Source organism: Salvia miltiorrhiza, chromosome 5, assembly GCF_028751815.1.
Source record: "Salvia miltiorrhiza cultivar Shanhuang (shh) chromosome 5, IMPLAD_Smil_shh, whole genome shotgun sequence".
NCBI lineage: Eukaryota > Viridiplantae > Streptophyta > Magnoliopsida > Lamiales > Lamiaceae > Salvia > Salvia miltiorrhiza.
This window is the reverse complement of record NC_080391.1, coordinates 9,129,058-9,266,812: the sequence shown is the minus strand read 5'-3', so window position 1 is coordinate 9,266,812 and position 137,755 is coordinate 9,129,058. Positions and strand designations below refer to the sequence as shown.

The 137,755-nt window shown below is 35.3% G+C and overlaps 13 protein-coding genes and 1 long non-coding RNA gene across 25 annotated transcripts; 4 read left to right on the top strand and 10 right to left on the bottom strand.

Moving 5' to 3' along the window:
- The first annotated feature begins 45,292 nt into the window (after nt 1–45,292).
- LOC130985817 (probable WRKY transcription factor 31) lies at nt 45,293–48,053 on the top strand. Its single transcript, XM_057908956.1, has 5 exons — nt 45,293–46,150; nt 46,239–46,337; nt 46,428–46,583; nt 46,678–47,016; nt 47,102–48,053. The coding sequence occupies exons 1-5, from the start codon at nt 45,926–45,928 to the stop codon at nt 47,801–47,803; spliced, it is 1,521 nt and encodes a 506-aa protein (XP_057764939.1). The 5' UTR covers nt 45,293–45,925; the 3' UTR covers nt 47,804–48,053.
- A 6,424-nt stretch (nt 48,054–54,477) lies between these two features.
- LOC130985816 (aspartic proteinase-like) lies at nt 54,478–59,886 on the top strand. Its single transcript, XM_057908955.1, has 14 exons — nt 54,478–54,635; nt 55,334–55,710; nt 55,830–55,890; nt 56,315–56,409; nt 56,492–56,604; nt 56,805–56,973; nt 57,061–57,100; nt 57,244–57,308; nt 57,749–57,862; nt 57,955–58,019; nt 58,183–58,336; nt 58,417–58,536; nt 59,513–59,601; nt 59,674–59,886. Exons 2-14 carry the CDS (start codon nt 55,339–55,341, stop codon nt 59,756–59,758), a joined length of 1,542 nt encoding a protein of 513 aa, XP_057764938.1. The 5' UTR covers nt 54,478–54,635; nt 55,334–55,338; the 3' UTR covers nt 59,759–59,886.
- Nucleotides 59,887–63,268: 3,382 nt separating this feature from the next.
- LOC130985814 (uncharacterized) lies at nt 63,269–66,187 on the bottom strand. The gene is made up of 2 exons (XM_057908953.1): nt 65,620–66,187; nt 63,269–63,843 (listed from the first exon to the last, which is right to left on the bottom strand). Exons 1-2 carry the CDS (start codon nt 65,903–65,905, stop codon nt 63,461–63,463), a joined length of 669 nt encoding a protein of 222 aa, XP_057764936.1. The 5' UTR covers nt 65,906–66,187; the 3' UTR covers nt 63,269–63,460.
- A 13,200-nt stretch (nt 66,188–79,387) lies between these two features.
- Nucleotides 79,388–80,812, bottom strand: LOC130985813 (probable F-box protein At4g22030). The gene has a single exon (XM_057908952.1). It carries the CDS (start codon nt 80,729–80,731, stop codon nt 79,547–79,549), a length of 1,185 nt encoding a protein of 394 aa, XP_057764935.1. The 5' UTR covers nt 80,732–80,812; the 3' UTR covers nt 79,388–79,546.
- A 3,068-nt stretch (nt 80,813–83,880) lies between these two features.
- On the bottom strand, nt 83,881–86,917 carry LOC130985812 (peroxisomal membrane protein PMP22). Of its 2 annotated transcripts, XM_057908951.1 has the most exons (7): nt 86,613–86,917; nt 86,384–86,482; nt 85,173–85,274; nt 84,895–84,970; nt 84,404–84,474; nt 84,235–84,320; nt 83,881–84,129 (listed from the first exon to the last, which is right to left on the bottom strand). In XM_057908951.1, the coding sequence occupies exons 1-7, from the start codon at nt 86,682–86,684 to the stop codon at nt 84,078–84,080; spliced, it is 558 nt and encodes a 185-aa protein (XP_057764934.1). In that variant the 5' UTR covers nt 86,685–86,917; the 3' UTR covers nt 83,881–84,077. The 2 variants fall into 2 exon arrangements, with proteins under 2 accessions (XP_057764934.1, XP_057764933.1); XM_057908950.1 differs by having other exon boundaries at nt 83,881–84,320; nt 86,613–86,913.
- A 1,535-nt stretch (nt 86,918–88,452) lies between these two features.
- Nucleotides 88,453–89,784, top strand: LOC130985811 (probable F-box protein At4g22030). Its single transcript, XM_057908949.1, has one exon. It carries the CDS (start codon nt 88,462–88,464, stop codon nt 89,641–89,643), a length of 1,182 nt encoding a protein of 393 aa, XP_057764932.1. The 5' UTR covers nt 88,453–88,461; the 3' UTR covers nt 89,644–89,784.
- A 1,188-nt stretch (nt 89,785–90,972) lies between these two features.
- On the bottom strand, nt 90,973–94,266 carry LOC130985809 (aminomethyltransferase, mitochondrial). Its single transcript, XM_057908943.1, has 4 exons — nt 93,878–94,266; nt 92,756–93,328; nt 92,179–92,297; nt 90,973–91,609 (listed from the first exon to the last, which is right to left on the bottom strand). Exons 2-4 carry the CDS (start codon nt 93,314–93,316, stop codon nt 91,063–91,065), a joined length of 1,227 nt encoding a protein of 408 aa, XP_057764926.1. The 5' UTR covers nt 93,317–93,328; nt 93,878–94,266; the 3' UTR covers nt 90,973–91,062.
- Nucleotides 94,267–94,489: 223 nt separating this feature from the next.
- Nucleotides 94,490–96,657, top strand: LOC130985810 (uncharacterized). Of its 4 annotated transcripts, none has more exons than XM_057908948.1 (7): nt 94,490–94,764; nt 95,207–95,422; nt 95,535–95,654; nt 95,744–95,902; nt 96,008–96,180; nt 96,263–96,368; nt 96,481–96,657. In XM_057908948.1, the coding sequence occupies exons 2-7, from the start codon at nt 95,228–95,230 to the stop codon at nt 96,508–96,510; spliced, it is 783 nt and encodes a 260-aa protein (XP_057764931.1). In that variant the 5' UTR covers nt 94,490–94,764; nt 95,207–95,227; the 3' UTR covers nt 96,511–96,657. The 4 variants fall into 4 exon arrangements, with proteins under 4 accessions (XP_057764931.1, XP_057764930.1, XP_057764927.1 ...); XM_057908947.1 differs by having other exon boundaries at nt 94,583–94,889; XM_057908944.1 differs by having other exon boundaries at nt 94,596–94,764; nt 96,263–96,657.
- Nucleotides 96,658–96,713: 56 nt separating this feature from the next.
- On the bottom strand, nt 96,714–100,485 carry LOC130985808 (uncharacterized). Its single transcript, XM_057908942.1, has 6 exons — nt 99,910–100,485; nt 99,004–99,642; nt 97,902–98,351; nt 97,523–97,695; nt 97,228–97,411; nt 96,714–96,999 (listed from the first exon to the last, which is right to left on the bottom strand). The coding sequence occupies exons 1-6, from the start codon at nt 100,303–100,305 to the stop codon at nt 96,907–96,909; spliced, it is 1,935 nt and encodes a 644-aa protein (XP_057764925.1). The 5' UTR covers nt 100,306–100,485; the 3' UTR covers nt 96,714–96,906.
- Nucleotides 100,486–101,763: 1,278 nt separating this feature from the next.
- Nucleotides 101,764–103,403, bottom strand: LOC130985807 (uncharacterized). Its single transcript, XR_009089093.1, has 2 exons — nt 102,155–103,403; nt 101,764–102,025 (listed from the first exon to the last, which is right to left on the bottom strand). It is a non-coding gene; the product is annotated as an uncharacterized LOC130985807 (long non-coding RNA).
- A 6,363-nt stretch (nt 103,404–109,766) lies between these two features.
- LOC130985806 (L-ascorbate oxidase homolog) lies at nt 109,767–114,028 on the bottom strand. The gene is made up of 8 exons (XM_057908941.1): nt 113,533–114,028; nt 113,334–113,443; nt 112,177–112,447; nt 111,990–112,092; nt 111,537–111,882; nt 111,077–111,445; nt 110,927–111,005; nt 109,767–110,852 (listed from the first exon to the last, which is right to left on the bottom strand). Exons 1-8 carry the CDS (start codon nt 113,677–113,679, stop codon nt 110,640–110,642), a joined length of 1,638 nt encoding a protein of 545 aa, XP_057764924.1. The 5' UTR covers nt 113,680–114,028; the 3' UTR covers nt 109,767–110,639.
- LOC131025490 (glycine-rich protein 5-like) lies at nt 109,928–110,266 on the bottom strand. Its single transcript, XM_057955285.1, has one exon. It carries the CDS (start codon nt 110,264–110,266, stop codon nt 109,928–109,930), a length of 339 nt encoding a protein of 112 aa, XP_057811268.1.
- A 4,872-nt stretch (nt 114,029–118,900) lies between the features above and the next one.
- Nucleotides 118,901–121,338, bottom strand: LOC130985805 (uncharacterized). 7 transcript variants are annotated; one of them, XM_057908933.1, is made up of 4 exons: nt 120,571–121,338; nt 120,147–120,316; nt 119,967–120,077; nt 118,901–119,698 (listed from the first exon to the last, which is right to left on the bottom strand). In XM_057908933.1, the coding sequence occupies exons 1-4, from the start codon at nt 121,217–121,219 to the stop codon at nt 119,114–119,116; spliced, it is 1,515 nt and encodes a 504-aa protein (XP_057764916.1). In that variant the 5' UTR covers nt 121,220–121,338; the 3' UTR covers nt 118,901–119,113. The 7 variants fall into 7 exon arrangements, with proteins under 7 accessions (XP_057764916.1, XP_057764917.1, XP_057764918.1 ...); XM_057908934.1 differs by having other exon boundaries at nt 120,147–120,313; XM_057908935.1 differs by having other exon boundaries at nt 120,147–120,310.
- Nucleotides 121,339–123,326: 1,988 nt separating this feature from the next.
- LOC130985804 (glucan endo-1,3-beta-glucosidase 1) lies at nt 123,327–126,106 on the bottom strand. 2 transcript variants are annotated; one of them, XM_057908931.1, is made up of 4 exons: nt 125,761–126,106; nt 124,401–125,678; nt 123,870–123,897; nt 123,327–123,702 (listed from the first exon to the last, which is right to left on the bottom strand). In XM_057908931.1, the coding sequence occupies exons 1-4, from the start codon at nt 125,843–125,845 to the stop codon at nt 123,543–123,545; spliced, it is 1,551 nt and encodes a 516-aa protein (XP_057764914.1). In that variant the 5' UTR covers nt 125,846–126,106; the 3' UTR covers nt 123,327–123,542. The 2 variants fall into 2 exon arrangements, with proteins under 2 accessions (XP_057764914.1, XP_057764915.1); XM_057908932.1 differs by lacking the exon at nt 123,870–123,897 and having other exon boundaries at nt 123,327–123,727; nt 124,397–125,678.
- Between the last annotated feature and the right edge of the window lie 11,649 nt (nt 126,107–137,755).

The following is a 137,755-nucleotide window of genomic DNA, read 5'->3' as shown; positions in this document are numbered from 1 at the left end:
GCTCCGGCAGCCTCGCCGGCCGGAGCTCATGATAAGGGAGCTTCAAGAACTCCTCCCTCAAGCTTTAACTCGATGACTCATTCGGCTGCTCGGGCCACCTCGTCAGCCGGAACTCAAGATTAGGGATTCCTAAATCTCCCCTCTGTTTCTGCGAATTTTGAACACCCTAAACCTTCATCTTCTTCCGCTCGGTCTATATCTGCCACGGTTGGTAACAGCGCGGTGAAGACTACTGAGGCCCAGGATGCCGCTGGGAAGATATCGGCCACAAAACCTTGTGATGCCGATTGCACGGCAGTTGATAGGAATTCTGTAAATCCTAGCGTGGCCGATAACGCTAGGATTTCTTATGCTAGTGCTACTGTTAAGCGACCCGTTAAACGGCAAGATTTAGCTGCTCATGTTTTTCATGATTTGCGTCCAACGAAGGAAGGAGATCAATTCTCTCTCAAAATTCCTAAGGCTTTATATTTAAAGGAGGTCTAAGCTTTTGAGCATGCACTAACAGGACGACTTCTGCTGGGGAAAGGCGATAAGCCACGTTCAACTATGGAGTTGAAGTCGGAGCTTCAACAGATTTGGGGTATAAATTCTGACTGGCAACTGATTCCGCTGGGAAAGGGATTTTACACGCTCCGTTTTACTACAGCGACTGATAAAGCTACGGCAAAGGCAAAGGTGATCTGGGAGCTGTCAAAGGGTCTTCTTCGGCTCCGAGAGTGGACTCGCAACTTTGATCCATTCAAAGAAAACTCTCCCTTGGCTAATGTTTGGGTGCGAATTCATTATCTTCCTATTGAGTATTGGAATCCACAAATTATCTCTGGAATTGGTTGTTACTTGGGCCATCCTCTAAAGATCGATGGTGCTTCGGCAGGTAGAGATTTTGGACATTTCGCCCGTATTCTTGTTGAAATAGATATGTCTCACCCTCTTCCTAATACTCTTCTTATTGATATGGAGGATTTTTCTTTTCATATTGAGTTTGTTTTCGAAAATCTCCCTCTTTATTGTGGTCGTTGCAAGATTACGGGACACTCCCCCGATAGATGCCGCAAGTCGAAGTTTGGGGGGATGGGTGAGCAGAATGACACTGTCAATGACAAGGCTAACAATGGGCCGCATTGGCAGGCGACGATTACCTCGAATGAACAGGCTACAAATATAAATGTCCAACAACAACTAACTTGGAATCCGGTGCAGCCAGAGTTTGGCCAGCAGGAGGCTGCCACTTTGAAGAAGCAGCAGCAGGTTGCTCCGACGGAATCGGCAGCTAAACCTGCTGCGGCTTGGTCAAAGATCGCCGAACAGGCGGTAAAAAAACAGATTGTTGTTCCGATTCTTCAGAAAGAGGCTGTCGAGACACGAAATGCATTTCAGGCTCTGGACTTGGAGAATAATGCGGAGACTTGTTTGGATACGAGCGTGGATCCTATTTCTGGACCGTCTTTCGGGATTCATTTATCTGAGCCGGATTTGTTGGACAAAATACTGGTTCCGATTCAGGGGAATAAAGATGTGATTAAAGATAGTGACTTGGTCATTAACGGGGAGGACTCTGATGTGGAGGAAACTTTGGAGATGGAGGCTCCGGATGGCACGGGTTTGAACAAACCGATTATTGACGAAACAACAGTTGCTCTCGAACGTGACCCAACTTTGGACAAAAGCGGGGGTGTTTCGCATGAAGGTAACAAGGATTTGGCCGCTCTTGGGCCGGACAATATTACTAGTCGCATTAGTCGGTTAGAGGAGCAGGTTAGTCAGGGGATGCAATTACTCTCGGACAAGACGACCAAGCGGGGATGTGGCCGCCCAAAGGGCACGGGAAAGGGCATGGGAAGTGAGCCCATGCAAGCAGTTCCGGAAGGTAGCATAAAAGGTCGCCTCAGGAGTGCGGGGGAAATGGGCTACAATCCGAGGAACTTTGTGGTTGATTATAGCAATAGTGATAGCATGAATGCAATGAATAACATAGTTCATAGACGTTGGTCAGATGAGATGGACGACTATCCTGATTTATGGGATCGCTAGTGTCTTCAGGTTTCTTTGTTTAACGATCTCTTTTCGAGTTTCGTGCCCTTAGTCTGCGTTTTGTGCTCTCAAGGGATTCTTTTTACTTTTTCTTTTATAAAAAACCTCAATTTAATAAGGTATGATACCGTAAATTGCGGTATATCAGGCAAAGGTATCGTGCCGCATCTGTAGTATATACCGTCAGATGGTATATACCTGTATATCGATAGTACGATATCATACCTTATTCTTATATATATCTTTAACACGGTATTTATTGATTTTTTCGGTATATACTACGGTACCGGTATATATCGGTATACATCGGTATCTAGAAAACTCATACTTTTACTTTACCAAAAATCTTCGATACAGTATCATACTGTAGGCAATTAAATTTATAGCCTATTAAATCCTGCCATGTGAAAATTACAAATTAAATATGAAATGATAGATTTTATTTTATATTTTGGAATTAAATTAAATATAATTCCAAAATTAAATAAATAATTAATATTTGATTACGTCGATTTATTGACCAATCAGAAATTGACATGTGGAAAATCTACATAAAATATTAAATATTTTATGTAGATAAATATGAATCTTGAGGAGCCAATCAAATCGCGCAACCTCAGCCCTAAAAGCCCAATATGAAGGCCCAAAGCCCACCAGCCCACTCCATTCTTCACCTATAAATATGGGTCATTTGTAGAGTCAAAGAGGAACATAAATCAGTTGAGAGCTCAAGCATTGAAGGAGTAATTCACTACAATGAAGTCATCTCCAACAATCAAGGCATTCTACAAAGAAGATCAACGAGATCTTCATCAAATTCATCAAGTCAACGTTTGATTCAGAAATAAGGTGGAAGCCCTCTGGATTGGCGTCATCAAATCAAATTCAAGTCAATATTCAAATCAAAGGAGATCGAGAAGGTGTACTTCCCTCCAAGGATTTAAAGAAACATTTGAAGAGGAAAATCAAAGGATTAAAGTAGAGAATCACAACTCACAACAAATTCATTTCAATCCACATATTTTGGATTTGTACACATTTTTGTATTTTATTGATTGAATACAATAAAAAAAAAAATTGTGTTTACACATACCTTACCGAAAAATTCGATATACCTTAAATTCGATAATTTACGGTATTTTTCAATACAATATGACCAGTATACTGAGTTTTCGATATATTTCCCCAACCCTATATTTGACACTCGAAAAGGGAAGGAAAGGGGAAAGCAGTATTCATACTTTTCAAGTGTTGATGAGAACACGGGCCAAGTTGAACATAGTTTTGTTTGACCAATAAATTGAAACAGCTAAATAAAAAGTAGATGGGCCCTCGGCCCGTTAAACCTGTGACTTTCCTCTTCTAAGAATCTCCAAGTTGGCCCTTTTTGAAAGATAAAATATTCGCCTAAAAAAATTAGAAAGATGAAATATTCTGTTTTCATTCTTTTCTTTTTTCCTAAAAAGATATTTTGATTTTATTTAACGGTTTAATTATACCATATCCTGATATCCAATTTACTCAACGGGGGTTAGCCAACTTAGACTGCATTCATGTAAGATTTAATTTACGTAGATCCATTATCTATATAAATGTGATTCACGAGATCTTCAGTTCTTCACCTATTGTCACGGCAAAGTTAAAACTGTAATACACGGCTATTTACAAATATCATCGATATATAATACAATTAAATTATTTGTGATCCTCGACCTAAGATCTATTAAGTTGTGAATTTAAAAAGTAGCTAATACTTCACCATTGCATAGAATGTACGCATGTCAACATTATATTTGTACAATAAATAATCGATAAAATATAAATATTATGCTCGTGCATAATAAAATAATTAATAAATTATAAAATTTAAGGATTAAAATAAGAAAGATACGAACATCAAATTATCGTGAGACTTTCTAAAGAAAATATAGTGAGATTGGCATTGTAACATCTTACAAAAAAACAAAATAAGTTATACATAGTAGAATATAAATATATCACACCTTTAATAAATTCAAAATAAATATACTTATTAACAAAATTTAGAAAATGAAGTAGTAAATTTATTACCGGATAAATTATTGGATTATAGCTTATGAGATTATTTGATCGTAATATATTAATATTACAAAATGACCAACAAAACATTAATATTTGTTTCTCATCATCATTATATGTTATTACATATAACTATATATATATAGGGATGCATTATACTGAGAATGTTATCTTTCGTGAGAAATGAATGAGAATAATTGCATAAGCCAGTATATAGTGTTGCATAAGCTGCAGTATAATACTGCATAAAATTTTTATCGGGTTCGAATCTTAGAGGGAGCGAAAATTTTATCTAATTAATTGAATTTTGTTATGCAGACATTACAAGCAGCTTATGCAAATTACAAGCATTTTATGCAACATATATGTATATATATATATATATTAATAAAATTTTAAATTAGTAAATAATTGTTCATATTTAATTGATACATAAATATAAACATATTAATGGTCAATATAATATAAATGAGTAAGAATATTATTGTATAATCAAGTAAAAATTTCTTGGGCAATGGTAATAAAAAATTCATTGGACAATTATGAGTGTCTTTTGGAGGGAAAATGGTATTATTGTAAAATTTACCAACATTTAATATAATATATATATATAGGGGGCCGCTTCAATGAGACCCCTTAATTTTAGTGAGATCTAGGGCACGATCTGGTGCGTTTATTTTATCAATCTTATGGCTGATATTGTATCTGGAGGGAGATTTTTTTTTTCGCAGGGTTCGAATCCTGGAGGGAGTAGAATATTTTAAATTTTGTTATTCATCAGTATATATGTCTTATTCATTACCAATTTTTTAAATTTTATTTTTTATTAGTATATTCATCTTGTTCGTTAATATACGTCTTGTTCATTAGTATTATATATCTTATATATATATATATATATATATATATATATATATATATATATATAGGGGCGCGCTCCAGTGAGACCCCCTATTTTTCGTGTAACATGGGGACAATGAATAAGATATATAATACTAATGAACAAGACGTATATCTAATGAATAAGATGTATATACTGATGAATTTAAAAAAAAAAATCGTAATGAATAAGACATATATACTGATGAACATGGCCGTATATACTGATGAACAATGCAGTATATACTGATGAATAACAAAATTTAAAATATTCTGCTCCCTCCAGGATTCGAACCCTACGAAAAAAAATCACCCTCCAGATACAATATCAGCCATAGGATTGATAAAATAAATGCACCAGATCGTGCCCTAGATCTCACTAAAATTAGGGGGTCTCATTGGAGCGGCCCCATATATATATATATATATATATATATATATATATATATATAGGGTTGAGTTCAAAAGAGAATTATCTTTTTATTCATCATGAACAAATCTATATATTTTACGAACAGATCAACATAACTAATGAATAGACGTATTTAGTAAAAATATAGAAAAACTCGCCACCAGCAGGATTCGAACCCGAATCAAATTGTTGTTCATGCGGTACATTCATCTGTTCATTAAAATTATAGATATGTTCGTTTTTATTTTACGAATTCTCTATTCTCCACAATATTTAGCTTCTCTGTTGAACCCTTCTCTCTCTCTCTCTATATATATATATATATATGAGAGCGCTTCAATGAGACCCCCTATTTTTAGTGAGAGCAGAGCCAACAATATGAGAAGATGATTGAAAGCTCAAATGAGGGAGTGAGGTGAGGCACAAATGAGGTGGCTATTGACAAAAGGCCCTCAATCGATTTCTATCTGGTTGGGACAACGAGACATTATTGTATCCACCACCATCTTCATGATTATTACTGCTTTATACTGTTAGATTTGTTGATTTATCGATCATTAATTTGTACGAGATTAGTTGAATATTACTTTTAATTTAGTCGGTTTGTTAAATACGTTAGTAGATGGATTTTTTGAATATTGGATTGTTCTTGGATTTTGATGAATATTGAATTGTTTGATATTTGGTATTGTTAATGTTTATACAGATTTTTAATTAAAAATATATATTTTTTTCAAAATAATATATGTATAGCGATGGAACTATGATGGATTGGAGGCAAACGTCAGCAACGAAATTATTCTGTCGCTAGAGATGGCACGACCAAATGGCAACTAAAGGTTAGCTAGTATGGTTGAACTTCGAAATTATTATGTCACTAGATTTGAAATTTTCTTGTGTTATTCCATCGCTAATAAGGTTTAACTATGAAATTTATTGTTTTAGTGGCGAAATTTTCCTTTGTTAAATAGCTGATTTATTTTTTTTTGTTGTGACTACTGAACACGATCTTTTGACATTACACACTTTTGCGAAAAAAAAAGTGTATAGCAATGTATAATACATTGGTACACGAATTTTGCTACTATTATACGATTTTGTGAAAATCGTGTAACAATAGAGTATTTTATACTGTTACACAATAATTACGTAAAAGTGTGTAACAGTTGTTAAATTTTGAATGCTTTTTTAAATTATTAAGAGTATATTGGTACATTTACGCTGGAATGGTTAGTGTTTCTAGTTCTTTGTTTTTTTGTTTTAATCTTAATGGATACAAAATCCTTTTATTAAATGGGTTAGAGTATTATGAGACAATATCCATTTCTAGCATTTTCAAGTAAAATAAATTGTAGCCAGGAGTATAAAATACTCCCTCCGTCTCATTAGTAGTGTCCCATTTCTTTTGGGCACATAAATTAAGGAGTGTGTAGAAAGTTGATAAAGTGGGTTGGTGGAAATTATTTAAATGTAGGTAGAGAGAGAGCATATTGCCATAAAGAGGATGGAACACTACTAATGGGACAACTCAAAAAGGAAAGTGAGACACTACTAATGGAACGGATGGAGTAGTAGTCATTTTGTACTATTATGCCCTTACACACTTATACCGTTACACAAATTTTGTACGTAAACAAAATTCGTATAAATCGTGTAAGTGTGTAAGGACATAATAGTACAAAATGACTACTATTTTTATATTTTTATCTAATATGATTATAACTTTCTATTACTATATGTTTTTTATTAAAACGAGGTCTTACCTCTACTATTCGATGGAGTAGTATTGAAGAAATGTGAGAGGGCCGAAGACAATAAATTTAATGCTATTCCTATCGTTGATCTTTATAAACTTGCAATACCATGACAAAATAACGAATCAATTTTCTTCGAGTCAAAATCTTGGGGTACGTTGTCAATTTAGTGATATTAATATGATTGGAATTATATTACCAATTCTAGAGATATCAAAATTGACCTCAAGCAAGAATATGGTTCCGAGTTTATAACGATCATTTTCATTCGTTAACCTTTATTAAAATTGTCTTGGGTGGGCACCCAATGTTGAATAGGACACAATCCAAATCTCTATGATGACATGCTCACTAGCTCGAGCTCATATATGATTTTACTCTAAAGCTTTCCCTTATATATATATGTGTGTTTCATATATGATTTTACTCTAAAGCTTTCCCTTATATATATATATGTGTTTCATATATGCTGATTGATCATGTGGTCTTCGATCGCTGATATATTGCTCCGAAAATATTCCCATCATTCAATTACTAAATTAACAAATAATATTATACCTATTAAGTATTATGGGTATTATATACAGGGCAGTAAACGAGTCGAGCCGAATACTAGCAGGTTCGAGCTCGACTCGTTTAAATATTTGAGTGTTCCGAGCTCGATTCGAGCTTTTATGTTGTTGATCGAACTCGATTCGTCACCCACTTACCGAGTTCAAGCTCAGGTGATGCTCGATCAAATCGAATTCGAGCTCAACTCGTTAAATGTTCATATATATATATATGTTCGAGCTCGACTCGTTAAATGTTCATATATATGATCTTCGAGCTCGAATTCTTTATAAATTAAGAAAAAGGTGCTTAATTAATATGTTACTCGAGTTCGAGTTCGACTCATTTAAGGCTCGTGCACTAACTCGATTGAAGGTTCGTGAACAGGCTCGCAACACATGTTCGCAAACAATCGAATTCGAACATGTTCGCGAGCTCAACGAGCCGAGTACTGTCAGACTCGAGCTCGACTCGATAAAAATCTCGAGCTCGAAATCAGGCTCGAGCTCGACTCGTTTACTATTGAATCGAGCTCCGAACGAGCTTTTTTCAAGCCGAATCTCGAATAGCTTGCGAGTAACTCTGTTCATTTACAGTCCTAATTATATACTCTCTCTGTCCACTAATTCATGACCTAGAGGAGGAAACACGGGTTTTAAGAAAAAATATACTCATTAGTTGAGTGAGAAAGGGACCCACGAAGTGTATTGTTTATTAGTTGAGTGGATAAAAGGATCCACATAGTGTATTGTTTATTAGTTGAGTGGAGAAAAAATGTAGCATTGTTTATTGGGACCCACCAATTAAGTAGTTACTAAAAATGGGTAGGACACAAATTGGTGGACGGACTAAAACAGAAAATAGGACATGAATTGGTGGACGAAGGTAGTATATAACAAAGATAAAGCTAATGTCGATAAATTTGAGAGGCAACATTTCTCTCTATAGATATCAATCTAGGGCTGTCTAAATGGTTTTCGGGTTTTGGATAACCCATTAACCGAACCGTAATTTCCGGGTTTGGGTATCCAATAATTGAATTTTTTGGTTATCGGTTCGATTTTGGGTATCGCTTAACCCGATAACCGAAACGAAATAACTGAAAATTATTATTATTATTATAATATATATATATATATATATATATATATGAATTTGTAAATTATAATGAAGCCCTAATTTCTAATTTGCCAATTTTCGAACCATACCCGAACCTCTGAACTACCGCACCGCCCAACCCTACCCTCTCTATCTCTCATATCTCATTCGCCGCCGCCCTCCGTCCGCCGCCGCAAGTCCCCGGTGCCGCTACATCGTCCGCTCGCCATAATCCAGTCTTCGTCGATCCACCACGAGCCGCCGCCTTCAGACCACCGTCTGTTCTCCGGCAACTCACGCACCCTCTCTTCCAGAGTTAGAATTACAGTAGGCTTTTTCGAATTTTACTTTGTTTCGAATTTGTTAAGAATTTTATTTTGTTTCGAATGGTACTCTGTTATTTTAAAGTAAGCCTTGAAGTTTAGTTATAGTGATTAGTGAATAGTGATTATGAAAGATAAATTTGTTGCATCTAAAGTAATATGGATTAATTGCAACACCTACCCTTGTTCGTTGTTCATGCTCGATGAATTAGTGCTTGTACTTGCAATGTGCATGTACAGAAAATAAAAAATGCTAACTTTTAATTTTTAAATTTTGAGTTTTATTTTTTTAATTTTTTTAATTTCGGATTTTAATTATTGTGAAGTTTAATTTTTTAAATGGGTATTTCAGATACCCACATAATCGGATCGATTAACCGAAACGACTATTGGGTAACCGAACACCTAAAACGGTTAGAGAACGATTGGTAAAATATGTCAATTTTGAGTTCGGGTTGATCGACAGCCCTAGATATCACCGATAGAAGATCAAAGTACTATTTTCTATAGGGGTGGGAAGATAGGGTGTTTGGAACTTAATGAAATATCATAATCCTAGTTTTGATGATACCAAAATCAATAGGTTTCACTTGTAATAGACTAGAACTGTTCGAACTCAAGTGTTAGAGTTCTTTTCTAGTTTAGTTGATGTTCTGAAGACTGAAGCCGGAGGATTGAAGACTGAAGTTGCCGACTGTTGACAAATTAAGGCAGAGTCAAATACTGATATTTGACTAACCAGTCCAAGAATCAGTTACGACTGATTACTTAATGCGAGCCACGTGGATTCAGCGGACTGATACTAAATTCAAGTATCAGTTAAACATTCTTCCTCAGACTAAAGCTCCAAAGCTTAAAGGAAGCTACGCACTCCAGAAGTACAACCGCATTAAATGCAGAGATTTCGAGGATCGTCATTTCTCTGCAGAGCCTTCCTTTTTGGTGATTACCTTTTCAGAGACGTCGTATCTCCTGCTTTCAAAGTAGCCATTCTCACCATACAAAGGAACCTCGAAGATTGAAGCCTCAGCCCAAGTTCAAATTACTCTCTAACGGAAGAATTCTTCAAGACTATTTCAGCCAACGGATCTATTCAAGACGTCTCCTATAAATAGAGCTCGAGGATCACTTCAATCTTCACCGAGTCAACTACATAAGCTGAAACGCTGCCGAATTCGTCAGTCAGTATTCAAAGCCATTCCAAAGTTTGAATCGAAGAAGAGAATCACAAATCCAAAAATCAGTCACTGCTGATTACATACATTCTCTTAGAACTTAGGCAAATATTGTATATCCAAAGCCTATGTATAACTGATTACAGAGAACTTGTTCTTTGTAATCTAGTTGGCAAGTTTTCGAACCTCTTTTCAACCGACCGAATTGAGAGTTTGAGTTGAAAGGAGTTCAGACCAGTGTTCTGACTCCAAGAGATCTTAGTCTTTGCGGAAAGACATAGTTTTGTCTCAGTGAAGCTAAGAGTGAGAAATTCAACCTAGTGTGTTGGTATTCAAGATTGAATCTTCAGTTGTTTAGGTTTGCTATGCACCCGTAAGCACAAGCCCAATGAAGTTGTCAGTCTGATCAACTGACCGTGGATATAGGAAGTGTTTTCCGAACCACGTAAAAATTCATTTGTTGTTTATCGCTTTCAGTATTTACTTTCCTTATCTGTGCACAAACATTTTATCAACTAAAAACTGATTAATAGCAAAGTGAAACATAAACCTTGACAACTTGTTTAATATCACAACGGCTATTTCGAAAGAAAAGTTTTCCGATGCCAGTAATATTAGTCGAACTGATAATTCTTTGGATAGTCACTAAGATTCATATTACTCATCTGTTTTTACGAACTCGACTGAAACCTAACGTGTATCAGTTAAAGTCTTTGACTTAACTGATAACTCCTTACTGAAGAGTATTCAGTATCAGTCGCCAACCTAAGTCTTGCTAAACTCTTTTAACTGAAAAAGGTTGTGTCAGTTTGTTTTCGTTTGAAAAATAGCCTATAGGTGTATTCCCCTCCCCCATACACCTATTTGAGACCCCAAGGAACCTAGCATAGGGTTCGGGTATAGGGTATCCGAATACCCGACCCGAAAAAATCGGGTATAGGGTACCCGATACCCGAAAAATTAGGGGTCGGGTTCGGGTTCCGATATTTAGGGTATAAATAAATAAATCAGGTTTTGGGTATACCCGAAATACCCAAATTTTTAATTAAATATATTTTAAATTATTTAATTAAATTAAATTTATAAAAATCTGAAATAGTAAAATTAGGTTTGAATTGAATGAAGTCCAACCCGAATTTTTAATTAAATATATTTTTAAAAATATGAGATTTGTGCTTGTTGATTTTTGATTTGATATTATGTATTATTATTTAATACAGGGAATTGAAAACGTACACAATTATATAGGGCAAGGGCTGAAATAGGGGCTACATTTTCAAAAAAAATTAAGAAAATTGGGTATTAGGGTACCCGAATACCCTATTAAGCTAAATCGGGTAATTCGGATACCCTAATACCCGATTTACCCGAATTCACAGTTTGATTTTGAAAATTGCCGTTTTGACCGGGTAATTTAGGGTACCCGAATACCCGACTCGGGTACCCGATTAAGAAATCGGGTTCAGGGTCGGGTATTGGGTTTCGGCCTCATTCGGGGCCGGGTACCCGATTTTTTCGGATAGGGTATCCAATTTCGACCTGATTCCCAGCCTACATGTAATAAAATATAGGAGAAAAATCAGCTGGGTTAGCAAAAGTAAAAGTCTATTAGGGAGGTTACGTTTCATTGATTGACAATGGTTATTCACATTCTAGAAGATTGCAATTTTTTTTTAGAGATCAAAAGATTACAATTTTGACCAGGCGTAGAAATTTGTGATGAGACATCAGGCCCATCACGGACTATATGCATGTCAAGATCATAAAATTTCTCTCTATAGAACAAGAAAAAATTTGGTTTAGTTGTAATCAAATAATTAGTATGTACGATTTTTTGTAGTGTAAAAAGTATCACGCCTAATTACTACTTGTAGCAGCACGAAGACTTTACATTAAGGGGTCTAGTTTTATTTTTCTTTCATCTAGACTTTCCCGTGCTTAGGGATTTCAAACTTTAACACCCTAGTGTGTACTTACTTAGGTTGTAAAAAATTTATTGAAAAAAAATGAATAGAAAAAAATGGAAAAATATTATCTTTTTATCATTTTTTATATATGTTTATTAAAGATGAAAAGATGAAAAAATATTCAAAAAATATTTTCACACCACTACCCAAAAATAATTTACAGTATTATTCAAAATTAGAGAAAAAAATGAGTTGTCCGAGAAAATATTTCACTATATTCGCAGAAAAATTTCTATCACGGTTAACATATGAAAATGATGGAAAAAGAGTGAGAATATATATTTTCTCTCCTTTTTCATCAAAGTAAACGGACCCTTAGAGTTAAACAAAAGCCACAATTAATAAGAAGTTAATACTCCCTTCCTTATTTAATAGTGTGCATTAATTTTGAAGGCACGAATTTTAATAAATGTTAGGTGTATGCTACGATTATGAATAGAAAAAGAGATTTACTTTTATGTAGTGTCATGATATTGGAATAAATAAGAGATTTGTGATGGACTAGTGGTAAAATTGTGAATAAGTTGAGAAATTAAAGTAAAGGTAAAAACAATAAAGAGTTTGTGGTGGGATAGTATTCAAAAATAAAAAATACACACTTTTGTGGAACGTACTAAAATAACAAAAGATACACAAGTAACGTAAAAAGTACAATACAATAACATATATATATATATATATATATATATATATATATAGATAGATATATATATATGACAAAATTATATAGAAACACAAATATTTAATTTCGAAGAAAGGAAACAGAATCCCAGTCATTGATCATGATCCATCGAACGGTCAATAATTAAGATTAAATTTCGCATCTAGATTTTTGATGAACATATCGGTAATTGTGTTGAATGTATCTAGGTTTCGAACCCCAAACGTTCAATAAAATTATTTGTATGTTTAACCGCATTACTGATATTTTCAATGTTTCTTTATTTTTGTATAAGCTCATGTTCTCTCTCTCTCTCTCTCTCTCTCTCTCTCTATATATATATATATATATATATATATATATATATATATATATATATATATATAGGGGTGGGCTACCGTGAGAGCACATCTTAAAATAAGAAATAAGAGCAATTTTTAATGTATGAATTTTATATAGAACACGTATGAATTCGCTGTATAAATGTATGAATTGTGAAAAATAAATTTTTGCTACCTTTGAGATTCGAACTCAGGACCATAAATCCATCCCACAGGATTATGAATCAACCGTAGATCTTGATGATCTAAGGGCTGAAAATGATTCTTATTTTATATCTTAAGAAATGCTCTTATTTTAGCCCATCCCTATATATATATATATATATATAGAGAGAGAGAGAGAGAGAGAGAGAGGTTCCATGCGTGGAGACTGGAGAATATGTTAAATATTTAGTGAATGAAGAATTGAGAAACAAGATGAACAAGTAATAAATTTTATGAATAAATCATTGTACCGGATGAACAAGCATTTTGGTCTGGGTATGAATCCTGGAGGGGGTGAGTTTTTCACGATATTTACTACTCCTAAATACGTCTGTTAATGAGTTATGTTGGTTTGTTCGTAGAAATTATTGATTTGTTCTCCATTCTCTCAAAAAATATAATTCTCCATAGAACTTAGTCTTATATCAGATATATTTCCTTCTTTTTTTTTACTAACTTTATTATTTTAAATTACATGAAAAAATAAATAATATAAATACAATAAGTAAAAGAAAAGTTTCCTCAGACATATTTCCTTTTTTTTTAGGGGCCTCGGACATAATTTCTGAGTAATAGTTAATGAAATAAAGTGCATAAAAACGCAGTCGCACGAGCATAAATAAAAAAGCTGAATGGGGAAAGATATACTATAAAGTACCATGCTGAAAGGGAAGAAGAAAGATGTTTTTCTTATGCTGTTGAACGTTGATAAAACTGTCGATTAATTTTTATATTTGTGTACTTGCATATATATATATATAGGGGGCCGCTCCAATGAGACCCCCTAATTTTAGTGAGATCTAGGGCACGATCTGGTGTGTTTATTTTATCAATCATATGGCTGATATTGTATCTGGAGGGTGATTTTTTTTCACAGGGTTCGAATCCTGGAGGGAGCAGAATATTTTAAATTTTGTTATTCATCAGTATATATTGCATTGTTCATTAGTATATACGGCCCTGTTCATCAGTATATATGTCTTATTCATTACGAATTTTTAAAATTTTATTTTTCATCAGTATATACATCTTGTTCATTAGATATACGTTTTGTTCATTAGTATTATATGTCTTATTCGTTGTACTCATGTTTAGGGATGTCAATCAGGCCAGCCCACCGGGTTTTCGGGCTAGCCCTATCGGGTTCCGGGTTAGTCAGGTGCGGGCTAATCGGGTTGGAGATTTTTTCGGGTTGTAAATCTTCAACCCTAACCCTAAACTTTCGGGTTTCGGGCTAGCCCATCGGGCTAATCAGGTTAAAGGCGTAAAAATAAAATTATCATTTGTATTTTATTATTCCTAATGATCTAATGTATAATGTATAATGTATAAAATATACATAGATATTAAAGATATAAATTATATTGCAAAGCATGAAATGCAAAAATATAAGATATTCAAGATTACATAAACAAAATTATATTAAAATGAGATAGTAAAATTTAACATGTATCAATGCACTAGAATCAATCTGGATTATTACTGAATAATTAGTGGATTTGTCATGCACGTCTCATTGACAGAAAAAAAAATGGTATCACTTTAAAATGGGATACTAATAATTAATTTCTAACTAATGAGATACTAATAATCAATTTCTACAAAAAAATCCGTAATTAATTTCACTTTATTTAATGATATTGCACACACACACACATATATATTCTAACTAATTAATTTCACTTTTTTAATGAGGCTACATATATATATTTAAGCAAATAACATAAATCTAAACATAGCAGAAGTTGTAACTGGATGCATCAGTCACAATTCCGTCAGCCCACCGGGCCAGCCCATCGGGTTTTCGGGATAGCCTTATCGGGTTCCGGGTTAGTCGGGTGCGGGCTAATCGGGCTGGAGGTTTTTTCGGGTTACGATTTTTCAACCCTAACCCTCCAATTTTGTCGGGTTATTCGGGTCGGCCCACGGGTTTTGGGCTGCATTGACATCCCTACTCATGTTACACGAAAAATAGGGGGTCTCACTGGAGCGCGCCCCTATATATATATATATATATATATATATATATATATATATAAAGGATTTGGCATCATTAATTGAGATTGGCCGTGAACAATTTGATGCACTTCTTACATTAGTGGCAGCAATCCATCATTAATGATATAACGTGATATTTTTCAATGGTAAAAACAATATCAGTAATTGATGATACTACTATGATGATTTAATTACGTAATTGTGTAGTAGCTAGTAGTATTAGATTGAGCCTGTTGACGGGTTCATGAAAGTTGACTTTAGATACTACTTGAAAGGTCAGGGTGAACACTTGTAGGAGATATTCAATCAAACCTCAATAATTTGATCAAAAGTTTAGATGGCAGATGCGTGCCAGCACTATTATTCTCTCTGTCCACGAAAAATATAATAATTTTAGTTTTTTATGTACAATACATGAAAATGCTAGTATATTTTTTAGCTGTTGTATCTATTTCATTACCCAAAGTGAAAATGTAATCCTTCTCTAATCCATTTAGCTCACGTTTGGTTGGGTGTTTTTAGAGGTTAGAAAGGAAATCAAGTAATTGAATCCACTATTTATTGTTTGGTTTGAGTAATGAGATAATCATTGGCCTTACTTGATGATAACCCAATCACCTAATTTATTACCCCTCAAAATAGAAGGGAAACAAAATAAAAGGGAATCCCTTACTAATTATTCATTTTCATTGTTAAATCAAACACTCAATAAAAGTAATGGTTATTGTTATCATTCCACTTCTTTATTTGATTTCATTCCCTTTTCATTCCTCTATTTGAACCAAACGAGCACTTAGACATGAACCTCTTATCTAGTTGAATATCATGGGAATAGTTCATATTTCACTAAACTACATACGTGTATACATGATTTGTTAGCGCACCATCAAATCAAATAAACGGCTGTGGGCGGACCTTCTTTCTTCTTTTTTAATCACCTTCACTAAAAACAAAAGAAGGTCTAATATTTTATTGTGGATTAGTTTTGGCCATATTATGCATATAGAGGCACATGTACAATGAAGGAGTGCACGGATTCCAAATAATTGCGAGTAATATTAATAGTGGCGATAAAATGTGGACGATGATGATAATGAGAGGTTTAATTTCCTAGTTTGTTTAATTTATCCAGTTACAAAAAGTCTGGTATGGAAGAATAGGTCTTATTGTTTAATATGAGAGCGAGGTCAGGTGCAGTGCAGCAAGTCAATGGCTTCATCAATTTGGACTCCTCATCACATGGACCGCGGGAATTGCTGTTAACAAACTTGAGATCTCTCTCAACTCAAAATTTTTTTTTAGATATCTCTCTCTCTCTCTCTCTCTCTCTCTCTCTCTCACACACACACACACACACACAATATTATGATATTTAAGATAACATAACACTTTAGTCATTTGAAATTTTAACCTTAAGTATTAAAATAAAATAAATTTCGTACATTGCAGAGACGAAATGGTGGTAATTATACAAAGCTACATGAGCTAGCAAGGTTCGTCCCAGACTCCGATCACCACAAGAAATCCATCTATAATTCACAAACTTTCATAAACATGTAAATAACGCTCTATAATGATTTCATTTCGATTTTTATATGTTTTGATATTTATTTTTTATGAGAATATGAGAATAATGCATTTTTCTATAAAGTTATAGGGAGATGTTATTATACAAGCCATACTTATTGTATAAATTAAATTCACTTTGAATTTCCGTGAAAAGTTATGAATTAAAAAAAAAAAAAATCATCATCTATGCAATTCGAACCCTGAACAATGAATATATTTATCAAAGTGATTAACAATCTATAGGAAATTCTTCACGATCTAGGAGTTGAAATTTTATACAATATATATATATATATATATATATATATATATATATATATATATCTATTATAATATTGGATTCTTGTGGAAATTAAATCAATCTTATTTTGTTAACTGTGATCATTAACGTATAATTATAGTATATGAAAAGGCATCATACATGCATAAAAACAATAGTAAAAACAATAGTGAACACTCGATCAAAAAAAAAAATAGTACGTGAACACAAATACACAACACACTCACACATAAACATAAAAGTATAGTAGTATACGTTATTTTGTTAAATAGTAGCTATCTTATCGTGTTCAGACTACATTAATTAGTGCTCTGTATTTTATAAGTTACTCCATCCGTACCACAAATATTAACACGCTTGATTTCGGCAAGGAAATTAAAAAGTTGTAAATTAGTATTTTAAGTGTGTGCTTAATAAAATGTATATAAAAGTGGTAAAATAGGAAAAAGAAGGTAATAAAAGTGATAAAGTATGAGAGAATATATAATAATTATTACTTTATATAGAAATATGTCAAGATTTGTGGGACGATCAAAAAAAAAAATACGTGTCAACATTCATGGGGGAGAGAAAATATTATTTTCTTGTATAGTAAAGTAGCCATATCCATTTATTTTGATGTTAGCCATCGCGGAGCTATATATGTCGCTGGATGCATGGGCTCAAGTTTCAACTTTCTACATTATTTCATGGGATGCCCTAGGACGTAATTAATTGAACGGTACCTAGATCAAATACATATACAAAGAGATAAAGTTCCCTATTATATATCAAATTTTATATTTAACAATATTATATTGCATGCTACAACCCCTTTGCTTAGCGTTCAGGTCTAATTTATTTATATAAAATAGTTCGCCATATATCCAACTTAAAACTTTGAGGCATTATTGTGTGCTCTTTGATACTAACACTTGTATTAAATGACACTAATACTAACACTATTTTAAAATAACACTAATACTATTTTATTTTACAAATGACACTATTGCATTAAATGACACTAACACTAACACTATCTTAAAATGACACTAACACTATTCTATTTTACAAATAACACTTACACTAACACTAACACTATCTTGAAATGACACTAACATTATTCTGTTTTACAGATGACACTATCATGTTATATAAATAACACTGTCGCGAAATGACACTAACACTATAATATGATAGTGTCATTTGTAAAACAAAATAGTGTTAGCGTCATTTCAAGATAGTGTTAATGTTAGTATTATTTAATGCAAGTGTTAGTGCCATGGAACACACAAAAATTTGCGTAAAACTTCTGGCCCTGTTACTATGAGTTATAGGAATGTTTAAGATAATAATTTAGACTGATTTAAAAATTGGAATAAAATTTTTATGAATTTATAAAAATAAGATATTAATTAATATATACTAATATACTACGAGATAATTCTCGACTCATTTTAATTAGTGTCTTACTTTGTAAGTTAGAAAACTTAATTTTCGATCTATTTCAGTTTCAAGTAAGCCCAAAACTTTTAAAATGAATTGAGAATCATTCCGCAGGTGCATTACTTATTAATTAATGTCATGCTTTTATAAGATCAAAAATCTTCGTCCTAATTTTTAAATTTTTAAATCAATTAATCCTAAAAACACCCTCTAACTCTTGCTACTATCGGCCGGGCCGGGTAGGCAAATGCTCAATTTACTAAAAAAAAATACATTTGTAGAAAATATAAATAGATTAAATTATATTGTATTTTATACATTATGAAAAATCACAATAAAACGGCAACGACTGATAGTAGCTAGACGCACATATGACATATACAATTAACACACCATGAATAAAAATTAAATGGGTTGGAAAATGAAAATGATTGATTGAACCTTTTGTATTTCTTCTACGTACTTACAAATTGCATGGGCCAATCAAATGCTATATAAATCAATGATCGTCTCCTCAAAGAAAAGTTAAATTCAACGAAATCGATTTTGGGTCTTAAAAGGGATTTGAAATAGGGAGAAATGACATTGAAGTTTGTAGAATTATTAGAGAAAGTCACATATATAGCGTATGTTATTTGACAATATATATGCCATAATGTTATGGCTGATAGACCATCCACGTATATTTAACTAAAGAGAAAACGCCGCTTGAAATTAGAATCCCTTATTGCACGACTCCAAACATGACTTTCCACTCATAGCACAATCATTATTTAATGCCCTTTAATTGTGTTAGCTAGAAATTACAAGTAATTATCGCCTAGCATTTTTTGAAAGGAACGATTTTTTTTTAAGCACGACATCTATTTATTAACCATAAAATATCTCAAATTTTTAAATATATAAAGAGAGGGCTACCGTGAAAACACCTCTTAAAATATAAAATAAAAACTTGAAAAAATATACTCCCTCCGTCCCCAAAATAAGTTCCTCTTTGAGGACGGCACGGGTTTTAAGTAAAAGTGGTAAAGTGTATTGATAGTGGAGAAAAATATGTTATAATTAGTATTGAGAGTGGTGAAAATGTGAAAACATGTTATAATTAGTATTGGGAGTGGTGAAAAAGTAAAAAGTAAGAATATATAAAGTATTATTAGTGGTGGAGTAGTTGTCCAAAAATGGAAAGAAAGAAAGAGGAACTTATTTGGGGGACGTCCCAAAAAGGAAAAAGAGGAACTTATTTCAGGGACGGAGGGAGTATGAATTTTATATAAAACACGTATGAATTCACTGTATAAAAGTATGAATTGCGAAAAATAAATTTTTATTGCCATTAGGATTCGAACTTAGGACCATGAATTCATCCAATAGGATGATGAATCAACCGTAGATCTTGATGATCTAAGGGCTGTAAATGATTCTTATTTTATATCTTAAGAAATGTACTTATTTTAGAACCATTAAACATGTCAGTAATGCGGGTTGAATATATCAATAATTTCATTGAACATTTGAGGTTTTTGGGGTTCGAACCTTGGATACGTTCAACACAAATTACCGTTGAACGTTAAATGAACGAACGCTGACCGTTAAATTAGATAAGATCAATGCATGAGATTTGATCTCTGTTCTTTTTTGAATATATATGGTTCTCCATTGAACTTTCTCATATATATATATATATATATATATATATATATATATATAGGGGAAGGCTAAAATAAGAACGCTTCTTAAAATATAAATTAGGAACCATTTTCAGCCCTTAGATCATCAAGATCTACGGTTGATTCATCACCTTGTTGGATAAATTCATGGTCCTGAGTTCGAATCCCAAAGGTAGCAAAAAATTATTTTTCGCAATTCGTACCTTTATACAGTTTATTCATGCATGTTATACATAAAATTCATGCATTTTTACTGGTTCGTAATTCTTAAAATAAGGGTGATTTATTGAATAACCGCTCCATATATATATATATATATATATATATATATATATATATATATATATATATGTCTTGTACTCCCTCCGTCCCACTGTATGTGAGACCTTTTTTCTTGGACACGGAAATTAAGAAAATTGTATTTTGTTTGTAGCTGAAAAAGTGAAAATGTGTTTAAAGGGTAAAATCTTTACTAAAAAAGGAAAGAGTCTCACTTACAGTAGGACACCTTAAATAGAAAGAGTCTCAGATATAGTGGGACGGAGGGAGTATATATATACATATAGTGTTGAGTTTCAGTACAAACCCACTTAACGTAAAAACTAAAAAACTTGCACTTAACCTATAAAGTTATTGCACTTAATGTATAAAATATCTGCATTTTCGTGGTAATAAATTGCACTATAATTATGCTCCCTTTGATATTCGAACCTAAGATCACTAAAGTGCAGATACTTTATAGGTGAAGTGCAATTATTTTATAAGTTAAGTGCAAGTGGTAATTTGTACGTCAAGAGATGTTTTTATTTGATCCAATCCCCATATATATATATATATATATATATATATAGTTAAGTTCCATAGAAACGGATATATAAGTAGAGAATGGAGAAACATTGAACATGTCAATAAATGCAGTTGAACATACCAATAATTTTGTTGAACGTTAAACGAACGAACGCTGACCGTTAGATTAGATAAGATCAATGCATAAAATTTGGTCTCCTTTCTCTGAAAATATTTGTGTTTCTATTGAATTTTCTTTATATATATATATATATATAGGGGTGGGCTACCGTGAGAGCACCTCTTAAAATAAGAAATAAGAGCAAATTTTAATGTATGAATTTTATATAGAACACGTATGAATTCGCTGTATAAAGGTATGAATTGTGAAAAATAATTTTTTGTTACCTTTGGGATTCGAACTCAGGACCATAAATTCATCCAACAGGATTACAAATCAACCGTAAATCTTGATGATCTAAGGGCTGAAAATGATTCTTATTTTATATCTTAAGAAATGCTCTTATTTTAGCCCTTAGGTTCAATGAAAAAGGCCTAAATATACAGAAGGATTATTCATTCACCAACTTGAAAAATGTAAACACCCGAAGGATAGTAAAAATCTCCGAAGAATCACCCGTGGACGTAGATCTTATGATCGAACCACGTAAAATCTCTGTCTCGTTTATTGTTTTAGTTTAGGTGTTGATTTTTAACTTTTCACCAATCATTCATACAAGAAAGAAATCTAAGGCTTGAAGAGATAATAGAACACAATCTATATATATATATATATATATATATATATATATATATATATATATATATATATATATATATATATATATATTGGGAAGGCTACAGTAAAAACAGCTCTTAAAATAAAAACTACAATCCAACAAAAATGTATAAATTTTATGTAGAACGCGTATGAATTCACTGTATAAAGGTATGAATTGCGAAAAATAAATTTTTTGCTACCTGTGGAATTCTAACTCAGGGCCATAAATTCATCCAACGAGGTGATGAATCTACCGTAGATCTTGATGATCTAAAGGCTGAAAATGGTTCCTATTTTATAATAAAATGTGTTTTTAATATATATATATATATATATATATATATATAGGGGGCCGCACCAATAAGACCCCTTCATTTTAGTGAGATCTAGGGTACGATCTGGTGCGTTTATTTTATCAATCTTATGGCTGATATTGTATCGGGTGATTTTTTTTCGCAGGGTTCGAATCCTGGAGGGAGCAGAATATTTTAAATTTTGTTATTCATCAGTATTACTGCATTGTTCATCAGTATATAAGGCCCTGTTCATCAGTACATATGTCTTATTTATTACGAATTTTTAAAATTTTATTTTTCATCAGTATATACATATTGTTCATTAGATATACGTTTTGTTCATTAGTATTATATGTCTTATTCATTGTACTCATGTTACACGAAAAATAGAGGGTCTCACTGGAGCGCGCCCCTAATATATATATATATATATATATATATATATATATATATATATATATATATAATGAAGATGTCAATCCATAACTACCTAGTCTAATCCCCAAATCAAAAGGGGGATCTAGGCACACATTGTCTCAAACAAAATACCTAAATAGAAATTAAACATAATCAAAGGAGAGAGATAAAAGTAACAAATCCTATTTTAATGTTGCTTTCTTTAGTCTTTCTTCTTATTTCCTCTTCTTTCTTCTTTAATTCGATCTCTTCAATATTTGGTAGTTGAGAGTAGTAATGGTGTTTAGGATTGAAATATTTGTTGAATATTGGACTTGATGAGGAATTGAAGGTGATATGCTTTTGGAGCTTAAAAATCGCGTCTAGGCCCACCAAAATGAGGATTTTCGTCTTTTTTCCATGATCCGGGAACATGGGGGAAGGAGGGGGAAGGCCCACGGCCATGAGGACTCCCTGTATCGAAGTGCATGTGAGCCGCAGTCCTACTCGCGGCCGCGGGTGAACCTCTTTCCACGACTATCGGGCCGCGGCTGTGATCTCTGTGCGTAGCCGACTCGTTCAGCTTCGTTCTCTATCGTTCGAGCTCTGATTCGACTGTTCTTTGCGCTCACAGATTCCTCTCAAACTATACTTGAACCTCACGCTCTTATAATTCTCTAATTTATCTCTGTTTTTTGTTTTTTATTTTAAATCACACCAAAACTACTACCAAGTATCAAATCTTCATAAAACACAACGTAACAAGTAAAATATGGAAGAAAATAACAATAAATTATATGAAATTAAGGTATGGAAATTATATTTATCAACTGCATGTCCTAACATAGACTCGTTATGTGAAGATTGAATGAAAATTCTAAAGTGTATTTACAGCGGGGAATATATTCAGTTCAAATAAAATGAAGTGTATTTTTTTTCCTTTCAGCTATATTATTTTAAGTTGTAATATATGCTTATTTGTTAGATTGACTTATGGCTGTAAACTCAGAGGCATGGTACTTATGTTTAATTTCATAAAATTTCAGTGGGTGTGAGCTGTTTTAATTTAATGGTAATGGTCCAATTGCACCTACCCCAAGCCCAAATTTTCTACGTCATGGCTAAGCCACGTGGTCGTTTGGTTTTGGTCAAACCAAAATCTCAGTCAACTCTCGTTTTGTCTTAAACGAGAGATTTCTTGGAGTTTATTCTTTATTTTGATTTGACATTAGCGCCGTTTTGCTGACATTGTCATTTGAATTTGTTGTTACAGATCCCTATATATAATACTCCCTCCGTCCACGAAATGAGTACCCATATTTCCTTTTTCGTCCGTCCACGAAATGAGTACCCATTTCCCTTTTTGGCAAGTGTACCCCACACATCTCTTTAATTAATACACTCAAAAAGTGGGACCCTTAAACTATTCACACTACACTCCATACATTTCTTAAAACCCGTGCCGTCCACAAATGGGTACTCATTTCGTGGACGGAGGGAGTATAAACCATTACCCTTAATTTGAAGTATTGTTCATACTATTCTCATTAAGGGCGATGAGAAGGGAAAAAAAAACACACAATTAACATATATTCTAACGACATTTGAGAGCTTTTTTTTTTTTTTTTTGATCAATAAAAAATTCATTAAAAAATTGGGGTGGTACTAGGAGTACCAAAAACATCAAACAAGTGGTACGAACTCGTTAGAGCACCACAAAGTAAAAGAAACATTGAACTCGACAACATGGAAGATTTTGTTCCAGCTCCAAAGCCTCCCTTTGACCTCATTAACAAGATTGGACACCTCCCAATTCTTGTTCTCAAACCTACTCTCATTCCTATACTTCCAGATCAGCCAAACAGTCACAATCCAAAGAGCTTTAAGGAAGTTCTTGTTTCTTTTACCTCTTCCTCCTCAAATGAAAGATATGAAATGATCTTCGACTTTTTGTGGTTTAGCCGTTTCCATTCCAATCCATTGATGGATTTTGTCCCACACGCGATCGACTTTCGGACAATGGAGAAAAGAATGTTCAGCTGTTTCCTCCCTCCACACACATGCATTGCACCACTGTTCTTCGGCTGGGATGAGGACATTCCTTTTGAGAAGGTTTTCGCAGGTTGGCAGCCTGTTACAAATGCTTCTCCAAGCTGTCACTCTGGCTTTGTGAGGAGCCGGTGCCGTCCACATTTGGGCACTAGCTTCAATGTGTCTCCCAAAATGATCACCTTCCGCCTTTGCGCACTCCTCATAGGCCGCTTTAGTCGAGAAGTTCCCCCCCGCTGCGTTCTTCCAGCTCCAGCCGTCCATAAGTTCTAGGCAAGGAGAAAGCGCCCCAATGACTGACCTCAAATTTTCCTCCATCTCCTTCTCCCTCTCCCTCAGCTCCCTTCGCCACTTGAGATCCCACACCCATCCTTCCTCCGTCCATTCCCCAGCCTCCTGCACATTACCATCTTTAAAGAGACTAAGATTAAAAAGTCTAGGGAAGAGGATCTTGAGGTGGCTGTTCCCCACCCACGTCTCACCCCAAAAACTGACCTCTCTACCATTCCCCATAATCCTTTGAATATTGCCACTAAACCACTTTTCTTCCTCCCTCCCTGCTCTCCCAACAATTTTCGACCACCATCCCTTCATCCCGCCCCTTTTCTCCACCCTCCACTCCCCTCCCACCCCTCTTGACAAATCCCCGTACAAGGATTTAATCACTCTGACCCACAGCGCCTCCCTCTCGACCAAGTACCTCCACACCCATTTAAACACCAAGACCTTGTTAAACACCAAGGATTTGAGAGCTTTTGACGATGCATAACACTTAAAACTTGACAAATTTATACAAATGTCGACATTTTTACAATAATATTATAAAGTTGGATAATATTATATCTATTTCTCTTTAAATTGTGATAAGTATGACGTGGATAATTTCAGTTGTTTTGAATAGACACTGTGTGAACCATTAATAGATATTTCATTTGTTCTATAATAATTGTCTTTTTTTTTGTTTTTTAATATGGATATTGACGTGGAGATGATTAAAAAATAAAAAGATAAAAAAGGTGGAGCTCACTTTTATTTTGTATGATGAATAGAATTTAGGTGAATATGATTAAAGGGTAAAAAGATAATAGTGGTGGAACCCATTTTTTTTTTTAAAGGTAATTAAACGTTGTTATGAGACAACTCAAAAAGAAAATATAGACACTTATTATGGGAAGGAGGAAGTAATTTATTTTTAACAATGAGATCATCAAAATGTAGACTATTCGATACCACCATATGGCACATGAGGGTTATAATTTTTCTCCAAAAATGTTGAATAGTTATATATAAATTCATCAATTAAGATTTAAACGTTTTCACCTTATCACAAAAACGATCCGATATAATAACGATCGTATATGTTTTTTTTCAATTAAAAATAGTTTTTTATTATTTTAATTACGAAATTGGAAACATATTTTTTTAACCATTTTTATGTGAACAGAAAAAGATGAGACATTAATCAATTGAAATATAAATATTTTGTTTTAGGAAAACTACTAAGGGTTATTTTAGATAATTTGACTAGAAACATACAGTTGTTAATTTTTTTGGCTTAAAGAATTTTTATCTATAAAAGGTGACTATAAATTTACTTCAAAGGAATATGCATTTTATTGTTGATGATTTTCAATTCATCAATTTTATGTAACGTAACCTTACTCTTTCTCATTTTCCCTCCGGAAAACTAATTGAATGTACTTTCATACCTTTTTTTCAACTCCATCTTCCCAAGTCATAATTGAGTTCGAGAACGAAATGAATCCAAATGGTACCTACATAATTTAAATTTCCTAATTTATATATAAAATATATATTTTATTATTTTAATATGACACGATAATTATATCCTTTTAGAAGTGATACTAAAGTTGTTATTCGCACAAATATTCTGTTTTTAGACATTCAATTAATTTGTAAAGTATGAGAATTCCAAATCTGATCTGTATGCGGAAGTAAAAAAGGATGAGCTTTTATGAAACTTTTCCCAAGATTCGGATATTGTACGACTATTGCCCCGACTTTCTTGCTTGCAATTTCTAGGGATTATATATTACCATTAAAAAAAAAAAAACAATATGTGTGTGTAAACAATAGTGAAAAGGGAAGAGTTGCTTTTGTAGTGAAAAAAGGGGCACGCTGGGGTCATCCTGTTGGTCAATCGCGGTAGCCTATCTTTGAAATGGGAACCACCATATGTAGCCTACATTCTCATTAAATCGATTTCTCTACTTTTTTATTGTTTAGATAAGAATATATTGATTAGATATATCAAGAAGTTTAGAAATACCAAGGTTCACATATCCTAATTGAAAAGGTAAGAATTAAAAAGGCCAGTGCGTTGAGGAAATATTTTGGCTGAGTTGGCAACTCATCATGCAGTGGAAAAATCGTGTTTTGGATGGTTTTTGAATTGATTCAGCCGACACCGGAAAAACAAAGAAGAAATATTGAATCTGGTTGTTTGAAAGTAGAATAGAAGTTAACAGCCGCCCCATGATTTTCTCCGGAAACAAACAGCATTAACGTCACCAGTTAGTACTGCTCATCAATTTTCTCTTTTGCACGTTACATTTATTTTTCGTATACAATATTTTGTATACAAATTTCACACCATAAGTAGATTTTTGAACTCTCCAGTCTTGTAGATCCTTCATCTTCTATTCAGTTTTATTTGATCTTAACTACTTCAATTCGCACTAATTGAGTCGAATTATAAGTAATTGTTTCATGACGAAATTAAATAATGGTATATATTGTCAAAGAAAGAGAAGAAAAACAAAACCTAAACTCTTCCTAGCTTGGATTAGTTTTTGTCACGATGATATGGATTAAGCGAATGGAAGTTTGCAGACTGTCAATTAGTATAATATAGTACAATTATATATATAGTCCTCGATCGTCAAAAAGGACTATCATATCAATTATAGTACAATGTAAAAGATCAATGACTCCATTGAACCAATTAAGGGATCGGGAAGTTTGAAAATCCAGTTCCGAAAAATGCTAAAGTTGAAGAAGAATCTTGTTTCTAAGATGGAATGCTGATATTGGCATGCTTTAATAAAAAGGACCAAATTAAAGTCAAAGTAAAGTGGGAATACAAGGTTATCAAACTTTAAAAATCTCATTTTCAATTACACATGTTTTGACATGCACGAGCACAAGTAAAAAATAATTTGCATGATATAATTAGCTGTATTTAGCAATTAGCAAAGGTATGTTCACATCTTCTCATTATGCTTTATTTGAAAATCTATATATAAAAAAAGACAAGTTTTTTTACCACTAAATTTTCTCTCAACTCTCATTTTTTCCCACCAAATTTTATCTTTTAATTTCTTTTTTCTTTTTCTATTTTAAATTCTTTTCAAAAAATCATTTTTTGTCGATTCATAAAAAAAATATTTAACATGTATGTTAAATTAAAGATTAATTAATTAGATGCAAAAATTACAAAAAATCAATTTGAAATGAATAAGTAATGATCGTTTTTTTTTTTGATCAATTAAAAATCTATTAAAAAACTGGGGCGGTACCAGGAGTACCAAAAACATCATACAAGTGGTGCGTACTCGTTAGAGCACCACAAGGTAAAAGGAACATTGGACTCGACCACATGGAAGATTTTGTTCCAGCTCCAAAGCCTCCCTTTGACCTCATTAACAAGATTGGACACCTCCCAATTCTTGTTCTCAAACCTACTCTCATTCCTATACTTCCAGATCAGCCAAACAGTCCCGATCCAAAGAGCTTTAAGGAAGTTCTTGTTTCTCTTACCTCTTCCTCCTCCAATGAAAGACATGAAATGATGTTCGACTTTTTGTGGTTTAGCCGTTTTCATTCCGATCCATTGATTGATTTTGTCCCACACGCGGTCGACTTTCGGACAATGGAGAAAAGAATGTTCAGTTGTTTCCTCCCTCCACACACACGCATTGCACCACTGTTCTTCGGCTGGGATGAGGACATTCCTTTTGAGAAGGTTTTCGCATGTTGGCAGCCTGTTACAAATGCTTCTCCAAGCTGTCACTCTGGCTTTGTTAGGGGCCGGTGCCGTCCACAGTTGTGCGCTAACTTCAATGTGTCTCCCAAAATGATCACCTTCCGCCTTTGCGCACTCCTCATAGGCCGCTTTAGTCGAGAATTTTCCCCCCGCTGCGTCCTTCCATCTCCAGCCGTCCTTGAGGTCTGGGCAAGGAGAAAGCGCCCCAATGACTGACCGCAAATTTTCCTCCATCTCTTTCTCCCTCTCCCTCAGCTCCCTTCGCCACTTGAGATCCCACACCCACCCTTCCTCCGTCCATTTCCCAGCCTCCTCCACATTACCATCTTTAAAGAGGCTAAGATTAAAAAGTCTAGGGAAGAGGATCTTGAGGTTGCTGTTCCCCACCCACGTCTCACCCCAAAAACTAATCTCTCTACCATTCCCCATAATCCTTTGAATATTGCCACTAAACCACTTTTCTTCCTCCCTCCCCACCCTCCCAACAATTTTCGACCACCATCCCTTCATCCCGCCCCTTTTCTCCACCCTCCACTGCCCCCCTCCCCTCTTGACAAATCCCCGTACAAGGATTTAATCACCCTGACCCACAACGCCTCCCTCTCGACCAAGTACCTCCACACCCATTTAAACACCAAGACCTTGTTAAACCATTCAATGTTTCGAAAGCCCAATCCCCCTTGAAGCTTGTCGACACACATGTCTTTCCATTTGAACCAAGCAATAAACCTAGACACGCCACTTCCCCCCCCACAAAAATTTTCCAAAAACGGAGTTGAGGTCGTGAATTACCGATTTAGGAATGAAGGAAAAAGATAATTGAAACACTGGGATGGCTTGAAGGACCGACTTCACAAGAACGATGCGCCCTGCCAAAGAAAGAGATTTCTTCTTCCAACCTCTGATTTTCCTCAACACTTTTTCCACCACGCAACTCCATTCCACACTGCTATTCATCCGTCCCCCAACCTTGATACCGAGATAATTGAAAGGAAGAGATCCCTCCTTACAGTTGAGATAACCTGCCCACCTCCTTAAACACGTATTTTCGACACCCACTGCCATCAAGTTGCTCTTGTCGAAGTTGATTTTGAGCCCTGAAAGGAATTGGAAGAGAAGAAGGATCCTTTTAATAAAAGTCACATTCCCCTCGTTAGTTGCCAACAGGAATATTGTGTCATCTGCATATTGAAGATGTGACACAGAAATTTTATCCATCCCCAAAACAGCCGGAGACATGAGCTGGAGATCAGTAGCTCTCTCCATCAAGGCATTTAACCCTTCGGCGATGACTAAAAAGAGGAAAGGGGACAACGGATCCCCCTGCCTTAGACCTCGTTCCATTTTGAAGACACCTGTGGACGATCCGTTCACCAGCACGCTGCCTGACGCCGAGTCGAGGCATCCTTTAACCCAATTACGCCGTTTCTGATCGAAGTTCATAAGACCGAATAAAGCATCAAAGAAATCCCATTGAACGGAGTCGTAAGCTTTAGCAAAGTCGATCTTGAAGAAAATACGACCAATCTTCTTTTTCTTTGCTTCCGCAATTGCTTCGTTGAGAATAACCACACCATCAAGAATGAACCGTCCTTTGATAAAAGCGCACTGTTTGTCCGAGATAATAGACCCCATCACCATTTTCATCCTCCCTGCAAGGATTTTTGCAATGATTTTGTATAAGCTATTGATCAGGGAGATCGGTCTGAACTCATCCATCTTCTCTGCCCCTTCCTTCTTCGGAATTAGAACAATGAACGAAGTATTGCTTCCTTTGGGGATCCTCCCGTTCTCGAAAAACTCTTTCAGAACTTGGAGAAGATCATCCTTGACTGTCGACCATGAATTCTTCCAGAAGGAGAACGTGAACCCATCTGGACCAGGACTCTTGTCGCCACCACAGCTCCACACCGCTTCCTTAATCTCCTCCAAATCGAACTCCCTGCACAGCCAATTCCGCTCTTCATCAGAGAGTTTTTTCTTGAGGAAATCGTTGGGGAGGTTTGGCAGAACCCGTGTCCTTTTTTTGAAGAATACATCGAAATGTTCCCGTACTTTGGATTTGACCTCCCCTGGATTAGACACCCACTGATTTCCAAAGTATAATCCCAAGATTTCATTCTTTTTCCTTCTCCCAAGAATCGCTCGGTGATAGAATCCCGTGTTAAGATCACCGCTTTTGAGCCACCGAACCTTAGCTTGCTGTTGCAAGACCCTTTGTTTGTCTTTCAGCTGTAGGAAAATATTCGCTTGGATTTCATTTCTTCGAATGATTTCGGACTCCTCAATTCCATGCTCTTCATCTTTGTGGTCAAGAGTTTGCAATTCAGTCTTCAAAACCTGTATCTTCTCATCAATATTCCCAAAAGTGGATTTATTCCATTCTTTCAGTTCCGTTTTCAATTTCTTCAATTTTTCACTGACCACAAAGCATCTCCATCCCGTCATTCCGTCCGCTGTCCACACTTTCCTAACCTGTTGTTCAAACTCCGGATGTGACACCCACACATTGAGGAATCTGAAAGGCCTTGGTCCCCAATCTTCTGCTTTTGACACCAAAACAATAGGGCAATGATCCGAAATGGTGCGTTGCAGACCACGTCCCATCGACCCCTCCCATTGACGCAGCCACGCGTCGTTAACCAAAAACCTATCCAGTTTACTTTTACACATCCCATTCGGCTTAAACCACGTAAATTTGCGCCCTTGAGATCTGATTTCTGTAAGGCCGCTATCACCGATGAAGCTGTCGAAGGTTCTTGCATCTGCTGCCCCATAAGAATCCCCACTTCCGACTCTTTCTTCCCGCTTCCGCACCGCGTTAAAATCCCCCATCACACAGACACCGCAATCGGCATTTTGTTCCACTATATTTTTGATAACATCCCAAAGTCTAGATTTCTCTTCCGAACCAACTGGTGCATAGACATTAACGATGCAACACCCAACATCATCTTGAACCCATTTTCCATTCACCACCACAGCCCCGCTCACGTTCCATTTGCTAGAAGCTTGGAAAACGTTATTATTCCAAGCACTAACCAAACCACCAGACCGCCCTTCAGAATTCCGAACCGCAAGATCAAAATTATCAAAACCCCACCAAGAGTTACACACCAATGAATCAAACTCAGTCATTTTTGTTTCTTGAAGGCAACAGAAGTCAATCTTTTGCATTTTTACAATCTCACTAACATCTTTCTGTTTCCCAATACTCCCAAGGCCCCGAATGTTATATGACAGTAAATTCATGAACACTTACTTGGTTGACTCCCAGCTTCTGTCCTCACGCTGCCTTCCTCTTGATCCTCAATTTGCGCGGCCATCTCCTGATCTGTAAGTTGGCTTGAAAGCCCCAAAGCTTTCCCTAATTTCCAGATTTCCAAACTTTCGGTTTCCAAATCCGCAATGAAGTTTCCCCAACCGTTGTTTTCTCCCTGTGTTTCGCACACCTTCTTCGATTTCTTGCTCTGTTTCTTTTTGTTATTTTCGAGAGCTTTACCAGCGGTATCTTTCTCGGTCATTTCCTGAAGAAAAAGTCTTCTCTCCTCACCTTCTGACCGTCGTGGTTGGCCCTCGCGTTCTTTGTCTTTCTCCGATCCATACTCGGCTGAAAGCCTCGTTTCTTTTGCAAAAACTTGACAGGATGAACTCTCTCCCACCTGACCTTCCGCAAATCCATTTTCCCTTCCCATTGTGACTTCTTCCTCAAAAAGAGACGCTGATTTTCCACTTGTTTGGTGGCTCTGGGAGACCAAACCGCAAGAGTCAAGAAAGGGCTGGGCTAAAAATGCTTCCTGATTTCCTGAGCCACTCTCTAGATGATGTGGGCCTTCATCTTCTTTACTGGACTGGGCTTCGGTTGGGCCTGACCTGGGACTCCTTTGTTTCGGCCCAACAGGTCTTCCTCTGACATTGCCGCCCACATTCCCTTTAGGCACATTTTTCCCGCACGAAACAACCTCCGCCGCATTTTCATCATTGGATATCAGAGCCTCTGTTCTACCCCCCTCACGCGATGGTGGAAGCGAAGAGACTGTTCCTTGGGACAATGAAACCCCGCCGCTGTTGTAAGATTGCTTGTCGTCATCCTCGATAATAGCATCTGCCGGCCCCGTTGAGTCCTCCTCCCAAGACCAATCGGAGTCCGATTCCGTCCTCTCCTCCTCCGCCTTACATCCGGCACAGAGATTGGGTGCATCTCGGACCTCCTCGACACGAATTTTGAAACACGTCCCCTCGATCACGCAATCCAAAATTATGTCGCATGAATAGAGGCCCGTGGCAACCTGAATGAAGGCTTCATCGAACTTTTCATTTGTCGCGGTGCCTTCATGAATTTTACGTACCGCACCAAAGCTAGCACATGCATCGTTGAAAAAACGAGGATTCCATGCATGTAAAGTGCCAAAAGAAAGGCATGTGTTATTTTTTTTTCCTTTCACAAAGTTTACATGACTGTTTAATTATAGTTATTTTAAATTTTAATATTTTTAAATTATAGTATTTTTAATGCAATTAAGGAGAAGGAAATTTGTATTAATCTTAATATAAATTTGTAATTAAAAAATTAGTTATATATCTCAAAATTATAATTTAAAATATTATAGAGATTTGTTTAAAAATGTGTAGGAATTATTTATTTATTTATATAAACAAATTTGTAGTTATATTTTTATTTTTATATTATTCATATTTTTCTAGATTTTATAATTAGTTTTGGGCTATTTAAATATGAACTTTTAATAATAATTCAATTTGGACTTTTAAGAGCCCAAAATTGTTATATTACATGATGGTTATTAATTTTGTTATTTGCTCGAAGTAAGATTGACTTAAAATATTTGCTTTACAATCTATACATTTAATTAAAATTATACAATACTCATTAAAGTTAATACTATATATACTCATTAAGTTTTGTAATATTGTTATTATACACTATTTTAAATCAAATACTAATATTTAAATTAACACAATTTTTTTTGTTACCAATTAATCTAACTCACAAATAATGAAATTTTACATTTTTACACAATTCAATTTTAAAAATAAAGAAATGGAGTACTATATTGTGGCTCGTGCATCACACTGGAGGGCGTACTAATAATTATTAATTGTGGATTAAATCATTCATTATGTACCAATTATTGTACTAAATCTAGTAAGATTTAGATTATGCCAGTAGTATTTAGACCTTGCATGTTTGGCTAACCATAATGTGTCTAGATCAGCTTATAAATTGTCAAAATATTTGAATAATTAAACTTATAAGTTAGAGAGGAAATTATGAATTAGAAAGAAAATTTTGAATAAAAAAATATTGACGAGAGATTATATTTGAAGGATATATGTTGCAAATAATTAATTACTCGATTTGTCCTTGAAAAGTATGTAGCACTTTTTCTATATTTTTTGTGGTCGGATGGAATATAATAAATTATTTTTATAAATTAATTATTTTATAAGATTATAACAAATAAGATGGGATTGAGAAATTTATTATTTTATCTTATAAGTTATTTGTTTAAGAACTTATTTTTTCAAATATTTCCTAAACAATCTAATTATAAACTATTTAAAAAAATTATATGCCCACTTGCCCAGCCAAATAATACCCTCAACATTGTTGTATGCCTAGGAAAATAACCGCCGAATTTTGACAATGAAAATGGGAATATTGGTTAGAAATTTGTTAGTTGCGTAAACATGTACCTTTTTCCTTGTGTGTGTGTGTGAATTTTCAGAAACGTACTAACGTCAAAATGAGACGAATGTTTGGCCCACTATTTGACCAAAGCTGCTAAAATAAGTCCTTTTATTCAACCATTTTTCAAATATAAAATTAAATAAATCAAACCTTCATTTTCTTAGTTTGAGGGTATTTGGCCGAGGTTATAACTCTTTAAAACAATTTATAAGCTATTTAGAAACTTATAAGCTCTTACAAAATGCTTGACAAAATAAATTTTTAAATAGCTTATAAATTTTAAAAACAAATTTTAAGAGTCTATAAGCTCTCCAAAAAATAAGTAATTTCATCCAGCTTATTTTTTTATAATCTTAAATGCAATAATATTTTACAAATATTACTCTATAATTTGTTATTTTTCATTATGTATCATTTTAAGTTCTTCTCTCTTTGATCTTCTATTTCTAATAAATATTTTCTCCCTCTCTCTAACTTATAAATTTAATTATTTGAACACGTACTTTGACAATTTATATAAACTCTTGATAAATTACATTTTATCATTAAGCTAGAATAATTTATATCCTAGAGGAAGCGAGCACGGATTTTAAGAAAAAAAATATTGTTTAATTGTTGAGTAAAGAAGGGGTATGACTTTTAAGAAAAAAATGATTTATTTACTAAAAATGGGTAGGATACGAATTGGTGGACGAATAAAAATAACAAATTAAGACACAAATTGGTGGACAGATGGAGTAATTAATAAGCTCTTTAAAATAAGTTTATCCAAACACTATCTTACTCACTAATTTTAATTTAGTTTTGTTATATGATTTTGTCATAATCAAATTTATTTATCGCTACGTGGCATCGCTCGGGCATAAGGTTCAAACTAATGACTTCTGGAAATTTTTTTTTTTTTTTGAAAGGTACTTCTGGAATTTGAATATAAATAAATCTAAGTTTCTTTTAGTTGATAAATAAATTTAAGTTTCCTTAATAAAACTACTTTTTTTTGTAATAATAAACACTAAAAATTATATAGAGCTCTTCCACGTAAATATTTTTTCCTAATTATTTGATTTGTATTAATAGATATTGTCGGTCAATTGTTTTGAAATGGAAATGCTTTAATTTAAAAAAAGGAAACAAAATATATACTAGAAGAACACTGGTTTGAAAACTAATAAGGTCTGCAGATGTTTGGTGGTGACGAGACGGCGTTGTGTAGTATCTATCAAGATTAATAAATTAAAAGTGGAAATATAAGGAGAATGGGACGCGGATGCATTAAATAAAATTTAATTTAGTTAGAAGTTGGAAATTTATAAATAAATTAGATGGATCCCTCGCACTATGTTAAATTACACAATTGTGACAACGATGTAAGTTATTGTTAAGATCATACAAATAGGGACAAGTCTAAGGTCACCTCATAGCCCAACTGCTCAAGTCATTGACCAATTTACAAATTTATATAATTGCTCTCTCTGTTTTAATTAAATGTTTTACAGTTAGCACTTCGAAGAAAACAGATCTACATTAGTACGTGATGTGCAATTATTAAATGTTACAAGGAAAAAAAAAAAGTGAAAATTTTGGTTGGTGCATGCACGATTGCACAAAGGGCGAAGAAACTCATGAAGACCATGGAAATATTTATAAAATCGAATATTCAATTGTCCATTAATTAATAAATTTAGGGGGTCTAATATAATGTGTTGAGTGATAGTTTCTCCTCTATAATCTATAGGCTGTACTAGGTCAGTTTGGCAACAATTCTTAGATTGCAAAAAAACCGATCTGAAATATCGTATTTTTGCAAAATCAAGTCAAACATTTCCTTTTTCTGGAAAAATATCTTATAAATTAAAAAAATTAATCTTTGAAAATTATTTAAATAGCCTGATGTATTTTTCATTTTCCCTTTTGTGTTTTCATATTTGAATGAGAGATGAACTGAATTTAATTTTCATTTTTCAAGTAACTGAATACTAATTTGTAAATGGATGAGAAAATGTGAAGTTGGTAAATGAAGACATCAGAGTTGCGTGACAGCGTGAGTAGCGAAACATATACGGCGACAATAAATAAGTAGAAGAGAAGAGAAGATAGTATATTAAAAGAATAGGTTTGATGGTTAAAAAAGTCCAAGAGTTGAGGTCTAAGTAAACGAGGCGGTCCCGTCGCTACATTACCAATTGCTCATTGCCCGCACGCCCTCCATTTCCCCACCTACGCCTTTGCACACTATCTATCAATAAACACTTAATACTCCATATCAGAATAATATTTTTTGTCTTGCAAAAATAAAAGATACTTTGAAGGGCATAGAATTTAATGGATGATTTAGAGATGTATATACGCAAGTTGATTTATTAGACAATTAATTAATAAATAGTTTGTGAAATATATTTTTTATAAATATTGTTTGTGAAATTGAGTTGAAAGTATAAGTATAAGGGTAATGTGTACCAAAATGAACATACTACATTTATTATGGAAGGACTGAAAATAACAAAATGATCACACTTTAATTTCGTGGACAGAGAAAATAACTATAAATATTAGAAGTAACCATTTTTGACTTAAAAGTATTCTTCTCCGCTTAATTGACGAATTCAGGATCACTTGTTCTTGATCGTGAATTAAAAAAGAATAAATTTAATTGTGAATTTAAAGAGAAATTCACAACTAAAACTATTATTAATCATAAATTGAAGGATAAAATAATTAAAATAACTATTTTTATTTTTGATATTAGTAAATACTAGTAGTTTTTTATAATACTATCTTAAAATAAATATTTTATTAGTCCACTCTATCAATAACCACACGCAATTTCTCATTTCTTTTCATTACTAAAAGAAAGTTGTTATGAATTTTGTGTATTAAAGGGGCTAAGTTAAAACAAAAACAAAATATTTTAAAATAAATTAAAAATCATACTTAATCCTAAAAAAATAGTTTGAAAAATTAATTAAATTATTTAGGTTCTCAAGGACAAACGGAGTATATTGCTAATTTTCGCATACGAGATATCCATCACGTAGCGAGATATATATATAGGGAGAGGTTCAAATAAGAACCACTAATAAAATAAGAACGGAGAACCATTTTAAGCCATTCGATCATCAAGATCTACGGTGGATGCATCATTTTGGTGGATGGATGCAGGTGCTGGGTTCGAATCCTGAAGGGAGCAAAAAAATTATTTTTTTCGGATGCATTAAATTTAATAGCGGATGCATTAATTTGTATAGCAGATGCAGTAATTTTATTAGTTCTTATGTTCTCACGATAATTGTGGTTCTCACTATAACCGCACCCTATATATATATATATATATATATATAGGGGGCCGCTATTCAATGAACTGTCATTAGTCTATAAAATAAGACCATTTGATGATCGTAGATCACGAGTTAATTCACGGCTGAGATTAAATTTTTAATGTAATCTGTTGTTCATGAAAAAGACTAGTAAAATTCGGTGACATATTCAGCCAAAGGGTAAAATTGGGAATGTCGATTGACCTTCCGATTCTCACGCATCTTAATTAGAGAAATAAAGATATTAGATATATGATTGACAGTGGGATTCTCTACGCAATTGTTTTGTTTTGAATGCTAAAACAAAATAATTATGGAATTTAAGATTTGAAATTATTTACACCTATTTTCACGCCTATTAAATGAATTGAAACAAAAATTGAATGGAATCAATTTGAAGATACAGAGGGGATTATGATTATGATTTAATATTTTTATTAAAAATACATCAAACCTTCTGAAACCAAAATACGCATGAATCTATATTTGTTGCATGAATTATTTTTAGTTTATGTATGAATTTTTATCTGTTGCATGAATTATTTTTTATTTGTGCATGAATTTTTTACGTTTTTGGGATAATCTGATTGCATGAATTATTTTTGGTTTATGTATGAATTTTTACTTTTTGGAACAATCCGATTGCATGAATTGTTTTTTATTTATGTATGAATTTTTATGTGAACTTCCATAATATGATTGCATGAATTATTTTTGATTAATGTATGAATTATTTTGTATGAATTATGGAATGTGAGATAAAGTAGAAACGTAATTCATTAATTAAGGAGAGATTAGTTATTAAAATATTGAAATTACTTTTATATCCTAATACAAAATCTGGCGTTACTTTTATGATCAAGATCAGACCATTGAATTAAGAAAATCTAATGGTCTATATTTAGTCTTATTTTATAGGCTAAGCTTGGGTTTTATTTTAGCGCAACCCTATATATATATATATATATAGGGAGAGGTTCAAGAAAGAACCATAAATAAAAGAAGACCGGAGAACCATTTTCAGCCATTCGATCATCAAGATCTACGGTGGATGCATCATCTTGTTGGATGAATGCAGATCCTGGGTTCGAATCCTGAAGGGAGCATTTTTTTTTTAATTTTTTTAGTGCATTAATTTTAACAGCGAATGCATTAATTTTTACAGTGGATGCATTAGATTTGATGGTTCTCCCGTTCTCACACATAATGTAGTTCTCTCTAGAACCACACCCTATATATATATATATATATATATATATATATATATATATGTATGTATGAGTCTCATTGCCGTGAGAAACTAGATTTTTGTGTTGAAGTGTGTAGAAGTGGTTACAACATATTCGAATTTATCTAGAATGAGAATTGCAATCAAATAAAATAAATAAAAGATTAACCTATTATAGAATTGACCATGTAAACTTCGTGCACTAGAGTTAGCCGTATATATTTGTTTAGATCCCAAGTTCTTTTTCTAATGAATGATCAATGACAATTTCCAATTTTCAGTGACTCCAGTTACACGGAATTGATAATTATTAATTAAATGGAAAAGCTAGGATACAGATTATTACTCTTTCCGCACTTCAAACATTTTTCTATTTTTTCATATTTATATGTCCACAAAACATCTTTTTAATTTATTTTAAAAAGTAATTTCACTAACCTTCGCTCTTACAACTTTTATATATCACACGTATGACCATTAATAGACACAATTTTTAAAAATAACCCTACTAACTATCACCACTTTTTCTAATTTGTAAGACTCTTTTCGATTAACCAAATATACAATTAGTTGTCCCCAAAAAAACATCCAAGCGGTGCGAACTCCTGTCCATGAACAGTGAGGCTTAGGATTCAAATTCTAGTACATGCTTAAATCAACACTTAAAACACGTACCCCATAAAATAGGCTAAAAACAGCTCTTAGAGTATAAAATAAGAATAAATTTACATTATTGATCTATCATAATCTAACAATTGAGATTTAATCTTAGGAAAATCGTACGTAAATGTATGAATTTTATGTAGAATACGTATGAATTTGTTGTGTGAATGTTTGAATTGCAAAAATTAAAATTTTTCTCTACATATGAGATTTGAACTCGGGACCATGAATTTATTCAACAAAATGATGAATCAACCGTAGATATTTTAATGATCTAAGGGGTGAAAATTGTTTATATTTTATAATTTAAAAGGTGTTTTTATTTTAGCCCCCACATTATGGATGAATTCATGTCCTGAGTTCGAATATCATAGGTAGAAAAAAATTTAATTTCACAAATCAGACATTTACACAACGCGAATTCAGACGTGTTTTACATAAAATTCATACATTTATATAGGATTTCTCTAAGATTAAATCTCAACAGTTAAATTATGGGTAGATCAATAATGTAAATCCCATATATATATAGGGGTGGGCTATCGTGAGAGCACATCTTAAAATAAGAAATAAGAGCAATTTTTAATGTATGAATTTTATGTAGAACACATATGAATTTGCTGTATAAAGGTATGAATTGTGAAAAATAAAGTTTTGCTACCTTTGGGATTCGAACTCAGGACCATAAATCCATCCAACAGGATTACAAGAATCAACTGTAGAACTTGATGATCTAAGGACTGAAAATGATTCTTATTTTATATCTTAAGAAATGCTCTTATTTTAGCCCTCCCATATATATATATATATATATATATATATATATATATATATATATATATATATATATATATATAGAGTTGGGCTAAAATAAAAACAGTTTTTTTTTGTATAAAATAGGAATACATATCACCCATTGATTCTTATAGATCTCACGGTCATATTTTTTTCCTTCAATCTAGCACAAATATACACGCTTCAAATTCATATTGTTATAAGTTATAAATGATGAGATTATGTATTAACTCACGTTTCAAACTTTGCCATCTGATTTTACCACGTATTTGCTTATGCCCAATATGAGTCCAATCTTTTTTTTACCTAATTCATACATAACTTATTCGTAGTTCTCACCATAGGATATTCCAAAAAACCCAACACTAATCTGCAATCATATCACGATTTATTTCCTTTTAAATCAACACTAATTTCGGGAATGAGTTTCTTGGAGATATACGGTCATAATTTTAATGCCTATAATGCCCATCCGTCCATAGATTTGCATGAATCAGTCGAATCACCATTTTGAATTAAAAACTAATCTAAAATCTAATCTTGACCGTCTGTATCTATAATTTAATGGTTAGGATGTATTCCTATTTTATACACTAAAGGGTGTTTTCACCCTAGCCCAACCCTATATATATATATATATATATATATATATATAGGGGGAAGTTCTATGGAAACACAAAGATAGGTAGAGAAAGGAGACATGATCTCGTTCGTTGATTTGATGAAATCTGACGGTAGTAAATCAATCCTATTACTGGCAGTATTTTATATGCTAAGGATACTTTGGTATTTTACTCATTTGTGTAACCGTAGGTTACCTTAATTACATGTAATCAAATCTACTTTATTATAGAAAATTAGATATGTTCGTATAAAAAACAAATGAACATACTAATGTTCGTCGATATGTTCGTATAAAAACAAATGAACATACTAATGTTCGTATAAAAATAAATAAACATATTAATGTTCATTAATATGTTCGTTGAAATAGATCAGGTCCCTGGGAAGAGAGGAAGGCCGTGGTGACTGAGTTCGAGAGGGAGAGAAATCTGAATGTGGGTATGTGAGAGGGAGATGGTATGTTCGTATAAAAAATAAATGAACATACTAATGTTCGTCGATATGTTCATATAAAAACAAATGAACATACTAATGTTCATTGATATGTTCGTTGAAATAGAAAATGAACATACAAATGAACATACTAATGAAACCTACAATATTGATCCATTATATCGGATTGAATTCCACCAGAATAGAAAATGCGAAATTCACGGGATTTGTTGAACATACCAAATTCGTTGAAATGGAGTATTACTTATTTGTCCTTCAGCGGCCAAATATAAGCAATTTAACAATATTTAATTACACGAAAATTAATATCATGGAATTATATTGACCCTTGATTCAGATTGATCCAATGATCATGATATGGTCTTTATTCTCCATCTAAGTAAGTGGTTGCCATGGAATCACACCCTATATATATATATATATATCTATATAGGGTTGGGCTAGGGTGAAAACACCCTTAAGTGTTTAAAATAGTAATGGATCTTAACCATTGGATTATGTAATCTGACGGTGAGGATTTAATTTTATTCTAGATATCAATTCTTATCTAAATAACTGTTGATTCACGCATATCTATCAAAAAGGGGTAATTGGTCATTTAAATTTATGTTGTATATCTTCAAATCTTTGATTAAAATCGACGCCGAGATTGATGTTGAATAAAAAAAGAAAGAAATCTTAAATTCACTGCAGAGGAAAGATGGCAGCACCTAACAAGATATGAAAATTCATTGCGAAACATATCACTTCCAATCAAAATTAATAAAAAAAATCGACAAATGGGATGAACCAAAAATTGTAGGGTTAAATTAATTCATTGCCCATTTTCGCCGTCTGCTCTCACTTTATCGTTTCAATTTCTGGAGTCTCTCAAATTAGGGCAGAAATAATTACTCGATAAAACTAAAACAAGGTAGAAGATTGAGGGTTTGTGTGGTGATGGCGAGGACAAAGGGTAATAAAGCAAGTGACTTTCGAGTGTGTGCTTCAACGATTTTGTGTGATTCACGTATTTGTATTTTCAATTCACCAATTTTTTGGCCATTCTGTTGTTGGAATTTTTGATTTTTTGTGTCCGAATCTTTGTTGCAGATAAAAACAAAACTTTCTTATATGTCTCGTAGATATGCAGATAAAAGCAATGCTAAGGACAAAGGGAAGCGAATTTTGGTCGATTATGATAGTGAAGACGATAAAGGATGTAGATTTTGGTGGAAAGATGAATTCGTAGTTGGATGTGCATGAATTCGGCTGATATGCAATATGAATTAGTCATGTAATTCATCTGAAAGTATATGTTGATTCATGAGAAGATCTAAATAATTTCATAGGTGCATTCAAGGTCTTATATTGTACGAATTATGTATGAAAGTTTTTAGAATTGTCAATGTGATATATATAGGTTGTATTATGAGCATTCCGAAATTTATTTTTTGTTCATGATTTCAGGACATATCGTTACGAACAAGAGCAAAGGAATTGTCATTCCTTTGTTTGATCTGGGAATGGGAAGAAGCAGTTACACCATGTTGAATTACATCATCTGCATAATAAAGAAAACACATATTAGGAAAAAAGATTGTTTATGTGCAATACATACGTTATTGCTATCCAAAAAAGTAGGTTTTGTATATATTTTTGCTTCTGGAATTATATTGGGCATAAAGAAAAAACATTCTGGAATTATATTGGGCATAAAAAAGAACGTGTTAAAATCAGAGGGCTAAGTTTGAAGCTTGAGTGAATACAATATTTCATCATCTGTAGCTTATGACTGCATGAATTACTAAACTGCATGTATGAATCATTAAAATCAATCATAAAATTAATATAACATGAACTAATTCGTGGTGAATCATCAATTGATTCATGCACATGTCATGAATGGATACATTATCGTGTATGAATTGAATATATACCTCACATACATAGTCTACCAACAGAGAAAGAAATTGAAAACTTACAATAGCAGTATAAGGGATTTCGTGTTGTGTATATATCGAGCAATCCAATTGATCTTGTTTAACAACAACCATTATGCTAGATAAATACACAATACCGCTATAACAAGAAACAAATTAGAGTGACGTACCAAACGACTCCATCTCCCTTTTCAAGCAACGAACCGATTAAATGAAATTAAGATTTTCTGGGTTTTCGGACTAGAGATTTTGGATATGCAGAAATTTTAGTAGAAGGTTTAAAGGTATTTCAGTTTTAGGTTATCGTATTTAATGAAATAAGATTTGGTTTAGATATGGAAAAAATCTGTTAAAAAAAACAAATCATTGTAATCATTTTTTTTCTATCTAAAATGACGTGACTAGCCTCTAGTGCTTGTAACGTGTATTTTGATGGAGGATTTAAGGATCAAATCTGATCGTAGGATATATGGAAATCAATGGGTGATAAGTGTTCCTATTTTATACAAAAAAAGCTGTTTTTATTTTAGCCCAACTCTCTCTCTATATATATATATATATATATATATATATATATATATATATATATATGGGGCCGCTCCAATGAGACCCCCTTATTTTTTGTGCAACATGAGGCACGATCTGGTGCGTTTATTTTATCAATCATGTGGCTGATATTGTATCTGGAGGGAGATTTTTTTCGCAGGGCTCGAATCGTGGATAGAGCAGAATGTTTTAAATTTTGTTATTCATCAGTATATACTGCATTGTTCATCGGTATACACTGTCTTGTTCATCAGTATATATGTCTTATTCATTACCAATTTTTTAATTTTTTTTTCATCAGTATATACATCTTGTTCGTTAGATATACATTTTGTTCATTAGTATTATATGTCTTATTCATTATCCTCATGTTACACGAAAAATAGGGGGTCTCACTGGAGCACGCCCCTATATATATATAGGGAAGGGTTCAGCAGAGTGCTAAATATTTAGAGAATAGAGAAATCGTGAAACAAAAACGAACAGATCTATAATTTTGATAAACAAATTAATGTACCGCATGAACAACAATTTGTCCCGGGTTCGAATCCTGCTGGTGGCTAGTTTTTTCTCTATTTTTACTAAATACGTCTATTCATTACTTATGTTGATCTGTTCGTAAAATATATAAATTTTTTCATGATGAATAAAAAAATAATTCTCTGTTGAACTAAACCCTATATATATACACACACTATCGCACGCACATAATCATATTTATATATCAGATATAATGTGTGCTGTTAGTTAGTTAATTAATTGTACGATATTATAATATAACATGTTTCCATTGATCAAAATTGACTTTAGGAGGAAATTCACATTTACTAGTTGATAAACATTTTTTCTGAAGACCTTCTATTTCTGCCTTCGGAGTGCAACGCGCAACATGATATACTATTCAACTCACAATATATATATATTACTTTTACAATATTCACACTTTATGGTTAATTATATCATTTTCACTATGATATATTCCCAATTTAAGGTACCTCAAACTATTTCCACGTTTTAATTTCTATATAAGTAAAGATCTTGATCCGAAAGAACATGAAGAATCCCAAGAGGAGTACAATGCACGAACATCTCCATTTTCACACGTATAAATCAAGAAAGTAAAAAAGAAGCAAAATAACAATTGTATGCTCTTATTATATGTTACAACTAGTAATATCATTATCCATTTATATTAATACCACACCAAAGCACAAAAACTTAATTTCAAATTATCTGACAATCTAAGATGTGTCGAATAGTGCACATATTTAAATCTAAACACATAATATCCTTACCTCAAAAAAAAAAAAAACACATAATATCCTTCGAAAACTAAAATATAATGTAGGAAATACCAAAGTGAGCTAGTCGTCAGTCACACAGAACGGATCGGGGCGTCAAATTGGTTGACTTTGTCTCTTTCCTTTCGTTTTCATCACGTGTAAAGTGCCGCATCGGTCGGGCCGGTGGATTCGTATTAGCTTTATAGTCTTCTCCAAACCGGCATTTTTCTTTTTCTAATTTTCTTCAATAATTTAGTAGCATAAATGGGAATGAGTCAAAGTTAGTCTTGACGAAATTTGGACGAAACCTCTCGCCAAGTCTAAGGTGTGGGCCTCCCTACCCCAATCGTGACGCACCACCTTACGTATCTTTATCATACCCTTTCTCACTTCACTTCACACACATTCAAATATCAAATAAAAAGAAAAAAATAACTTGACAAATTTTTCCTGGTCCAACGTAACACCTTCATTTTTTCAACTTTCCCAGCTGCCTCCAATCCTTTTATATAGACTCGTGCATCGCACTTGTTGAAGACTTCTCAGATTCTTGACGTTTTCCCCTCTCGTTTTATCTCTTCTTCTTCTTCTTCTTCATCATCATCCATTAAAATATAATAAAGGAGTGAATTTCCTGTTATTTCTCTCATATCTCTTTCGAATTCGCTTCATATTTATGGACAGAGGATGGGGTCTGACCCTTGATAATTCTGATCAAGTTGGGTTTTTCGGTAACAAGGCGAGTTTCGGAGTGAATTTGAGTCCTCGTCGGAACAGCGGATTTATTATGTTTCCGAGGGGTAGAGAAGAACAACCGGAGCACCGGGAAGTGGACTTCTTCGCTGTCAAGAAGGAAGACTCACAAGCTCAACCGTCCGCCGCCACAGATTTCCATGTTAACGTAAGTTACATATACATATATCTTAATTTTGCTTCTAGCTACTGCGCGCGTGTATTAATCTGTTTGTGGCTTTATTTTTTTTAATTAGACTGGTTTGCAACTTGTGACTGCTAATACCGGAAGCGATCAATCCACGGTGGACGATGGGGTATCTTATGACGGTGAAGATAAGAGAGCCAAGAATGAGGTAATTAATATATCATCTGATTCAAAATAATTGTAAATCTTGATTTGTGAGCTTGAGTAGAATTTAATTTGGGTTTTGGATATGTTTTAGCTGGCACAACTTCAAATTGAACTGGAGAGAATGAATGGCGAGAATCAGAGGTTAAGAGGGATGCTTAGTCAGGTGAGCGGCAACTACGCATCGCTGCAGATGCACCTCGTCACGTTGATGCAACACCAACAAAACTCTACCACCCAAGAACAAGAGGTACTATATATATACCTCATCTAAATCTTAATTAATTTCAACCCACAATTAATCAAATTGATTTCTGATGAATATTTGGTTAATTCTGTCCCAGATGGATGACAAAAAATGTGAAGACGAGAGAAAGGAGAATGGAGGAGCAAGGCAGTTCTTGGAGTTGGGGCCGGAACAATCAAACTCGTTGTCGGAGGAAAGAACGGTGTCTGGATCACCTCATCAAAACAATTTGGAAGTGACGAGGAATAAGAGGAGCGGTCGGGAGGAGAGCCCGGAGTCTGAGAGCTGGGTCCCCGGCTCTAAGGCTCCCAGATTGAACAACCCCAACCCCAACATCAACACCAACACCAACACCAACACCAACACCAATCAATCCATCGAGGCAACCATGCGGAAAGCTCGTGTTTCCGTCCGAGCTCGATCAGAAGCTCCCATGGTGCGTCATACTTTTTATATATTCATTTTCAATCAACGATCGAATTAGATGATTAATTGAATTTAATTTGAATATGTACGTGTAGATCTCCGATGGATGTCAATGGAGAAAATACGGTCAAAAGATGGCGAAAGGGAACCCTTGCCCACGAGCTTACTATCGGTGTACAATGGCGGTGGGGTGTCCAGTGCGCAAACAGGTGCAAAGGTGCGCCGAAGACCGAACAATCTTGATCACAACCTACGAAGGCACTCACAACCACCCGCTGCCGCCCGCAGCTATGGCGATGGCGTCCACCACTTCCGCCGCCGCCAGCATGCTCCTGTCCGGGTCCATGCCCAGCGCCGACGGCTTGATGAATCCCAACTTCCTGGCAAGAACCATTCTTCCTTGCTCCTCAAACATGGCCACAATCTCCGCATCAGCGCCTTTCCCCACCGTCACGCTCGACCTCACCCAATCGCCCAATGCTCTCCAATACCAAAGACCGCCGCCGCACTTCCAAGTCCCCTTTCCGGTCTCCGCCCAGAACTTTGCTAACCAGCCCGCGCCTCAAGTTTTCGGACAAGCCCTCTATAATCAGTCCAAGTTTTCGGGTCTCCAAATGTCCAAGGATGTTAATGAATTGCCCGGACAGCCGCAGGCTCAGCCTCAGCCTCAGCCATCCTTCTCCGACACGCTCAGCGCTGCGACGGCGGCGATCACCGCCGATCCAAACTTCACCGCGGCCCTGGCGGCGGCCATCTCCTCCATCATCGCAAATACTCCCAACAACAACCAACCCTAACGTAAATACCAGTTTTCCGGCGAGGAGTTAGTTAATCAAAGTGTTCCACTTGTTCATTTGTTATTACACATCATAATTCTCGTGTCAGATAGTTTTCCTTTTTTGTTCATTTTTTTCCTGTGACTCTTTTTCTTAGATACACTGTGGAATTAACATGTCCATAATTTTTTGTCTTTGATGTATTATTAGCCGGGGCCGTGGGCAATGTTTAGGACACGAAAAATACATTCTTTTCCCTATTGTTTTATCATCTCTTAATTTCGTGTTGGTTTGGAATTCCAGTCGACGTTGTACAAACAGTCAAATGTTTGTTTTACTTGTGGAATTTCGTTTATGTATCAAAAGAGAGGCGGACAACTGGATGACTTGTTCTCTTGAAATGGAATAATCAAACGTTTGAAAAAGTATATGCTCATCGCCCACAGTCAACAACTCCGGCCACATTTCTTTGACACGTAGACGATGTTGTGATTGAAAAATAAAGTTGGATAACAAGAGACTTTTTTTGAGAATTTTCATGGCAGCTTCCTTCGATATTTTCCAATCCAATAATGTCAGAGAATCTCGTGGTTTCGATTAAATTTAGGGGGGTGTATTCGTTGTGGATTTCCACAGATTTTAAAAAGTTCATGGAATTTAAATTCCATGGAATTCACATAGATTCCAGACGACTTTCAAAGAATTCGTGGTTGGATTTCACCCCGATTTTCACTGATTTTCGAAGACTTTACGGGATAATTTTAGAATTCAATTCCATGAAACCAACGCCCGCGGAGTCCCAGCACCGCTGGAAACCCAGCGACCGCTGAGTTCCAGCGAGCGCTGGAAACCCAGCAACCGCTGGTTTCCAACGAGTGTTGATTATTTCAAATTTCCACAGAAACTATGTTTACGGTCTTTAGTAAAATTATCATATCTTTTAGCAGTGTTGATTTGTCAGAAACCAAACTGATGTCCCTTTCCGATGGAATAAAATTATAATTTGTCGTCCGTAATATGATTAAAGTAGTTGGAAATATTTTTCAGATAGTTTTTTCTACAATCAATCAATCAATGATAATGCAAAAACACAGTGAACAAACAGTTACCAATTAACTTAAAAACATTCATTTACTTTTCTTCAATTTGTGGTTCACATAAAGAAGCAAATTCTTAGGAGAATAAATAACGTATCAACAAACAGAAAACAAAAGAAAATCAAGGGAATAATTACTACCTATCTATACTGACAATATCACAAGCCTTCCCCAAATCTTTCTAGCATGAATTCCATAAAAATTAAAAAAATCGACAACCAAAAACAATAGAAAAAAAAATCGAATCTTTTGCATAGGGAATCAACATGGAGAAGGTAAAATAGTGTTTCTTTGCAGTAAAAGAGTAGATAAATACCACAAGATAATCGTCGCTCAGATATTTTCCTGCAGGGGGTTTGCACATAAGCTTTCTTGAGAGCCTTTGAGTTGATAGGGTGGAAGGTCTGCTGTCAAATGTGGAGGTGAAAAATAGTGTGTTTGGCTTCCGCGAACAAGGCGAGGAATTCGGAGGCTGAAGTGGAGGTGGAGCGTAGAATGAAAAGATTGAAGTTTGCATTGCGTGAGGTTGGGCTGCGCTGCCTGGGCCCAGCGACCGCTGCAACCCAGCGGCCGCGGGGAACCCAGCGCCGGCTCAAATCCAGCATGTGCTGGACTCTCTCAACGATGGCTGAGTTCCAGCTCTCGCTGGCTTCTTGGCCGCGGGCGCTGGAACTCAGCGCTCGCTTAAAACTTCATGGATTTCAATTCTCGTGGTTCTTGGCCGGATTTCGTCGTGTGTATTTTTTGGATGAAATCCATGAAAGTCCTTCCGGATTTTAAGTCAATGGAATAACGAATACACCTAGATTTGTATGGATTTTAAAAAGTTTGGAACGAATACACCCAGATTTATATGGACTTTTAAAAGTCTTGAACGAATACACCCAGATTTCTGCAGACTTTTAAAAGTCTTGAACGAATACACCCAGACTTTTAAAATCCATAGAAATCCATTAAATTTTACAACGAATACACCCCCCTTAGTTTAAGTTGTGTTGACGTGATCATCCTGCCTCTGTTGACACTTCTCTCGGAAGCTAGCGGCTAACCTTATAATTCGGAAATGCTTTAGAATTTTGTCACATAGCATGAGATATTTTTCCGGATCGAATGTGATCATCAATTTCAATATTATACGTGTGAGTAGGTAATTAAATAAACGACGATTAGCTAGCTGGTGCACCATGTACTAAGATGCAATTATTAACTCGAGGAGTTCGGCGGATCTGTAGAAAGACTGTGATCTCAATAATAATTTATTAATAATAATCAGTAAATAGAGTAGAATGGATGGTTATTAATTGCCATACTATATGGGAAGTATGCGCTTATTATCATCGAAAAATGAGGATAAATTATTTTGCATATTGTTATTTAAATTAAAAGACGAAGCGATAATTCAGAGAAAAATATGTTTGCAAACAATGTAGAATTCCCGAAATACAAAAAAGCGGTCCACATAAATATGAATTGGACAAGTTAAAATAATCCATAATTAAGTTGCGTGCGGCCAGAAAACGTGTTGAAAAAGTGGAAGTGGTTGCATGATGCACTTTTCCTTTTCCTAGTTTGAATTATACAAAGGCGAAATCCCACCGTACTTGCTCAACCGTACAAGTACCTTTTGCCACTCACTTGCACTATCATTTCCATGTGTCTTCACCGTCTCCCCCGTTTTTACATTTCTTTTTTATTAGTATTATACATTTTCTCAAATTTTCATATTTATTTTCCATAAATTTATCATAAAAAAAATAAAAGATAATAAATATTTTCTCTTTAAATATCTTCTTTCTTCTCCCACATTTTCTACAAAAAAGAATTCTACTATCATTTATCATCCCTCCCCTTTCACTCCAACGAGGGATGATATTATTCCTTTATTTTTTGTGTGATAATATTATCATTTTCTAAAATGAAAATGAGGTGTGAGAAAAGATTGAATACTCTTTTAAATGAAGGAAAAAAAGATTTTTTTTATTATTCCTCATTTTCTCATAATAAATTTATCAATCAAATAAAATACTCCATCAATAGTGTTATTGAATCTAACTCTATGACATTCAATTTTTTGTGGTTAGAAAATAATACTTGAGTCGAAAAGCTAGATGCAATCAAGTTTTAGCAATTGAATTTGTTTTAAAATGTTTATTAATTGAATTGAGTTATTTGAATGCCAACTTTGTCAAGTATAAAATTATGCTGATTAGAATCAATGTTGCCTCCAGCAATATTAGATTGAATGTTGATAATATTATATTATCAATAATTCTAGGAAACAGTCAACATTTCGAAGGGAGTCTTGAAGCTAAAAATTGACTCATCATTGATAATTATATACTCCCTTCGTCCGCCAAAAGTGGACCACTTTGGCTAGGCACGAGATTTAATAAAATTGGTAATGATTTTGATGTAGTGGAGAAAGGGTCCCACCACTTTATGAGATGTGTGGTTGAAATTGAATTTGGGGTGATTTTTTTGTAAATAAAGAGTGTTTGTAATGATAAAATATTAAAGTGGATGGTGAGACCATTTCTATAAAAGGAAAGTGGTATACTCTTTGCGGACGCCCAATATAGTAAAAATGGTCCACTTTTGGCGGACGGAGGGAGTATATTTAATCTTTACCATCATTTAACATTTTTTTTTATTCTTTTATTGTGGAATAAAGTATTCTTAGCAGTTGATATAGCATGTTGATGCTATATGCACAGGTGGAATTAGGGGCGGATCCAAGATTTGAGGTTGGGGGGCTGAATTTGTTGATTTATGGTGTTTGAAGACATTTACATGGGGGTTCGGGGGCGGGAGTCCCCGAAGCAATTTTTTTTAGCATTTCGTACACTTCATTTTCATGCATTTATTTAACAATCACTTAATATAATAGATAATTGTTTGCAATTCAATTAATTCAACATCAAGTAGATTGAAAGCATATAAAACATACTTTTATGCATTTTTTAAAAAAATATATTTCATTTTATAAACAAATAAACTAATTTTCATTGTTAATAATTAGTACTTTTACTTTTAACTTTAGAATGGACTCAAATTCAACATTAAAAATTAAATAAGAAAATAAAAATAAAATAATATAAATGTAACAAACCAATGTACAATGTCAAGCAATTAATTTGGATGGTTGGGTATATGTTTTCTTTATTTATAAACACATACATACATACATACATACATACATATATACATACACACACACACACACACACACACACACACATATATATATATATATATATATATATATATATATATATATATATATATAAGGTGTGGTTTTAGAGAGAACTACATTATTTATGAGAACGTGAGAACCATCAAATCTAATGCATCCACTGTAAAAAATTAATGCATTCGCTGTTAAAATTAATGCACTAAAAAAATAATAAAAATTGCTCCATTCAGGATTCGAATCCAGGATCTGCATTCATCCAACAAGATGATGCATCCACCGTAGATCTTGATGATCGAATGACTAAATTCATCCAACAAGATGATGCATCCACCGTAGATCTTGATGATCGAATGGCTGAAAATGATTCTCCGTTCTTCTTTTATTTAGTGGTTCTTTCTTGAACATCTCCATATATATATATATATATATATATATATATATATATATATATTTATTTATTTTGATCGGGCAAAGTCATGTTAGATGTTAGTAATTCGTTCCTCATCCACTCCAAGAACCACCTTATCTCTCCATTCACCAAATCCACCTTATATCTCCAATCTCCAATTCGCTCCCAAGATGGATCGAACCCGGATCACTTCACTTAAGTGAGGACCCGGTGGCCAGTGGGCTAAGCCCCCTGATTATATATATATATATATTTGAAATTTAAAAAAAAAAAAAAATTGGGAGGGGGCTAGCCCCCTGAATCCGCCACTGGGTGGAATACTACTAAACCTAAATAATTAAATCATTCCCTTCAAAAAAAAAAATAATTAAATCATACTTTATTCTATCAATCTTATCTATCTTCTCTATATATCAAACCAAACACTCTAAGTTCTTGTTTCTCGTCATCACCATATTCATGCTATATTTATCAGTTATCACATCCTTCACGATATAGATTTACAAACATACATTACACGTTCTTTTTTTAGTGTTCTGCTTGCTTGCCACGACTTCAACAATCTGTTGGCTCGGACTTTGTGATATGATGATTATATTTTATTTTTTATAAATTATATAAGTAATTAAAGAAATTTTTAAAGACCAGATGATAAAAAACTCGAACTCAAGATCCAAGATATTGAACATTAATCTTCTACCATTAGGTCAACGCACACCCACAAAAATATATTGGAAATAAAGAAAGTGATATGATGATTTTAAGTACCAAGTAAATTGGTACACTGCAACTGAAATGACTGACCAGTCTATGGATTTAAGATAAGGCCCAACATAAATTCGATTTAGCCACTTTAGATGGCCCAAATTTTGGTGGGTATTCAGACTTAACACAGCCCGTGGCGTATTACTTGAACTAGAAAGCAATGACAAACTTGACGTTTTTATGTTATTTTCTGCCCTATCCAACCCATTGCATTTTTGAATGAAATATATAAATGACTATAGTCAACGAAGATTCATAATCAATAAAATAAAATCACGAGATGAAACTAATGCGACCAATTTGATCAATTTATTGGGTTGTAATCCATTTGAGCAAGCCCAAAATCAATCAAATAGCCTAGTGTATACATTTTGATTAAGTATCTATAAATTAGTTGGGCTTGCCGAACTGCACACATAGTGGCACACTATCTACCACATATAGTTATTTCACACTCCCGAGCCAACACCTGCACAATGTGGCTCCTTGTTATTTTAATCAATATAATTTATTTAAATTAATTATTCAATTCAAATTAGATTAGATCTAATTCTGGATTGTAGACGTCCACAGCCAAGTTTTTAGTCTCTATCTTTTTATAAGATTCACGTAGTATTTATTGGACATTCTCTATACAAACATATTGCCATTAAATATCATACTAATCTAATTTAAAAAGAAAACCTTTAGTTAAAATGATCAATCTTGAAAAATAAATCATTATACTAAAGGAAATTATTCTTGAATGAACATAAGCCTATCCAGACAGAAATAGTCAATACGTCATTAATTAATTTATTCTCTATTTCTGTCTTGCTTAATCTATAAGCAAAAAGAACCTTATATTCCCAACCTAAAAGAAAGGTGAAAAAATAAAACGAAAAAAGAAAGATAAAACCCCCCAAAACCCATGCGTCGCGTGTTACGCTACCTAGCATGCTTTGCTGACACGTAAGCCGTCAGTTACACATTTGCGCTTTGCCTGATGCCCCTCTCTGCGACGTCGTCCGCTAGCACGTTATTCCATCCTTATCACCGACCTACCTCACTCTCGTATGTCCATGACCACTATCCACCGTTCGATCAAATCCCACGGCTCTGATCGTGTTGCGGATCATAACCTTCATGCGCCGCGACACACGCGAACATACTATCTAGCATTTTAGTAAAAGTGCATCTCGTGAGAATGACATTTGTCGATAATCCAACGGCTGTATAAAGTACGAGTCTTTTATCGACGGCTGCGATTTTCGGAAAACTGTAGCTCTCTCTCAAAAATCAAAATATATTTCGGTTCTCTTATATATTCACCACCCTCCTCCCATTCATCTCTTTCTTCACTGCTACCTTCTCAGATTGGTTTTGATCTCGTCTGTCTTCAACGTTTCGGTGAGTGTGTGCATATCTTGAGCATGCGTTTGTATTCCTATAGTTTTTTTTTCGGTTGCAGAATTATTTCATCTGGCGTTTTGTTCAATACTCGGAGCACTTTTTGGTAGTGCTCCAAAGACCAATTACCGGAAAAAAAAAAAAAAAAAAAGGAAGAAGAAGAAAGAAAGATGGTGATTGAAAAGTTTTTGTTAGGTTTCAATCATCCATTTTCCGTTTGTAATGTTTTTCCCCTATTGATTTTGGTGTTTCCTTCTTTAGACAACGCATGCACTACGAATATGGATTACAGATTTTTGTCCTTGATTTTTCTGTTTCCTGTCCTCTTTTTTCAAAAATGTACCTTGTGTTGTTCTGTAGTTTTAAATTCACTTCTTTTCTGATTTGTTTGTGTATGCTGGTAAAAAGGGAAAGTGACCAAATTGACGATTTTCTGATTGCATGGTTGGTAAAGTACTAAAGTATGTTAGAAAGGAATAAGGATCCGTCTTTCAGAATGGTTGCTTCAATCCTCGTGTTATGGAATCTAAAAGAAATGCATACCAAGTTGATAAAATTAGCATTCAACTGTCACTGTCAGGGAGCACACACAGTAGTGATATAGCATGTTGCTGCTTGCTTGGAGTCTTTTTGATTTTCTAGTGGCGTGATTGTAGTCTTCGAAGAATAGTAGAATAACTTGTTAATCCGTGTTTCAGGGAAAATGGGAACCAGACTTAAAGCTGTTGCTGTCACCTTTTTCCTTTCAAGCCTGTTCTTTTCTCTTGCATTTTCTGCATCGGATGATGGATTGCTAAGAATAGGACTAAAAAAGTTGAAGTTTGATCAAAACAATCGACTAGCTGCTGGGCTTGAGTCTAAAGAAGCAGAAAAATTGAGAGCTTCAATTAGGAAGTATAGTTTCCGAGGTAAACTTAGTGAGTCTGCAGATACTGACATTGTTGCGCTGAAGAACTACATGGATGCCCAGTATTTTGGAGAGATTGGTATTGGTACTCCCCCACAGAAATTCACTGTGATCTTTGACACTGGTAGCTCCAATCTGTGGGTGCCCTCCTCAAAATGTTACTTTTCTGTAAGTCTTTACTGTTGAAAATTTTGAATTGGTTTCTCTATAACGGAATGGATGTGTCAACTGTTCTCACATTGAATATAAATGCATCGGCATATAAATGCTTTTGCTCCTCGGTGTAGGTTCCTTGTTTTTTCCACTCCAAGTACAAGTCCAGCCAATCAAGTACTTACAGGAAGAATGGTGTGTTATCCCCTGCCATTTCCTTTCTCATATTAGCATGTTGCGTTTCTTTCTGGACTCTTCAAGCTAAAGATTCCCCATAGCAGAAATGGCATTGCATGCTTTTCAGTTTAAAGTTAATTTGTGCTGATACATTGCTACTTTTGGGACTAAATATGATGCAGTTAGTACTTGAATTTTTTTTCTTTGGATATGTTACCTAGGTCATGCACTTACTTTCTGGAGAATCCTATATATATTTTGATTTGCATTGTACCATTACTATTTTACCCTTTGAGCTATAAACAAGTTCCATGGCCTTGTGTAAGTCCATAGGATTTTATCATGATATTGATATGGTTTAGTAATTTTATTTGCAATGTGATTTGATGTGGGTTATGCTAGAGAAACAATAAAAATCTGTTGTATTGTTTTTGGTCTTCAGGAAAATCTGCTGCTATCCAGTATGGGACTGGGGCTATCTCTGGATTTTTCAGTGAGGACAATGTCAAAGTGGGTCACCTAGTTGTGAAGAACCAGGTCCTCCTTGCTATTTTAGTTTATATTTTTTTGTGGTTAGTAATGTTTGGTTGCTTACAGCAATGCCATTGACTTAATCCAGGAATTTATTGAGGCAACAAGAGAACCTGGCGTTACATTTTTGGTGGCCAAGTTTGATGGCATACTGGGACTTGGTTTCAAAGAGATCTCAGTAGGAAATGCAACTCCAGTGTGGTATGATTTTTTGTTGTTTACTCATATGTTGGTTTGCTTGGGCTCACTTTATGTTGGTTGATCCCCTGTGGAAGGGGTTGTTTCGAGAGCCTGGGTTTCCTAGTTTCTGTTTCATTTAGCCTCTTGATAAGCTTTTGATTTGTTCGCCATGTCACATTCATTTAAGGGATACTATAGATAGCCATTTGTGTCACTTCCAGGTACAATATGGTCAAGCAAGGTCTTGTTAAAGAGCCTGTCTTCTCATTTTGGCTCAACCGAAATTTGAAGGATGAGGAGGGTGGTGAACTAATTTTTGGTGGAGTTGATCCAAATCATTATATTGGTAAACATTCATATGTTCCTGTATCTCAGAAAGGGTACTGGCAGGTTGGTTTATTCAGGAAATTTTGTTATTAAAAGCTTATTTAGGATGTTGCATTATGTTTTTTTTACTCTGGATTGTCCTGTCTACAGTTTGACATGGGTGATGTGCTCATTGATGGAGAAGAAAGTGGTATGTACTTGTTTCAGTGGTTCCATGCGGCATTAGCCTCTTCGACAGAGTGATAAAAATAATCTTAGGAGTCATTTCCATGCACAATCTCATATTGTGCGTGTTTCTAATGAATCAATCTTTTAACATATTGTGTGTCATAGGGTACTGCAGTGGTGGGTGTTCTGCAATTGCAGACTCTGGAACTTCTCTCTTTGCGGGTCCGACGGTATATGCTTGCGTCTTGTTTCAAATGATTTATTTTGAATGGTCTTAGTTTTTTGTCTTGCATTATGCGTTGCACTCTATTTTAGCATTACAACCTTCAATATTCTTACGTGGCATGGACGCGCATATATTCTGATTGTGCTTCTAATGGGATGTATATTTCATTGAGGTGAAAACTGATGTTTCCTATGGTTACGTATTTAATCCATATTGAAGGAAGTATTTTACATTATGATTTGTGTACTTGTGAGAGAGAGGCTAGGGACAGATATTAGAATGAAATTTTCTTTACGTCTCTCCAGTTTTTACAATAATGCTTTACATATGTTTATACATAGAATTTTAGATTTAGTCTTTACAAATTACAGAAAAAAATGGTGAGTTTCATTTAATGGTTTGAAGCTTGTTGGACTGTTTGATGTGACCTTGAGATGTTTGTAGACTGTGGTGGCAATGATTAACCATGCTATTGGGGCTGCTGGAGTCGTTAGCCAAGAATGCAAAGCTGTTGTTGAACAATATGGGCAAGCGATCATGGAACTTCTTATGGCAGAGGTATGGTCAACAATTCAATGTTGCCTCACATAGTTCTGAAGTTCCATAGGGGCCTGATGTCTTCCTCACATATACTGTGTTTAATGTGACAGACTCAACCAAAGAAGGTATGCTCCCAAGTTGGTCTATGCACATTTGATGGGACCCGTGGTGTGAGGTGAATTTTTTTAATTTTACTCTCAGCATCGTACCCCGTCTTTTTTAATTCCCGTCTTGGACCAGTATATTGACTATAAATGTGAACTGGTGGTCTGGACAAGTGCTTTTGACTGTGTTTGGTCTTTGTGTTTGATTTTAGTTCTTTACACTTCTCTGTATAGTGCGGGAATTGAGAGTGTGGTGGATGCAAAAGATGGAAAATCATCTGGTTCAAATGACGCAATGTGCTCTGTCTGTGAAATGGCTGTTGTTTGGATGCAAAAACAACTTAGGCAAAACCAAACTCAAGATCGCATCTTGAACTATGTCAATGAGGTACCCTTGTGTATTCCTAGACTTTTTTGTTTCTTCTGTACTCTCGCATAGTGGTAACTTGTAGCATGACAAAATTGTAGCTTTGTGAGCGACTCCCAAGTCCCATGGGAGAGTCAGCTGTTGATTGTGCAAGCATTTCTTCCATGCCAACCGTCTCATTCACAATTGGCGGCAAAGTTTTTGATCTCTCCCCCCAGGAGGTATGTATACACCTCTTGCTTTAGTTGCTAATCAAAGTATTGTCTGTATTTTAAGTCTCTGATGATCACTGGGCATAGTTGTTCTTCCTCGATACGATCAGTAATTAATACGTAGTTTTGGCTTTTTGCTAGTTTAATAATCTAGAAGCTCCTCTTCCCGCCGAGTAATTGGTACATACGTTATATCAATATATTTTTTTCGGTCTATGTCAATAGATATTTTTCAGTGTAAGCACCTCAATTGAAATTATATAGTACTAACTACTATCCAAAAACAATATAGTTTGTTCTGAGACCCAACTGTTCTAGCTTCTCCTCTCCCTGCTTGGGGTAATCCCACTTCACACAGAAGAACTAATACTTGCATTCTACAACTCATCTATAGATATCTAAAACTGGTATATATATGCATCTGCGTATGGCCATCTATCTTTACTTTTTTTTTTTAAGAAGAGATGGCCATATCTTTATTTGATTGGTAGTAGTTACGAAATGGAGGCAAGTTGGGCAGATGAGCAAATCATGATTAGTATGGAATTAATGCATGCCCTTTCTTCTTTCAGAAAAGAGAAATACATATATTATGTTCTTTTCAGTCTATGGTTCTTCGTGGTACACCTTCCTAATTCTGCAAGTCAATGTGTTTTTAATCTGGTGACATATGTTCTTGCTGATCAAATAGGAAACACAACATAGAAGACCTTCCTCTCTTAATAAAAAATCCAGCCACCGCTTTATTTATTTATGAAAACCTGAAACTTCATGAGTTGAGATAAATAGATATAGTTGCATGATTAAGTACCCAGTGTTGGGCCAAGTTCGTATTTCCAAAGAAAAGAAAATGAAAGCAGCAAACTTTGAAAGTGAATGAGGCTACTGACTGTGTAGCTTCATGAAAGAGAAGTGTGGCTACTGAGCCAACATTTGACACTTTGGTTCATACTAATGATTGGTAATTTTATGGTGGTATAATCAGTACATACTCAAGGTAGGTGAGGGTGCGGCAGCTCAATGCATAAGCGGCTTCACCGGTCTTGACATTCCTCCACCCCGTGGACCTCTTTGGTAAGTTTTGTCCCTCCCAGAAGTAATGGATGATTGTTTATTCGAACAGATGATGAGTTTTGTGGCTGGCAGGATACTGGGAGACATGTTTATGGGGCGGTACCACACTGTGTTCGACTTTGGAAAAGAGAGAGTTGGATTTGCTGAAGCTGCTTAGACGAGGTCGCTCCGCATCATCTCCTTAATGTTAATATGGTTGTTTCTTTTTATCCATGAGCAGACATCGCATGAATGCTTAACTTTGTATGGGAGACTTTCTATTCCTGTAGTGCTGGAGTTTGATAAGTCTTGTGGTTGCTTTGTGATGCTCGAGTCAACTATTCTGAGTTGTTTCCAATACAGAAATAGCCTAGCTTTCTTGGTATATAAGCTGTCTTAAAAATTGTGTGTATTAAATGCACCCTGCATGTTTTCGTAGTGTCGTCCTCTTCATCCGGACCCTCCTCCAGAGTTAATAGTAACGAAGCCTTTTGTGTTTGTGTGGCCGTCTGGGATGCATGTGCATGTTTTGACCTAATGATAAATCAATCCTGGATCCATCCTTGAATATAGCACCCGAGTATCTGAACCTCGATTGCCATCTAACTAAATTTAACAATATTAGTGTATAAATTTGTTCATTTAACATTTTAGTAAGATAAGAAATGAGATTTATTATAATGAACAATAACCGGGAATATAGTGAACACGTATCTTTATATGGGAAAAATACTTCGTTAATTAACAATATATTGATTGTTTTAAGGAAATATACTGAGATCAAAGTAGCACGACTCTAAGGCACAACTTGTGGATTGAATATTTTACCCTTGTTATATATTTATTATTATATTTAGAAAATATAAATCTATTTTGATATACATTTATTTGTCACCCAAATTTATAAATAAAGAATACTTTATATCTATAGTTATTGATAATGCTTATAAATAAATATATTAATCCAATAAATTATCTAATAAAAGTAGTGAATTAATAGATTTTTTTAAATAATAGATTACTAATTAAAATAATATTAATTACACGTACAACGTACGTTCTTTCTGCTAGTCAATTAAAAAAATATGATATGTATCTAAAGTGAGGCCAAAAGTGGGATAAATGATTTGAAGTTGAGGTAGGGTTAGGATGTAGTGACTAGTGAGTGTCATCTCTAATATGAATAGTTGTAATTTAGTTAATGTGGTGAAATTTAAATGTTTATATATTTTTACATTACAAGAAATTTATTCGTAGATTTTATTAATTACTCGTCAATTCTCCTTCTTGCAAAAGATAGCATTATATCACTGAACTATTTTTGGTGGAAGGTATATGTAAATACTTTGAAGTGGAAGGCATATACGAATGTTGAGCGGGTATATTTATTAGGTTTCAAGTCAGTCTTATCTGATTATGGGTTATTCAATTATGAGTCATTGAAAATTTTTCGAATAACAAATTTTCACAATAATTTTGGATTTTCGGGTTTCGGGCTAACCCGTAGAGTCAATTATACTTGAAAATTATAAAAAATTAATTACATTCCTTCTATAATTCTATATTTGTTAGCAATGTTAAACTAAAAATTATATATAAATAAAATAATGAGTATAATTTTTCAATATTGAACCAAAATAAATTTTATTAAAAAGAAATTTTATTATATTGATAAAAGTAAAGTAATAAAATTTGAAAATTAAGTGATGAGAAATCACGAATCGTTCTTCATATTTTGGGGCTGGTGATGCATGTATGTGTCTCTGCACCCTCGCCCTAATAGCGTTCTGATGTGTGTGTTTCGGGCAGAGTACTCACATAGGGATCTCCTGGCTTCTTCTGTTGCGAGCTACGCCGCACATGATTCTTGCACACGAGGGCTTAATCGTGATCCTCGGCATCAAGCTCTACGACCAGTGGTTCACCAGCGAGAAGAGGTCGTTATCCATTTGCCGATGATGGGGAATGCGATTGGAAGGAGACTGCTCTCTGCTTGTTTGCAATTGGCTTCATTCATTACGTCGTAGTCTTCATCACATTGTATCAACGTGTGATTGCCCTCTGTTTCCTTCCTATTCTTTTAGCACGCCTAATGCGCGTGGAGCCCGAGGGTGCCATGCAGAATGCCACCTTCTAGTTGCGATATACAATACAAACTTCACTATAAGAAAATAGGCGTACTACAACCGTTATTTACTATTGGAATTTTGGTCGTTAGAGAGGTGGGCGTACCGATCATTTTTTACTTATATTACAACCGATTTATTTATTTTATTTTATTTTCAAATTTTAACTTTAAGGATCGATAACTGATTGCCTAGTTTGAACAAGCTTAACTGGAATTTGATAAGTCTCCTTTAGCTAGTTGATTAGTCTCAACATCAATTGACTCATTATTAGTTGAATCAATTCAGTAGGCACTACTCTGAAAAGCAACGAAAAGTTGCAATTGGTATATTCTCTCCCTCTCCCCATACACTAATACGTACTTGTTAAGGACCAACATAGTAATATTATTTTAACAAGGGTGAAGGTCAATTATACAAAGCTTAGACTCAATATCTAAATCAAATTCAAATATATTGTTGCAGCAAGTACATACATTTGAATTTTTGTTTAGTATCAAATGTTCATGAGTACCGAATTATGAAATATATTTGAAGGCGAAAACTCCAATTATGTTGTTGAGAAACATCAATCATGATAATAGATTATGTTATGGCACTCCACTTATAATAACAAGATTTGGTATACATACATGTTTTGGAAGCACAATTTCTTATCGGACAAAATGCTGAACAACAAAGTTTTGATTATAAGAATATCACTGACTCCAATAAATTTAAGATTGCCATTTAATTTTGAGCAACATTAGCTTCTTTTAATCGTCTTTTATGCAATAACGATCAACAAAAGTCAATGTCAATCGCTTGGACTCAAAATTTTGATTTGTGAGGGTAATAGAATTGATCGTACTACTACTACAAATGTTGTATAGTAGGAAAAATTTCTAAAATATGTAATACTGTTGTTTTTTTATCCACATATATTGAGTTACTTACAAATTATACTTTATATTAAAATTTATTTACTTAAAAAATATCATTTAATTACGATAATGATAGTGCATTGTACAATGGATGTACTAGTTTATATAAAAGAAAATTTCCATTTATCATATATTTCATTCTTTTTTGTTTAGATATCATTTATTTTATTCTAAATTTGATATGATTTTGTACAGAACTACAGAGGGGGGAAAACCTTGTACAATAAACTCTACCTATAAAATATTTTTGCACTTTACTTGAAATTTTTGATCACATGCATTTATTCTCCACTCTATAACTCTATTCCTCTCCAATCTACTAATAGGCAATTCCAAATGTTTGCATACAGAGGTACATAATCGGGACCCATTGAGATGAAAGTAACCATGCTTTCACAGTTATGGATAACCCATTGATTACAAATTTACAATATGTACGCCCACTCCCTAACCCCACAAATTAGGAGGGTCGGGTTGGGGGGAAGATCCCACTTGAAAACTACTACTAGTATATCATTCTGTGCGATGGGACACATACCAAACACTACTTTGGTTACGTAAAATACATATCTTCCTCTAACGTGTATATTTGTAGACATATTAATACAAAACAAAATTGATTGATTGTAAAAAGAGATCTCAACGAAAGACTATTTATCATTTTTGGGTATTTGTTCTTTGTGGAAATAACTAAAAGAAGAAAAGGAAAACAAAATATGGAGCCTCTTTCTACTTGAACATGGAGGAAACTGGTGCTGCTGCTGCTGTATAACAACACAAGTGCGTGCTAGAAAACCAGAAAAGAAAAACCACACTATATAGTAAGGTGCCTTACATTACTTTTTTGCTCTCAGAAAAGGAAAATTTTCGATCTAGAGATTGCAGTTGGCTTCGAAGGTTTTGGTTCTCTTCAAGCAAGCGGTCATATTCAAGAAGAAAGCCTTCTGATTGCTTCTTCAAGGCCATTGCATTGGCTTCCGCACTGCCTGCCTCTTTATTTTTTTCTTCAAGCTGTTTCTCTAGCTTACCTATCATTCCACGCATTTTACTCATCTCGTCTTCCAGTACTTTGATTTCCTCAGGCGCTGGAGGCCTGTTATCATCAAATACTCGGTTTTGTTTTTTCACTGCTTCAGCGCTCTTCCTTCTTATACGCAGTTCTCGGATGTAGTGATGCAGCCTGTCAATCATCAGGGCAAGGAAAAGGGAGAATCCTGCACCAGAATTTATAATACATATTCAAATCTTGACAAAAGTAGAGCAATTCTGCAACATGGATATGTCTTCTTCTTTTCTTGAGCACAACATGGGTACTCTTCTGACTTGTGCAATAAAATATTTAACCAGGTAATATCATGTGTTAAAGACAGTTAAGACAGCATGCTTAAAGCAAAAAGTAAAGAAATCATTCCACAATAACATGGAGCATGTTAGCTTTCAAGTGAAAGATAATTGAAATGGCAGGTTGGTAGGCCTAAGGAAGGTAAAGTTCATCATTCTTGAAAATGCTGGTCCCAGAGGCCAGAACAAGGATTAACCCAGGATCATCAGAACTTTTGAAAAATTAAGAACACCAAAATTATACAATTCCAAAAATGATGTGTATAATCCTTATTTCACGAATATTATATATTTGGCAAATTATAATGCTCCAAACAGATGAACCATTAAAGCAGTGAGTTTCAGAATATAAATATTATCTATCATCTGTATTTAGATCCTGAAGAGCAAAAAACACATTAATGATGTGTTAATGATAGAGGAATGATGAGCATACCAAATACAAGGTCCACTCAGGTCCTGGAGATTAACTAAATATGAGCATAAAACTTCATTTTAAACCGATCACAGTGATAAAATTATATTCGGCTTAAGGCATTCAGTTTCAAGATCACTAGATCGGAATACTGAAGTCCAGGTCCCTCTAGCCAAATCCGCCAAGCTGCATTCTCGCACATTAAAATCCAAGTAATTCGCTAAAGTTAGAGCTAACTGCATTCTGCAAACTCACCAAGTATTCTGCAATCTATACTCTGACAATAAATAACGCACCTATATCTTCGTAGCACTCTGTTTCCACCAACAGATGATTTTGATATTATGTTACTATCAACTTCCAGTGAAAAGAAATAAGGAGGCAGGATAAGCTTATAGTCAAAGATCACATTAAGGAAAATCGAAGACCCTACAATCAAGAACATGATTATGTTTGTGTTAAATTCGAATTTATTAGTCATAGAACAGTGCACCTAGTTCCCCCAATCCATGTACATTATTCGTGGATATTCATGCCGGCAGTCTACCAATTCTCTGACGAACTAGATTGCATTGTGTTAATGAAACAATGCATGATGTATCACAATTCAGATTTCATGCCCGTTTAAGTTAAACTGCTATTGCATGATATTGTCCATAAAAGTCCAACTATGGCATTTACTGTTACCGAAAGGCCAGATACAATATGCACTCAAGACAAATTCATATTCGTACACAGTCTTAATAAAACTAAGAAAACCTCCACTCAGATGAGACCTCTAAAATTCACAATCTTAAAGTCTACCTCATAACCTTGAAAAGAAATGTTGAAGGATGGATCATGAAACCATTGTTATTCCTAAACACCATCGCAATAAAGACAAAAAAAGAGAGCAATTTCACGGCATACAAAGACATAATATACGTTCAAAGAGAAGAATGAACAAATCTATAGAATAAAAGCAACCCTGGAAATCCACTGAAACAGTAAAACCAGTACCACGAAGCATATAATAGAAACAATTGAATATTTTCTTTTTCCTATGCATAGTCATTGCCAGAAGAATCACCCTTCGAGAAATCGCACGAATGATGCAATCGACAGATGAGTCGATGCAGCTTCGCCGCAAAGTTAAGACTCAACAAAACAGAACAATCCAAATCATAAAATATAGCGTTCGTAGTTGAGAAATTCTGAGAGAAACGAATAAGGATTCGATTTCAGGAATTCTTACCCATGAGAGAAGCTTCGAGAAGGTGCTTGGCGAGGATGACCTGATCGGTGGGATTAACTTCAGCGCCATCTTGGATCCAACGCCTCTGGATCGCCACCACATTGTAGACGGTAGCCACCATGAGCACGAAGAGAGTCCCGGAGATGGTCTTCACGACGACTGGGCCGCGGCCGCGCTTGAGGCGGTCCAGCCCCATTATGACCAGCTTCCTCAGAGGAGTTTTGAACACGAACGCCACGATCAGCGCCATCTCCGCGAATATCAGGCTGAACAGCAACTGGATCATCTTGTTTCTCTTCACTTCCGCTTCAGCTTCTTCTTCTATTTCTTCAATTCTCACACAAATTTCAGCTGGTCGACAAGGTAGTTTGATGGAGACGGTAGGAGAAATCAGAGAAGGAAGAATGGGGTTTTAATTAGACGGATCCAATCCCAAACACGTCCATATTTGAAATCAATGTTTTTGCGTGTATGCAATTTGGGAATTGGGGCTTTCCTTCTTCTTATTTGCAAATTCATCCTCCGCGTTGCCAAGTATTGCCGACGTCGACGTGTAGGGGATTATAATTATGTTCTTATTTTTGGTAAATTTGCTTCATTAACATTTATGCTTGTGATTTTATGAACCAATTAATTAATGCCGCTGGATTTTGATTCGGCAGTTTGAACTTTGAATTATATGAACTAAACCCAATTGAACATTATTCTAATTACTAATAGTTTGATTATTAGGTTACACAATAGATTTTTTTTTTTGGGGTAATAGGTATTCATTTCATAACATAATATATATAGGGGTGTTAATGGTGTGCAATATCTGTTGAGATAATGAAAATCAATAATTATCTGTTTAATATTATTTCAATAAATTATTTAATTATCTCGAACGAAATTACATTCATCCTTATCTCTTGCACATACAAAAAATACGGCATCTCTTTCTTTTCTTTGTTCTCACTCTCTTTCTCAAACCCTGACATTTATGCTTTTGTGATTTTATGGTATAAATTTGTATCATCTGTTTCAAGATCTGTTTTGTTACCGGAGGAATGGAAGGGGCCAACACTTCCACTTTGTCCATCCATTATGTTTGTTCATAGATGATCTATCGCACATATACGCAACACGAATGGTACGAAATAGGGCATTTCATACCGTTCTGGGATGTTTATGTCAGCGAGTACTTTTTTGGGGTGGTGAGAAAACCAATATCCAGCCTCTCCCGTAATACATACCCAGAACAAGGATTTACCAGCTCAGCCAGTGGTATTCATTTAAAGTTATTGTATATATAGTTCAGGCGTTTAGGGTTATTCTTGTGAGATTTGCATTTGTATTTGTTTGTAAAATAAAGGATATTAATAAAACGTTGTTTTGAATTTGTGCTATTTTGTGTTATTTTATGTTAATTCATACCATTCGTTCTAACAATTGTCGATACATCAGCATGGACAACTGATATTTAATGGCATGTTTGTACTATTTGTTCCAAGGTCTGTTGTGCCAAATGTTGGGACAAATTTTAAGAATAAGTCATTTCTTTCCTTTAATCGTCTCAATCTTTTGTCGCACAAGTGTTTGCATGAATATGTCATTTCGTATCATTCGTCCCACAAAAATAGTATATTTTTTGTCATTTAAAAAAAATATAGTCTTGTAATTTGTATCAGCAATTGACACGAATCGTACGGATATTCAATTTCGCATCATTCGTCACAATCTCTGTTGTGCCATCACCTGTGATAAATAGTACGAAATAATGTATTCATGCCACTCGTCCGAGTGTTTGTCGCGCCAAGTATTTAGCACGAATGGTACAAACATTAATTCGATTTCACACTATTCATGTCAGGGTCTGGAGTGACAACAATTGCGACGAATTGTACGAATATGTCATTCTGTATTATTCGTGGCAAGTTTGTTACGCTAGCAATGAGGACGAATAGTGTGAATATGTCATTTAGTATCATTCGTACCGCAAAAATGGCCCAATAAAAAATTATAGATTTATAGTTTGTTCTAACAAATCCAACTATAATTGAACCAACATTCTATTTATTTATTTATTCATTTTGCGAAAAATTCAAGTGATCATATGATCAAATCAATACAAAATCTTAAAACTAACACAAAATCTAACTAAATTCTTAAACAAAATTTTTATTTTTCATCATTTTCGTCACTTTCTTGCACTGGAAGAAAGCATCGTGTGGGTGGCAGCGATGATGAATTTGGGGAGGTTAGAGATTGTTGTCTTCTTCACCCCCAATACATTTCCGACTGGGCGATATTCACTTGGAACAAAATAATTTTTCCGTTCCACTCCTTCCTCGCATATGCGGGACAAATCTCGGAGCAGGTGGCACGAATGAAACCATTTATACAAGTCCTTGCCACGACAGATCTCGGTACGAATGGCATGGATGTGGCTAATTAGCGCATTGGCTTCTTCCATCTCCTCAGAGTGACACGACAGATCTTCAAACGAGTGGTACAAATTCATACTATTTCGTTCCAAATTTTCTTAAATTTGAATTTGTACAATTGCTTATTTGGTAAATGGATGAAACAGATTGGCTACTTCAGGCATTCCTAAGAGGTTTTGGTTGTAAATTGTTCATTGGAAAATTATGAATAAGAAAAGATGAAAAAATATTACTTCATTCGTCCACGATATCGTTTCCACTTTGTAGGTGAGAATTGTTGTGGGTGGAGTTTGGGCCCCACTATTATTGTGAGTGAAGTTTGTGTACCCTATATAGTGCCATAAATGAAAGTGAAAACGATATTGTTGACAAACTAAAATGATAAAAGTGGAAACGATATCGTGGACGGAGGGAGTATCTTTTTGTCATTTTTTATCATATGTTTATTAGAGATGAATAGATGAAAAAATGTTGGAAAATATTTTCACATCACTATCCAAAGATAATATTATTCAGCATTGGAGAGAAAATAAGTCGAAGTGGGCTGCTCGAGAAAAAATATTTCATCATACCCGGAGAAAATTTTATATCATAGTAAATATGTAAAAATGATGAAAAAAAGATGAAAATATATTTTTTCTCTCTCATTTTCCATCAAAGTAAATGCTGCAATAGCCAATAGAGATAACCACTTAGCTAGTTTACTGCTTAGTCTAACTTATATCACAAAAGCACAATTCCTAACTAACCCTAACTGGCAACGGGGTGCATAACTTACATTGTGAGTTCAGTAAATTGCTCCTTGTGTAGCGTTGTCTGTGTTGAGCTTTTTTTCCCAATTCCACTGATGATGATGTTTGAGAATTAATCCGACTTATTTGTAGATTGTTATTTAATTTTTCAAATTATTATATGATTTCTTATCAAAACTGCAATCAGACCACCCCACAAAACTTCAATTTATTTGTAATCCAACCATCAAAACGTTTCGATAATGTCCTTGCATTTTGATTTGTAACAGGCACCTCTAGTTTTTTCGACCACTGAAAATTGATGCACCAAAAACAATCTTATGTGCCAACAATATTATTTTTGGAGCCAAAATGTTGTATCTTATGTGTTAATTTGCTAGAAAGAAAGACAAAAATATTATTGAAATGTTTTAAAAATTCTGTTAAACTTAATTATAAAATAGGTCGAAATTTGTGCATCATTTTACAATGAACTTTATAGTTATAAATAGGCAAATGATAACATGTGTTCACATACATGTTTATTTCTTTAGTCTAAGAAATGTACTTATCAATATTTGTTGCGTTCATTTTCTTTTCTTTGTTTTCTTTTGTTTGGAAGTGGTTAGATTTATTTTTTAATTTCTATTTATGGCTGTATTTTAGCCGGCTAATTTAGAGAAGCTTTACTATACGAGCTTAATTAAATTTAGGGTTAATTACATATAAATTACTGAATTTTCAACAAATTCTCATTTTGCACATGAACTTTAAATTCTTTATTAAAATTACTCAACTACTAATTTCTTCTCATTTGGCATATTTGTTCATTTTTCGATCAAATTTTGGGTCTGAAATGGCGTCGTTTTCATCAAACTATACATTACAATATTAATTATGTTTTTTCATACGATCATATTTATGCTACACAAGCATATTCATGCCAAACGACTATATTTATGCCATGTCACCACGATGAAAAATGGACAAATATGCAAAATGAGAAAAAATCAATAGTTGAGTATTTTAATAAAGATTTTAAAGTTCTTGTGCAAAATGAGAATTTTTTGAAAGTTCAGTAATTTATATGCAATTAACCCTTAAATCTAATACTCCCTCGGTCCTCATAAAATGTATCCAATTTGTTATTTTCGTTCGTCCTCATAAAATGTATCCAATCTATTTTTGGTAAGTTTTTCACTCACAATAAAGTAGGACCCTTACTCTACTCAGAACACATTCAGCTATTTTATTAAAACTCGTGCCATTACAAATGAATACTTTTTATAAGGACCGAGGGAGTACTACATATATCCCCAAATAAATGCTCACTTTAGAATGACATGAATTTTAAAAAATTAATTGAATGTATGTAAGTGGAATAAAAGTCTCATTTTTGTTCTACTTGAATTATGTGTGTATATTTACTAAAAAAGAAAATCAGTACTCATTTGAAGAATAGGGAAAATATAATGTAGTAATATACTTTATCTAATGCAGCATAGCAAATCATATCAGGCTACAAACATAACTCTAGCTATTAAAAGGTTCTTTTGCGCGTGCGTGTTGGTCTAGCGGTAAGAGATTAATGCTCAAGATCAGGTCCTGGGTTTGAATCCGTCGTCGCATGATCTTTAATTTTTATTTATTTATTTATGTAATTTATCCAAAAAAAAGGTTCTCCTGCATATTCTTTGAGTGATAGCCAAACTTGACTCAATATTTCTCTCTTACTAAACCAAAATGCAAGGTAGTTGAATCACAGATCTTTACAAAATATAGGTAGCTGCAAAAAGATGGAGCGAGATTTTTCCATTTTCCAGTTTAGCCGGGTCTTTAATTTTAATTATAGCAAATGTCAGTGACAAATTTCTAATTCACTTCAATTTCATGCATATCCACCAAATAAAATGATATACAATTATTTATATCAAGGGTGTTTACTTTACATGATTGATTATATGTATGATTGGATATTTTTATTATTAAGAGTAGAATTTCTATTTTATGAAATAAAAATCAAGTAAAATTAGCTTGAATGATAGAAATAATCAAAAAATTTTAGGATATTTCAAAATTTCAATTAATCAAAATAAATAAAGATTTAATCTTATTATTTTTATCTAATCAAAATTAATTATCCAAAGTAAAGGCCAAAAAGTATATCAATGAGCTGCAATGCCACACGCAAAAGTGTGAGAGATTTCGGTTTATTGTCAGTTATTTTTGCCGACATGTGTTATAAATTGGTTATTAAAAGTTCATTGACATTGCTAAAGTGTGGAACTACTTGGTTGACATCAACAGATAATAGGCATGGGGACCCCTATCTTCGTTCCTATATGTATTGTGTGCGCAAAGCTTATCCCCGTTAATTCAAAGGAAAGAAATTTATGCTAGTTGTGGGGGCTCGTCTATTATGTATGATAACATGAGATAATTTATAATATTATTTTTTTAAAATATCAAAGATTTTTATAATTTGATGATGATTTATTATTTATTATTTATATTTTTTATTCTGTAACACAAAATATTCAATTTTTTATATATATCTTATCAAATATAATATTAATATCTAATAAATTTAAATTAATATACATCACAATAAAAAATATCACACATTATTTCATACTACATAATAAACGAGTCCTTAGTGTGTAGATTATACAATTTAAATTTATGTGTTATAGCGTAGATTATACACTCTAGATTTATTTGTTAAGGTGATTAGAGTATATAATATATAACATCCTAATATATACTTTTTTTTTTTTTGATCGGGCAAAGTCATGTTAGATGTTAGTAATTAGTTCCCCCATCCACTCCAAGAACCACCTTATCTCTCCATTCACCAAAATCCACCTTATATCTCCTCAAACTCCTAATATATACTTATTAAGTTTGTTTCAAAACATGAGGCTCTTTATAAAGCAAGAGCCCGATATTTATTATATAGATTTTTGGAATTTTGTATATCATCTTCTAGGTGGAATACATAATATACATCCTAATTACCATATTTCACATTCCTACTATAAATAAATATACTAATTAAAGTACCATATTTCACTCTCTAATTACCATATATATCTATATATTATATGAAACACCAGTTCTAACATTAATATTTTCTCGACAAATCTTATACAATTTTTTTTTTCTTCAAAATTCTAGGTTATTTAAGTAAATGTGGTTTGATGAATGCAATTTTCTCTCCCTCTTATAAACATCCTCTCTAAAACCACAATAATTCCTCAAAAAATGATTCGAAATTATTCAAATTTTCATTCATTTTTTTCCAAAAACAATGTGCAAAACAAGTAGAGAGAAAAAGAAGAATTAGAGCACCCGCATCGCGGGTACTCGAGGAGAGGAGCGGCTTCGAGGAGTGCGATGCGGGGGGGAGGTCCTCGAGGAGTACCCGAGTTATCGGGTATCCTCGAGAAGGCGCGTGCTCTGCACGCGCCAGAAATAAAAAAAAAAAATATTTTCAACGGCTTTTCAATTTTTTTTTCTTCCTCAACGGCTCTTTCGTCCGTTTTTCAATTTTCCTTTTTTTTTTTTTAGGAATTGTTTTTATTTTATTAAAGTTTTATGTAATATTTAGGATTTTATAATTAATGCAATTTAAATTTGAAATAAATTGTGTTATTTAAATTTGAGCAATTAAATTTAAATGAAAAACATAAAATCAAAACTAATGTTATCAAGTAGGCTATCAAGGAACCCCAATGCAGCACTACCTACTCAATAACACAACCACTATCAAGTAGGCTATCAAGGAACCCCCAATGCGAATGCTCTTAGAAAGAGGGATAAAGAATAAGGCGAAGGAGGTGGTGGTTGGACGAGTTTGTTGTTCGCCCAAAAAATGGAACGACGACTAAGACGGCTGTCCAAATGGTTGCTACTAGCGGCGTTGGGATATGGCGATCACACATTCTGTTAGTTGTTCGACCAAATTTATTTGGGAGAAGGTGGAGGATAACAACAATAGTTGCGTCGCAACGGTGAGCGGTTGCCGGACTTCAAGAAGCAGGTGGCACGAGACGGGGTGTGTTGATTTGAAACTTGGGAGTAGAGAAATAAGAGGAAAACGAAAGAAAATGATTTTTAGGCACTAATGAATAGTTTTGAATAATCTTGGGCTTTGTTGAATGGGGTTTGAAACATTGATGTTGGACTTTAAAAAAAAATCATCTTGGGTCTTTACTTAAATATAGATGTTGGCGGCTTTAGAAATATATGTATATATATAGGGATGAGATCATGTAAATTCAACTTTCCTTATAGTAATATAAATTTCAAAGGCAAAAACACATAGGGGTAAAATATGAGTAAAAATTTTGGAAAAAAAAATTAATTATGTTTTTTTTACCGAAAATTCATTTTTTTTTTCACGGCCACCATCAAAATTATGCATATAATTGAACACAAATATGTATAACGTTAGATAGAAATATGAATGAGAAAGTATCACTATGCAAACCCTTTAGTGCCTCTCGCTGATACTCGTCGCCGCCAAAGTTATGCATATATATAGTTGAATATTGCTATGCATATTTTTTGTGTAACCTTATGCATATTTATGCTTTTCTTTATGCATATTCGTGTTTGTTTGGTCCCCTGAGGATTGAAAGGACAGGTGTATGTGGGAAAATACACTTGTAGGCTATTTTTTTGGAGGTTACTTAAAATCAACACCTTTGTACTGAAAGACAATTTTACTGCTTTGAAAATGCGTGCTTCAGTTAACAAGAGGTGGCGACTGATACTGAAACTGAGGTTCAGTGGGTGACTTCAGTTAATCGAACTGGTCAATTAACTTTAGTTCAAGTAAGGCTTCAGTCGTAAGTAAAACAGAGTAGAGTTACTTATCTAACTGACTATCGAAAGATTGATCAGTTAAACATATAACTCTAGCAGCGGAATATTAAACTTAGTGAAATAGCCTTAAAAGATTTTCTTCACAGAGAATCCCTTAGTTACTCTTTTCAGTTAGTCAGTATTATAGAAACAGAGTTATGCGCAAATACTTAAAATAAAAATAAGAAAGAACGCAAGGAATTTTTACGTGGTTCGAAAAATAACGTTCCTACATCCACGGCCAGATGATCAATCTGACGAATATTCTGGGCATATGCTTACGGGTGCATAGCAAACCTAGCCATGATGCTTACGGGTGCAACGCAAACCTAACTGCAATGCTTACGGGTGCAAAGCGACCTGTACTGATAAGAAAAACGCCTTACAGCAACCAACTCACGGAGTTGGATTTTCATACTTAGCTTGCGGGTGCTAAGCAACCAAATTATTTAGTTTACAGGTACTAAACAACCACTGAGCTCGGTCTAAGTCTCAAGCTCGATTACAAACACTCTTCTCGCTCTTTTGAAAAGGGAGTATTGTAATATACCAACTAGGATTACTGAGTACAGGATCTCAAGTAATCAGTAACTAGGCTAATGATATATTTATGTGAATTTCCTAGTTACGCTAAGAGAGTTTAGGTAATCAGTAGAACTGATTTTACAACAGTGAGATACTCTCTTCATCGTTTCAACGCTTAAGGAATATTGAGCTTTAATTGATTTTCTAATCTAGCTTCGGCATTGAGGATTGAATCGGATTCTTCTCTTTCCTTCTCTTCACCTCTCTCTTCTCTTCCTTTCTTGAGAGATTTTCTGAGCTATTTATAGGCGTCTCTGAGGAATAGATCCTTTGGCGAAGATCTTCTTCTTCAAATCCTACCGTTGGAGATAACATCTTTATTCTTGCTCAGGTACTGAAAGGACATTCTTCTTAGATGATATATTAAATATTGTTGCATAAGCATTTAATGTAAGTGAGTGTGCTTCCGTCCTTTGCTTGACCAGTCGTTGACTTTAGTTCAGTCGACCAGCATAATCTCAATATCTTCCTTCAGTTGTTCAGTTTTGTAGTTGAGTTTTGATCTTTCGAAGCTTCAGTTGTTGTTTCTTCAGTCGCTTCTTTCTACTGTAATCTTCAGTCAAGATATTAAAGCTAAGGTTTTGGTATCATCAAAACTAGGATGAATATTTCTTCCAATTTCCAACAGTGTTCAACTATATGCATAAAGTATGTGATACCGTCAGGTGGCTCTCACCGCTGGTCACCTAACGGATCATATACACTACAAGAAAACACGCGTATAACGACCGTAATTAACGATCGAAAAGTTCGGTCGTTAATTATCCGGCCATAACGACCGATTTATGACCGTTTCACGATCGATTTTTTTTAATTATTTTTTTAATATTTTAATTTTTTTAAGGACCAACTTTTTAGTCGTTAAATTTTTTTAGATTTTTTTTTATTTTTTCATTTTTAACGATCGGAATTTCGATCGTTAATATTTTTTAATTATTTTTTATTTTTTATTCATTTTTTATAATAAAAAATTTTGTAATTTTTTTTAAAGACCGAAAATTCGGTCGTTAATATTATTTTTCGGTCACTAATATTATTTGTTTTAATTTTTTTTTATTTTTTTATTTATTATTATTTTTTTTTTTTTTAAGACCGAATTTTTTGGTCGCTAATGTTATTTTTAATTTTTTATTTATTTTACTTAGTAACGACCAAAAAATCGATCGTTATTATTTTTCCAATTTTAAATTTTTTTAATTTTTTTGTAATTATTTATTTTTATTTATATATAAAAAAATTTAACTAGTTTTAATTAATTTATTTTTAAATTACTTATTTTTGTAATTACTTATTTATTTTTGTAATTACTTATTTTTAAATTATTTAAAATATTTTAAAAATAATTTTTATTTTCATAATATTATTCTAAAAAATCAGACAATGTTATTACCTAATAAAAATATGATATTATTTGCAAATACTATTTAAAATAATAAATCTTAAGCTGAAGCAAATAATTAATAGGTTTATTATTTTAAAATAATAAATTATTAGATTTATTAAATTATTATATTCGTTATTTTCAAGACATTAATAATTTTATTATTTTAAAATAATAAATTATTTGATTTAATAAATTAATGATATTGTATATTGAATTATTTTAAATTTAATAATAATAAATCTAATAATTTAATTAATCTAAATAAATCTAATAATTTAATAATTTATTACGATAATATTGTATATTACGATTATTATTTGATTGTATATTGATTTTATTGCATATTTGATTGTTATTTTTCATACTCATATTTTCTTCTTTTAAAAAAAAATTACGATAATATTAATTTTTTATTATTTTAAATTCGATCGTATATTTACCGTGAATCTTTCGCCGGCACCACAAGTCTTAGATATCATCTCGATATATTCTAAGGTTGTGAATGAATAATATTGTATATTGAAATAGAGTTTAAATGAATTAATATGTGTTAGTTATATCAATAATACGCGTGTTTTGTATTGATGACTACTCGGAAAGAACTTCAAGGTTAAGCGTGCTTGACCTAGTGCACTAGTAACATGAGTTACCCACTGGAAAGTTGGTCAAATCGTATGCAATTAAGATCAAAATACAATAGAAATACCAAATACTTGTGGGATACAAAGATATACTCCCTTCGTCCGCGATAATGTTTCCACATTGTGGACGGCACGGGTTTTAAGAAAAGTGGTGGATAGTAGTGGATATGTAGTGAGTGGAGTTTGAGTCCCATTATTGTTGTGAGTGGAAGTTTGTGGACCCTACTTCTATAAATGGAAGTAGAAACGATATCGTGGACGGAGAGAATATATAAAATATATATATATATAAATATATATATATATATATATATATATTCAAAAAAAAATATTATTTTTTATTTAGTTTTAAAGACCGAATATTCGGTCGTTAATTAAAAAAAATCATTTTTTTTTCTTTTTATTTTTAACGACCGAAAATTCGGTCGTTAAAAATAAAAATTTGGTCGTTAGATTTAACGATCGAAAAAAATGGTCGTTGGGACTCAGAACGACGATGCAAACAACGATCACCGAAAACGATCGTTAATTCGGTCGTTAACACAATTAACGACTGTTTTTGGGGGTTTTAACAATCGAAAATTCGGTCGTTAGAGCTGCATTTTCTTGTAGTGATTCTTTCGTCCTACAGGGGTCACATACTGATACTTTCTCATGTATATTTCTATCAAACACTATGCATACTATATGCATAATTTTGACGACGATCGCAGAAAAAAAATAAATTTTTGATAAAATAAAATAAAAAAAAAATTTAAAAAAATTACCTCTACGTGTATTTTGTCTTAGAAGCCCTTAGAAAACATCTGACACGTGTCACTCTCCCAGCGCTCCACATACACATTGTGTGGTCCATATTTTGGATCTATATACTATTATAAGGGGGTGGATCTAAATGATCCACACCCTATATATATATATAGGGGACGCTCCAATAAGACCCCCTATTTTTAGTGAGATCTTAGACACGATCTCGTGCGTTTATTTTATAAATCCATGACTGATATTGTACCTAGAGGGCGAATTTTTTTCAGGGTTTGAATCCTAGAGGAAGCGAAATATTTTAAATTTCGTTATTCATCAGTATAAACTGCATTGTTCATCAATATATATGTCTCAGTGTCTCACGAAAAATAAGGGGTCTCACTGGAGTGCACCCCTATATATATATAAAGGGGTGGATTAAAATAAAAACACATATGAGAATATAAAATAGGAATCATTTTCAGCCCTTAGATCATCAAGATCTACGGTTGATTCATCATCCTGTTGGATGAATTCATGGTCCTAAGTTCGAATCCCATAGGAGCAAAAAAATTATTTTTCGCAACATATAGTTACACAATGAATTCGTACGTGTTCTACATATAATTCATACTCCCTCAGTCCGCCAAAAGTGGAGCCCGGTTACTATATCGGGCGTCCGCAAAGAGTGTACCACTTTTCTTTTAAGGAAATGGTCCCACCATTCACTTTAATCATTTAACCTTACAAACCCTCTTTATTTACAAAAAAACTCATCTCAAATTCAATCTCAACCACACATCTTATAAAGTGGTGGGACCATTTCTCCACTACATCAAAATCATCATCAATTTTATTAAATCTCGTGCCCAGCTAAAGTGGCCCATTTTTAGCGGATGGAGGGAGTACATTTTAGCTAGTTCATATTTTATATGTTAAAAAGTGTTTATACTGTAGCCCTCCACTATATATATATATATATATAGGGGAGGGCTAGAATAAAAACACTCTTAAGTGTATAAAATATAAATGATTTTCAGCCCTTAGATCATCAAGATCTACGGTTGATTCGTAACCATTTTGGATGAATTCGTGGTCCTGGATTCGAATCACAAAGGTAGCAAAAAATTTATTTTTCACAATTCGTAACCATGTTGGATGAATTCGTAACCCTGTTGGATAAAATTCGTACATTAGAAAACGTTTATATTTATATTTTAAGAAGTGTTTTTACTGTAGCCCTCCCATATATATATATATATATATATATATATATATATATATATATATATGGGGCTATGATGCACGGATTCTTCAAAAATTAGCATGTACGGCGAATTGGATTCTTTTAGGGTGCGATTCTCTCGGATTCTCGTCGGATTCGCACCCGATTCGCCACGTGGCGTATCTTTTAAAATAATTTATAAAAACAAACCGAATTCGCAAATTTCATAGGCGAAATTCACGTATCTCGTACACGAAAGGTCTACACAAGGTTATTTTGATAATTTTATTTTCAGTTATGACTTATATATTAGACTAATAATATTTGAATCGTTATATTATTGCTCAATTAACTTATATAATTGAAAATGCTTAACTTTTGGGTAAAATAAAATGTAAATTACATATAATTAATTTAAGAAAATTTAAATTGTATATATTTTATAAGCATTATATATCATAAAATTTTAATAATTAGATGTATCATTGCCGAATCGCAGCCTATAATTTTTAAAAACCCCGTATCCCCGTACTCGTATCGTATCGCCCCCGCATCCGCACCCCCGTACCTATGCAACACAGATATGGGGTGAGCTAAAATAAAAATAAATCTTAAAATATAAAATAGGAATCATTTTCAGCTTTTAGATCATCAAGAACTACGATTGATTTGTTACCTTATTGGATGAATTCATGGTCTCCTGAATTCGAATATCATAGGTAGCAAAAAATTTAATTTTTGCAATTCAGATATTTACACAGCAAATTCATACGTGTTCATACATTTACATACGATTTCTCTAAGATTAAATCTCAATCATTAGATTATAAGTACAAATCAATAGTGTTCGTGTAAACAATTCAAGTTTTTTAATTAAAACTTGTGCTATCATTCCTTAAGTCTTATTTTCATGGACGGATGGAGTATATTTGTTCGTGTAATGAAGGATAATTTGTAATAATAGTATTTTTTATTATTATATATTGTTATAAGGTTGAGTAGAATTTGCCTTTGTTACAGAAAATATATATATATATATATATATATATATATATATATATATATATATAATCCCTCTTGTCTCAAAGTTAAATATATATCCCTTTTTATAGCATACTTTTAGCCACAAAAACACAGTTAATTAAATAAAAAATAGAAACAAATATCCTAAAAAATTCCACGTGGAATTACCGATCAATTTCATAAAGATATGTATAAGTTGAAATGAATGAAAGAATTGGTGATTGGTTGAGATTCTACATACATGCCAGTAAATTTGGTGGATGAGTTAGCTATATACAAATATATTAGAGCATGCATGATCAGAAAAGCTTGCTTGCAAATTCATCAACGTCGAGATCCCTGAGCTGCGACAAGCTCCTCCCCAGCTGCAACGCCACCTTCATCTCAAACACCTCCCCATTCTCCCTCCTCTCCAGATCCCCTTCCTTCAAGTTCCACTCTATCGATTCCTCCATCATCTTAAAGAATCCCGCGTTGCTCCTGTACATCTCGAACACCATTCCCACCTGCCCCCCATGCTCCAACGAGTTCACCACACTCGCCAACGCGCCGCCCACAACCGCCACCGCCGCCGCCCACCTGCACTCGCCCACTAGGGCGCTGCCTAGGGCGGCTAATCCCGTCAGCACGGGGCCTGTAACCGCCAGAAATTTGTTCAGTTTCAGCGCCTTCTCACCTAATCTCAAGTAGTCTTGCTTGTCTTTTACTCTTACAACCCTAATCACTTGTCTCATCTCCTCCTCCAACTTTCCGTTCCACCCGTTGTAACCCGCGTTTCCTCTCGAAATCGCCTTCCTCCTCCTCTGCTCCGGCCACGACACCGCCGGCTCCACGGCCGCCGGGAACTTCTCTAGCATCGCGCCCAGGAGAGGGAGCGGGAATGCCTTGTCCAGAGCCAGCACTCTCTCCATCATCTCTCTCACATCCGCTGCCGTCGGATTCCCCATCGATATAACGGTCTGGATCTGATTGTGGAGCTGCTTGAACAGCCTGGCGCCGTTTCTCTGCTCTTCCGCTAGCTGAGAAGGCTGGATCTTATTCATCACCGAGAGCATACAAGTCGCTGCCACGTACATGACGGTGGAGGAGATCTTCAGCGCCGCGGCGGGGGAACCGCCGGCGGCGGCGGCGATCCCAGCCATGGCAGCGGCGGCGAGAGTCATGGAGTTGATCGAAGTCAGAAGAAGGCTGTTCCAGTTGTCGCGCTGCTCCCCGACGTTCCTGTGCATCTCCACTCGATCCGCGACTGCTTCCATGATCGCGTAAAGCTTCGCCACCACGGTCGGATCCGGCTGGTTAGGGTTAGGGTTTCCGTTTTCGACGAGGGTGATGATTTTGAGAGGCTTCTCCGTTTGCTCCGGGAATCCTCCAGTTCGGAGCCCCGGAATCTTGATTCTGGCGACCCGCCTTGGGATGTTGATGGCGGCCTTGACTATTTCTCTTTGCTTGTAGGAGATGGATGAATTCAACATTAATGTCGCCATTAACTCCCTTTTGTGTACGAGTATTTGTTAGTTATGAAAATTGTAATGTGTTAAGAATTAAGTGAGTAGATTGGCGAGGGAGTGAGTGTTAGTTACTATGATATATATATATATATATATAGAGAGAGAGAGAGAGAGAGATGGATGGCAGTCTTGGGTTGACTTTCAACTCGGAGGGTACGTAATCCCTTGTCTTTGACCGTTTAACCACTTACCATTATTGCAGATTCTCAACTTATAGAATACACTCTATTTTGTAATCTTTTCTCTACACTACAATATATATATATCTTGTTCAAGTAAAATAACAAAAAACATAATCTTCTTCTACAATGATAATATTGTTATTAGAGTTGTTAGTTGTTTCATGTAGCTGTGTATCGTGAATATATATAATGTCATTCAATATTTATAGTGACATATGTATGATATTTACTATACATGGTATATGTTAATGAAATATATATATATATATATATATATATATGGAAATATAACAGAATAATTTGAATCCTAAAGAAGCACGATTTTGCATTATATATACCGTCCAAATTAATCGTCAAAATATGAAAATATAACCGGAGATTTTATATCTAAAAGAAGCATGATTTACATTATACCGTCCAAATTCCATCCTCGGAAGTCGGAAATACACGCCAACTGTTGGAAATAATTAGTTGGTCAATGGGATTGTGCACGTGAAATTAACTTCCTTCCCTCCACACTATATCTCCCCTTTCCTTTCCTGATTATTTTAGGGTGCATGACAATGTTTTAGATAAAACTAGTTTGTAACTTATCGGGAGTCATTTTATGTTATAATTTAGGGAAAATGTGTAGATCTACGTCCTTGTAGTAGTAGCCCCTATAACGTATAGTTCTCCATGGCCCATAGTCGGCATTGGATCAAATAAGCTCCCAAAATCATAAAAATCGATCAATTAACTCATTTTTCGTCCGTTAATCAACCTTTTTCTTTATTATTTTTTAATTAAAATGTGGGTCTGTTTCCAAATCTCACCACTGTTTAAGTGTTTGATACAACATCAGAGTCAGAGAAGTCAGCCCCCGCGTCACCGGCCCCATAATTTATAAGGGGCTACTATTGCAAGGGTGTATCTGCACCTTTTCCCTATAATTTATAAATATAAATGATAAATTAATTTTATACTTCATAGAGTTTAGCCATAAAAAATTATTGACTGTGGTGATCGTATGATCTTAAACTAAAATGGTTAGACTAGTACTGTTTAACCCACCCAAAATCACTTAAATCTATGTATTTGTACCTGTTTTAACATTACCCGCTAATTATCCAAACTCGTTTGAATTTATAAATGTAAAACTTGTTGCAACAATTGGATATCTTTCGCAATAACAACTCGAAATATTACAAAGCCAACATTAATAATAAATAGAATAAATAACAAAAGATTTAAAATTAAAGAAAAATTCATGTAGACATATCTCTCGATATTTGAACCTATTTAAAAAAATAATTTTACTACTCATTTTCATCTCAAACCCGCATAGTAATACCCACCACGCATGCATATCTCAAACTCGCATAGTATTAATATCTACTAGTCACTCATTATCATCTCAAACTCGTATAGTAATACCCATTAACTCTTCAAATTCGTTTGAATTTATAAAAATAACGTGCTATAATATTTGGTTATCTGTATCTCAATAAAACTCAAATATTACAAAAGAAACATATGTATATAGTAGAACTATTTGCTAATTACCTATTTTTGTGTCAAACACATATAGTAATACCCCTTTAATTACTCGAACCCCTTTAAATTTATAAATATAAATAATTACAATAATTGATTCATCACAATTATGAAGTAAACATTTATATAAAAAATAAAATATTAAACAGAGAAAATTTCACGTAAGCATGTTGGTAAATGTCCGTCACCTGTTCAAATTTATAAATATAAAAGTTGGTCATTGTTCTCAATAAAAATCAAACGTTATAAACATTGATAATAAATGCTAGTATAAATAACAAAAGATTTAAGAAGCAAAAAATTCCTCGTAGAACATGTCCATAAATGTTCGTAAGTAACAATTTATTATTAAAAATAATATATGAAATTAAAAGGACATAAATAAAAAAATTTAGATAAATAAGAATAGAAAATTGTAGATAAATATCAAACCAATTCCCTATCCACGCAACTAGCTATTTCTCATGATAAATTAATATTGAGGACTTATTTCAATAATCCTATAGAATCGGCATGCTAAATTAAATAAGATTGCATATATCCAATGTGTGAACATGAATTAAAAATGCGTCTACAAAAAACTAGACAACAAAGAGCAAAATGACAAAGATAAAATAAACTTAATCACATATGGCGTTCTTTGTTATATATCGTTAATTGTGGTAGTTCAGTTTATGTATGCAAACACGCTTTAAATAAAGAAAAATGCGTAATGCGTGGCGCAAGTATTTCGTTTTATCTCCGTTTTGCGTAGATTTTGAACTAAACTTTAAAATGTACGTCACGACTCACGAGCTGTTAGAAATGTTTAATCGATCCACATTTATTCATTCTATACAATTTAAATTTGAAGATATGCATCTAAAATTTAAATTTTTTATACTTCTCTAAGAGGGTGCGTCTTTTTTATGGAAAATAGTAAACTTATATTTTTATTGGTTTTTACATGTATTGTGGTGGATAATTTTATTCAGACATCATCAATTAAAGAAAATTTAGAAAACTCATTTTTCCTCATTTTCACTCCAATTTATGATAATATTTTTTCATGTTTTCCTTTATGACAAACACGAGATCAAAAGAAGTGGTGATTTTCCCATCCCTTCTTATCCCTTTTCTTTTCATAATAATTTTTTAAAAAAAACTGGTGATTTTCCCACCTCTTCTTATCCCTTTTCTTTTCATAATAATTTTTCAAAAAAAAAAAACACATATATACAATCAAAATGTATGAATGGATTGACCTAAGGCTACTAATATTTAGAATATAGATTACTCAAAAGTTGAAACCTTAATTAACATTTGTAGAATTATATTCTACTTATTTAATTTGTTTAAAAATATAATATACGTTGAATTGAAAGAAACAACACGAAAAACAGAAGTTTGAAGTCAAAGGAGCAACTCCAAGAAAAAGTTTGACCAGTAGATCTGGATGAAGAAAATGTTGAATATTTCAATTTTCATATTATAGGAGTAATAAAAAATATTTCTAAAACATCACGGTCAGACAATACATTTTGGATGACTATATAATATACTAGTATTAAACAAGCTGACATTTTCCAACATCAAACAAGGCTGCTGCACATTTCCTCCTCTCCTCAAGGTTTAGCAAGTGCCAGAGACTTTGCTCTTAGATTCAGAAATATTCCCCTGTAAATCAGAATAAGGGAAAAGAAAAAATCGAAAATCGAATCACGTTGATGCTCTGGGATCTCAGGAGCAAATATTTTGACAAGGATGAGGAGAGCATTATACCAGAAACAAGCAACGACGCTTTGGAGAATAACGCGGAACTGTAGTGGCACGTACTGATGATTTACCCATCCAACCACAGGCCAGAACTGCACAATAGTAACGCATCAACTAAATATATACACTTTTCTCAACATCAAACGTTTAACCCAAACTATTTAACATCACTTACTGTCCACGATGTATACTGGACAGTTGGATATTCCTTCTTGATTTTAGATTTCGTATGGATCCATGCTCTCCCTGTGCAAATTATACAGTACAAATTACAAATCAATAAAATCTTATGTTAATTTACTTGCTTTCCGAGCATTACTTCGGAAAGTTGAGATGGACTCCAGATCAAGGTTTTGGTTCAGATAATCGGTTTTTCTTTGGAAGCCTACAGAATACAAATTACTACTTTATGCACACTTTAAAAATATCGTCTATGCAGACAAATTCGTGTATGTGTTTTTAGCCATGCCTGAGAAGACAGGAAATATGCGTTCACCATATCTTCCTACCATCTAACTTAATTCTTGTGCAATTTGAAAGCATTTTTCTGAGGAGCCACGACGCCAAAGAATTGTACTTAAACGTGAGAGAACTTTTATACTCTTACGAATAACAAGCATGAGCAACAGATATAGCAAGCTGAGAGAAGCTGTGGTGTAGACTCACCCTCGATAACTAAGCCATAGTAAATCATAAACATCAGGTTGTTCCAAGGTGAAATTGTAAGTTGCTCCAGCACTACCTGAAAGGATTCAATTGTCTTAATTCTAGTTTCATTTTAGGGATCCAAATTATCCCAGAATTCACTTTGGATTATGAGAAGAAAAGATCGAGGCGCCAGAAATGTCATATGGAAGAAATTCTTACTAATGCCAGAGATTCAATGGCATGATGGATTCAGAAACAGAAGATAACAAAGTAGAGAATACAAGAATCAGGAGCACCTTCTTAGCCACAGTTTTGGAGTCCTTGTTCCCTTTGAAAATTTTATCCAGCAATATGTGGAAGTAATGCCCTAATGGACCCAAATAAGCTGACCCGAATATCTGCATTTTAGGGATCAAAATTCAAATAACAAGTATCTGCAGAAACAACTTGAACTTGTCACAAATGTAAAAAACACAAGTCTATCTAATGAAACACTGAAAACGTATCAATAAGTGCATCCATAAATGTTGAATGTATTTGACTTGTAAACATCAATTAATGTCAAATTATGCAAGAGTGTCAATAAAAGCTACCACTATCACCAGGAAACTTTTATCCCTTTTGTCTAAAATGGATAACGTTGGGGATCAGTTTCATGTGTTCGTCTGTTAAATCAACATATTGTTAGTGGAGGATTAAGTTTTAGTACCTCACATAGTTAAACAACATAGAGATTTCTAGTATAGGTATAGTTGGGACAAGTTAAACCACAATTATGTATAACTTTGGTGCATTCATCCTTACACTATTTACCCACCACATTTCAAGCATAGTGCTTTGGGATAAAAAGTAATCAATCTTCTTCCTACCAAAAGAAAAACAGAATGTTACTTGAAGTTGGAGACACAGTTATCAGTCTCTAATACCACCAGAACTTGTAGAAATGGATTAAAATTTGGGTTACCAGTTGCTTATATTATTTTCCAGTATCCTGAAATAGCATTTTAACTGAGCATTGGAAACTGAAATGAAAGATATGTCAATGTTCCATGAAATAGCATTATAGCAAATTCCGAAAAAATTGAAACCAAAATGACAGCTATTGGAAACGTGCTTCCATTTTCCAAAGAAGGATGTGAACACTAACACGCAATATTGAAGAAGAAATGGGACCCTACAAGATCACTAGTAAACCACCAATAAATATGTGCCAAAACATAATAGGAAGAGCATCTATTATAACCTCATCCGCCTAGCAATCAATAAAGAGGCAATCTAAGCACTCAACCACCAAAAACAACACATTGGATTTTCTCAGTATTTCTTAGAAATCACACTAATTGATCACATCACGAAAGCATCATTCAAGAATAAGCTATTCCCACACTGACAACTTCAAGAATCCTCATACCTGCCCAACTCCACGGATCGATAATCGAATTGGAAAACGTATAGTTTTATGGAATGAAGACGCAACGTAAATAAGTAAGCTGAGTAAGAAGGATACCACTTTAAGAAGAAGTCGCTTCAGCTGAAGTTTCTGAATGCCAGTAAGCTTCTGCGCTACAATATCACTGACCGCCGACAGCACTCCCGCCGTTATCATCTGCAAAACTCAATCAAAACTAAATATCTTCAATTTTACAATCAACCGGAGATAGAAACAACAAATCAAGAAACGGCAACATAGAGAGAATAAAGGAAAGGTAAGTCAACGAGTCAACGAGAGCGGAGACCTTGGTTCTGAGAGGGTGTCGCTGGAGCTGCCCCAAATACTGCTGCAATCCCTTCTTCGCAACTGATCCCATCTTTCTTTCTCGCTCCACAATTCCACCACACTCGGAGAGAGTGACGTTTTCTGAAATATGAAGGTATCAAGTGGAATGCTGTTTATTCTTGAATTCAATTGTGTTCAATCTTGAATTGAATGTGTTCACAATCATTCGATGTAAATAGAGGTTATTAAGATGGGGCCTGCTGGCTGCGGAAGGGCGGGTGCTACGAGGATCTTTGCCATCAAAGGTCAACGATTTAGAATCTGTAGTCAGAATATCCTCCTCTCTTTTACTACACAAATAATCACCATTATTTCTTCTGAGTTAATTACGCCAAAAAATCATGAATTTTTGGTGTATTTCTAAATTTTTCATTAATTTCTTTTTTATCAAAAATTTCGAGTTGAATAATTTTTCCATACTTTTTTACTTGGTTAAAGCTCCGAACTGACATGACAATTACGAGTTGACATGGCGCCGACTATAACTGAAAATTGACACATGGAAAAAAATAAAAATAAAATAATAACCCCTAAAATGCCGCCCTATGCCGCCCTTCTTCACCACCACACCTCTTTCTCCACCGCCCTCCCCCACCATCATCATCAGATCTGCCGCCATTCGTCGCCCCCTCCGCTGCCTACCCCCATCACCTCCCAACCATTCGCCCGCACTTCCACGACAGGTAAAGCTCCGCCTGCTGGCATTTGTTAAGGGGATGAGCCGATGAGTGCACTGGTCTTTGTACGCCATCGGCACTTTCGCCTCCACCATTTCCTCCTGTGTCGCTATCATCTTCTTCAATGAGCTCGGGGCTCCATTGAAGGAATCAGATGGTGAATTGAAAATTTGTAGATTTGGGGAATGGGTTTCCTTTAATTTGTGGGAAATTTTCGATTTTGATATTGTGTGTGTGTGTTAGTGTTGCTGGCGTTGTGTGTTTTGGGAAAGTATATGGCAGCCATACCTGCAATGAAGAACACAAACCAACTGAATTGGTAAATAGTTTATATACTCATATATACACGTATATTTAATTAATATATGAAACACAGTTTAATTAATAAGATGTTTTTCCTCCAACTATAAATTGAGATTAGTCTTTGAAGTCATTATGGGAAAAAGGAGAATAATTATTAATAATTTAAAAAAAAAGTAAAAGAAATAAATGCGGAACATTTATTGTAATTTATATTTTTCATCGGACTATCCTCGCACGAATTCAGCTTTATGCGCAATATTTTCAAAATTCAAAAACTTCGGATAAAAGTAAACAAATAAATAGAGTTATAGAGATTGCAAAAGAGAAACAATTATAGATAAAATGCATTAAAAATATATCTGGCCTCGACCATGATTTGAAATGGTAAAAAGTTTTGACCACAAAACATGCGATTTCCTTGTATTAGATGTAGTAATTATAAATATCAATTTCAACCAAAATATTTTGAATTGACTTGCTAAACCGAAATTCTTGCATGATGATCTTAAAAACAAAAATGATTGCATAATTCAATCACAAAAAAATTTGTCCATTGTAAGATGGTTTGATACAACATTCCCCTAATTCAACTTCCCAAATCAAAGGAGAGCATATTTAATTTGAATATTTGAGATGTCTCGAGCACGAGCATGACGCAACACAAATGAAATCTCATTTGCTGGGTCCAAACCCGAACCATTTCTTAGAAAATTGTTTTACAGCCCGGTCAAGAAAACAATTCTTTCTGGTCAACAATTATTATATCTCCTCACTATAAATATATTCACAGATTCAGTTACTTTGCAACATACCGAAACAAATTCATCAATGGCTACACAATCTTCAATTTTTTCATCAATGCCTTGCGCCCATAATTCCATATTACGTCCCTCAAAGAAAAGAATTGTCGTCACAAATGCAAATATGTCTCTACATATGAAGGCAGATGATAAATTAACCGCCAAAATATCCACCAAAGACAACGGCAAAATCCCGATCATTCTCCAGCCATGCAGCCACGACACCGCCGCCGCCTCTGCTACGGCCAAGCTCTACGCCGTGTTGGAGGCGGTGGCCGATAGGGTGGAAATGCACGCGAATATCGGCGAGCAGCGCAACAACTGGAATTCGCTTCTCTTGAACTCCATCAACACGATGACCCTCACAGCCACCGCCATGGCCGGCCTCACGGCGGCCGCACCGGAGCCCGTTCTCGGGCTGAAGCTGTCCTCGGCCGCGCTGTTCGCGGCGGCCACGGCGATGCTGGTGGTGGTGAACAAGCTCCAACCCTCGCAGCTCGCGGAAGAGCAGCGCAACGCCACCAGATTGTTCAAGGGATTACACCAGGAGATCCAAACCGCGCTGACCCTGAGCGATCATGTTACCGAGACGGATGTAGCAAAGGCGATGGAAAGAGTATTAGCTCTGGACAGAGCGTATCCTCTTCCTCTGATCGGAGTGATGCTGGAGAAGTTTCCGGCCGAGCTAGAGGCAGCCGTGTGGTGGCCGCCGCTGAAGAAAGGAGAAGAGCAAGAAATGGAGGAGGAGATGAGGGAGATTGTTAGCGTTTTGAGGGAAAAGGATAAACAAGAATACCTCAAATTAGGCAACGCAGCTCTCAAATTGAACAAGATGCTGGCCGTTTTAGGGCCGGTTTTCGCCGGCGCGGCGGCCGTAGGATCTGCATTATTGGATCCTTCTTCTTGTATTGGAGGGTTGGGTGTGGGTGTTGCAGTTGGCGGCGGCGCCTTGGCTACGATAGTGAATATTGTGGAGCATGGGGGACAAGTGGGGATGGTGGTGGAGATGTACAGGAATTGTGCTGGATCATTCCAGATTATGGAGGAATATATTGAAGAGAAAGGAGTTGAAAATGGTGAGTTGATGGAAATGAAGGTTTCATTACAGTTAGGGAGGAGTTTGTCGCAGCTCAAAGATCTTGCAGTGGCGTCGGCTTCGTGTCGTCAACATGGAACTGCCATTGATGAATTTGCCAGCAAATTATTATGATTTTTATTTTTTGGTGAACGTGCGTGATTCTTTGATTTATTTATTTTGTAATTCAAGATTTTTTATTTATTTATTCAATGTATAATCTGTTAGGTTGTTATATCAAAATCTATCCCATCTTTATCTTTTGTGGCAACATGAGTACGTGGGTTATTTTATGTTGTCTTCATATCTTATCTCGTATTTAGAAAACTATGTCTAAAACTTACGGTAGCGCGCACTTGAATAGAATTATAGAAATTGTTTATCGATAGAGTTTGACTTGGAACATTACATCACCAAGTTTGAGATTTTATTACATCAGTTTATGACCGATTCAATTCAAGCGCATAATCATATTTTGTGAGAGGATGAGATCAATTCAAACACATTATATGTTTGTTCCAAATAATTAGGAGACCGCAAAATATTCAGCTGAAAGAACATGACCAGGTTTAATGAATAAATTTGAATCGATCTAGTTTGTCCTTTCTTGCTTATGGGAGTTGACATATATTGGATTATTTCAATTATCTACAATAAAATTATGAATCTTTTCATTTCTATGGGAGTGACATACTTGGATATTTAAATTAGCTATTATAACATTATATTACCCTTCGTAATGCTTTGTATCATTTGTTTTTGTAACAGAATCTTAGACAAAACCCAATAGCTGGCTAATTTTTTATTCATACTAGTTACAGTATTGACTAACCCCATCATAATTCAAACTGGAAACAAATTGAGAAAATGATTTAGATTGAGTTTTTCAAAAGATTTCAATGTGTTATATTTTGATTGTAAATTTGTTATGAGAAGTAAAGGAATAAGAAATTGTATCATGCCACTTTTTTATCTCATCTTCTTTAGGGTAGAAGACATATGGTAAAATATTATCACACATTACTATCCATGATTTGAATAATAAGATGGTCAAACAAATTCAAAATTAACCAATCCACCAAAGCAAATACTAGTAAATTAACTTGTATTATCATTTTTGTCTATCCATTCTATCACTCAAAGTAAACGCCCCTAATAATATTATCATAAATTGAAGAGAAAATGAGTTGATCCAACTTTTTTTATGATACTTGAAGAAAATCGTCCACCATATAGATTATGTGAAAAAAAGTGGGGAAATGGTGGAAATATATATTTTTCACCCTTTTCCATCAAAGAAAACACATTCTTTGTGTCAAAAGTTATTTTTGCTGGTAATATTTTATGACCTCAAACCTATCTCTTTCAAGAAACATCACCCAATTGCAGAGCCACCTTATCAACATCAAAGTCCTATCCAAATATCAATCCAACTGCAAGAGAGAGAGAGAGAAGAAACTCCCATGTGAAATTTGATAGTTGATTGCAGCATTTTGAGTTCACCAGAAAAACACCTCAGAAGCAACATGTAGTTATTGGACAAATAAGAAAGAATCAAGATGACTTGTAATACTTGGTGGGAACAAAAGGCATTTTAGTGATGGATCCATCGTAGGTCTTCCCTCGTACAACGATCTTTAGTTTGGTACCGTTCTTGTGTAATCCAGATTTGACGTACCCCATGGCTATGTTTTTCTTAAGACAAGGGCTGAACCCGCCACTGGTGATCTCGCCTATGTTTTGGCCCTTGTCGTCTTGAATCTCACTGTGACTCCTGGCAGGCGGGCCAGCAGAGAAGATCCCGACCCTCCTGATAGATGGCCCTTGTTCGATCTGCTTCAGTATCACTTCTGCGCCCAAGAATCCGCCTTCTGCCCTTCTTCGCTTCCCTATGGCCCATGTAAGTCCTGCTTCAACAGGGGTTATGTGCTGCTCCATGTCGTTTCCATACAAGCATAAGCCGGCCTCCAGTCGGAGACTGTCTCGAGCACCTAGCCCTGTCAGCCTCACTTTGCCTTCGGATTTCTCCAGAATGGCTTTTGCCAGATCCACTGCATTCTCAGACGGGACTGATATTTCAAAACCATCTTCACCGGTGTACCTGAAAGTTTATCAACTTAACCAACTCTTTCTCGTTTAAGGACTACAGATGTTTTTTTCTGTGAGAAATGAAGTTAACATTATGCAATGATGAAATACACAAGTGAAACTACAATTCTCCACTCACAGAATATCGATTAGCAATTAAAAGGTCAATATCAGAAGGAGATGGTAATTAATGGTCTTGTCTAAACTCATATTTCAGCACAAGCATTGCATGTGATTCAGAGTGAGAGAGAGAGAAAAGTCAATATGTTAAAAACAATGAAGCAAAGAGCCAAGTAGACATCTCAACATGATGGCCATATGCTGCCAAGTTGCCAACACTCCAAGTCCATTATGTAATTACCTTGATGCATTTCAATCGTTCTGGCATATATATTAGAGAGACTACTGTGATCAACTTTCATAGTATTTCATAAAATTAACATTACTGTTGCAGAGAACTGCATTTCTACTAAGAAAAAGCAGCATGCCTAGAATCCAGATCTCATGAAGAAATTATAATAGTTCAAGTCACACGACTACTCGTTTACATATTTATGAAGAAAGACAAATAAAGCAACATACCCTGTTCTTGTGAGGAAGCAGAGTGCCCCATTGATATCCAACACCTGGAACTCACCAAAGTACAATTTGCTCAAATCTTCTTTCGTCAAGTGCTGCAAAACTGGGGCAGCAAGAGGACCCTGCACCGAGATGTACAGAGAATTTAGACAAGTGGGGGCAGCAGTCACCGGCTAATTAGTGATAAGTTTGAAACTAGCATAATATTATCATGCATTTTGACTTGTTAGAAACTCAATATATGTATTAATGATATTGGAGTCGCTCTTTTGACTTATCATTCTCATGAACACAGTCCATGCTGCTCAACTTCCAAGAAACTTAGCCAAAATAAACTGCAGCATGCAAGAAAAAAAAGAGCTACACCTTGATGAATAATACAATAGACAAAAATAAAAATGCTCCTTCTTATTTGCAAATCCAAGAAAACAAATACTAAAGAACCATAATGCCGAAAGCATAGATCAGAATTGCATTAAACCTCAATTATTATCTTCCCTATGTGCAGAATAAGTGCCTCATGTGTTCAATAGTTAAATACAAGAACATACAAATTGAAAAGGAGAATGTCACGACTGACCTGGAGGGCCAAAAGAGACCGCTCATCATGGATGTGCCAGGAAACATCACCACCTTTTGAAGTGAATGCTTTCATGTGCTCCTCAATATGGGCAAGATCTTTGTCTCTGCATCCAGCATTCACAACCAAGTAAATGTGCTCATTAGTCACCTTAGTGATCACTGAATCATCGATTGCACCACCTTTCTCATTAGTAAAGACAGTCAAAGTCCCTGTTCCGGGGGCAAGACCAGCAACATCAGCAACCACGAGCTTCTCAAGAAAGGGGATGCAGTCTTTTCCTTTGAGACTCAGACCACACATATGCGAAACGTCAAAGAGGCTGCCATTCTCCCTGCAGTTCAACGTTGAGTCCATAATCGAGTCTTTGTACTGAATGGGCATGCTCCAGCCTGCAAAAGGGACCATCTTTCCGCCATGGGCGACATGGAAGTCATACAGAACTGTCTTCTTAAGGTCAGCCTCTGATGCAAAGCATCGACGTGCAACCGTTTTCTTATCAGCCTGAGCCAAGCGGCGCGTAACTGATTGACCAAGTTGCCACAATCCCCCTCCCCTCATATTTCTAAGTACCTGACCGCAGAAAATGATGAAATTTACTAAAAGTAGGCTGATTCAGACGAGCATTCTTACTGGAAAGGCATTTCCCCTAAACAAATGCAGTATCAAGGTTGTGATAAAATCATGTCTTTTGGAATTAGTTTGTCAGCTTTGGCTGCAGTCGGCTTTATAGCATACAGTTCGTAGGCAACACAACAAACAGATAATAAAATCTACTGAATAATTGCAAAATCCAAACTTTTTCATCAATAGCACAATTAACAAATAAACAACACAAAACTTCAATATAGTTAATACACAATCTCATCAAATGTAGTAATATAGAGAAAATCAGATTATACGAATTACGAAACCAGATCCAATGCTAATCTTGATGGCGTAATAAATAAATAAATAAATAAAAGGACCATCTCACCAACCAACCCAGAGCGAGAAAATAAACAAAATCGACATAGAAATGCGAATGAGCAAGAAAACAAACACGATCTTGAATAAACTTCATTGGCGAGATGCATGCATAACTAATGCATTGAGATTGAAGAGAGAAAGAACATTCAGTACCTCAACAAGTGATGAAGGATTATTTTTTCTCGAAAATGGTAATGTGGAACCCAATCAAGTATTTCTAAGATACATATATATATAGGGAGAGAGAGAAAACAATTTTAATCCGATTTACGGAATAATTTAAGCGGGTCGAAATAATAATGTTTAATTTTATCGGAAATTGGTAAAAGAAGGAAAATAAATAATGGATTTAGTGGGTGGAGGAGGCTTTCTCAGCAGAGATCAAGACCCATCTTGAGTGAGTGGTGATACGATATTCAATTACCCTTTCCCACTTTGTCAGCTTCTTTGGTAGCTGATGCCACCTTCCTATTGTATAATGTATTTTTGTTGGAACTAAAATACATATGCACAGTAAATTTGTATCACGATTTGTGTTTATACAAACATGAATCTGATCCACCAACCGCTGTTAAAAAAAATCAACTTTTCTCACTTTAATAGTCCAACTACTATGATTGCAGTTTGGTACCAAGATCTTGGCATAATTTGTTAATCCGCAAAAAATTTAACTAGAAATATTTATACATTTATGAGCATGGTATAGAATTTTCTCCACCAACTGCATCTCCGGAAATATTTGGACATAGCAAATGACAAACTGGGGTTGGAGAAACTGAACTGAAAGAGACTGCGGTGATTGCTGAAAAATTGAGACATACTAATTGTCTAAAATAAAAAACATTGAGGGACCAAAATGAGATTGTTTGAAAACATAAGGGTCGTTGGGATAATTCCGCCGAACGACGTCGGATGACTCTGGTTTTCGGAAGCTCAAAGTCCAAAACGCCAGGAGCCAGAAAAATCGAATGCGTGTGATTTTCAAAGTTCTGTGAATTCATAATTAAATCTCCGGAGCCATTCACCAAAATCAAATTTCTGTCAGATTCTTCTCTTATATCTCCATATCCACTTAGTCCAACAACCATTTCTTGATCTTTTTTGCTTTCTCCTTGGTGCTGTCAGTTTATTGCGTTGCTGATGAGAGTATCTACACCCTTTTAAGGTTTATTTGAAGTTGTTCACAAAGTTGGTGTTTATTGGGTTAGGGATGATGCGATCATATGTTAATTTGCTCGCTTGTTAATGCATCCTGCTTATTATGATGTTGAAGAAACATGCAAAAAGTGATCGAATTTACCATTCTAGTTAACTTGAGTTCTGGTTTCCTTTCAAATGGTTATTTTATGTTTTGCTGTGCTCCTTGGATTTCATGTTTGTTTGTGGGAATATCTTTAAGCCTATATTTTTGGGTGTTGATTTTGTGGTTTGGTAGAATGTGGAATGATAGCGTTTTGTGGAACTTCATTTTTGTTGTTTCAGGTTGAAGCTGTTGGTTTAACTATGTTGACGACGATAACCTTCAACAGTTGCCAACCACATATGGAAATGCAAGAACCTACTAATTCCAAGTTGATTCATGCTTGCAATTCCAAGTTTCACAAGGGATATTGGTCCAACTTGTCTTGTTCTCAAAATTTCAGTAATCAGCTCAAACTTCAAAGTTTCTCCCACCAAACAACTTCAAGGAGGTGGCTGGTCAGTGTTTTCCTTGCCATTATTCAGCATAACAAATGTACAAGAATAAGTAGATAGATATCTTTGGTTGTGATTGACTTAATTATACCATTTACTTTCTATCTGCTTGTAGTGCCGCTCTCAAGATTCTCTCTCTCCAGAAAATGAGTATCGGTCATCGCGTAACATAGCAATCAGTTTGTTGAGGCGATACCGGAATTTTGTTGAGCGTGGAGGAGGTGACAACTTGAAAGTATATTCTGTAGTTTACTTTTGGCCTCTTGTTAGGTTATTTCATTGGTTTTTTTGTAGTGGATAAGGTGCTAATGGTATGATGCTTAGGAGTTCATCAGCGCTGGTGTTAATGCATACGAATTGGGATGCACGGACGAGGGCTTGAGGAAAGAGCTTACTGATATGAAGGAATCGGGTGTTGAGATTGAGGCAATGCAAACCTATGGTGGAAATACTGGTCTCAAGTCCAACATTATCTCCCAGGAAGTGAGTAACTTTGTTTGAATATGCTATGCCATTTCCATGGCAACAAAACCTGTTTCTCCTGCATATTTCCATGCTGGGATTATACTTGTTTGCCACTTACTTCAGGTTGATGAATGTATAATGTGGTTGAGCATTGTGTTCATAACTATTCTTTGCACACCACAACCGACTGTAGTCCGATGGTCATCCAGCCCTCCGGTGTCGGAAGAAATGCTCATGTATTGGAAGGGCTTCTGTGCAATCATAGCAAATGCCTACTACATGAGAGGAATGGCCTGGTGAGACCCTCCTGTCCACTGAATTAATGCTTTTGCTTTCTGCTTTTGAGACTACTAAGAATGGTGTGCTCCTGGAATCAAGGCTCCCGGTGAAGACTCTCCAGTTGGAGCAAATGGCGGTGATGGGCCGTGCTGAAGAACCATCGCTCGTGGCCAGCAGAATGAGACTAGTATTTAGCACACTTGAGGTGGGTTGGCATATCTCTACTTCTCAACTTAGAATAAATTACCAAAAACTGATTTTACTGTCATATAAATGTTGCTTCAGTTCAGCCTATCCAGTTCTTGTTATTGCTGCAGGTTGTGAGTCCGCAGTGGCCAAGAGTGTGACATGATCCTCTCAAATCCTGCTCGTCTGCCAACATGTAATTTACTGTATACTATATACTCAAAGATCGCTCCCAAGGTGTAGAGAATTACCAAAAATGTTTTCATGTATAATAATGTCAATGGGTAGCTATTAAGCTATTATCTCAATTACTTTACTTATCAGTTTCTACAATGTCTGAGCTACTTATCAGGAGTCTTCTATCTTGTATACACAAAGATAAATGTATGAATGATTACGTTCACCCAAATTCTTGCCCAAAATGAAAACAAAATTGACTTATAGTGCAAATACTAATACTAATACAAAAATGGAACGCCGACAACTAGCTCAAAGCTAGCGAACTAAGATATACAACATCCAGTAAAATCATCAACCATGTGAATGGCAGTAACCTGTCATGATTTTGTAGACAAGAGCTGGGCTGTATTGTTTTTTAGGGTTTTTCTAGCACGCCAATGAACAGCTGCTGCAGTTTCTGACGTTCCCATCTGGTAAATCAAGAGTAGAATTATATCAAAGCATGTTCAAAGAACACCACATAGGATTAAATCAACCATAAGCAACATTGGGAGCATTTCGACAAATCATCAGCTGACAAAAAGTAAGCAATTTTACACCTATTTTGACATACAATTGGCCATCTAATCCGGGAAAAATGTTGCTATTGTATTTGCATTTTCTTTTTACACCTATTTTGACATAGATTCAGGCTTTACCTTGATCTCCAAGCAGTGAAAGTCATGCCATAGGCTTGCATCTTGGTCATAAGTTACAAGTGCAGATTCAAACAACTTCCGGGCATTGGTCAGACCAGTCTTATCACCACTGGATGCAAGGTTAGACTCTAGCTCGATACAATCTCTGTATATTTTAAGTCCAGGATGAGGTAAAGCGAGAAATCTGCAATTGAGACAAAGGATATAATGTCAGTGTCCATACTACAACATATGGCGTGCGCGTGCCAGCCGTATAAATGCTGAAAAGAATAAAAGATATCACATCAGAAACTACCTCTTATACATCTCTCTGGCACTTTCAACACCATCGCTTTGAAGTACATAATTTAAAATTGTTGATGAGAGTGAAAACCCACTATCAGTTCCGCCATCTTTGGCCAATAATAGAACTGACATCTCCACAAGCTTGTTAAAATAACGTCTCTGATTTGCGAAGTATTTCAGCCCCTACAGAAACAATTGTAAGCAAAGTCCACCAAGTTAAACCAAGATTTGATAGAAAAGCTAAAAAAAATAGGAATAACACCCTTGTTTTTTAATGTAATAAAAAGCTTCTGGATGAGAATCAAGAATGCTGGCATCAATCATCTTAAAGTATGTATTTTAGAAAATTACAGAAAAAAACAATAAAGCACTAGAAAAATCCAGCATACCATAATCCACAAGTTCTCTGCTTCCGAAATGCTAAGTTTCATCAGAATATTTCTCAGCAGTTCAAAGATATAGAGCAGATCCGCCTTGCTTGGTGAGAGAGATTTATTCTGAATACATTTCATTTCTATGGTGAGTCGTAAAGTCCATAAATTCACAGCATCTGGAAACTTTCCTGAGCAGAGCTTTTCTGCAAGCATCTTAGCTTCAACCAATTTACTCAAGTGTAAAAGGTATGAAACATGTTCGCAAGCAAGATCTTCATTAATGCGGCCAAGGCTCTCAGCCTTCTCAAATACTTCCTGAATATGCAAAACAAGCTCAACGGCAGGAGCATGAGTATCGAATTGAATGACAGCTTCTGCATCCCTATTCACTGCTTCCATGAGGAACCTTAAGTAAAGTTCAGCCATGATAGTTGATGGCATAGACTTCAAACCCTCCTCAAAAACCTAGAAAGGGGCATATGTACAGGGTGAACATTGAGTATAACTAGAGACTAAGGATACGTTCTCTTTGGTTGTAAATTTATCATAGGAAAAGGAGGAATAACCAAAATTTCATCCTTTAAATTCTTCCTTTCTTTTCCATCATTTCCTACTTGACCCTTACTCATTCCTTCTTTTCACTGCAAATGAGGGATAATATTATCACACCATTTTTTGAGGGAGTAAGGGTCAAGTGAGGGAAAAGAAAGAAAGGATTTAAAGGGTGAAATTTTATTTATCCCTTCTTTTACCATGATAAATTTACAACCAAAGAGAACGCACCCGAAGAGTACAAAAGAGTATCAGACAAGAATAAGACTCAAGCAGATCAATATGCTAGTGTACATAGTCTGTCTGTTTCATGATCGGTTTCTTTGCTGGAGGGTGGCTATATCAGTGGAATGAATTATAAGATTTGGGAAAAAGGGACTACTGCATACATAATTTTCACAAAAATTCAGTGTATGTGTAATTTCATGCAATACTGACAGCCACAAGAGAGGAAAAGCAAGTGATTATATACTTGACATATTCTAGCAATATTCATGAATCAGAACAAGCAACGACGCATAAGCTTCACCATTGTGTAACTCCAAATATTGATGAAAGTTTATACCTGAACTGCTCTGCCTAACTGGATAGGATTTACTCCTTTGGCACCAGCTATTTCAACTCTAGCAAGCCAGTCCCAGTACAGAGGCTCCTTTGAAAAATCCTTTTTCATGTCATTGAGTATCTTCTTTCGCATTTCTTCTGAATTAACCAGCTCTGTTGCTTCAAGTATAGCAAGAAACCGAATTCTCAGACTGAAGGCAGTAGGTAAGGCTTCAATTGCACCACTATAGATAGTATCAAGAAGCTTCATGCCATGCTCCCTGAACACATCCAGCTTTCCCTCTGAATCACCATCTTGAGAACTAGATCTCTTATCAACATCCCCATTCTCATCCAGGGACATGAACAAGTCCTGGTTCTCATCTCTCCACTGTTGCTCATCAGCATTCCTATTGCCACGAGCTGTGTTTCCTTTACCCTCCCCCAAGGCTTGCTTTCGAGCTTTCAACTTGTTGAGGAATGTGAGTTCCATGCGAAGATACTCCACCCATATGTCCTCAGAAGTTGGGCACGACCTCAAACCATTTTGCATTAGAGCACGGGCAGCTTCAACATTCAGATTGTTGTCGAACTCCCAAGCCGCAGCATATATCCACACACCAGATACTTTCGGATGGAATCTGACTAATTGAGCCAGGGCCTAACATAATAACACCAGAAACAAGATATCCAATAAGCGGAAGTACCATCATTGAAATTCAAAGAGGATTACGCATAAAGGTAATAGAAAGAAAACTGAACTATTGAACATTGGCAACTAAACACCTACACTACAAAGCACCAAATAATCCAAAACTATCAACTTGTTTGCAAAAGTGAAGCTTTCTTTTAGCTACAATTAAGTAAAACCAATAATGTGAAAGCTTCACGATCATGAATTGAACAATGAAGCAAATGCAACAGACACCTTTTTCATTCTGCCGTGTCCTCGCGTTCTACAAAATTCCAGGTACTGAAACCATAGCTCAATATCTCCCTTAAACCGGTTCGTGGCGAGTCGGTAAATGAGGAGAATCCTTGTCACGCCAGAGAAATCCGAGATGGTTTTTTTGGACTTTTCGCCGCCGGATTTCCTTTCGAGAGCTTTTTTGCGGAGGGAGCGGAGAGCGTCGAGCTGCTTTTCGTAGTCAATGTAGGACAAGAAATCTTCCTTTAGGGGACTAGGCCGCTTAAGACGGTACTCGAATTTGCGGCGCATTTTCACTATTTCGGCTATCTCCCGGCGGCTGAACAAACCGCGCCGCTCTAGGTCGTCTAGCTCGTCGAGCATGCGCTCGAGCTTGAATTGAACGACGTCCGCCATTGTTGCTGAACACTGTGAACGTGCTCCTTAACGACGTTGTCGACGGCGGCGGCGGTCTATCTGCGCGCGACGAAGAAGAAAAGGGTGCAGCGTCGAGGGAGAACGGAGGAGAAGTTGTTAACGGGCTCAACTAGGGTTCTGTGTTTCAATACCTGTCTCCACTTGACTTGTGGGCTTTTTTTCAAATAGTAATGCTAAACAGCGCCACCAACAATTTACCTAAATAAAAAATAATTTAATTTTTTTAATTTCATTTTTAAAATAAAAATAAAATTTAATTATTTTATCATTTTCTCTATATTGTAATTATTTTTTTATAATAAAATAATTAAATCCTATTATTATTTAAAAAATAAATTAAATAAATCAAAATTTTCCTTATTATACTAATTTGTAGGTGGCTACAATATAGTTGCATAGATTTATTATTTTTCATAATATTCATAATATTCCCCCTCCTTCCCAACGACAGACATAAAACTTTATTAGGTAATTTTAAACACAACCCTCAATTTTATGATTATAGACTCTCTTATTTAAAAATAATAATAAAAATATTTATAATTATACTATTTTACCCCTATAGCTCTCATTTAAAATTTATAATAAATTATATAAGTTGTAATAATTAATTTAAAAGAATAATACATATAATTTTTTCACACATAAATCATATAACCCCCATCCTGATCTAATATTAAAAATACTGATAAATAAACCTAATAACTCCATCATTAACACTGGCACTACTCTATCTCGGCGAATTGTTGGCAAAATTCTCGACAAACTTCTTGCAATGCAATTTTGACAATTCTCAACCACCTTAATTGGCTCCTCCATCGCCTTATCGTACATCTTCATGTCATTCCCTCCATTGGCCACCACGGTTCCAACAGAGGCACGGAGGGCTGCCAGCTGGCATGAGATACACTACAAGAAATTGAGTTTTCGCCCACACACGTAAATGTGGTTAAAGGTATGATTATGTGTAGGTATAGATGTTTACCCACACATAATGCAAATGTCAACATGTGTCACAATAAAAGTGTAGAGAAAGATTTTTACCCACATATATATTTATGTGTGGATAAATCTAATAATATTGTCGACACATATATATGTCACTAAAAGTATCTCTTATGTGTAGATAAATATATTTTTGTCATAATATAATGCTGATGTGGAAAATATGTAGATGATGATGTGGCATTCGATATTGACACGTCACAATTTATATGTGTAGGTAATTGATATAATATATGTGTGGGTAATAAATTTTAATAAAAAATTAATAATTAAATATTAGGAAAAAATATTATTTGTTTGTGACTATAAATCAGTTTAATTGTGTGTAAAATATATTTAATGTAAGAATTTTATTTATTTATTCGTATTTTTATTTCACAATCTGGTATGTGATATCAAAGATCAAATATAAATACAAAAAACACATGAAAATGCATCTGACACGATTGTAGCATAGAAATTTCATCAAATAATATTACATAAAATCAAAATAATATGCCAATTACAAACATTTCAAAATATTTAAATAACTAAGGTGCCAAAAATCTATTATGTGTCTTGAAGATAAACCAAGCACTTCAAGATCTTCACTCCAATCTTTTGTGGTTTAGCTTCACCATCTTCATCGACTCGTCGTATTGCAATACATGGCATATATGATCTGCATCTCTCAAAAGTGAATACCATTTGGAATCTAGACATTAGATAAATAAAAATAAAGACTCTCAAATGCGATTAGAAACAAGAACTAAAATATCCACGAAAACATAAGAGTTAGAAGATCAAGATAGATGTTTCCGTAAACGTTATCGTGAACATATACTTTGAGACGCTTCTCTCATCGCCGGAAGAAAGCGCGCTGCTTGAACTCATGGCGTGTGATTGAGGTCGTTAGCTTCCATCCTCTCTTTCTCTCTTGCTAGAACTTTTGATTTCTGCGGCGAATAGAACATGACAAGAGGAAATTAGAAATTGTAGAGAGAGCAAATTACTATATTGAAAATATGAGAGGAAGGAGTATTTATTGTGGAATATGGGAATTGGGAGTGGTGCTTCGATCGTGGTGGTGAAGAGATGCCGCCAAAAAATATAATTGTAATTTTTTTTCCCACGCCATCAGTTGTAAAGAGTCACCATGATTGTGGAAGTTAATTATCGGAAGGGAAGGGTGTTACTTTTAGAATTAGTGGCTTATTAATTGTATAAGGAAAAATAATTAAAAAAAAAACTACAAGGAAATAGATAGTGGTTGCCCCTCAAAAAAAAAAAAAAAAGATAGTGGTTGAGGTAGTTACAACTATCTAACGTGATGAGATAATAATTTTTAAAAAAACGTGAAGATTAAATAAAACTATTATGTATTGTCAACAATTAATAATTATAAAATTAATCAGACACACATATATTTGATAATTATGTGTGGTTAAGAAATTTTATTAATTTGTTACATCGACACAATAGATTTAAAATAAATTTTTGTTAAATAAATAAATAAACTTAAAAAATTATCGTGAAACAAATTGAAAGTCAATAAAATTTTGTTAAATAAATAAATAAAACTTAAAAAAAATTACCGCTATACAATAAATGTTATCTGCTACACATTTTAAAAGTCAATAACTAATTGAAAGTTTCTAACTGATTCACCTACACAATTTTCAGAATATGTGTGAGTATTTATGTGTGGGTAAAACATCAATTAAGATTTGCATAAATAACTAATTAAAGCCAAAATATAAATGTGGCTAAAAATATTTTTCCACGTTTTTTAGATTTCAAGAATAATAATGATAAAAATTCATTACCCACACATAAATAATTTATAATTATGTGTGGTTAATAACTTTTATTATTTTGCCACGTTGGCACAACAAATTCAAAAATAAGTCTTATTATACATAAATAAAACTTAAAAATAACTGTAAAATAATAAATGTCACGAAAATGTTTTTGCCACACATTTTAAATGTCAATAACTATGATTTTTTTCTTATGTGATTTACCTACACATTTTGAGATTATGTGTGGCTAAATTACCACACATTATTATGTGTGGGTAATTATGTGTGGGTAAAAACTTAATTTCTTGTAGTGATAGTCCTGTCCCTGATCCTCTTATGGGGAACTTGGAGAGCCTTCTCTGCCGCTGCATGCATTTTGAACATCACGAATGCATACCATTTCGCTTGCCCGTGTTCTTGTCGGTGATTAGCTTGCTCTTTTCGATTTCGCAGAAAGGCTTGAATGCATGGACAAGCTGCTCGGTGGCGGCATTCCAGCCGAGCCCAAACACGAATATATTTCGGTGGGCTGGGTCAGAATCCACCTTTTGCACGATTTTGGGGAAGAGTTTGGGGTCCTTCGTTGCCACCTCTTTAAGAATGTCTATGATTTGAGATTTTCCAAAGGGTTTCAATAATTCACGGAGGGCTTCTCGCTTTGACGTTTCGTCCTCTCCTTCTTCTCCATCCCCGGATTTGGATTCGGACTCGGACTCGAATTCAGATTCCGACGCCGCTTCTGATGATGATGATTCTTCGGATTCTTTCTCATTGGAAGACTCTTCTTCTTTGACAACGACTTTTGCTTCCTCTTCACGAACTATTTTAGGTTTTTGCTCGTTCGTCTGTTGAGAATAAGGAGCTTTGCATTTCTTCGCCATTGGAGCAATTGTCGGAGCTTCAATTGTAGTTAATCCATATTCATGTTCTTCTCCATGCTTGATGTTCTTAAATTTTGATTTTGGGCTATTTAAATGAGTTATTTACAAGTATTTGAGTTGGGGCTATATAAATAATGAGATTATACGTAATGTTCTTTGAAATTATTTTTTATAACTTTATTAATTTATTAGAAATTTTAAATGGGGCTATAAACCTATAAGAGTAATAAAAGTACAATCATAATTTATTTTATTGTTTTTTTAAATAAGGGGTCTATGTTTAAAATTACCAAACTTTATTAGGAGAGTTAGATTAGAGCGTAAAGTATAGTGACCCACTTGTTTAGTGCATTTAATTAAATGTATTTTATTCCTACTTCATGTTGTGAATATTTTTAACTTTAATTTTAAATTTACTAAATTTGATAAATTTTACTATATTAGTTACAAATTAACAGATTAATTAAGTAGAATTTTTAACTTTATTCCAATTCATTTTTTATAACTAAATTAAGTGACTTGAAATACTGAAATTGGTGGCAGAATTCACTAAGTTAAGTGAATTCCAATTCATTTGTAAAATTGGCGGCAGAATCTGTGCATTAAAATTGGTGTGAAATGAACACAAAAAACGTGCCCTAAAATTTGTAAAAAGGTAGCAGAAACTGTTCCCAAAAACCAAATTTCATCCCAAAAATACAGCCATTAACAATCTCCAAAATTCAGATGAGACAATAGCTTGAATTCTCAAGCTCACGGCATGAATAAGAGAATGGCATCCTCGAAGAAATCTGAAGCTTACGGCGTGCAAAGGTGATAATGGCATCCTAGATGAAGGATGGCTTTTGATTTCTTGAATTCAAGATTGGGTTATTCAGCCAAGAAGCCTTCAATGAAAGTTCAAGCTCACGGTCTGATAATGGCGTCGAGGGCAAGTTCTGATTTTTTTGAATTCGTGCTCAATTGTGCTTTTGAATTTCAGAAAATGGTAAAGCTGAAAACGTGAATTTTTTAAACAGTATTATAGCACCTAGCTAGATTATTTTAAACTCACCAATTTGAAGAGTCTAATTACCAAGGTTAAACTGAGAATTTACAGCGGGGCGAGGCTCAACCTCGGGCCCCAACACCAAATAATCTTGGCTACCAAACACGCAGTACACACCAGATAAATAAACAAACCAGCATTAACTAGCCTACCAAACACACCCTAAAGCAAAAATGACTAGAATGAAAGATCTCACAACATAAGAGATACAAGCTATAGTTTTATTTCTACTTCAACATAGCAACAATGGCAAGCTAGCTCGAGGGACTCAAAAGGCTGCCATGGTGAAGAATTCAGCTGTTGTAGGCTAGAGTGTTGGCACTTAGACCAGAGTGCAACCTTAAAATTATGACATCGAGTACCAAGATACATCGACTCCATATAGGTTCGAACCTATACTTGCCATTGACTAACCTTAATTGCAGACCATAAGAAACTAAAATTTCATTTTGCCCAAGGTCTTGACGACGGGCTTCGGCACATGGAAATCTAGAAGAGACCATTTACATATCTCAACCAGAGGGCTTCATCATACCTGAAGAATCAGAGAAAGTCTGCTTACTAAAGAAATCTTTATATGGCTTGAAGCAGAGTTCAAGGCAATGGTACAAGAGATTTGATGAAGATATGATGCAGATTGGATACTCTAAATCCAAGCATGATAATTGTGTTGACATCAAGAGAGACCATGGGGCTATAGTATCGTATCTAGCTATAGTAAGATGGAGATTGATATGTTAAAGAATGAGCTTTAGTCCAGGTTTAAAATGAAGATGCTTGGAAATGCAAGAAGGATATTGGGCATGGACATTGTAAGAGACAGGAAAAAGGGTCACTTAAGAAGGACTACATTTTGAAAATATTGCAGAAATTCAAGATGCATGATTCAAAGGTAGTAAGTTTTCCTTTAGACAACATCTCAAATTGACTTTAGAACAGAAGCCAAAGGATGAAAAGGAAAGAAGGGATATGGCTAAGGTTCCCTATGCAAATGCAGTGGAAAGCATCATGTATACCATGATTTGCACAAGACCAGATTTATCGCATGGAATCAGTGTAGTGAGTAGATATATGGTTGATTCAGGGAGGTATCATTGGGAGACAATAAAGTAGATTTTCAGATATTTGAAGTGTGCATCTGAGTTTGGAATTCTGTTTAAAAACGTGGAGGCTACTGCAGAGAAACCACTCAGAGACTATGTGGATTCAAACTTCGCAGCCAACGTTGATTCTAGAAAGTCACAAATTAACTGGCTATGTTTTTACCTTATATGGTGCAGTTGAGTTAGAGGTCATTACTGCAATATGTGGTGGCATTATCTACCACCGAGGCTGAATATATGGCAGTAACTGAGGCAGTGAAAGAGGTATTGTGGTTTAAAGGTATGATACTAGAACTTGGGATCATTCAAGAAACTGTGGAAATCAATTGTGATAATCAAAGTGCACTCCATCTTGTCAAACATCAAGTATTCCATGAGAGGTCTAAACATATAGATGTTAGGCAACATTTCGTTAGAGATGTTGTTGACAAACATCAAGTATTCCATGAGAGGTCTAAACATATAGATGTTAGGCAACATTTCGTTAGAGATGTTGTTGACAGAGGAGATGTCAAAGTGGTGAAGATTTCAACTGATGATAATACAATTGATATGTTGACAATGACATTGCCTAGCTCAAAGTTCAGATATTGCTTAAAGTTAGTCAATTTGCTACCATTTCAAGTTTAAATGAGTGTCGCTTTGTGATGGAGCTAGTTGGAAGGAAGCTGGAGTTTGCTAGATTCATTAGAGAATGTGTTGATCAAGATGGAGATTGTTGAATTGGTGATCAACAATTCAACAATATAAGTCGAAGGACTTATTGGCAAATAAGTGGACTTAAGGGACTTAGTTGCAAAGAATCTATTATAACATATTTCTGGTAATTCAAAAGGGAATTGCATCTGAGCAGAACATGTTGTTGTGATTGTTTTCTTCTTTCTTTCATACTTTGATCATAAGTGTTTTACTGAGACAAAAAAGAATATAACAAGAAATTGAGAGTGAGAGATCAGATTGAGCATGAAAGAGAGTAATGCAGTTTATGTTCTTATTAGTTTGTAACATTTGATGTAATCTTGTTCTCAATTGAATTTAGTGAAAGCGACTCTCCCGTGGTTGTAGATTTTATACGGAACCACGTAAAATTCTTTTATTCTTGGTTGAGTTTTGCGGCTAAATCCTTAACAGATTTGTTTAAACTAGATGAGAAAATACCGGTGAGAATTGTTTCGTTCATTTCATATCATTGTATTGTGACTGGGCTTGAACCGGTGAATCAAACACCTTCTGAACCGGTGAATCAAACACCTTCTCAAATAGACAATGAGATTGCGAGAAGCACAAATTTTCGGCCAGATGAAATTTCCACCATGCTAGATCAATTTTTTATTTTTATTTTACTTTTTTATTGTGATGAATTTTATTTGGTTTATCTTATTCTACCTTTAATGAAATATGCAGACATGGCGTTCACTTTCAGACTCTTTGTTGTGTCTCGGCTTCAAAGCTTGTAATTTCCAAATGTGATTAATTAATTAATATTTGAGGTTAATGTATCAGTATGGGTTGTTTTACAATCTCATAATATAAATTGGGACATTTTTCAATAATATAATTAAGAATATTTCTTAATTATATAATCATAATTGAAAAATGAAATGGATGAGTTAATATAATTGAGAATATTAGTTATATTATCTTAATTAGAAATTAAAATTGGTAAATTAATTGTATTATATAAAATAGCTCTAATCAATGAAGATGAATTCATTTTATAGTCGGAGACATATCAAATGAATGACTAAGATCTTGACAAAAAAAAATTATCTAATCATCATTATTATCTATTTAAAATTTTCATCAAAATATCTAGATCTTCTTTCTTTCAAATTTTCTATTAGTCTAGAAAGAGTTTTTGAAACTTTTAATTACTTTTCATAGATCTGTATTTCACAACATATTTTTATCGAGGCGTTAATTGGTCGTAAATCCACAAACTATTAGTGAATTTCAGTATTTTTTCAACTCTATAATGTTGTAATGTAAATACATAAATTTTAATCTATTGCGCAATTTGCTCTGAATCTTATTTTCACCCAAATGAAAATTGATCCGACAAAATTAAAGGAGATAAAATATACACACATTATATTAATATACTCTATCTATTTCTACTGTTTTTATATTTAATGAATATAATGTTTAATTTGAAAATTTGTATTTTGATAAAATAATACTCCATCAGGTAAGGAATTCCTTAACCTTATCACTGCACGAGCACACCCCGAGGATCGTGGCATCGCGCCTCTGTTTCCACCATATGTTGCTTCCATGAGCAGGTATCTTTCTTTATCTCTCAATTTTTATATCTTGCAACACATTTGTGATCACATCTTATTGTAGGCGGAAGGAGGAGAGGAGAAATGTTAGACGCCCTACAAAAGTTCAGCTCAAAGCCATGGACTCCCAAATCTCCCACCTTTTAACTTCAAAACGACTCTCCACTAACTATCATCACTTTTTCTAAATTGTGGTGCTCGTTCTCCACTTATCTAATATATAATTTTTTTTTAATTAAGATATAATAGTATGTTATTAAGATGTTACATGGACGGAGTGAATATTATTTTGGGGATATGTTTAGTATCACTCATTATTGAAATATATTCTATCTAATTAATTTCGTTTCTAAAATTTGAAATTTCGCCATTTCAATTACGAAGCCTTATTTTTCAACTTATATTTAAGACCGATTAGTCTATCTAGATTTCAGGTACAATAAAAGTGATGGAAGGGGGTTTTTTTTTTTGAGACAAGAAGGGTATTTATTATTTATTCGTTTATTTCAAGAAAATGGGACAATGGGAATTAATAATGATCTCATTTTTATTTAAAAGAGTCTTATTGTTTTTTTTTACTTGGGGAAAAGAGTCTTATTATTTGGATGTCCCAGAAGGATTGGAGGATAATTTTATTAGAAATTAGTATCCTAGTAAGTTTATATGAGCAATGCGATTGTCAATAGTCTAATCATCTATATATAAAAGAGGAGTTCTTTCACCTCTAATTTTTTTTCTCTCTACATAATTTTTCCCTCCAAATTTTCTATATATTTTTTTTCTTTTTTTGTCTTTTTTATTCTTTTTGAAAAATCATTAATTTTGATTTATGAAAAAAATACTCAATATGAATGTTTAATTAAAAATTATAAAAAGATCTTTACTTTGATTTAAAAATTATAAAAAAATAAATTTGAAATGAATAAGTTATTATCATTTAAAGTGTAAATATTATTTTTTGTTCACTCTAATTATCTCTAATATTAAGCATAGTACTCATGAAGTTGATACCATTGTTATTACACACTATTTTAAATCAAATACTAATATTTATATTAATATAATATTTTTGTTACTAATTAATCTACCTTATAAATAATGACATTTAAATATTTTTATATAATTTAAAATTTTAAAAATAAATAAATATATTGTAGTTCGTGCAAATCACGGGATGAGCGTACTAGTGTTAAATTAAAGCACAAATATGTTGGAAGGTAATTTGAACAACAATTACAGCAAAAAAAGATGTAGGAAATTATTAAAACTAGTAGTAGTAAAAAGTTGTTTTTCTTGGTAATTTAACATCATATATTGGGGTCCATATATTAACATCATGGTAATTTAACGCGAGGCTGATAATATATTGATGATTTTCCACTGAAAGTTTGATTTTGGTTACATATTAGTCTGAGAAATTAGAGAGTTTTAAATTTCTAGTTATTAATGGCATTACAACACATAACCATCTCTAATTAGTAATGCATTGTATTGAGAATCCTCACGGAGTTTCAACCAAGTCACCAGGTGCACCAATATCGTCACCGCCGCCGCCGCCGCTGCCTCCATCCCCTCCACGTTTACTGCTTCCAATGCCACCAGTTCCACCACTTGAGTCATCGCCGCCAGCAAATCCTCCACCAAGTCCGCCGCTGCCAAATCCTGCGCCGAAGCCGCCGCCTCTATATCCACCGAAGAAGCCGGGATAAGGGCGGAAGTGGGGACGGAAAAACGCCGCCTCCATGTCAGTCGCGCTCCCCTGCACTGGCATAGTCCTGCCATTGATGGCGCCCACTAATGCTACAATAATAGCCACCAGCAATACAATCTTCATCGCCATTTTCTATTTCTGTTTCTTAGTGTTGAATATATGATGATGAAGAAGATTGGACGGGGTTGTGCTTTATATAGCCCTACTCGAACTCATCCCCAATCTGTTTGTTCACCCACTTATTACTTGTTTTACTCATCATCAAACTATGCACGCACACCACCCTCAAATTTGGTGAATATTTGTTGGGAAACATGGAAAACGAGCGTTAACCACTTCAATTCTTGCCATGACTTGAAACCCATTCAATTGGAAATAAATGTGGTACAAAATAAATTCTGATAAACTTGTCAAGAATAAAATGTGAAAGCCGAGAGCTCAAGTGGAGCTGCTTGGCTTGGCTTGGCCTAATAATAGCTCAGTCACCCTCTCGTGACGAAGTTTACAAAGGTCTGGTGCGATGCCCTCTTGCTCGCCCGCAAAGGATAGCGTTTTTGGGGATAGGAAGTTCATCTCTAAACGAATTGGATGAGGTGTAAACCTTGAGGTACAACTGCTGCCCCAAATACTGCCTCGCCCACTCCTCAGATCTTATGTTCCACATTCCCACATTGTCCAAAGCTACATAAATCGCAGTCCATGATCTCGGATACACCTGCATTACCATTCATATATTAAGGGAAGAGCAAAAAACCCATCTCTTTTTATGGTTGAATGATTGTTATTTACCTGCGTGGTGCAGCGTGCAACTGTGTCTCTCAAGTTGTAGCGCAATCTGCTTGCTTCAGTCCACTGGCCTCCGTCCATTCTGTTTCATTCAAACAGTTAGCAAACTAGGAAGAGGGATGATGATAGTGGAGTGTTGATTTCAAAACTCACCCAACAACAAAGAAAGAATATCCATCCATGTGCCATGACTGCACAGAATTCTCCCAGTTCTGGAACACAATCTCTACATAAGCCCGGTAGTTAGCTTGGATGACAGAGGTGGCAAGATAAGCATTTCCCCCTCGATTAGGTCTGTCAGAGATGCTTCCAATGCTATACACACCTCCGATGTTGAAGTAGTCCGCCAGCTTCAAGGGAGTGTCCGGGGATATATACGACACACCATTCACTGCATACCTCTGCTTACCATTGATATACGGAGCAGAGTTGGCAAGCATGATGGTCCTCACAGGCTTCACCAATCCGTAATGGTACGACCCCTGTGGATTGGGTCGCGGCCCACTTGCTGTCAGGTTCCGACTGTTGCACCAAACATCCAAGCATCAGAATTCCACTTTCAAAAGATCATAGCTTTACTAGAATAGATAATACAAGGTACGAGCTCCATTACCGTATAGATCTTGCCTGGTTCAAAGACCACTCGATCTCGGTGGTAGGTCCACCGGGGGGACGACCATAAACTTTTGTGAATGAGTTACGATAATGGAGGACAGCGGTGGTGGTGAGAACTTTGGAAGTGAAACGAGACGACACCACAACATAGTAATCCTTTGCTGGCTGGTTAGCTGTGACCAAGACTGAGTAAGACTGGCCTAGATGGACATCCAGAGAGGAGTAAGTGTTCTGGACTGTGTGAGATCCTTCTACTTCCACCAGCTTCATCAAGTGTCCTTGAATCCTGAAGTTGAGGGATAACGCCGTCCCAACATTAGATATCCTGAACCTGTATGTTTTACCTGCAAAAAATGAACTTCCGGATTCACAAAGGCAGAAAAGGCATGCTAGAGAAATGCAAGTGCCACTACTTTTTAAGTTGAGTTAGTTGATTAAGAAGTTGAGTGACCTTGTTCAACGGTGAATGTGTATCCATTCCAACCACGTCCATTGATAATGAGGCCATCAGGGAAGGGGAGATTGTGACCACCATCCACAAAATATCTCAGTTGCTGCAAGAACATCACTTGTGAGAAAAATATGCAGTGATTCCATCAATTCCCACTCAACACAAAAATGTCAAAAGATTAGCTTACTCTCTGACTTCTCTTGAACCAATCCCCGGCAAGTACGACATGATCCCCAGCAGGAGGGGGGAAAGGTACAGGAATTTGAGGACGACTGTAGACTTTGATGCTTCCATATCCTCCGGCAGCCTTATGAAGTCCAAGTGATGGGAAGTAGAAATAAGTGCCGATCTGATCTTTTGCTTGGAGGGCATAAGTGTAGTTTCTACGAGGCAGGATCGGACAGTTTGTACCGGACACTCCATCCTGCCAGGAATTCCTTCTTTGCTGCAATCCATTCCTGTCAAAGATGATAGAAATCAGAATACTACACAAGAGCTGCTCAGTTGTGGAAAGTGAAAACTACAACTATGTGCACTTGAAATAGAGCCAAAGTGATGAAAAAATGGGTGACTTGTTATCTACAACAGACAAACATTAAAAAAGCTTCATTCTTAATGTTACCAAACTCATTCAACAGTGACCAAGAAACATCAGTCCATGACTCCATGTTTAAGATAACTCATGAATATTATTACATTAATTTCAGGGGCCATTGTTCCAAGAATGGATCAAGAGACGGAGTTAATACATATTGGTACAGACACACTGGCCCTACACAGTATTCCACTTACACTTGTGTCTCGTGGACACATGCTTATTCACACACAATAGGTTTATATATATATATATTAAAAGATAAAAGATGCCACAAATGTCAGAGATCCATAGATCTAGCACGTGAGAAGTGGCGACAAGCATAATGGACTAATTAATTTCTGTATCCAAAAAACCTGACTGAGCTTTTGCTTCAAAGGGAGAGCTAATTACAAACATATAACAGAGAAACTCCATTGACTAGAGCACCTTTCCAGTGTTGTTGTTGATAGAAGAGCAGAAATGTTCTTCAATAAATGTTTAGGCCAAATTGTAACAAATCAAAATGTTAGGATTCATAGCGCAAACCTAAAATCTAGGCCAAAGACAAGTCCTTTAGTTTCAAGCTAACGGCGCATTAAACAAGTACTACATTATACATAGATCTAATAAACACTACTACCAAGATTTGGGAAATAATGCATCGTCAAGTGTGAAATGTGAAGGTATCATTAAACAGCATTGAATGCGACAATAATCAAACAGAAGGGCGTAATTGGTGAAGAGCAAGGAACGAAGATAGCAGTTACCAGGAAAGTAGAAATGGCTCATTTAAGTAGTTGTAAACGCTGATAATCAAGTTGTCATTAGTGACGCAGTCGATCGTCGGCCCCGGAAACTGCCCATTTATCAGAATTCCCTGCAACACACATTCCCCAAGAAGTTCAAGAAAATCCAAGAAATGCACACACAGAGACTGAGAGAGGGGGAAGAAAGCGAAAAATGGACCTGTTGTTTGACGCCGAGAGGATAAATGTCGCCGTAGGTGACTTTCCAAGTGTAGTATCTGTAGGGGTTGTCGCCATTGACGCCGTGTAGAGCAAGCAGCAGTGCGAGGGCGACGATGAGAGAAGACGCGGCGGCGTAGTCTCTCATGGTGGTGTTGCTACTACTGTGTTGAAACAGTTTCGCTTTCTTGCAGAATCTTTCTGTTTTGTGAATATGCGAAAAGAGTAGTTACACTTTTTCCCCCTCGTTGAAAATGAGAGGAAAAAGAGAGGAGAAAAGGAATGCAAAGGGGAAGAGCCGGGAAGGACGTATATATATATAGAGTGTGAGTTGAGTTGAGCTGAGAAAGAGAGTGACGGCCATTTCTTCGGGTCTAAATGAGCATTTCGTCTGCGTGCTGTAGTATGGGTGAAAATGACGGGTTTGCCCCTCTCACGTGCTGCTCCTGCTGCTGCCCCTACCCGGTTAATGCTATGACACCTTTTCTTTTAGTAGCAGCTAGCAACATTGTTTTTATCTGGCTGGTTAATCACATTTTTTGAATTGTTACTACTCCCTTCGATCCGCTTCAAATGATTCCAAATTTTTTTATACAAAAATTAAAGAATGTGTGATAAAGGTGTAAAATAGTGATGAAAAATATTTCTAAATTTGAATTTGATCATTTGAAATGGAACAATCCAAAATAAAAATAAGGTCATTTGAAGCGGGATAAAGGGAGTATTTGTTAGTGCAAACCCCCCCAATTTATTCGCAAATTTTAATTCTTTAGTGCACTACCTCCTGAACGGGATGAGATCTAATGTCCCGCAATTTTATGTGTATCATTGTGTCACATATTTATACTCCCTCCGTCACACGAAATATGACCAAGTTTCCTTTTTGGTTTGTCCCACGAAACTTGACAAGTTTCCTTATATGGCAAAAAAATTACCCTTTATTAACCTTTTTCACTTTTACACCTACCACGCTTAACACACAAAATATCAATTTCTTAAAACCTGTGCCAAAAAGAAGTTGGCCATGCTTCAAGGGACAGAGGGAGTATATATTATTTTAAAAATATTTTTTATAAAAATAAAATTTATTATAATACTATGAATTATATTTAATTTTTATTTCAAAAAATTAAAATTTTTTAAAAGTATATACCATCACTTTGAATTTATCAACATAGTATTAGCTAATAAAAGTGAAATTAAATGACAAAAAAAATAATTTTATACCCTAGATTTATGGAATAAACTCTATTTAATAATCACAAAATTAAACTAAAGCATACAAAATTGAAATTAAATAAAAAATATAGAAGAAAATGAACAAAATTTAAAATAAGACACAAAGTGAGACATAAAATATGATATAATGAATCTCATTCTCTCTTGAACACACCAACCCTCCAATACACATACCTCAATATGCATTATTGGTCTATCTAACGATCAAAAGAAAATGACTGAAGATTGGTCCCCATATATATTACTCCATAATATTATATAAATTCTAGTGGGTAAATTTTGTATAAACTTAATTAGTTAAACAATTAGATTTAACGGGTCATTCCACTCAAACGGGTCTAATTAATTTTATAGTCGAACTCAACTCAAAAGACAAGTAGGATCATAAGATCTAGTCTTAGAAAGTGGGACAACTTGGTAGATGAGACAAAGAGAAACATGAAGAGATTTTCTCCTAAAAGAAACCGTTCGGATTCAAACTCACGTCCAAGTGCAATCCTAACCCCTACATCTTCTAGTATATATAAGAATTTTTAAGTCAAACCGAGAAAAAAGACATTCGTACTCGTATCAACTCTTACATGCTCTTTAAATTCCTTGCAATCTCGCTTACTATTCATGTCTCCATACTCCCACGTGACCTACTCCGTTGTGATTCAGTCGTCGGACTTGCCACCCAAACGTTTCAAACGAGAAAGCTTACTATCTTAATTATTCACCAATTATTTATTATTTTACGATGTATTTACTTAATTTTCATCAATTATCTCTCGATCATTATTGACTTGAGCGTCAGAAACCATTTCATCACCATTTTTACTGATGCTCTTAAAATGACTTTAACGTGTTTGTGATTTTAAGTTGCTCGTCTCTCCTAAGAAGTTATTTGGGAATTGAAGGACTATATTTTTTGGTTAAGTGCCTATAAATACACGAACTATACTCAAATTGTGGTTTTTAACAATTTGTTTATTTTTTAATAAAAAAAATACATAAATTTTTATTTTTTGGGAATTTGACTTGAATCCAAAATTTGTTGGCTAATATCTTGCTTGTCTGGAGTTTGATGAGCAATCCGAATGTATAGTCAGAAAGCTCTTGACGTTATCTTTCTAATAATATTTATATTGTTGGGTTTTGGTTACCTGAAGTGACGAAAAATGGCATGAAATTTAATGTCATGAAATTCTACATTTTTTTTTCCGACCACTTTTGGTGACCAAAACTCAACACTATGAGTATCATTAGATAGCTGTCATCAAGAAGTCGATACTTTCGGATTATCCATCGGATTGCAGACAATCAAGTTATTAGTCAATGAACTTTTTGACTCAAATCAAATTTTAAAAAATTAAAAAAATATGTATTCTCTTTGTCCCGCGAAACTTGAACAATATTCCTTTTTGGGTTGTCCCGCGAAACTTGAGCGCTTTCCTTGTATGGTAATTTTTTTTTTCCTTTTATTCATCTTTTCACTTTTTCACCTATCATACTTAACACACAAAATACCGATTCTTTAAAAGTCGTGCCGAAAAAAATTTAATCAAGTTTCACGGGACGGAGGGAATATTTTTTAATAAAAAATAAATATAATTAAAAACTAAAATTTAAATATAATTTAATTTGTGTACTCATAGACAATTAATCCTATATTTTTGTTACAATTACAACATCACCACAAATGTACACTACTATTTGTGAATATAAATGAACAGAATTGTGTGTGAATATATATCTCAAGATGGCACGACATTGCACGTTGACCAAAACTTAAAAGAATTGAGAGAGTGGGCCACATGAAGTGCTACTTTGTACAGCAAACATACATGGCATGCATTGATATTTGACTTATCTAACTCCAAGCACCTTCAAACATAAATGATGGAGAATTTACACAAAACGCGGTCGACGGAGTTGAGCCTTGATTAAAGGGCTCAAAAATCATGTGATTGCAATTAGTGTCGAATTTTTCTTCTTCTGTTTTATTAATTAAATATGCATGAGGTTGCAAGTTAGAACATGTCTGTAATGATTAAGGCGACGGTGGCTGTCATCCCCATATTAGTGGAGTGATCGCCAACAAAAGTAGTCACGCGTTAATTAGTTACAACTTACATCTTTATTTTTTTTCTTTCTTTCATTCCATTCAATAATCATAAGCTCATAACTTTTACATTGTGGCTCCTTCTTCTTTTGTGAAAACATTCCTGGCTATATTAAGGAAAGGGAAAGCTACTTAAATTGTTAAGATTTTAGGTTTTACTCCCTAATGATGTTTGAGTACTCGTGATTAACGTACGTTACCATGATCAATTGCTCTACTGGATCTTAATGCTTCGTTGATTTTAACACCAAAGATCTTCAATATTTCAATCAAGATTAACAAAACTAGAAGTATACATCACCTAATTAATACTACGTGATAATTATATTAAGCAGTCGAGGTTCGATTTGGGTTCCCGAAACGGTAATTAAGTTATTTTCAACTCTTTGAAATCAATATTTAGCCGAGAAAGATGTAGGAGTACTGTTTCTTTTTTCTTTAATAAATAGAAATTATATACCATACTCCCTCCGTCCGCGATACCGTTTTCCAAAGTTCTAAGAAAAATAGTAAATAGTAGTATATAGTAACGACTATTGTAGTGAGTGGAGTTTAGGTCCCACTATTGTTGTAAGTGGAAGTTTGTGGACCCTATTTCTATAAATGAAAGTGAAAATTATATCGCGGACAGATCGAAATGGTAAATATGGAAACGATATCGCGGACGCAACGAGTAGTAATTATATCTGGTTTTGAGGTGTGAAAGGGGCCGGGATGATATTTGGCAGTATTTGCATGATAGATTGTGGTGATGAGGTGGCATCTATATCTATCCCTTCTCGTGAGGCGCCTTAATTGTAGCTCTGAAATTTATATCCCTCTCAAAAAAAAAATGAAAAAAAATGCAAGAGCATGGTAACAGCTGTGATTGCCTCTGGAAATGTGGGTCAACTCAACATCACAAAAACGAGTAAGCACAGATTAGGTCAGGACTACTTGTGAGCTCTCTGAGAACAAAAAGCTTTTTCGTCTTCTTCCCTACAATCACATTTGTGATGGGATTATGTCGAAATCGAGACTTCCCCATTAGCATTAAGAATAATGGTGCTTATAATAAGTGACTACATTCCTACTTTCAGTTTTAAAATATATATCTGGCTTTGTACTTTCTCTAATGTAGGTTTAATTTTGTGTTTCTGTCTCTTGCAAATCCGCCTTTTTTTTCTACTGAAAATATTAGTATTCAAGATCGAAATAATCATATTAATTCCGATGGTTCAGTGAAGCATAAATTAGTTAACAACGAATGAAATGCTAAATTAGTGCTTGCTCTTGTTTTAATGCTATTTTTTGTTAAAAAAAACAAATAAAATTGCATGAATAGAACTCCATATAATTGAAATCTACAAATTAAGCAAGCTCAAATTAGGGACCACTTATACCTAAATTTGTTCTCTCCCGTCGTTTAAATTTGTTCACGTAAAAACCTTGCAGGATGCAGCTTACTAAAGTCATGTCTATTGTGATTTTTTTTTTTTTTTTTTGAGATTCTAGATACAAATTAAATTATAATTTGGTAAATATTACAAATGATTCCAATAAGCACAATAACCAAGCCAAATCCAAATAAATTGGAAAGACTACCCACACTTAGGTGATATAACTACTATCCACCTTATTAGTGTTTCTTAACGCTATTTACGTTTTTCTAAAATATTCTTTTGCGATATTAAAAATATAAAAAATAATTATAATTATAATTATAATTTCAATAACAAGTCTTTAAATATATACAACTAATCTAAATATGAGTAATCATAACCCGCCACTAGCAGATGATACTCATACGGTCATACCACACCTAAACACAATAAAATTATTTATATGTAATGAGATCTATAAATTTTGACCTGAATATAAATATTGGGCTGAACCACAATTGGCCCTATGATACGACTTTTTCTGGGCCATTAACGTGAACCACCATCAGAGTCTTGTTTATCATGATTTTCTCTATACATATGCATAAGGCACCTTATTTTAAACCAAGTACTAAATCATATATACATTTTGGCATAGACAGTGCTTGAAGATGAACAGATTGAGATATGTCATGTAATAGATATAAATGAAAATTGACTACTTTCTCAGAAAAAAAAAAAGTGAGCCTGCAGGCAGATACACTAGGCTACAGGGTTCTCCACAATCAAGTTGAGATATAAACAGTGATGATAAAAATTGGAGGCCCTTGTACTCAAAATTATGGGGAAAGAGCAAAAGTGAAGGAAGTGTATTGGTGCTAAGTGGTAGAGATTGTTAATAGCAAACCATAGTGATCACTAGGCAAAACTGGAAGCGACAGCTCCTTCACCTGCCCTTTCACTCTTTTCTCTTTGATATACGACACGCCTGCAATCGCATCTCTACCAATCATCTCAATCTTCCTTATCTTCAAATCCTTCAGCTTGCAAATGAATCTATCCAGTCGTTTCTGCACACCCCGGCTGCCAGTCAGCATCTTGTTCGATTTTGTGTCGTAAGTCCATCCATCTTCTCCGGGCCTCAGCTCTGTCCACGCATCCACCCATCCGCCCGCTAGAGGAAAAGCCCCATCCCGTTTCTCATCCCAGTTCATGTCACCGCAGAATATCACATTCTCATTCTTCCCCAGCAACCTCAAGGCCTCGTTAGCCTGCACAACACGTTCTTTGCTGAACATCTGGTTCCAAGTCGGAGGGCTTGGATTCGGACTTTCTAAATGGCTCGTGGCAACAACCATTGTCGTTCCTGGCAGCACTTCTACTTCTGCAACACAAAGCTCTCGTGCCATGACAGAATTGTGGAAGGGCTTGCTGCTATAGGATTTAACTGGCAATTTGGATAACTGCAAGATATTCATCCCTGTAAGTTCCAATACTATGCAATCACAACCAAAAATGATCTCTTTCTTGCATTATGCATTCTTGTATCACATCCCTTTAGCTTCAAAGTAGAATAAACACACTAAATGAAGCAATGTGGATATTCAAACCCTGTTTCTAGATCATAAACCGATCCAAATGGTGATCCAGATATGGAAGGTCCACACTTTTAGTGTTTTCTGAAATGATTTTTCCAATACCAAAACTCTACAGCTATCAGTATCACATCACCTGCATGCAGAAGTATCCTGCTGGGAATGCAGTCTCATCTGGCAGCGAGCAACGGTACCCCTTCCACCAGCTTGATTTCTGGAAGATGTCATAAGAAATGGGAGTAACCTCCTGCATAATTGCAGCAACATAAGAATTCCTACTATCTAGAATCAAGAATGAAAACAAGATGGAAACCACCTGAAAGCACATCACATCAGGTGAGTGCAATTCGATAAGGTCCCCAAGTGCTCTCATCCTCTTGTGCATCTCAACTTCTTGACGGAACCAAACGTTGTAGCTCAAAAGCTTCCATGTTTTTGATTCCGAGCACAAATGAGTTTCACCTGCTGCTGCTGCTGCTGCTGCTGTAACATGGGAAATACAAGGCCAACTGAATTGGTGGTGTTGAGCAAATTCAACGAACTAGTCTATGCTTCACATAGAAGATCGCAACTACAAAGCCTCTTTAACACTAGTACCCTAATTAACTGAAACCAAAACAATATAATGATCCGATTGCCTCCTGCCTCCCCATTTTGATCAGTAAGATTGAATGTAATCGACATTTACAATTAGCATAAGAAATAAATGGGCTGAAACGATAGAGAAAGAAGAATCATACCTAATGGTTTAGCTACAATGGGCTTACTTGAATCCTTTATAGCTCGAAACCCGGAAGAGCGACCCCCATCATCTTCCTCCCTATCTTTCCTCTTATTACTGCAAAGCCGCAGTCCAGCAGATAAACCTAATTTCCCCCCATCATCACACACTCTACTACCACCATTATCAACACTCAACTTTGCAGAACAACTAGCATCGCCGCCGACATCAATATTTTCTTTATTGGCACTGCTACAAGCCTTCAGCGGTTGGAAAACGCTGCCGACGGAGAAATCTTTGTCGAGATCATCATCATCAATTTCAAGAGTCGTCAGCCGAGTCGCGGTGGCCCTAGTGCCGCATATTTCGCATATTGCTCTGGAATAAGGGTTCAATAATGTGCATACGGCGCATGACCACATGGATTCAGGTGGCGGCGATGGGGCCAATACGAGCGGCTGAGGTGGCGCGGAGAGGCAGATTTCGCAGCGCGAATTCTGGGCGGGGGGATTGATGAACGTGCACTTGGAGCATGTCCAAGAAGACATTTTTGTGAATAAACAAAGGGTTTTGGGGAATCCTTGGGAAATTTTGAGAGGTTGTCGAAATTGGAGGACAAAGGATTTTGCTATTGGTACGATTGCCTTTGGCAGTGAAGATATCACCATTTTGAATTTGAATTCATGGCTGTTTTGCCGCTTTTCAAGCCGATCTTGGGCGTTTGCCCTAATGGGTTCTTGGAATTGGAAGCGCCACTGTTTTCTTGTTAATTTCCCTTAATTTCTCTTTTTCGTAGTATTTTATTTTCTATTTGGTGCCATCAATTCCATTTAATTTGTGTTTAATTTCAATCAATTCCGGATGATAATTGCAAGATATCAAATATTAATTGCTTGTAAATTCACAAATTTTAGCGAAAATTCATTTTTAACACGTTCTTTTAAAATTTCAATTTAATACACTAATTTTGACCCGTTGTTTAATTTTAACAATCATTAAATCTCCGGCTACTTAAAAACACACGTGGCACTGCTTTGTAATTGTTTGCCGATGAGTAATACTCCCTCCGTCCCACGAAGCATGACACAGTTTCCTTTTTGATCTGTCCTACGAAGCATGACACGTTTCTAAAAATGGCAAAAATTTTACCCTTTATTCACATTTTTACTTTTTCACCTACCATATTTAACACACAAAATATCAATTTCTTAATTCTCGTGCTGAAAAGAAGTGTGTCATGCTTCATGGGACGGAGGGAGTACACAACGTTTTAGATAAGCTTAAAACGCCATCGTTTTTCGCCGCCCAGTCGGCCCTCCCTCTTCCTCCGCCGCCTCGCCGCACTCCCTCTTCCTTCCGCCACACTCCCTCTTCCTCCACGTTTTTCGCCGCCCCGTGGCCCTTCCTCTTTCTCCACGATTTGCAGATCTAGGCTCGTGGCCCTCTCTCTTCCTCCGCCGCCTCGCGGCCCTCCCTCTTCCTCCATGATTTCCGCCGCCCTCTTTCTTTTTTCACGATTTGCAGATCTAGGCTCTATCAGTCAAATGATCTGGCCACCCATGCGGTTGGATGAATTTTTCTATTTTTTAGATTTTTCTTACACATTCTGATTGATAATTATCAAATCGGTCAAACGTAGTCATAAATCGTCATAAAGATATAAGATTTTTCACCGAAATCAATGCAATATCAAATGGTAAATTGGGTTTTTTATTCAAATTTGGGCATAAAATATCTATATTTATAAAATAAGGCATTTTTAACATACTAATATGACATTTTTGCCTATTTAACACATGGAAATTAATTGGTATTAGCTGCAACACAACCACCATTCCATGCAAACGTTTATGTGAGTAAATGTCATTACTGATTCAAAATCCTTCAATTGGTCATTATAGATTTTAATAAAACTGTAGCCATTGTGTCTTAGATTATTGGATACTTTTTATTCGCTAAGAGTGCGTTCTCTTTGGTTGTAAATTTATCATGAGAAAATGCGAGATAAATAAAATTTGACTATTTAAATCATTACCTTCTTTTCTCACATTTCCTATAAAATAGAATTTGACCCTTACTATTCCTTATTTTCACTACAAATGAGGGATAATATTATCACACCAAAAATAGAGGGATAATATTATCCCTCATTTGTAGTGAAAATGAGGAATGAGTAATGCCCAAATTCTATTTTGTAAAAAATGTGAGAAAGGAAATGAATAATTTAAATGGTGACATTTTGTTTATCCTTCATTTTCCCATGATAAATTTATAACAAAAGAAAACGCACCCTAACCAAAATTTTGAATGGCTGATTTTATTTTTCGTTTGGTGCTGATACAGTTTGTTCAAAGTAAAGTTCATTTAATAGTTAACGTTTCCTAATTCTTATACAAATATATATCTTCCCAATTTCATTAAAGCCTTTCTTTTCTTTTTCTACTTTTGTATTCTTCTTCCCAATTTTCGGCACTCTTTATTTGAACAAAAATGACCAACCAATAGGTCGGGGGTTCGAGTCACCCTAGGAGCTAGAGTGTGAGTGGGTTTTTTCCTTTCTTTGGTTGTAACAAATTTAAAAAAAAAAAAAATGACCAACATAGAAGAAAAGACCATACTGACACTTGACAGTTTCTACTTTTACTGACATTAATAACCAGACCAAGAAAATATTAAGACAAACAATTCCATGAAACACGATGAATATACATAATATGACAATCAAACATTAGCAAAAAGGCTAAACTGAGACAACACAACAGTAATCCAAATCCATGAAACCAAGAAACGAGCTTTTACTCATAAATAAAAGTAGGTGACAATAGTTTTTTTACAAAAGAAGCATGAAAGAATCAAATGGACTGCCCTCTAAGAGATAATAATAATAGCTAGCAAGAATACATTCTAAAAATTGCACTTATTATGAGCAAAAAGAAGAAGGGACAAGTATTCCATCTAGTTTTATTGATACCCTCTACACTTAAATCATCATCAAAGGAATGAGCAATAAAACAAGAAGGAGACGACACCATAGAGCATGTGTACCACACTCGTTTGTGTCAAGTCTAAGCCCACCACCATTACCACTCTGCCACCACCACTGGCCTGTGTTGCGTTCACTACTTCACTTGTCCTATTACTCACAATTTTGCTGCACCATATACATGTAAATTCGCCTGTTAAACCGCATTTAATATTGCATAATACTCATCTCTAGCTAGGGCATATATTCTCTCATATGTATTGCCGTTTATCAATGGAGAATGTGAAAGAAAATTGACAAGTATAGTAACGAGAGTGCACATAAAAAATGCATACCTTCCAGGAAATACGCAGTTCCCGCTACCTGCAAGCATCACCACAGAAGGGTAAGTATGTTTCAGCAGATGGAACCACTGAGACTGAGAGTGGACGAAGCAAGTGGAGCCACAAATGTCGTTTGACCAAATTACTTCTACTTTTTCTTAGCAAAGATGATCGATCTCACATGTGATTTACCATTCAAGGAACTTTTACCAACAAGATGTCAAGAACCACAAAACTAGTAAATACAATGCAGGATTCATGTGATTATGTTCCAGCATATGTCCCATTTTCAATTATGTGAGACAAGGCTGCTCAAGGAAAAGGTTACTTTTGCACTAAAGCTTTCGTGTACTATAGCAATAAGAGAGATTTTCTCACAACCAGAAAATCCATAGCACCAGCAATTTGTTCCCCCAATTTCCATCCACATTCCCCATGAGCATCAACTAAGTAAGCACAAACCATCACCATCCAGAAATGAAGTTGTCAAAGACTTAATTCAACTTAGTAAATGCAACATTAATGATAATGAGAAACACTCACTAGGATCCGTTGTGGTGATCATGGCAGCACCCTTGAAGTCACAAGAACCAGAGGACCTCCCTTCCTTCTGATAATAGCTATCAAATGCATAGGAAGCATGATTGTGGACATTGTTAGGCTGGTAACAGCTCTCCCCCGGCTGAATCTCGGAGCAATTCGCCCTCCCCGGCCCACAAGCCCAATCCAGAGCAGCCTGCAGCGTCCTCGCATCAACACCATCCGTGGCTATGCAATACGTCTGATTCGTAGTATCATTTGCCAAAAAAGTGCCACTTCCCGACACGTGAAGCAAGTAAACCGGAGTGGAATTCCCATAGAAGAGACCCCAGTTGGCCTCTGAGACGGGAGGCGATCTCAAGTCCTCATTGAACAGCTCATATATGTATACACTGGAAGTGATCTCAGGATGCAGCGGCGTGCCACTGCGATCAAGAACGTGCTTGATCAAGTTGGAGTTATAGGTATCCGCATTGTCAGCGGTAGCGTAAGGCTCCTTGGAATCCCCCTTGGAAGGCCAGCCGGTTTCGGAGACAAGCACCACGACGTCAGTGACATTGAGATTCTTCATAGAGAAGTAGACTGAATCTATCATGGCATCGAGAACATTAGTGTAGTGCAGCAAAGTGTTGGGATCGACCATCTCTTTAGATGGCGTCAGCGGCTTGAAAAGAGAGTTTGCCAAGGGCACGACCCCTTTGTTCTGCATAAAGACATAGTAAGGATACAAATTCATCATCAGCGGCGACTGCGTCCTCGACAGAAACTGTAGCAGCTGGGTTAGAACAGGACTCAAGCTCTGGTTGAAGAAGGCCTGGGAAGGTGGGAATGGGTCGAGAATCACCGAGGCCGAATTAGGAGTGGAGATTTTGATCTGAGTGTGCAGATTGGCAGCCACGAGCGCGCTGTAGAGAGACTCGATGGCCGGCATGAGCAAAGGGGCAGCGCCGGGGATAGTGGTCAAGACTTCATCTCCGACGGAGATGGCGGTGATGAGGGTTTGAGGGTAGAACGCAGCCACATTGCGGCCAATCCAGGTGGCGGCGGTGGCGTTGGAGGAGCCAATGGCGAGGAGCTGGTTGTTGGGCACGCTGACGATGACTCTAATCTTGGTTCGGGAAAGCGCCTTGAGAATCTCTGCATTTGCATCATACAGTCTCACATGAGTAATCTTCTGCAACTGCAGAAAAGCAACTAAATCTGCAGCTGACAGCGAATTGGAAACATCCGTGCCGATGTTCACCCCCACGAAAGGCTCTTTGTCTTGCTGCGCCTTGATTTCTGCAAACGGAAAACACGCCAACACATTATTCTCTCGAAAAAATGGTTTCTCGGCGATTAGAAAAGATCGCTTCTATTCTACCTGCAGAAGCTGATTTGGGCAGGATATGAGCAGTTAGAGACAGGAGGAGAAGGAAGAGGTGAGCAAGTCTGTTGTGATTCTCCATTGCAGAAAAGATGAAGGAGCTCCTTGAATCATCTCTGGCTTCCGTGTCAGCTGAAGCTCAAATTAGGGTTTTTGCAGAGAGTTAGCAATTTGGGGATGATTTGGAGCGACATTGTTGAGTGAAAGAAAGCCAGTGAGAAATGGAGAAGTGTGGTAGATTTGATTTGATTTGGAGTTGGAAATGACGAGAATGACCTCGTGGACCGACAATCATATGTTCTCGTAAAAAATTATGAGGAAATCGAACTTAGTTCGTAAAGTTTGGACAGTGTCCGGAAAGTAATGCGAGGCCGAAAAATAAAGGGAAATTTACTTTGCCAAAGAAGTAAAAAGCCAGTAGTATTTTTTGGAATTTCGTGGGTGGGGCAGGGGAGGGGACTGTAATAATTACTTTAAATTTGAATGTTTAGCCCTGAGATTCTTCTCAAGTTCCAGGTTGGATCCTTGAGATAACTTTTGTCCTAACCCAAATCACAACAGAGATTTCCCAAAGGTTTGTTTTTTTTAGATCGAAGTAATATTAACTCATGGACAAATATTACAAAGAAAATTCACATAATAAATACCCCATCCATCACACGAAACTTGAACAATTTCTTTACGCCACGAATTTTAAAAAAATATTACTACTATTTTATGTGTTAAGTGTGATAGATGAAAATATGAATAAAGAAAAAAAAATTACCATATAAGTAAAGTACTTAAGCTTCGTGGGATGGAGGGAGTATGTGTTTCGTATGTCTGATAAGGTTCAGATAGCAAATTTATCTACTTTTATCAAGTCATTTGACCATGATAAATAGTGAGGATGACCCATTTAAATTATGGTTCGCTTTTTTAGTCTCTACCTTCGAATTACTATTCATCATCTTAAGAGTATCCTAAATCAGTTTTCAGAGATAAAATTGCCACTCTGCAAAATTCACCCCATCTGCCTCTCTCTGTCTTCTTCAAGAATCCTTGTTTGCATAGGCGAGGCCTGGATTTGTTTGTGGTTTAAAATAATTTTAAACTTGGAAACGTAAGATGATTCAGTCTGGAAAATGAAAATAAATTTATATTTTAATTCCAATGAAATGATTTACAAATTTTTTTGTAAATTTTAGTTATTTAAATTCTTATACATTTCATATTAATTAAGTTTGAGTATTCTTAACTAGGAAAATCCGAATTATTATTACAGATCCAATTATTAAAAATAGAAGGATTTAATCGATAATAGTGTCACCATCACAATTTTTGCAACACTTACCATCATGGTCAAATCCTACTGCTCTATATGCACTTACCATCACACTAATTCACTAGGAAAGTCATTCAACAATTTACCACAATTTACTTTGACAAGGGACAACTCAAATTCAAGAGCCAAACTATACAGAACATACATCAAATTTGTCTTTCTCACGAATTCAACGGACCAACAAACAAAACACACACTCTCATAATCGACTCAAGTATTGTTAGGGCTCGTAATCGATTCGATTACGGGTTAACCAAAATCGAATAGAGCCATCGTGGTCAAATCTTACTACTCTACATGACATTTACCATCACACTAACTCACTGAATAGAGCCATCGTGGTCAAATCTTACTACTCTACATGACATTTACCATCACACTAAGGGCCTGTTTGATATGGGTTTAAAAGCATGATAAGTTAAATTAATATGGATTTATGTAGTGTTTGATATTATGTGTTACTAATATGGTCAACTCCAGGTTTATCCCAAGACCCTAGCTTATTTTGTGGGATTAACCCACACTAATTATTCCACCCCCTCCATAGGCTACTAATTTAGGTATTTGATATGTTAATCCAACATATTTCAATGGATATACCAAACACTTTTTGGGATTAATTACCAATGATATCAAACACCCATCTGAGATTAGAAATTATGACTAATCCACACTAAATTATCCGGATAATTTATATCCTGATTAATCCAATACTAAAAATCAAACGGGGCCTAACTCACTGCGAAAAGTCAGCGAACCAATAAACGAAACACACACTCTCATAATCGACTCAAGTATTGTTAGGGCTGGTAATCGGTTTGATTACGGGTTAGCCGAAATCGAATAGAACCAATTTCACTAACCGTTTACCTAATTTAGGTTGGACGCTGCCACAAGGATTTGAACCTATTACCTTTGAAAGAATGGTAACACTCTTACCCACTCCACCAACCTGTTATTTATGCTTATATAGAACACGAAATTGTTATATAGAAACATGAAATTATATATATAGGGTGTGGTTCTAGAGAGAACTACATTCGCTGTTAAAATTAATGCACTAAAAAAAATAAAATAAAAAATTGCCATTTTCAGGATTCGAACCCAGGATCTGTATTCATCCAACAAAATGATGCATCCACCATAGATCTTGATGATCGAATGACTGAAAATGGTTCTCCGTTCTTCTTTTATTTAGTAGTTCTTTCTTGAACCTCTCCGGCTCTCCCTATATATATATGTATATATATATATATATATATAAATATATAGGGGCGCGCTCCAGTGAGACCCCCTATTTTTCGTGTAACATGAGTACAATGAATAAGACATATAATATTAATGAACAAAACATATATCTAATGAACAAGATGTATATAATGATGAAAAATAAAATTTAAAAAATTCGTAATGAATAAGACATATATACTGATGAACAGGGTCATATATACTGATGAACAATGCAGTATATACTGATGAATAACAAAATTTAAAATATTATGCTCCCTCCAGGATTCGAACCCTGCGAGAAAAAAATCACCCTCCAGATACAATATCAGCCGTAGGATTGATAAAATAAACGCACCAGATCGTGCCCTATATCTCACTAAAATTAGGGGGTCTCATTGGAGCGGCCCCCTATATATATATATATATATATATATATATATATATATATATAAATGTTATGCTACATATTTTATGTGAGCACCGCTCACGTTTAACATTCATTAGCATTATCTTTTTTGTTTTAGACATTTACTTTTATTATAATATTTCATAAACTGTTATTAAGATCATTAATTTTATAAATTACATAAAAATCAAAGTCCAATTAGTTATTTTTATTAGTTATTTGAAGTTAAAGGAAATATGAACAAATTGGACTTTGATTTTTATGAAATTTATAAAATTAATGATCTCAATAACAATTTATGAAGTATTAGAATAAAAGTAAATGTCTAAAATAAAAAAGATAATGCTGACGAATGCTAAACGTGAGCGGTGCTCACATAAGGTATGTAGCATAACATTTCTTTCTCTCTCTCTCTCTCTCTTTCTCTCTCTCTCTCTATCTCTCTCTCTCTCTCTATATATATATATAGAACAATTTTAAAATAAATATAATATTTAAATTATTAATTCGATTAATCGATTTTAACCGATCGGTTACCGGTTAAATCGATCAACCAAATTTTATAAAATTCGATAACTGAAATCGAATCGAACCGGTGAAAATCAGTTGTCGGTTAACCGATTAATCGAAAATTTGATTCGATTACGATTATAACTGATTAACCGAACTCGTTTTACCACCCGTAAGTATCGTCCTTTATAACAAATAATTACTATTTGATCAATACTTGATCATTCAATATTACTTTATCATCATTTGGAAAGGTAAAGTGAGGGCTTTAGTCGTGTCCTTTAATTTCTAACATTGCTTAGAACTTTGTGCGTCAACTTTCAAGAAATCAATTATGTTCGCCTAAAGTAAGGTCATCTTTTCATTCAATTGGGTATCCAACATTCCATAGGCTTTGCGCTGACAATTCTTCTTATCTTTTGATTTCATAGAAAATGTTAAAAAATATATATATATATATTTTTCATCATTTTTATATGTTTTTTATGATGAATAATTTTCTCCTATCAAGCTGAAAAATTTATTCAGGCAGCCCCTTTTCACTCATTTTCTCACAAATGTTGGATAATATTATCCTATTGGGAGGTGTGAAAATATTTTCCAACATTTCAATTTGTTTATCCATCTATTTCTAACAGAGTAAACACATGATAAAAAAAAGAAGAAAAAAATAATATTATCTCACATTTTCTTATCCATCATTTTCAAATGAAAATTTTACTACCAAAATAAACACACCCTAAGTGATATAGTCACTTAAAATTTAAATTGTACGAGAAGCCAAAAGAGTAGAAATGGTTATAAAATATTTTTATCAAATCGAGATATTATTATATCATTCGTACCATCACCAAAATTATATGGCTAAATATCAAAATTTGGCCCATTATTTATTCTTTTTTTTAATAAAAAATACCTCATCTTAAGATTAATTACAAAACAATATCCATCATTGCCTTTATTTTATTTGTGACTCGCAAAAATAAGTTATTGACTAAAAATCGACACGTTCCAAGGAGCGTCCACATCGTCAATACACGCGAACTATTTTAGGTGACCTGAAAGTTCCGTTGGAAAAAAACCACATAATATAATCACATATTCAAAATATAAAAGTGTGTGTTGTTGTGGTGGCTAGACTCGCTGCCGAGCTAGGGCTTAGTGTTTGATTATTGTTGTGCGTGTGTTTGAGAGTGGGGGGGAATCAAGGTGGGAGACGAGAAGGAAATTGAGCGGAGGAGAGAGAGCAGTGGGCGGGGGTGACGACTTGGTTAGCTATTGTTGTTCACTCGAAGAAAAAGAAGTGAGGGAGAAGACTCATGGTCGACATTGTTTGAAGCGACGCCGTCGGAGATGGTAGTCGAGAGGCGGCGACTGATGTTGTTTGGTTCTCACCGAAATTTTTGTAGAAGAAGATAAAAATGAGGAGTTTTATTTTATGTGTTCAATTTTTATAGAGAGACAAATGATGTCAAAGAGCGGGAGGTGAGGGGGCTCAAGGCGGCGACAACGGCCGTGTTGCTGCTATTCAATCGACAATTTGAAGGACGCGGTGGCCGTGGATTTAGGAGGAAGAGTGGAGCGGCATCTGTGTTGTGTGTTATTATGTACGTGTTTAGGAGTGCGGGAGGGAGAAGCATAGGCGAGAGACTGAGAGATGTTGGATGTGGTGGTGGCGTAGTTGTGGAGAATATAGAGAGATATGAGTATGTGTATGTGCGTGTTTGTGGTGTGTGTACGTGAGTTTGAAGAGATATGATTTTTTTGTTTTGTTTTTAATCTTAATTTCTAGCTCACCCAAAATAGTCCACATGTATTGACAATGTGGATGTCCGCTAGATCACGTCAATTTTCAGTTGGTTTGCAGGCCACAAACAATTAAAAAAAATGCAATAATTGTATCGTCTTGTGATTAGCCTAAGAATGGAATATTTTTGAAAAAACCGCTCAAACAGTGGGATAAAAAGTGGTATTTATCTAAATTATATTTGGCCTAATTCTTATCAACATATACATTTGATTAGGGGTGAGTATTCGGATTTCGGATCAAATTTTTGCTTAATCCAATTCTATTCGAAAATTTAAAGTTTTCCTAAAATTAATCCGATCCAAATCATATTATTTGAAAATTAAAAAAAAAATCAAATAAAATTGGATCCGAAAAAAAAAAACATATCAAAAACTCCAAAATACAAATCAACCAAACCAATAAAATCGGTTAAGGTCCTATTTAACAAACAATTCTAATCGATCAAGATGAGAGGTGTAATATTTAACTATTTAAAAATTAATATATGCACGTGGACTATATATACATATATATATATATACAGAATCGATCACCTATCCACCGTGGGCAAGCATAATGTGCCCACCACTGATGTGGCAATTTTAATTTGGAAAGAGAATTAACATATCTTACTCTAATTAAAATTATCTTACTCTAATTAAGATTGTCACATCAATGGTGGGCACATTATGTATGCCCACGGTGGGTACGTGATCCGTTCTGTATATATATATATGTGTGTGTGTGTGTGTGTGTGTGTGTTATGTATAGATTACTCTCTCCGCCACAAAAAGATGTCCTAAGGAACGATGGCACGAGATTTAAGAAAATTGATGTTGTTTATTTTGTGAACTAAGAAATGAGCCCACAAATTAAGAAAAGTGGAACATGTTAATTAAGTTAGTGAGTGGACAAAGAGACCCATAAATTATTACTACTAAAAATAGATTATAACATCTTTTGTGGACGAACTAAAATGACAAATTAGAACATCTTTTCGTGAACATAGAAAGTATAATTTCGTTGAAAGTGAAACTTAGGTGAAAAATTGCAACAAAAATATAAATTCATGTATTTTGAGGCTCAATTGAAAGTTGAGGTGAAAATTGCAATTTTTTTCAAAGTTCATGTATTTTTTGGCCATAACCCCTATTTATATTTTTATAAATATAATTCAGATTTCAATTTTTAAAATTTTTTTAAAATATTAATATACTTTGAATCAAAAATCCGATCCGATTTGAAATTCGAACCAAATTTTAAATTTTTATTTGATTCAAATAGAATATTCGAATTCTGCGCATTTTGTTCACCCCTACACTTGACCCATAAATTTGCAAATTGCAAATTTGCTTCGTCCATAAAAAATCAACAAACATTTCAGGTACAGTATTAAAGTTGATAAAATTATTTTTCCGAAAAAAGAAATGACAAAAAAACTTTTTTTTGCTCCTGCCGCTAGGGTTTCTCTTGGGGTGCTCTAGGGTTGAGAGTACTGCTGTCGTCTTCGACGTGTGTTTTTCTCGCTCAAGGGGAGTGCTTTGTTTTACGAGGGAGGGTGTTGCTTTGCTGATAATGGATCCGGAAGAGATTCAGAAATTGGTGGACCAATTGAGTTTGACGGAGGAAGCGGAGAAGTCTACCGTGAGTTTTTCTACTGAACTCACCAATGTCTTAAAAGATTCCTCTAAACATCGTCTGGTTGGAAAAATCTTTGCGGGACGGCAGATAAATAGGGACCTTTTATTGCAGCAGTTACCCAACATTTTATCGGCCAAGTGTCGTATTGATGTGGAAGTTGTGGGACCGAATGTTTTTGTAATTAATTTCCACTCATTGGATGATAAAAGACAGGCGTTATATGGGGGACCATGGCACTTCTTCCAAGATCTTTTACTGTTTGCGGAGATTGAGGGTTTCCAAAACCCTACGGAAGTCAAGTTCGAGGAATTTTCGGGTTGGATTCAGTGCCATAATTTACCTGTGGCGTGTATGCATCCGGAAGCGATAAGAAAGATTGGAGAAGGTGTCGGTAGGGTGGAAGAGATTGATTTAAACGCGGGTTTGTGTTTGGGGAGGTTTGCTAGGGTTAGGGTTTCATGGCCGCTGGACAGACCCTTGCAGAGATGTGTGCGGATAGTTCCTAGTGGGGAAACGGCGGGAGTTCTGATTTTGTTGTTATACGAAAAACTGCCCAACTTTTGTTTCAATTGTGGTCGTATTGGGCATGTGTTTCGCTTTTGTAGCGAATCGAGAGGCGAGAAGGGGCATTTTAAGTACGGGACTTGGCTTATGGCACCAAAAGCTAATGAAGCCCGGAAAAAATTCTTTACAGGCGAGAATTCATCGCAGACGCATCCGAGTACCAGTACACCTGAGAAAGAGCAGTGTTCTGTGGATTCGGAGAAGAATATAGTCCCTGCTGATAACAACGTGATTTCTGGTACGGTAGAGAGTGAGAAGGGGGAGAATCTGGAAGTTTCGCAGGAGGTTGGTATGCAGGAGGAGACCCGGGGGGATAGGGTTATGGTAGTTTACGCTATGGAGGAGGGTATGGACATTTCAAAGGAAGAGGGTGAGGGGGGGAAGGGGAAGGTTTTGGTGGCTAAGCAAGGTGTTAAAGGGGGTGGGAAGGTGTCGTCTTGGAAGAGACGAGCTAGGAGCTTAAGGGGGAATGTAGTTGGGAGAGGAGGTAGTGGAGGTAGGGGGGGACGGGGATGGAATGATGAGAATGTTTCGGGAGGGGGGGGGGATGAGGGAGTTCGGAGAAAGAAGGAGAAGGGTAAAGGTTCGGGCGTGGAGCAGGAGGAGGAGGGTAGGAGCAGCTCCAAGAAACGGGGGGGGAGTTACGGGCCTGTTGTGGACGCGGAAATTCCCCCATGCAAATTTCCACGACACGATTCTGATTTTAACTTGGCAACAACGGCGGTGGCTGCGGAGCAGCACCGCCGAGCCCAATGAATGCCATAGTTTGGAACGCGCGGGGTTTGGGCACTACCCGAGCGTTCCATAATCTACGCCGGTTGGTGACCGGGGTTAAGCCTTCGTTATTGTTCATTTCGGAGGCTAAAGTGCGTGCGGGAAGATGTGATCAGTGGAAATCTTGGCTAGAGTTTGATGGACATTTTGTGGTTGATCCTGTTGGGAAAAGCGGTGGTTTGATGTTATTCTGGAAAGCTCCGTTGGAGGTGGATATTAGGAGCTACTCGATTGGTCATAGTGATTGTCTTATTACTTGTAATAAGAAACGATGGAGGTTTACGGGTTTCTATGGTAATCCGGACGTCGCGAAACGTTACCATTCATGGGAGTTGTTGAGGCGTTTGGGCACTGATGACAGGGACTGCCCATGGCTTGTGGGTGGAGACTTCAATGAGGTCATAAGCCAACATGAAAAGAGTGGTGGCCTTAAGAAGTCATGGTCTCAGATGACGGGTTTGAGAAATGCTTTGGACGATTGTGGTCTTAAGGCTATCAACAACAATTCTGAATTTACCTGGTTTAACAATCGGTTGGATGGCGGGGCAATTTATGAGCTGCTGGATCGTTTTTTTATCAATGAAAGTGGAGTGGGTGTCTTTGGTGAGCAAACGGCGTCTGTTCTTGATTCTTTTGGTTCTGACCACCGGGCGGTCAGTTTCTGTATTGAAGAGAGAAGGACAGTGAAGAGTGGTGGTGGATTCAAGAGGTTCTTCTTTGAGCAGAAATGGATGTTGGCTGATTCCTTTACGGCTGATGTTCTTATGAACTGGCAGGAGGGAAGACATCTGCCATTACACGAGAGATTGGACCACTGTCAGCGATACCTCAGTAAATGGGAAAAGTCTGAGTTCAATAATCCTAAAAAGAAGTTGGAGGAGCTAGAAAAGAGGAGAATGAGACTTCTGAACAGGATTGATAAGAGGGGGTCGAATAGAGAGTTGATTGAGCTGAACAAGGAGATAGAAAAAATGATGGAGGCCGATGAAATCCATTGGAAACAGCGATCAAGAGCCAACTGGCTTAATTTTGGAGATAGAAACACGAAATACTTCCATAATTTTGCCTCTGAACGGAAGAGGAAGAATAGTATTAAGGAGCTGCTAGACCCTTATGGCGTTAGCAAGACGGAGGAAGCGGATATTGCGGGCATTATTCAAGATTATTTTCAAAATATTTTCTCCTCTAATAACCCGGGGCAGGAGGCTTTTTCTCAGGTGACGCAATTCCTTTCTAGAAAGTTTTCAGAGGTGGAGAGGCAATCTTTGGCAGAGCCTTTTACTAAAGCTGATGTACGTAAGGCTATTTTTCAGATGAATGCTCATAAGGCACCGGGTCCTGATGGATTTCCTCCGGTGTTCTTCCAGAAGTATTGGGGTGAGATTGGGAATTCAGTGACTAAGGAGGTTTTGGCGATTCTTAACGGTGATGCTTCTATCAGGGAATGGAACAAAACTCTGATTGTTCTCATTCCTAAGGTGAAATGCCCGAAACGAGTAAGTGAATTTCGCCCTATAAGCTTATGTAACACCACATACAAAATAGTGACAAAAGTTTTGGCGAATAGAATCAGAAAGTTCCTGGGTAGTGTGTTGGATGAGTCACAAAGCGCCTTTGTTCCCGGGAGGCTTATCTCAGATAATATTGTGGTGGGATATGAGTGCATGCATTGGTTGAGGAACCAAAAGAAAGGGAAAATGGGCTTCGCGGCGGCCAAACTCGATATGAGTAAGGCGTATGATCGAGTGGAGTGGGGCTTTCTGAAATCGGTTTTAACTGCTATGGATTTCCCAGTTCATATGATTCGAGTTATTCTGGATTGTGTTTCTTCAGTTGAGTTCTCGGTAGTGGTGAATAGTAGGGTGTATGGATCGTTTTCTCCTTCGAGAGGAATTAGACAAGGATGCCCGTTATCTCCTTTTCTTTTTGTTCTGTGTGCGCAGGGCCTGTCCGCTATTCTTCATGATTTTGGAAGCCGCGGATTGTTCGATGGTCTTCGGGTAGCTCGGGCTAGCCCGGTGGTCTCTCATCTGTTTTTTGCAGATGATAGTTTGCTTTTCTTTAAAGCAAATTCTGAAGGAGCTCTAGCTATCAAGGAAGCTATCGAAATTTATTCTAAAGCATCGGGTCAGCTGGTTAATTTTGAGAAATCGGCCGTGACGTTTAGTCCTTGTACGACAAGGGCGAACTTGAATGATGTGGTGGAGGTGCTGGGGGTGAAGGAATCTCAGGGACACTCGGTTTATTTAGGTTTGCCCACTTTTGTTGTTAGACAAAAAAAGGTGCAGTTTGATTATCTCAGGGAAAGAGTGAAAAAGAAATTTTGTTCGTGGAAGAATAGGCATTTTTCGGCGGGGGGTAAAGAAGTGCTTCTGAAATCAATAGTTCAAGCAATGCCGACTTATGCGATGAGTTGTTTCAAAATCCCACACGCGGTGTGTAGGGATATTGAGAGGGAGTGTTGCAACTTTTGGTGGGGTGTATCTGATGATCGAAAGTTGATGCATTGGAAATCTTGGAAATCCCTTTGTAAGCAGAAGTCTAATGGTGGTATGGGATTTCGAGATTTAGTGGCTTTTAATCGCGCTCTTTTGGCGAAGCAAGCATGGAGGCTAATTAAGTTTCCAGATTCTCTGGTTACTAGAGTCTTGAAGGGCAGATACTTTCACAACACCGATCTCATGGAGGTAAATGTGTCTTGTAATTCCTCATATGTTTGGAGGTCGATTTGTTGGGGAGGTGGGCTGTTGAAAGGAGGTTTAAGGTGGAAGATTGGAGATGGAAAGATGGTGAAAGCCTTTACTGATTCCTGGATTCCAAATGAGGCAGGTTCACCAAGGCAACGGGACGATGGTTTTGATTCGTCGACCTCTGTTGCTGATTTGCTTAAGGTAGACGGGGAGTGGGATGTGGATAAGCTGGTGAAGATGTTTTTGCCCTATGAAGTTTCGTCGATTCTGTCCATTCACAGAAAACGTGGGAATGGCGACGATGTTCGGTATTGGAAATTTGATGAGAATGGGAAGTATTCGGTGAAATCTGGTTATCTCTTTGAAGTGGGTTTTTATAAAAACAAGGAGTTTTCTTCTTCTATAGATCAGAAGTGCTGGTGGAGTCGGGTTTGGCGTGCGAATATTCCACCGAAAATTCGGATTTTTATATGGAGGGCAGTGAACGACCTTATTGCGGCGGATGAAAATCTCCGTCGACGACATATCCCTTGTTCTGGAATTTGTTCTTGGTGTTTACGTGATTGGGGTTCCACTACACATTGCTTAATTTTTTGTGATCGAGTAAGGAGTGCTTGGAAGAAGACTATCTGGTGGCTGGTTCTCAAGAGTAAGAAGCACCTGAATCTTGAAGATATGTGCAGAGCTGTGGGAGATAAGTTTGATGATGATGGTTTTGACTTATTTTGTGTGATGCTTTGGTGGACGTGGAAATGGCTTTGTAAGGTGAAGCATGAAGAAGGATTTAGAGAGGAACTGGAACTGGTAGACAACTGCGCAGGGTACCTTTATTCCTTTCAGGATTCCTCTCGTAGAGTTGCTGTCATGGATACGCTGTTACCCAAGGAAGGTGAAGTTAAGTGGAGACTACCACCTCAAGGCACGTATAGGTTGGATACTGACGTTGCTTTGCATGAGGATAGTGATGCTATGGGGGTGGGTTACATTATTCGTGATTCTTTAGGGAATATGGTGGCTGCAGCAGCGCATAAAGTGAGCAGGACAGCCACGGTCTTGATGGGGGA

What these genes read in the sequence shown, in the direction of transcription:
- LOC130985817 (XM_057908956.1), top strand. Translation starts at nt 45,926, where the DNA reads ATGGACAGAGGATGGGGTCTGACCCTTGATAATTCTGATCAAGTTGGG. An exon ending in CCACAGATTTCCATGTTAAC is followed by an intron (nt 46,151 to 46,238) that starts GTAAGTTACATA and finishes TTTTTTAATTAG; the next exon opens with ACTGGTTTGCAACTTGTGAC. An exon ending in CTACCACCCAAGAACAAGAG is followed by an intron (nt 46,584 to 46,677) that starts GTACTATATATA and finishes ATTCTGTCCCAG; the next exon opens with ATGGATGACAAAAAATGTGA.
- LOC130985816 (XM_057908955.1), top strand. Translation starts at nt 55,339, where the DNA reads ATGGGAACCAGACTTAAAGCTGTTGCTGTCACCTTTTTCCTTTCAAGC. An exon ending in AAGTACTTACAGGAAGAATG is followed by an intron (nt 55,891 to 56,314) that starts GTGTGTTATCCC and finishes TTTGGTCTTCAG; the next exon opens with GAAAATCTGCTGCTATCCAG. An exon ending in TCTTGAACTATGTCAATGAG is followed by an intron (nt 58,337 to 58,416) that starts GTACCCTTGTGT and finishes ACAAAATTGTAG; the next exon opens with CTTTGTGAGCGACTCCCAAG.
- LOC130985814 (XM_057908953.1), bottom strand. Translation starts at nt 65,905, where the DNA reads ATGATCCAGTTGCTGTTCAGCCTGATATTCGCGGAGATGGCGCTGATC. An exon ending in TCTCGAAGCTTCTCTCATGG is followed by an intron (nt 63,844 to 65,619) that starts GTAAGAATTCCT and finishes ATTCTGGTGCAG; the next exon opens with GATTCTCCCTTTTCCTTGCC.
- LOC130985813 (XM_057908952.1), bottom strand. Translation starts at nt 80,731, where the DNA reads ATGGCGACATTAATGTTGAATTCATCCATCTCCTACAAGCAAAGAGAA.
- LOC130985812 (XM_057908950.1), bottom strand. Translation starts at nt 86,684, where the DNA reads ATGGGATCAGTTGCGAAGAAGGGATTGCAGCAGTATTTGGGGCAGCTC. An exon ending in AGCGACTTCTTCTTAAAGTG is followed by an intron (nt 85,275 to 86,383) that starts GTATCCTTCTTA and finishes CCTAAAATGCAG; the next exon opens with ATATTCGGGTCAGCTTATTT. An exon ending in CTATGGCTTAGTTATCGAGG is followed by an intron (nt 84,475 to 84,894) that starts GTGAGTCTACAC and finishes TAATTTGCACAG; the next exon opens with GGAGAGCATGGATCCATACG.
- LOC130985811 (XM_057908949.1), top strand. Translation starts at nt 88,462, where the DNA reads ATGGCTACACAATCTTCAATTTTTTCATCAATGCCTTGCGCCCATAAT.
- LOC130985809 (XM_057908943.1), bottom strand. Translation starts at nt 93,316, where the DNA reads ATGAGGGGAGGGGGATTGTGGCAACTTGGTCAATCAGTTACGCGCCGC. An exon ending in GGTCTCTTTTGGCCCTCCAG is followed by an intron (nt 92,298 to 92,755) that starts GTCAGTCGTGAC and finishes ATCTCGGTGCAG; the next exon opens with GGTCCTCTTGCTGCCCCAGT. An exon ending in TGCTTCCTCACAAGAACAGG is followed by an intron (nt 91,610 to 92,178) that starts GTATGTTGCTTT and finishes ATAAACTTTCAG; the next exon opens with GTACACCGGTGAAGATGGTT.
- LOC130985810 (XM_057908944.1), top strand. Translation starts at nt 95,228, where the DNA reads ATGTTGACGACGATAACCTTCAACAGTTGCCAACCACATATGGAAATG. An exon ending in CCAACATTATCTCCCAGGAA is followed by an intron (nt 95,903 to 96,007) that starts GTGAGTAACTTT and finishes CACTTACTTCAG; the next exon opens with GTTGATGAATGTATAATGTG. An exon ending in TACATGAGAGGAATGGCCTG is followed by an intron (nt 96,181 to 96,262) that starts GTGAGACCCTCC and finishes CCTGGAATCAAG; the next exon opens with GCTCCCGGTGAAGACTCTCC.
- LOC130985808 (XM_057908942.1), bottom strand. Translation starts at nt 100,305, where the DNA reads ATGGCGGACGTCGTTCAATTCAAGCTCGAGCGCATGCTCGACGAGCTA. An exon ending in GACACGGCAGAATGAAAAAG is followed by an intron (nt 99,643 to 99,909) that starts GTGTCTGTTGCA and finishes TTATTATGTTAG; the next exon opens with GCCCTGGCTCAATTAGTCAG. An exon ending in AGTTAGGCAGAGCAGTTCAG is followed by an intron (nt 98,352 to 99,003) that starts GTATAAACTTTC and finishes GCCCCTTTCTAG; the next exon opens with GTTTTTGAGGAGGGTTTGAA.
- LOC131025490 (XM_057955285.1), bottom strand. Translation starts at nt 110,266, where the DNA reads ATGGCGATGAAGATTGTATTGCTGGTGGCTATTATTGTAGCATTAGTG.
- LOC130985806 (XM_057908941.1), bottom strand. Translation starts at nt 113,679, where the DNA reads ATGAGAGACTACGCCGCCGCGTCTTCTCTCATCGTCGCCCTCGCACTG. An exon ending in CACATTCACCGTTGAACAAG is followed by an intron (nt 111,883 to 111,989) that starts GTCACTCAACTT and finishes CATTTTTTGCAG; the next exon opens with GTAAAACATACAGGTTCAGG. An exon ending in AACCAGGCAAGATCTATACG is followed by an intron (nt 111,446 to 111,536) that starts GTAATGGAGCTC and finishes TTGGTGCAACAG; the next exon opens with TCGGAACCTGACAGCAAGTG.
- LOC130985805 (XM_057908933.1), bottom strand. Translation starts at nt 121,219, where the DNA reads ATGGTGATATCTTCACTGCCAAAGGCAATCGTACCAATAGCAAAATCC. An exon ending in CTGATGTGATGTGCTTTCAG is followed by an intron (nt 120,078 to 120,146) that starts GTGGTTTCCATC and finishes GCAATTATGCAG; the next exon opens with GAGGTTACTCCCATTTCTTA. An exon ending in CAGGATACTTCTGCATGCAG is followed by an intron (nt 119,699 to 119,966) that starts GTGATGTGATAC and finishes AATATCTTGCAG; the next exon opens with TTATCCAAATTGCCAGTTAA.
- LOC130985804 (XM_057908931.1), bottom strand. Translation starts at nt 125,845, where the DNA reads ATGGAGAATCACAACAGACTTGCTCACCTCTTCCTTCTCCTCCTGTCT. An exon ending in GCCCAAATCAGCTTCTGCAG is followed by an intron (nt 125,679 to 125,760) that starts GTAGAATAGAAG and finishes TTCCGTTTGCAG; the next exon opens with AAATCAAGGCGCAGCAAGAC. An exon ending in AACTGCGTATTTCCTGGAAG is followed by an intron (nt 123,703 to 123,869) that starts GTATGCATTTTT and finishes TATATGGTGCAG; the next exon opens with CAAAATTGTGAGTAATAGGA.